Raw genomic sequence first — 117,890 nt, 5'->3', positions numbered from 1 at the left:
AAATGGAAGAGTAGGCTATCTATATTGACTTTGACACTGTAGTTAGTCGAGGGTTCGCGCTTCATCGACGTCCTGGAAGAGTGGAGTTTTCCGGGTGTTTTTCGGGTGTTGAACACAAATAAGGGAGAAAGTCCTCCCCGGAGGAATATCCTTTGAAAGACCTTGTTAATCACCTTGACAGATAATGCTGATCACCTAAATAAGAGGTAGTTTTCCTGGGAGGAATACCTTCTTAACACGTCGACCACGTGTTGAACACATAAAGGTGAAAAAATCCTCCCGGAATATAGATTTTCCACGTGTCGAACACCTAAATAAGAAGGGGGGTATACCCTTTGATAGATCTTCCACGTGTTGAACACCTAAATAAGAGGGGAGATACCTCTTAACAGATATTTTATGTGTTTAACACCTAAACAAGCGAGAAAGTCCTCCTGAGGTGCATGCATCCTAGCGCATGCATCCCAGGCATGCGCTATATCGAGGTTTGAGTGTATTGAATTAACTAGAAATAAATTCAGACTATTAGAACCGGTCATTTTACAAAGAGCATGCCGTGTTAAACGGTGTGTATACGTTCAAAAATAGGCTACATCTATCTGCTCGAGATCAACGTTAGCGTAAAAAAAAAGGTAAAGGGGCCCGGGTCCTTTTATCTTTTTAAATATTTGATATTTTTAAAAATATATTTACAGGAGAAAAGATCTGAACACTGCAAACGCACTTATACACATGTGCATTTAAACGAGGGTTTACCCTTCGTGGCGTTAGAAGTAGCGACATTTACAGTGGTAGAAGGATGTGTTATTTAGGGGGGACTTCACACGCCTCGGGGGCATTGCCCGATTTACCGTAAAACACGATAAAACAACAGAGTAAACACAGGAAGGTGCTAGTAGCGTGGCCATTTTCCTGGACGGAGCAGGCCAAAAATTCGGGGGGTTGGACGAGAAATTAGCGATCTTCTTTGTCCAAACACGGTTAGCGAGGGTTATAAAGGCACAATAAACGTCAGAGAACGGGAGTATCTCCTTCCTAAACGTAAATAATTGTATAATTAAGAACTCCAAAACCGGAATTCATTGTACCAGTTAACGTGTCTGGTAAAATACCACTTTAAACCCTCCGAAGCGAATCTTCCAGCCTTCACGTATAACCGGGTGAGTCGATTGTAACGAAGTCGATTTTAAGAAGGACCCCCCTCCGTTAATTCGCTCCTCTTGGGGAGGAATTAGCATTTCTCTCTGTCCACTTCTTTGGGAGTGACATCACAGTTTTATCGATTGCCCGAAAGTACAATTAATGACGTCATGGGGGCGAAAAAATGGCAAATTTTCTTTGCTTTCTGGTGACGCGACATTTGGTGTTTAATAAATTATATGTCGTTCCGTAAGATGGCGTAAATTATCGATTTTTTATCCGGGAGAAAGGCGATTCCGACGGATCAACCGGGGGTGGAAGCGGAGTGTGTAACGTTTCGATTATTGCGCCCGTCTGTCGACTATCGACAGAGGTCTTTACGATCACAAAAAGGAGAGAACAATAAGTTTTTTTGTATTCGAAAGATAAATTGTTTTCCATTTTCCATCGGCGGTAATTACGTTTTAGGGGGGATAAATCGCTCTTTATTTAATATCGACTTTCGAATAACGCTCTCTTACGTCTTTATTGTTATTATTATTATTATTATTATTATACGAGTGTCTGGCGTCGTTAAACCGGGGCCAGTTCTTCGCAGACTTCTATACTAAACGCCTGTCTTAAGATGACGTCAACAAAAGGTTGTGTTTCTTGTGTATTTCGTAGACAAAATGGCGTCTTTCGTGAAGCCCGAGCGAGTTTGTTTCCTGTGGCCTTAGGAACGAGATTAATAGAAATGCATTGTTTCTTGTTTTAGTGTAATTTTAAATTTTATTGACTAACAAGTTACATGTTCAAATACACTAGAAAACTCGGCATAATCGCCTTGGCAAGTATGTAAATGAATACAGCCGTGTTCCAATCTCATACCAGATGTCACCAGGGTGTCTTAAAGTCACTACCCAAATATCTTATTTTAAAAAAAGGCTCTCAGAGGCTCACTGTGTTCGGTATACCTGCTGTTTGAAGGTCTCTGAACACAGGCATGCCAATAGCGGATCCAGAAATCTTTAGAAGGGTGCAGAATGAAAGTAGTGAGCCTCATAAACCATTTTACTACCTGAGATACCCGGATTTACACGAGAAAAACCCACAGAAGAGGTTCAGTTGCGGTACTGACGTCGCATTATTAATTGCGTGTATAACGTATTGTACAGAGAAGTTACGTAAGCTGCTCGAAATCACCCGGATAAACCGCAATCCATTCGGAATAACGCTTCATTAATACGTAACCCGGGCGTATGACGTCAAAATAATGAAGGGTATCCGTACAAATTTCCGGTAACTAATTATCGCACGCTCTCCGTGGAGGCGAGAATAAAAAACGAGATGCTATTATCATCGTTTACGGGAAGTTTATTTTTGACAGGTAAAGAGTTTTCTCTAGAATATATATTATAATTAATAAGAATATTAATATGTGTTGCGGCCAAGCGCGCAATAACGCGACGCGACATTACTCTCCTTTTAAATATGGCCGGAAAATACATTAAAAGGGGGTAATGTGTTGACGCCAAATTCCTCGCTTTCTGCGGAAACTGTTGAATATATTTAAATAGAAACGAAAGAAAATGGCCGCTGGAGTTTCTTCACGTGTAGGAAGCACGTGCCCCCCCTTTTCTTGATCTTCAAGGAGGCCCCACGTATGAAAATTCCTAATTTCTAATGGCCTGGAAAGCGCTAGTTAGAAGCTTCTTGCACCCCTTTTTTTATAGTTTATGGGCACCGCTTCACGTGTCTAACACCTAAATAGGGGTGAATTTCCCATAAAAGTCCTATGGTGAGAAAGAAGGTAACGTAACACGTGCGATATGGATTCGCTGTACCCCGTCTCGTAAGGCCTGAGTACCCAGCACCATATTAACTGTTAAGAATAAAATGAAAACAGAAACAAGAGGGGAGTTTCTTTAAGAAAATAACATAAAAAGTGATTAAGAAAGAAGAAATTAATTATTTTCTAAATATAAAAATAGTAATAACTTAATGGAGGAGAAGAAACTAAAGATAGAAACTCGACAATTAACTGCCAAAATTAGATTGAACGTGAAAAACGAAGGACGGGATTGGCTAAAGATTTCGGAATGACGTACTGAGTCAAACCTATTTACGTCATCGAAAACGATCCCCGAGTTTCGATGACGTAAACAGAGTTTTGGTTCCGATTCTCTCGAAACAAAAGGCACGAAGAATTCAATAAAAATAGCCTTGGATGCTGTATAATCACCTCCCGACGTAGAGAAAGGGGTGACACCAATTATTGGAAAACTACAAATTATTATTATATCGACTATTGGAAAAATATTTGAGAAAATAATCTATAGATACACGATGCCATTCGTAGATAAATATAAATTAATTAGTGGCAAACAATAGGAATTTATATAGAATACTGGAAACAGACACGCATTGATAAACTGTTACAATAATGTGATAAAGCAATTGGATGATTCTCGCCTTACCAATTCAGTTTCCCTGGGCTTAATTAAAGCTTTCATTCTATGTTAGTATCACATAATTAACACAGCTTTCAGCTGTATTTATCGTGAGATACCAACACAATTTCTTGAGATTGCAACATAATTCTTGAGATTCTAATACAATTTCTTGAGATACCATCACAATTTCTTCACATTGCAATACAATTTTTTGAGATATTAATACAATTTCTTAAAATTCCAATACAATTTCTTGAGATATCAATACAATTTCTTGAGATTCCAATACAATTTCTTGAGATTCCAATACAATTTCTTGAGATTCCAATACAATTTCTTGAGATACCAATACAATTTCTTGAGATTCCAATACAATTTCTTGAGATATCAATACAATTTCTTGAGATTCCAATACAATTTCTTGAGATATCAATACAATTTCTTGAGATTCCAATACAATTTCTTGAGATTCCAATACAATTTCTTGAGATATCAATACAATTTCTTGAGATACCATCACAATTTCTTGACATTGCAACGTAATTCTTGAGATACCAATACAATTTCTTTATATACAAACCCAACATCTTAATAATCCAATACAATTTCTTGAAATATCGCCACAATTTCTTGAGATATATATCCAATATAATTTTTCAGATATCAACACAATTTTTGTGATACCAACAGAATTTCACTTAAAACCAACGCAATTTCTTGAGATACCACCATAATTTTTGTGTTGGTATTATCACAATCTCATTAATCACGAAAAACTAACACAAAAAAATTGAAATATCACTTCTTCAGAACACTCATGAATCCCTACTTAAACAATAGAAAATACACTTGTTCCTCGCAACCCATACAAGTTCACAAGGGTGGATATCGGCTTCAATACAATTCAATATCTATGCTAATGATCTACTTTTATAATAAGTACAGTACAAAAAGGGAAAAATTATTGTGTAAAGATGACACAAATTAAACTGGAACCATTGAATAGATAAATTATGCATAAGCCTAGATGTATGTGGGGTGCTGCTCAAAAAGACACTCGAAGACACTACAAAACATGGATTAATGTACAGTACATACGACTCATTTACAAAAAAGTATTATAAGACATACTGTACAGTAGTACTTTTGTGACACTACTGGAGGCTTTTGAGGGGGGTGGAGGATTTATGTTGGTTTGGGGAAGGGTAATAAAAACAATGGTATTAGTAACTAAAATTTACTATTCATTTATCGATCCGAGTATTAACAATAATTAAACTGCAAAACACAAAAAAATTGCTCCAGCTAAACTTAAGACGGGGAGTGTTTTAGGGGGTAGGAACCCACAGGATTTCGAAAAACACTCATGCCAAATTTGGTGAGGATACATTGAACGTGTAGAACCCTTTACCTAATAAACGTACAGTACCTAAATACTTGGGGTGGGCTTGTATACACACATATTTTAACTTCCTCACGTGCCATCACGATACCCCATTTATAATTTATTGTGATGTTTCGCGTTGTTTTTCTTTTGTTTTCGCGGTCTTTTTTCACGAAAATAGTAATTTCTTCTTTTAATATTGGCCTCCCGTTGACGTCACTGATTACATCCCTCTACCTCTACCATCAGGTAGATTTCCCGGGATCGGAGATGGTCACGTGAGTTACTGACGTTTCAAGTCATTTCTTTTTGCGGTTTTCTCTGTTCTACACGCGTGGTTACTACTACTCCGCTTTCCGGATCACTCACGCGCTTAAGGGGGTTTCCACCCCCCCAGTACCGATTTCGTTCGGCGTCGCCCGCTTCTGTCCTCAATTAATATCAATCGTCTTTATAATTAAACGAAATAATTAATTAAAATAAGCTCCATTCGGAATAATTAACGATCTTGGCGTTAATATCGGTCGAGGGTCACCCCCGTTACTCCGCCTAATTACCGTTTTTCTTCCGCCATTTTTCTCCAGACTCCACCTCCAACGTAATAGGCGGGAAGCGGCCGGGAGACGTTCTTCCGTTTAATTTCTCTTCCCCCCGCTCGTAATTAACCGGAAGTTCCCGAAACGCAAAAAGCGACATTTAAGGAACCGCCGAATTCTGAGCGTTCTTCCCTCGTGTTGCCGTTCTCCATCCCCCGTTAAAACGCGACGGAGGAAGAAGAAGGATTTTCTCGGTCCTCTCCCAAGGCTATCCGTTAAATCGAGGTATTACCGCCCGACTAAACGTATTTCCGGAGTATTTTCGGCGGGTTTCCGGTCCCTTATCCGAACGGGAGACGGGGGACTTCCGGTAAGATTTCTCCACGTTTCCTCCTTCCTCCACGCGCCAATCGCTTCCTCTTCCGAGTGATTCGCTCCTCGCCTTTGACCTCGGCGTGACGTAGCACGAGAAGTTAGCGCCCGACCCGTATTAACCGAACCGAACTTCGGGAACCAAGACGCACGCGGGAAAGAAAAACAACCACCTTCTTTAGGAAGAAAGCTTTTTATTTCCTTCGGTGCGGCCCCGGAAACGACACCCGGCGATCTGACCCTTCCGGGCGCCGCCCGGCACCGCCTTCACTTCTTCCTCCTCCTGCCAAAGCACGTGCGGGCGGTGGGGCCCCGGTGGGGCCCCTTCCATCCGGCCCAAGCTAGCTCTAGGTCCGCCGGCGCGGCGGCTACTTATTGCGATTCGAATGGAAGACTTAGCGTCGGAAGCGGGCCGCGCGAGAGTCGGCCGCCCCGTCGCTCTCCCCCCGTCCAGAGCCGCGACAAGAAAAAGAAACAAAAAAAGAGAGAGAGAGAGAAGAGCGGCCCTTGCCGGGGGCGGAGCCCTCTTCGCCCGCCGCCGACGAAATTCTAACTAACCCGAGCGGGGGGCCGGGCCGGCCCGACGAATAGAGAAAGAGCCGAGGGCGAGGGGGCCGTCTTCCCCTTCCTACGTGCCGTGGTCCAGTCGCGATCGCATGCGAGAGAAGATGACGTCGATGGGCTGCTGCTTGTCCTCGAAGAAGGCAGGCGCTTGAAGGATGATGCCAGCCGACCCCACCAGACAGGCGACGCTGAAGATCCACAGGAACAGGCGATCCAGCACCATGGCCACGAACTGCCAATCGTCCAGAATCTGTCCGAGACAAATCCCCGTTAAGGTCTTCATCCACAAAAAGAAATAAGCGCGGGGGAGGAATTACGGAGGATGGTCGCGTGGCTGGCACCAGGCCAAACTTCGATCGAAATCGCGTCGTTCGTTAACTCCGATTTCACCCCTCGATAAGGGGTGGAATCGGAATTGTGCAGAAGAACGGTCCACCTTCCCTTTCGTTCTTAAAGATTTACCTCTTTGGCTTGAAGTTTTCCTCTCGAATCTCGCCCGTGGGAGGGTGAATCTGGTCTCCTCCCGACGCGACAGGAGTGCCAGCGGAACCGGAAGTAAGTCTGCCGAACTTACTACGCGCGTGACGTGAGAAATTAGGAAGGTAAAAGGGCTCTCACCTCGGAAAACGAGTCGAGGTTTTCCTTGTGCTGGGCCACGAATCTGACGTTCATCACCGCCCTCTCCATGTCGGGGCAGGGCCTGGCGTCCGACGTGCCGGGCCCCACGTCGTGATCCAACATCTCGGAAACGGCGTAGACGGTGCCGTGGTAGGAACACTCCACCTCCAGCATCCCGGGCTTGACGTTGAGGGCTTCGGGCATTTCCACCGATTCCAGGATCTGTCCCTCCCCCTTCTTCTCCGAAGGTTCGTCGGAGGAGGGTCTGTTCATCCTCAGAACGCGAGGCAGAACTTCTAAGAACACTTTGCGGACCCACGGCGCCATTTTGTGCGTGGACGGCGATCGAAAATTGACGTTGAGGACCACTATTGTGACGAAGACGGACAGAGACACTAGAAACATAGTGAAGAGGAGATACTTTCCCAGAAGAGGAACGGTCAGGGAGGTAGGGGGGATGATCTCTGACAGGAGGAGGAAGAACACCACCAGAGATAGCATGATGGAGATGCTGAGGGATACTTTTTCGCCGCTGTCGGAAGGGAGGTAGAAGACCACCACCGAAAGGAGAGAGATTCCAACGCAGGGGATGATGAGATTGACGGTGTAGAAGAGGGTTTTCCGCTTAATGGTAATGTTGAAGGTGATGTCGGGGTAGGGTTCCTCGCAGCAGCTGTAGAATTTCTCTTTCCTCTTGGCGGGGACGGCCATGATGTCCCATTCCACGTTCAGGTTGAACTCTCTCAGATCTATACCGATGTCGATGTCGGGAGATCCTTCCATTTGGTGTTTATGTTTCAGGTCCACCTGCACGAATCGTAAAGAATTTTTATTACCTTCCTCTCCGCCCCGACTACCGGTAGTGTGGCCGGCCGGCTTTATCCCGCTTCCGAGACTTTTCCGAGGGATCTTTGACCCTCGACCGGGGGAGCGCGGTCGGAGCTTCCTGTAAAAATCGGAAGATGACGGCGCGGCTTTTTGGAAGCAGGCCAAATCGCCCGTTTGGGCGTCGGCCCGTCTTCCCGGTCCGCGGGATGGCCGATTAATCGAATTTCTCGGTCGCTCCCCTGGATGAGACTTTGTAGATTCGATTGGACGATACGAATGGAATGGGGGCCGTTCTCAAATGGGAGTTCTGGAGGGTCGCTTCCTCTCTCTTTTCCGCCGCGCGCGCAGAATTTAGATAATAAGAGGGTCCTTAATAGGAGGGGAATCGTTTAATTCTTTAAAAATTCTCATTTAATCGACAGACGCGAAGGTTCCCACTCTGATTTTTTAACAATTACTTCACTTTAAACGGTCGTCAAGTTAATTAAATGGTTTGGCGAAGAGGGGCGCCGATTGGGGTAAAACCACTCCCTTGACGGGGCGACGAGGTAATTTCCCCTCATCACCTGTCCCTTCTCTCGTCTACCCAATTCTTGGACGAAATCTGAGGAACGGGAGAGGGGAGAAGTCGCGTGGCACCAAACCGGAAAGACACGGTCGGGAGCCGAGAACTTCCGGAGGAGAGGTGAAGAGGGACTCACCGTGTATCCGTCGTAGGTCCAAGATCCGAACTTCATGAAGCAGGTCTGTTGATCGAAGGGGAAGTACTCCACGTCGATCTCGCACGAGCTCTTGTAGGTGGCCGGAGGCTTCCACAGGACCACTCCGTCCCAGTGCAGGATGGCCTTGGTCATGATGGTCACCTCGTAGTTTCCGTCGGCGCTGCGAATCCAGCGTAATCGTCACTTCCGGTTCCGGGATGCGGGACGGATCGGCGGGCGGATTCGGCGCCGTCCTCCGAGCCGGGGGGGGGGGAAATCGGAGAACGAGAAAGACGTCCTCGGCCGTGCCCTTCTCGACTACTCCCCGTCGCGTACGCGCGCGCCGCGGGTAACCCCATCTTCCCTCCGGCCCTTTACACTTTCCCCACCCTTCTGCTTCCGGTTCCGGCTCGTACGTCACTCGTAACGCAATTGCCATTGCGCAGGACGGTCGAGCCCACCCAAAGATCCGTCTCCGCCCCGTCCGATAGAAACGAAGGGTTCTCACTTGTTGTAGAGAACGATGTCGGGTAACCAGATCTGTTCCGCCGGCACGTGCAGCTTGGACACCCCTCCGTACTCGTCGGGATCCCAACGAAGTTTGTAGTCGTTCCATTCCTGCAATCGTCCGGGCGTTAGTTCCTCCCTCCTGCCGTCCAACCTCCCAGAGAAGAAGCTTCAGCCTCGTCTCTCACCGCAAACGGGGGGGGACGAAACACGTGACGGGAGGAAGCGGGGAGGAAGGAGGAAAAAGGCTTACCTGTTCGACCCAGACGTTGGTGGTCATGATCTGATTCTTCAAGTTCTGTAAAGAGAAGGAAGATGAGTGTTCCGATAATCTCCCACTTCCGGAAGGCTCCCCCCGGAAGTGGGAGGGAGAAAGAGAATATTCTTATAAAACACCATTTTTAATCCGGGAGAAACGAGAAATTTACTTCGTCTCTATTGTTTTTTGGATACAGGGGATCCTCCGCCACGGTCCGACGATCGAGTAGGAGGGGGAGAGAGAAAAGTCACTGGTTTGCGCGCTCGAGATGGAAGCTTACCCCCCGGTAATTAGGAGCGGGAGGGAAGAGGAATCGATAGATTTCGAAGCCGAATTACCCGGCGAATAGGGAAGAAGTAAAACTCTCTTCGTCAGTCGCTCGTTCTTTTTCTCCCCCCAGACGCCTAATTAAGTTTTAAAGAGAAATCCCGATCGGTTATATTTAATTAATCGCGTTCCTGAATTTGAAAAAAACCCGGAATTTCCGGTTAATACAGTTCGAATGGTGTGAGGGAGCGCACCCTCCCTCCATTCGGACGGAGAAAATCGTAGGAAAACACGCGGAAAGACACTAAACCCTGCGCGCAATTGCGTTCTGTTTCGCTGTAGGCCCACCACGTGACCGAATCTAACGCGCGAGAATACCGTTCGATACGGTATCGGCCGCTTCCAGATAAGACCTTATCGGAATCGACTCCTCCTCCTCCTCCTCCTCCTCTCCCACACTAACGATGTGTTTCGTCGTCACTACTCGGACCCAAACCACTCGATCCGCAGTCGGAAAGGGGGAGAGGGGGAAGTAAGCTCGAGGGGGGAAGCCGATTTCATAAATCCACCGAACCCTTCTGGAAAAGGCGATTAGAAGGATCGGTAATGGAGCTGGCTTTTTTCCGGTGGCGCACGTGGAGATTGGAGGCGTTCGATCCGAAAATCGATTTTCTTTTTTGCCGATCGATCCCCCCGATTGCTCCTTCCGTTTAAATTAAATAACTTTTTATCGCACAGGCCGGAAGAAGTAACGTTTATTTCGCCTCGTCGTTTGTCGCCCGATTCCTCTTAAAGACCGTTTCACACTGCGATCCGGCTGCAGCACGCTCGGGCATTGCGTTACCATAACAACAAGTGTGATCGATAGGGAAATTCACGTGCCGTTTAGTGTTATTTGTACGTGGCCACCGAGAAACGACGCCCACCGATCGGTATGTCATGTCATAGAAAGTAGTAGGCCTTTGATTCGGTACTTTTGACAGGTCAGACACAGACACGTGAGCTTCAAGGGTGCATCTCTTTTATATTCGATTAAAAGAGACTTCAGTTAGCTTTAAGCAACGTGCCAAAGCGTTTATTTACGCTTTGACACGCACACACACCATACAAAAACGGCCGAAAGTGTTGGTATGCTACGTCACAGTACTTGTTGCATTGTACGCGGCGAATCCTCCAACGAAGGTGATGCGTGTGTATAGGAGGGGTTGATAGCTTATAAGGCAGCTTTTTCATTAATTTAGCGTGGTAAGAGGATGCGTGTACTTTCGAAAGATCCCCTAGATTGAAAGGAAACCCCCTGCGATTTTGGTAGAAGGCTACATCAACTTACCAATTGTTCTACAATTGTTTTCCGATCCTTACCTTCAACTAGAAACGAAACGAACTTGCAACGTGGAGGAAGGAGTGAAACGACATTTTCCGCCAAGTCCTTTTATACCGGAAACAGGGCAACCTACTTCCGGACCACCCGGAAAGAAAAGTAAAGAACGGAGACTGCTCCGTCTTTCCGTCGCCGCGGTGGGTGGAGAAGCAACGACGCGCGAATACGAAGGGCTCGGCGCGGAAACCGTTGAGTAAGCCGGCGGAAGAAGTAAAGGAAGATTTCCTTGGACGTAATGAAGAACGGAAACCGCTCTTGAAGGAAAAAAATCTAATTTGGTGTCTTCTTTCGCTCGGAAGGCGAAGTAGAAAAAAAGTTAATCGATAGGTACGGTACGCGTCGATCGCTTCGTGCTTTGCGCCGCGCCGCTACAAGTTTCGGACATAGGGGACGGTTCGGGGTAGAGCGAACGACGAAACTTTGGGGGGGGGAGAGAAGAAGAGAAGGGAGACGATCGACAAACTCCCGATCAACCGGTATTAAAGTGCGTTTTACGGGGAGGAAACGGAGAGCGCAAAATCCCTATTTATCCGGAAGTGACCACAGAGCGCGAGCGATTGAGAAGACTTGGTGTGTGTGTGTGTGTGTGTATCTAGCGAGAAGTCTGTCGAAAATAAACAAATTCCCGAGAAAATTGATTTCCGACATACTTTAATCTCAACTTTATAGAACACTTCGCTCATCCGGAAGGAAAGTAATACAACTCGTAACGTTATAACGGTCAATTAATATTAACCTACCGGTTAGTTGTGTAATACGACCATCCCTGACACTTCACCCGAAAATACAGCCATTTTCAACTCGTTTTGTTCAAAAACACATAATATAATACGGCCACGTTTCTTCCGTACGAGCGATTTAATATAATTGAAACAAACTAATTGTTTCTGTTCTATTTACGAAACATTTTCATTATCTTTAAAGTCGTTAACTAATTACTGCCAGAGAATACGTAAACATCCCTCTCTCGAACCAAGCAACACTAGGGTGATTTTTCGAGTGGGAGGACCCCCGGAAGGCAACTTCCTCACGTTTAAGTGTTAGACATTCAAAGAAAGCTGGAAAATTCCACGCGCCAGACCGGTTTCCACTGGCGAGGCCGGTGGAAGAGGGAAGGCCCTTTTCTACAGCCTCCTTCCGTGTCTTCTCTTGCCCCCCCGAGAGCTTTCCGGTAGTAAATGAAACACGCGGGAGAAGGAAATAATCCAGAATTTGGGTCTTTCTGGAATACTTCCCGTAAAGGCCCCTTTCTCGGAAGAGTCCGGTATTTTAGTCACGTTTTTGGACACGAGAAGAGGCCAACCCCGGATTCTTTCGCTGTATCCGGAAACGGAAAAACCGCCAATTTTGCATTTTTTTTTTTTTCGTTGTTTCCGCCGGGTGTTTGCTAAGAAGGCCTTCTAATCTCGGATCCTCCGCAGGGCGAGAGACGAGGCCCGACGCGTGCGGGCATAAAACTTCCGGAGTTGCCAGCCCTAATTCCCTCCCGAGTGTCGCGGAGCGGCGGAACGGCGACGTCGCCCGTCCCGCCGTCGGAAAACGCCGAGTCTCGAGTCTCGCCCCTCGACGGAATCCGCAAATTTTGCCGCGTAAAAGTCTTCCATCCGTTTTCGTACCTTTTTCCTCGAAGAGTTTTGCGCCCTAATCTACTTTATTCTCGTCACACTTTTTCATCTATTTTCTCTAGCGATTAAGGAACTGAAGTCTTTCTTTTCCATTCTAATATCTACTTCTGTCTTCCCTCCCACCTTCCCCCTTTCCCCTTTTTGGTCCCCAACCGAGCTCCGTCTCTTTCGTCCCTCTCCTTCTTCCCTTAACCACGCTTCCTCTCGACGTTCGGGTGTCCTTCCTCGGGGGGACGTGCGCGTGGCCACAAAGGTATTTGTCCCCGTCGTCGTCGCCCCTTTTCGGTTAACGACCGAGGGGAGGCGCTCCGGCCAGAGGCGAAAGACTGTGCGAGGATGTCACCCTCGACCATTCTAACGGAGGGCGCCTTTCTTCCGTTCGAAAATGTCGGCCTCCCGGAGAAGGAGTTCTCCTGAGTTCGAATCTCCCACGGCGACCGGTCGACACGCGCCCTTACGATACCGTCCACCCGCAGGCCCCCAGAACCCGAGGCGTTATCTCTTCCGGAAGCGGGAAGAAACAAGATTTCCGCCCGTCCCCGCGCCACGCGCACTCGAATCCTTTCCGCCCCGCCCCACCGAAGTTCGGAAGACGGAGCATCCGGGAGACCGCGCGTGGGAAGCGAGCGCCCACGCCGAACTCGATTCCGACGACCGGGGAAGAAGAACTCCGTGGAAAAGTGATCTGAACCTTTACTGGGAAGAAGAGCGCGCCTTCTCTCCTTCCTACTCTCTTCTGGATCCGTCCCGATCCGGGCGGAAGAAACGGAAAGGCCCGCCGCCGTAACGAGCGCGCCCAACATCCACCTCAGGCGCGACGAGTTCCAACGTCGAAAGGGGGTGACAAGAGAATCTCCCCGGTCGGAATCCAGCTCTGGGAGAGAAAATGCCAAGCGCGGACGGGATTTTCGGACCTCCGGCGCGTCGCCGGGTCGGGACGGCCGGCGCGAGTCAGCCGGCGAAGAGAGACGGCCTCCCCCTTCCCTTCCCCCGAACGGTGAGCCGGAGAGGAGGGGACCGGAGGGCCCGCGGGAGGAAGGGAGGCAAAAGAACTCACCACGTCGATGAGCTGCGAGAGTTTGAGGCTCATCTTGACCGTCAGCCTGTCTGAGTTGTTGCCCACCGGCCGGATGAGGGAGTTGTAGCCGTTGATCAGGTCGTCGTACAGACGCTCGGTGTCGGCGCTGCCCCTGGTCCCGCCGATCCAGGCTACCAGAAGCACGAGCGGCACCCGGGAAGCCATGGCCTCTTCTAATCGGCGGACATCGGCGCTCGGTCCCGGCCCGTTCCGGGCGCCACCGCGGCGATCGATGGCGCCGATGGCGGCGCGCACGCCTCGACACTAGCGCCGGAGAGGCGGGCGGCGGACGAAACGCGAAGCGGCCGGAGGGCCCCGGGCCCTTCCGGACGGAGGGGGGGTCGGCGGGAGAAGGGAAGACGACGGCCGTCGGCGGACGCCGCCCGCCCTCTGTCGTCGCTGTCGGTAATTACGGCGGATTCTGCGCCGTCCCTCCTCCACGGAGAGAAAAGTCGACGACCGCGGTCGGAAAGTCGGTCGACGGACGACGGAGGAGGACGATTTATCCCGTTGGGCGGGGTTCTTTTTATCAGAAGGGATCAAAGGAAAGAAGAATAGGTTTATAGTCCCCCCGTCCCTTTTCGTCACCGCCTTGGAAAGAAAATTACGGGGTCCGGACGTTGGAGAAGCTCCCCGTCGGACGAGGAAGCTGCCGTCGTCCGGGTTAAGTCCAGGAGGAAGTGACGTAACGGAAGTTCGAGAGTTTGGGGGTTAAATTCTTCCGAGGAACCGCTGTTTTCGAATTATTCGTGTCCGGTGTGTTTCGTTAAGCGAACACGAAATCGCGTGTTTAAACCGGACACCACTTTCCATTCCGGAATATCGTTTCTGGCGAGAAACAGGGAGTAGGCCCTCACCAGAAACAATTTAAGAGAAAGTGGGGCAGGGTTAAGCGAAATCGTGGGGTTAACCCTGCCCCACTTCCTCCGAACGATCCGTATTTTGGGTCGGAACTAAGGGTGGCTGCACGTGAAGAAGCCCTTTAAAAAAAAATAACCCGGATTTAACGCTACTTTGTCTTCTACGAATAACGCTGCAGGTATTTATTTGCGTTGTTTCTTTAGTAGGGCCTCCTCCCCTCTCTCTCTAGGCCCTAACATTTGGTGGTATAAAACTTAACCCGTCGTATTACGGGGTATACCCTAGGGCGGGGTGGAATCGCCACCACCCCCAGTCGCAACCGTCCATTTCATTCGACAAATGGAAGGTTCTGAAATTTGGGGGTTGCCAGACATTTTTAACACGCGCTTTTAACTTACCTCGACACTTAAAGGTTTACGAAGCGCTAATAAACAATATTTTACTACTTTTGTTCTCCATTAAGAGTGCCTCTATTAGCCATTTAAATTGTCAATGGCTACTAAACGTGATTCCTACGTCCAGAGCCGTCGAGAGCTTATATGGGGCCTAGGATACACTAGGCATCTTTAGCTTCTTCACTGGCCCCTTTTGCCATTTTTTATCAATAAAAAAGCAGTCTTAAACAATTGGTATGGACCACTACAGACGGGCCTAAGGAAAAATCCCTAGCTTTCCCCCCTTGGACTCGAGAAAACGATAGAAGGTTCGTGGCGCCATCTTACCGACAGTTTCTGTATCGAGAAGAATTAAAGGCCGAACGGCGTCACCACCGTTTCCACCAATCGCCTCTTATGACCTTGACAATCGATCGTCGTAATTGGTTAATTCAAACGTCAGCGCTCGTTGTAGTCGCAACATCACCGCTCGTGTGAACTGGACTTTATGGTCGTAGATGCAATTAGGGGAGGAAAAATACACGAATTTATAGAAAAAGACGGGCAAAAATTGCAATTAACGTTGGGTTTGTTATTTATCCTTCGTACAATTTTAATTTTAATTTAATTTACTCATCACTAGGTGAGAGTTTGGTTTATTTGTTTAGGGCAAGGCGGACACGTGGGCAATCTGCCAAGGAGGAGTATGGGAAAATGGCCCCTATTTAGGTTTATAAACGTGAAGAAAACCCACGTGGCAGGACGTTGGCCAGGCGCGAATCCACGAGTGTTCGGTAGTAGGCTACTGACGGGCTCGCTGATCTTCGTACAGTACGTTTCCCCCCTTTTGTAGACACGTAATAAATAATATTATATTGTGAATATTTTACAAAACATTTTACAATGGCGATTTACAAATATGCGCATAATTATGATACAATTAATCCTTTGGCAAGACTTTAGAAATTCGGGTATTTAATTAATTTTTAATTAGTTTGGTCTAAAGAAGGAAGGTTGAATAGCAACCTTGTCTATAGATTAATAATTAGAAATTTATTTCGATTTTAATTAAACAATTTAGAATATTCTGGAAGAAAAGATCGATTCGGAGAGGTAATTCGAACCCCTTTCTGGCTCGATAGTCCGAAAAATAATCTGGGGGTTCAGGCTTGAGTTTGGTTAAGGGTTTGTTTCATTGTATTATAACTTCTATGGGAAACCATTCGACAATATCTCCTGCGTTAGCACTGGATCCTGAAGACTCTGCGAGAACACCTATTTGCATGCAAAAAAAACACGGGGATTTGGAGATTTAACCCTTTAATTTGGCAATTCAAACAGTAAAAGTGTATATTGTACAGGGTGTCATGCACCGTAGACATAATAATAGCTGTTCGTGTGATTGCTATCCTGTTGCAGATAGCTCCAGATGGATGATCCAATCATTCCACACACTTTGCAAGATGTCAGGGGTTACAAGTCTATTAGACCTTGGCCTCCTATTTATAAAAGAGGACCACACAAGCGGTGTGACGCCGGGTCTACGTAGGGGCCATTCGTCTTACGTCAATATTGCCCCGAAACGGAAGAATCCATTACATTACAGTTTGCTTAAGATGCATGATTTATGGACATCCTGTATATAACTTATATTTATTTCGAACCCGTTCGGTTCCTCTTCAGTTTGCTTACTGTATTACACGTAAATTGTAACAAACGTCCAAGCCCGAAATACTTTTACACGAAAAATTTCGCGGGAAAATTCGGGATGCAAGTCTGGATGGATCGGATTGGTGGAACAATGCAACGTAAACACCAGAGCAATCTGCCAACGGAGTAGCTCACGAGAGAACACCGGAAATTGGCCCCCATTTAGGTGTTAGACACGTGGAAAACTCCACGTGGCAAGCCCGTCGATGAGGCACGAACCCACAACAAACGTTCAAATTGGTGGGCCACAATGTAGATGGAACCATTAAAAAAAATGTAACGATGTAACGAAAAATAAATCCTTCTAATTTGTCGATCGCGTATAAAAATTCTCGATATATCGATCGATACATTGGTCTTCTCTGCAATACGTAACGATCGCTCGCATAATCACCCCCCCTTTTTACGCAATAAAATCGCAATTAAAGAGTAAGCAAACAAGATACGCTCGTTTCTTTTTGTCCACGTTATCACACACCCGGATTAATATTTAATAACGAGTGTCAATTGGGATTACGGGATCGATAAGGTTGTAAAATGGCACCCAAAATTTACTGGCACCGGCTTAATAAAACCGTTAAAGCGTTCGGAAATTATGTTAAACAGGTTTTTTTGAACGTGGAACAATCTACCTGGCATGCGAACGTTCTAAGTAAGATCGATGACGTTCGCTTACAGTGTGTTACGTCAACGTCATCGATCCCATTTTTTTAAGTATATATATATATAAAACAATTATTATTCGACGACTTGGCAACATGAAAAAAGGAAGTTAAATGGTGGTATTATTCAAAAATTTCGATACGAAAAGACCAGATGTATATATTACCTAACTATAAATCATTAGTAGGGCAGAAAAGTATGTTATTCCGCTCGTCTACACTGCAGAACACGTAGGATAAAACAATAAAACAGGTAGATACTTTCATAAATTTAAACGTTAAGTTAAATGAAACATGAAAAGGAATATTTTCAATAACTTTATGTGTCACGTTGAACAGTTCATTAACTGGGTGTGTTGTTGTTTCTTTATTGTCTTAATTTATTTTATTTATTGTTTTGGGGTATTAAAAACAGGCCAACCACATAATCCGAACTAGTTACGTCACACTTAGTTGTGACGTAACTAGCCCTGTTTAAGATATTGGCTCCTCCTTTTTCTGGAAAAAGGAGGAGCCAAATTAAGTTACGAAATTTGACAATAAAAATGAATCCACGAGTGACCACTGGTCGTGGTTTCTCTCCTAGCCAATGGGGTGACCACGTGGAGTTTTCCGGGTTATCTTCACGTTTGTAACACCCAGTTTCCGGTAAAAGTCCTCTCTCCTTGGCAGATGATCCGGGTTTCGCGCGGTGTGACCGAATAAACCAACAGATACTACTCATTTTTGATGCCCCATTTCAGGCCCCCTGCCCAAGTTACGTCACTGCTTAGAAACACCCATATAATCTTTCTATTGATATCCAATTAACAATGTAATATACTGTACTTTAATAATGCTCCGTAACTACGATCTTAGGACACTTTCTAGTGGTTGGCTTGTCGAGTACGTCAGATAATACGATCCTAAAACAGCTCATCATCCCTCCCAGTTCGAGTATAAATAAAATCACAGCCTTGTATCGTACATTACGTATTATCTGCTGTGTTTTATAGTGTTATTTTTATTTCTTTTGAGCTATTATCGGCTACACAATATCTTCTGGTATTTTTATACTAGAAACTGATGGATTCCACTCGCAGATAAATAATCCTCGTGTGTATCGAGTGTACGCAATTTAATTTATTTCGTCCGTTGAAAATTGATGAATATGTGTTTATCGCGTGTATGGGTCGATAAGATGAATAATACAAAAGCGAATGCTTTAATATCTAGTCTTACCTCTAAGCATCAATTTGTGTTGTTTTCTAATTATAATTATTAAATTTTATAAATTCTCTTTAATTATTATTTTTTCTTAACTTTATTAAACTGTACTGTACTGTACAGTACGTCTGTTTGAAACTGTTCGTCCGTATGATTCGTTGTTTCTCCCTTTGTTTTAAGTCTAAACATTAGCTTTTTATTGTCATTCTTTTTAAATATGAAATTAAATTATATTTTTTGTAAATTTCTATCTTTAAATTATCTTTTCGATGTTATTTTTTAATATATTTTGTCACACACAAAACACACGAAACACAGGCAAACAGAATACACAAAACACAGGCATGCAGAACACACGAAACACACACAGCTTAGAACCTAATTTTAAAGTGGGTAGGTCTTGTTTAACAGAGGGTCGAAGCGGTAACACTAGTTACGTGTTCGCGCCTCCCCGACGGGCTAACCAGGTGGAGTTTTTCGGACATTCTTCACCTGTTTAACATCTAAACAGGATCCAGTTTTCTAGAAAGTCCTCCCAGAAGACGTGTTGCGTTGCCTTATCCTATTAATCCTACAATCCTTACGCGAAAGTTTGAGTGTCGGTGGACGACGTGTTAATTTATGCCATTCCCGAGTGGTGTGAGACGATTGCAGAAACAATGGTGTGCAACCATTTGCAGTTAACAGAAAAACCCTAAACAAGATAAAGCTTAGGGCCTTATACATATTGTTTGGTAAAAAAAAGGGCCTCTTCCATGTTACAGACACGAGTCTAAATGTTGTTTTCAAAAGTAAACAGAAACCGGCCAAATTATGCGGCGTCACGTGTCATTAACGATAATTGTCGAACGTTCATCATTCGGTTCATCACGTCTTTCTAATATATATTTATGAATCGCATTTCCTCCTGGTTCTGTCAGGCAGCTGTCGTCATCGAAATTATCCCCCATTTCCCGGTTAATCGAAGGAATAAGGACGGTTCCTATCATTTATCGTCGATCTAATTAGTTCGGTTTGATGTGATGGGACGTGGCAAAGCGCCATTGGACAATGGGAGGGTGGACTTTCTGTGGAAAGACTGCCCCTTATTTAGGTGTTAGACACGTGAGGAAAACCTGGAAAAATTCGACCACGTGGTTTAATCCACTCGGCCACTGATACGTTCGGTAAAATTATAAAATCACAATTTATCCCTCGAGTTATATTGAAGATAATTTTTAATTAATTAATTAATTATCCGAATTTGCCCTAAAGAGATGGTTAAGCTTCAGTCTTGTGTAAAGTTTAATAATTAGACATTTATCTCCAATTTAACTAAATCATTTACAATATTCCAGATGAAAAATAGTGACATTTGAATGGGTCGTATTGTATCGGCTAGTTAATAGCAATTATTAGCTATTAATCGGTTAATTATTGACTAACAACTATTTACCCGCAAACTGTCGCTGGTGTAAGTTCATAAACTTCTAGTGTGAACGGTGTTTCTGTTGCTGCAACATGGATTCGAAAATTAATCAAGAAATTGCCATTAAGTTTTGTTGTTAAAACAGATCTTTCTGATACAGAAACCCTAAAATTAGAATAAAAGGCGTGTGGTATAACTGGCATAACGTCTTGGGGTGGTATAGCTGAGACTTTGGACGTTCCCAAAACCGTTGTTTCTTTACGTTTTGGGTGAAAATTCGGGAAGAGGGAGGTGCCCGATCCTCTTGTCTCGCGTGCCTCGACAGCCGAGCAAAGAGAAGATCGAGCCACGTCTTGTTATGAAATCAACGCGACAGATACAGAGGTAAATTTCTTTGACTAAATCATCATTACGGAAGATGAGATTTGGTGTTTACGAACCCGAAACCAAGAGGCAAAGTTCTGAATAGATTGATTGACGAGACATCTAAATTGATTCCAAAGGTCCACTCTCCGTGAACTCCTTTGTGACGTTGGCCAAAGTTTGGCTTCACACGATACCTCTAGCAAGCATTTAACACTTCACCTTTGCTTAGCCAACTGATATTGCTGTGCAGCAGTAGATCAGTATTTTCGACTTCATATTCCTGTCAGAGATTGCAGAAAGCGATGCTTCAATGAAGACTTTTTACAGAGTTGACTGATAAAATGCAAGACGAGGATTTTTGGTTTTGACTTGCCCGCGTAGTCACGATTCTCACGATCATTGCAGGAGACCATCGGTAGCCACAGATATTTAAAAGAAATAAGTATGTTATCGAGGGTTTGGAACATATCCTTTCTTACTTGTCTTTCTGGATCAACCATACTGAACAAGTTTTCCAAAATCCATTACTATTAAAGAACCTCGTAATTGGGGAACATCAGTAGAAATCCCTTACTTATCCAATGATTAATGGGATAGTTAAAATAATGAAAGGAAGAACAAGCACTGTACTACAATTCGCGTGTTTTCCCTACCATCGATAGTGTATTGTAAAACTTATTAGCCATACACGGAAAGCATGTCGTTAACTACAGTAGTAGTGTATTTTAAATGCACTTTTTATTTGCACACCTGCGGCTTTCTATAATTAGACTTTCTATTGAAAAATTAGATCCTCTTCTAGAAAAGGTTACCAAACCCTGGTATAAATGCTCCAATTGTTATTCGTGTTTTCATGGAAAAGAACGAGTCCCTCGGTTTTAGATTTTATTCGTATACGCAACACGACACATGGGCGATCTGCCTAGGGAGAATGCCTTTCGAAAGGTCTTTTATGGGAAACTGGTCCCTATTTAAGTGTTATTAACGCGAATAAAACCGAAAAACTCCGTGTGGCCAGCTCAGGTACCCACCAGTGGCCGAGTGGCTAAAATCACTGAGAGTTGGTCGTGAGTTCGCGCCTGTCACGCGGAGTTTTCCGGGTTTTCTTCACGCTAGTAACACCTAAATAGGACCAATTTTCCCTTAAAAGACCTCCCTTAAAGTCGTCGTCATGGTACGGATGACGACTTTCCTGGTAAATCTTGGCTGTGTGCGACCGAGCATTATATTGCTAGAATACGACAGATTGAAGTCCTGTCGTTAAAGAGAACACGAGGATGTAGGGTTTATTGAAAATACCGCTGTGCCGTCAATGACCGACGCACACTACTAGGGTGATCGACTGTCATTAGAGATGGCTCCCCAGACCAGTGTGCCATAAAAGGCGGGATCGAAGCACTCGAATAGAACAATACTCCATCAATCCGTAGTAATTCATTCTTCCGTCATGGCATCATTGCAATCGAAGACGACGACGTTGGGATGTTAATGATTGGGCGTGTAGCAGTCGGCCTTTATTCATTTTTTTCGCTACTAGTTGCGTGCCAATGGTACGGTAATACAAAGAATTCTGTAGCGAGGCTTCCACCTGTTTTTGGATGATGGGTAAACGCTGTTGCAGTTTGATTGTTCGTGCCCGTTTAACAAATAGATAGTCATTATTCCTAGTGATCTGCGTAGGGGATCTAAAGCCCAATTTCCGTGTATGTGTGCCATGACGTATCCACTTCCCAAACACCTTCTCTTAGGTCAGAACGGCACAGATGGGGATCAATTCGGTAAAACGATCATTCTACATCCCACATCCCGATGATGCGGTCTTTGTAAAACTGTCTCTGTAAGACATGCCAGGCATTTGAACAACTTCAAACACCAGGTACTGTACAATACACTAAAAATTCTAAACAGCGAATTTCTGTCAGCCTTTTTATAAAATACTGGCTGCAGCGATTTTGAGGCACTCTAGTGGCATTATCTGACGTTCAATCGGGCCACGATTGTAATTATATACCTATCTAAGACATAGCAGCGAAGGAAAATCCATCCCATAAGTTTATTTTAAAAATGGCCTAATATTTTATGTATTGCAAAAATTGTATACGAGTTTATCAATTATACTAGTAACTTAAAACCTCCATACAAGAAAAATATTATATTTTTATTATAATAAAACGTCATTGTATATATACTGTTATCTGTAAATCTCAACTCTGGAACATATATTTATTGTTAGCTCATTTCGCCATGCAATAGATGTTTACGTTCTATTTTATATACATTGTATCCTGGAACTTCATCCGCCGGATCTTCGCCACAAATTTACGTCTCCATTAATAAAGATATCAGGTCCAATCACTTGTGTAATTTATCAGGCAATTGTTGTATACTGTATTACAACGAAACCTGTATAAACCGGAATCGCCCTGTTTCCGTCTAGGAAGATTTATTCAGGTCCCATTTTAACAGGTTTACTGTATACTTGTGTAAAGTTCCACTAAGCTTAATATTTGTGGTAGCTTTGTATTCTTTTTCCAGATTATCTTCAAGTGTATTGTAAGCCTCTATCCTCTTCCCGAATATGTATCGTACCACTACTTACAATTAAAATTGTTAGGAAGGCACGGCCAATGAAAGTTATTACTGATACAGCAGTGTCTGAAAAGGGTGATACTGTACATACTCGATTTTAAAGTACACCATCGGAAGAAATTTTTCGTCAAACTCTCAAAGTTTGGCCTTTTTACTTTTACTCACGACCAGACAAGTCATCTCTTAACGACTGCCGTAATTCGAAAGGTTAAAGTAGGATAAAAATCTAGGACAGAGATTAGGACATTCTACCTTCGAAAACTAGAACTGGGACACTCGATATCTTGTTGTTAGAAGTAACATATTGTATATAAAACAATCGACTTATAAGCAATTTTGAAAAATACGTGTTTATATAATTATATTTATTATTGCTCTACAGTAACACCGTATTACACGTCAGTGATTTCCAACCGGTGTGCAATCAAAACGTTTTAAGCGTGCCACGAAATGAATTAAAGGAGTCATCTTCCGAAAGGACTTTCTATAGTAAACTGACCCTTATTTAGATGTTAGTCACGTGAAGAAAACCCGGAAATTCCACGCGGCCAACTTGTTAATGAGAGACTCGTCACAGATTAAAAAGACTGAAGGCCGGATGACGAAGGTAGTAAAAGCATCAACGTACAGTACCATGGATCCGGGTTTGATTCCGGTAGAGAATCTTGGGAATTTTTAATGGGCACTCTATCCCGGTTATGTCTGGCCTCTTTTGACACCAGCATCCACAGCTGGCCGAGCCCACAATGGGGACGGAAAAGAGCCCTTTACGAGCCACAAGACTGAAGGAGTCAAAACTGCAAAAGAAAACCTGTCAAGAGCTCTTGAACAACTTTCCCGGTGCTCATAACTTACCAAGTTGCTTGGCACCCTCTATTTTGAGACTTTTTTAAAAATTATATTACTGATTATTATAAAATGGCACAAGTCTTATTACCTTCCCGGCCCGTCGTATATAACCAAGGAAAGGTATGGCTTTCGGTGAAAAAATGACCCTCCAAGATTTTTACACTTTTGAATTCGGTGACCACGAAACGTTGAAAAGAGCAAAAAACATTCGGGATGTTTTCTGTATGCATGGATGGTAGTGTGTGGGGGGCGATTCTGTTACCCTCTTTGAAGCTTAACAACTTCCGTGCTTTTCGTCGAAAATTTCTGAAATTATTCAGAGAGGTTCGTGTATTAGGGGGATTGATGCTGTTAAATTTTGGTGGTTAAAGATCGAAGGGGTGGGAAGATAAAGGGGATCGTGTGTCATATCTCGAGTTGGGCGGGACTTAATGACGATTTTATTCGTTATTAGCGCTTGCAATTTAAAAAAAAAAAAAAACCCAGACTTACCCTGAAAATTAAGCTTTTTGGCCATTTTATAATAATCATAAATAAAATACCGTAACAGATAACTCCACACACCTAGTTTTAAATAATTCCGGAAAAGTTAAGCAACTCTTTACTAAATTTTTAATTCTCGAAGTCAAGCGAACGATTACTTATATTAAAATTAAATTTTTAAATTAAATTAAATTATTAAATTTTAAAATAATTTGTGTCAAAAGAACGGGAATATTAAATATAATTATTTAGAAACGGTCGGCGGAACTCGGTTCCACTCCAAAGTTCAATTAAAAAAGAAAAAAAAAAAAAAAATGTTTTCTCAATCGGTAACAAATTCGGCAGGGGGCGTAAGTGTAACTTAGCAACGAAAATGGCGGCCGTGTTTGGGAAGAGTCGTCGGTCGGGTCGGCGGAATGGTGATCGTCAGTCTAAATAATAGAATTCGAAACTGTTTGCCTTAGTAAAGTAAGTAATGAGACTAAGCAAATAACCGCTAAAGAGTATCTTTCGTCGATATAATTCGATCGATTTAAAAGAAAAAAACAGCGACAAAGAAAATGTCGGTAAACATTCTCCTGGCAAATGCTGTTTTTAGTACGAACGGAGTTTGAAAATTTCCCCACAGATTTACTTTATTTTCCCCTTTTCCTCCCCCATTTTTAAAGTTTAATTCGCAGGGAAACGTCATCGGGCTTTTAATATGTCGATTACAGGAAGTGACGTTATTCTTATCTTACCTGAACAGGTAAAAATTAGCATAGGAGGGAATTGACTGTTCGCATCCCATATTTTCCGAAAATAACGACGAAAGATACGACCGAATATTAACTTTTGGTAATTAAAATTATTTAATTCGTATTTCTATTCGATTAAATTTAAATATTAATAATACTAATAAAAAAAAAAAAATCCGAATTCTTGTGTTACGTGAGCCGATTCCGTAATTAGATTAATTTTGCGCAATAAATTTTACCAAGGACTTTTGAAATTTCGCGTGAATTTAAATCAGTATTACATCATTTGGCGCCAATTTCTCACCTGGTTGTCATTTTTAAAACTTTTGAATTTGTTTTTGTCTTGTCCGACTGAATTAAGTTGCTACCGTAATTTTGATTTGTTCGGCTCGTTTCGCTCCTAAATTGGTAGAAATGATGCGGTCGGAGCATTGCGTTGCGGGATTAAAATAATCGGAAGAACAATAGTCTGCGTTTATTCATTTACCGGCGATGTGGGTTCGGCTGTTGTATAGATTACTCCCGGTGGAATTTCGGGACTTTGAGTGTACGTCCGAACCGAGGGGACTGAAATGAGTTTGACAGTACCCTAGTTTTTGAACCAAAGACGAAAAATAAGAAAGTTATCATATTTACGATTTCTTGCCTTTCACGATGAATTCTATGCCATTTTAGAGTTTTGCACTAGGTGGCATTCGACTGTTCGTGCTCTCGACGGACTCCTCCCGGAGGGGAGCCGCCGGCAGGCCACCTGGTGTTTAATGTCGCTAGTCGTCGATTCACAGTAGTTCTTGAACAAAAGAAATAAAAGGAAATGTATACTGAACTACAAGCCACGCCACCTAGTGGAAAACTAACTCTAAAATGGCATAGAATGCCTTATGAAAATCGTAAATATGATAACTTTCTTATTTTTCATCTCCAGTCCAAAACTAGGATAGCGTCGAACACATCTCGTTCCTCTCGGTTCAGATGCATATTCAAAGTCCCGAAATTTCACCGGGAGTAATCTATATAACATCCTTGGGTTCTGTCTCGCAGACGATATGTGCCGTACCCTTTTTTGATTCCATCTCGACACCTATCAACCTTTAAAATGCAGCCTTTTTTGACTGTACCGAAGTGGGGACGGTCAATTATGGGTGACATTTAAACATTAATCCAGACTTACCGTACGTACTTTGTTATGCACGGTAACTTTAGGTAAGCATAAATATGCGTAATTTGTAGTTGTGTGTAATTACTCGTCTAGTCTGTAATTTTACCGGTTTGCAACAAGAGAAATGTTGGAAAATACTGTGCTATACCACAAGTAGCAAACATACTTGTTAAAGTAAAACAGATAAAACAATACTAAAAACACGTGTAACCGATAAGATTAGTTAAAGTAGAGTAATTCTTGTTTACAAATAGCTTTAATGTGTGACTCCTTGCGAGATATACTCCTCTGAAATCTGACTATTCGACGATATTGAAGACTCTCACACATGCGTAAAGTTTAAAAGTGAAAATATCCTTAAGTAATTTGTTAGGATTAAAAAGGAAATGAACAGAAAACTTCTGCGAGGAGATTAATCTAACAAGGATTTCTGTGAATTCCATTTAGGTTATTATCTATACATTTAATGGATTATGTTTATTAGAAAATTTATTATGTGATAATTATCAATAGATTTTATAAGAAGAGAACTGTCAAATTTATTTGTTTACCATACATACATATCATTTTGTTAGAAGTTAATTTCAGACTGTTAACTTAAAATTCCAGATAGGCTGTAGGATCACAAGTAGACCATCAGTTCCTGTGACTTTTTTACTCCTAAGGTCCCAAGGTCCCAACCACCTCATTCAGAGCCGAATTTGTTCAGTTTAGACTTGTTTTGGTCCTAAATTTCTATTCTCTTCTGTTTAACCTCTTAGTTTACTTTGTTTACCGATTCTGTATGTAAATTATTAGAATGATGATAAAAAATGAATTTTTTTATCAACGTTTTTGCTTTGTGTTGTCAATTGTTATCAAAGTACTGCTCTGTTTTTGGGTTTCTATATTTACTTTTTATTATTACTATTAAAAATCTAAACATAAAACTTTTATTGCGTAAATTAAATGAAATATAACAGAACTTATAAACATAAATACAGTAACAAAGTATTGGATCAGCAACCCTTTATGATTGCTGTTGCAAAATAAAATAATAGAATGGCACTTTTATTTTGTAAAATGAAACTTTACAATGCCTGATTTTTTTAAGATGATGAAAAAGAATCGTATACAGATGTAGAATAATGTAATTTAACTTAAAACACTTATAAAACCATAGAAACAATTTAAGATTATCATAAAGAAGCTTCACAAACCATCTATTTTCACACTACAGAAAACAACTTGGTGGAGTTGACCTTTACCTCGAGGTTTGTCTCCGCCTTGATATGCTAAGACTGTATAAAGCAACAGTTCTAGCATATCGAGGCAGAGAAGAGCCTCGAGATAAAGGTTGAGATAAATATTCCATCGAGTAAAATTCTTGTTTCTGTAGTGTGAAAATAGATGATTTTGTTAAGCTTTGCGGTACCTTCTTTATGCAAATTTTAAATGAATTCAGTGTTCGGGTTGCTTTTTAATCATTGTAGAAATAAATTGATTTAATTTTCAAAATTATTATTGTATTTTAATAATTTAATCTCGCACAAATTTAATATGAAAAAGTATTCATATTTCTATTGCATCCGGTGCTGTTCTTGTCTCAATATTTATTATGAACAGGAAAATCAAAAATCTTTGCAATTCGGCATTTAATTTTTGAAAAATAAAGCTTTGGGCTAATTAGCCGTCTTCCTATTTGAATTGTCCGTAACACCGGGATTCCTAAATGACCGTTTAAAGGTAATAATGAATTGTTTTGAAGTATCGTTCCATAATCTTGTCATTATGGGCAGTTCAAGCCTAAATATGGCTAGCTAAATTGGCCAATAACATGTGTTTTTCAATAATTAAATGCTGAATTGTAAAGTTGTTTTTTAATATTCATTATGGATAAAAATTAAGTAAGAAAGAGAAATGAATTGATCTCTGAAGATATATTATAAATTGCTCTTCTGTTGTATTTTACGAACCCACCTTACGATATTTTATAAGGCACAGAGCTTCATCTGTAGTGTCGTGTTGGGTAAATTTTTGGCGAATCTAAAAACAATAAGTGGGAATTTAAAAACAGTTGCATAGTAGTGGAATATCCAATGAAAATAATAATAATAGATGGAAATTTGTTTTGAACTGTCAGTGAATTATTTACGAATGACGTTTTGAAACGTTATTTTTCAATTGCTCGACTTTACTTTTACTGTGCTGTCGGCTTGCTGCATGCCGATGCCATTAAAAATTAGTTATCACAACTTGCATAAATCGCATAGGTTGCTAACCCCTGTAATATATTTATATAAAATATTGCATTATAAGTTTGAAATTATTTTAATTAACAGTTGCGGCTGTTTTTCTAATCAGAATATGCCGGTGACGAAACAATAATTGTTTTCTCAAGAAACCGAAGATGCAAAATTATGAAATGGTTAAGAAAAATATAAGAAAATGTTTTTATAGTAATTGGATAAAGTCTTGATATATGTAAACATGAAGTTTATGTCATTCTTGCTGGATAGTGTTAGTGCTTTTGTCATTAACCTATGTGTTGTGAAACTATATGACTACATTCCAGGTATGTTATATTACACACGAACATTTTTACGTTTCAATTTATTTATTTAAGTAAAATCCAAAGACACGAGGGTACTACCACCAACGATAACAGATGTAAACATCCTACGAAACCCGACTCATTACTTTCCAAACTATGCCAACTGCCATATAAATTATTTAATTAAATTATAATTATTAAATTTAATACAAGATGGTGTCTAATGCCTCTCTTTACGGATAAATTAATCAGTAATTCAAATTATTATCACCGAAACGTAGCCGATATTATACGGCAGTCGGTAGAAGTGTAAAAATTGTTATGTATACTTTCGGGTTTTTTTATTGTATTTCCTCAAGTAAACCCCAGAGAAAAAGGGTTTAGTTAAAAATAAAATGCGTGTCAAAAAGCATGGGAAACATATTGAAGTAGTGCACTATTTAAGGTAACGTAGTTTAGAACGACAGGTACTGAATTTAATTAAAATTCTGTCCTTTTAAATTGTCTGTAATCAGACGGCACTTTTGATTCAAGGTTTACACGAGCAGTTTTGGAAATAATTTATAAATATTGTTGAATATTAAACTTGGGAAAGTTTCGGTCATAAGTTGTGATTCCAACTCTGACAATGTTAACAAGACAGACATGAATGTCGACATAACCAAATCAGAAGATACTGAATCAGGTTAACTACAAAAACAATAACTATTTAAAATGCTGTATCCTAATCCATAAATGGATTTGATACTTCTCAAAATGTATAAGCAAAAAACTTTTTTCTTTCATTTTTATCTACTTGTTTCTTGTCACGAGGTAATAAACCCCATCCGCAGAAACCCCCCGAATCTTCAAATTAACACCAGGATATAGGTATGTTTTAAAAATAAACCATTTTGGTGTTTAAAGATGTTTAATGTTCTTAATAGAATTTACAACTCTAGTAAAGTTAACCTCGGTTATTACATTATTGGTCTATGCAAAGTAGGTTTGTGGACCCATGCAGAAGGGAGGATAGGCATTTCAATGTTAACGAGTTCAGTTAATGCAAAGAGTCAATTTTTTTAGTAACTGTCACTGTCGATATGTTGTTTAAAAGGAAGATGAATGAAAAATTACATCTAAATCATTACACGAATGTATGTATTTGATAAAATTATTTACGTAGAAGATAAGCGTTAGGGGTGAAAACCAAAGAAGAAAACAGTGCAGAAGATTTAGTCAAATTTACAGAGATTAAATGAAGATAAAAGATGACATAGCTTAAACAAATCACATTGCAATAAATTAAGGTCAAAACTGATAAGTTTCAAGTCATATACATAAGTTAAAATAATACAATATAATTTGGGAATTAAATAATTAATACAAGCTATAAAAAGTAAACAGCTATGAACAGAACTACATAAGTAGGATTTCTTATTATCAAAACATTTCAAAACTTCTACTTGAGCTTTGATAAATTAGAAACAGTAGATTGAGCAGTAATGGGATATATGTCATGTATTATCATAATTTCGGGTAAGTAAACGGGGGGAGGGTTATGCCGAATAGTGCCAAAATCGCGACTTGGCAATGTTTTTATTAAAATGGCGACGAAATTATATTACTGGCAAAACTCTAGTTTGCTTATTTTGACATTTGCATAAAATCAAATCACAAAGCACACTTCGGGAAAAACTGCAGAATGTCAAACTTCCGTGCGATGGAAGCACCATGCACTGCACACCTAGCGATGTCATGACTTCACGTGGCAAGTTTGGACAGGTAAGCAGGAAGTGACATTGAGAACCGAAGGCCGTTTTCGTGCAGTGCCGTCCGGCATTTCTAGATTGGGGAGTTTATATTGGCTGACAGAAAATCGGAAATTTATTAGTGGGAAAAAAATTTTTTTCGGTAGACTAAAACGTAAAAGTTTTTACACGACAGAATATGTGAAATATCATTTAAGCATTGTGGTAAAATGTGTTATCCGGAATTATTCAAAAATACAAATACATTACACTAACCTTATATAGCTTTGCAGTTAATTTTTGAAATGTAACACAGATGTTTTCAGTCCACCCTAGGACCTTATTCGGGTGGAGTTCTAGAAAAAAAATTTTTGGAGTGATCCGAGTTCGATTTAGCTTCCAATTCTAATCGTTCCAATTTCAAATGCTTCTATTTTTGAATTTATTTTTTAAAATATAAATTTCCAAAAATGTACACCTGTGCTGGTCGTTATAGTGCTGTGTCATATGTAGCCAGCCATGCTCCCAAGAGTTGTTTTTTTGTCCTTAAAATTGATTGATGGGCCTTGGCAGTCCACTTTAAAAATCTTTAATGCCTTCAGATTCAACAGTTGGTTTATATGGCGAGTTTGCCGGATCACGTTGCTTGTTGTAGTTCCGGTGTAATGCCGTTTTCGCCGGCATATATAGCTAAGGCAGTAGTGCTTTTCCTCTTGTCAGTATCTGTTTTGTGTTTACAGAGGCATTGTTTGAATGATCTTTTTGTAGATCTGATACAAGTTTCTATTGAATCTGTTATCTCTTAGCGAAATTTATACACTTCGAGTGTTCTTTTGATTTCTGCCCGATCTTTCTCATTTCTTAGCACATTCGTTGGATGGACTTTATTCAAAAATGATTCCTGCTTTTAAGTGACAACTTAACACGATACTTTTGCTTTCCAGACACCAAACTGTTAAGGCTACCATCACCTGCATTACTTAGTAAGTAAAACTGGTGGCAAAAAATTTAAAACTAGTGAAATGGCTGGCAATTTTCATCATTTTACATCATTCACATGCAGTATATGGAGCTGTAAAAAAGTCAAATCATATCCACGATTGCTTCTCATTTGAAAATACATGTGTGTGTGTATATATGGTAATAACCTGCTTAGCACTACCTACCCCAAACAATGTTGTTTTGTTATGGCATTCCTACATCTGGAGTTCAGTTTTCAATAGAAAATACAAAATGACTACAAACAATAATCGTTACTCATTGCGAAATGGTTTTTCTTTTGTTTTTTTTTTTTTATTCTACACTTACTTGTTCAATCAACAGTATAAATGATTATTTTCTATTCATATGAACTCAAAATAAATGTTTTAATTGAGTAATTACTCCATTAAAGCATTTACTTTGATTTAGTTTTTCATTAAATGAAGTTTCTATTGATATAAAAGTCTGTCTTCAGATGAAATAAAAGTAAAATGAAAAAGAAAAGAGAAAATTTAAATGACAACTCACTCTCGATAATATTTTGAATGACAAGTTCTTAAATTTTGTTTATTTGAGACACGTGATTTTAAAATAATGCCGTAGAAAATTAAGTAAAGATTATTCCAAATACATTCACAACTCAAAATTATGCTTAGAAATGTTGAAATCTTTCGATGTTAATAGTAACATTTGCATAAGTTGTATAGTTTGAGCAATACTGAATTGATGAGTTAATACAAACGTTCTTTAATTGACTTCTATTTGTAATTCATAGTAAGATTTCTATTTACAGAGTAAAACTGTTAAAGTATAATACTGGTGAACTAAAGATAAATTAAATTTAATGATTGTTTTTTTTAATCTGTTTGAATCGAGTCTTCTTTTCCGACTACAGTAGAACCACGATTATCTATGGTAACGTTGACAATGCGGTCTTCGATGGCCGCAGCCGTTTCAGTCTAAAAATTATGACGAGACTTCATAGGTTAAATCCGAAGAAGTTAACCAACGTTTTTTTTGTCTGGACCACATTTCATCAGAGACAAAAACTTCTGAATGTTATCTTATTCTTTAAAAGAATAACGAAGATAACACTCGGAAGTACTGTTTTCTTCCTTCAGACTCAACTGCAGCATTCGCTATTAGTATAAATAACAACCAAAGGAGAAAAGATGCCGAGGAGTTGCTTTCTTGATTAGTCGGGACATTCGGCACAGTTCTTAGACATTTTTTTTTCTACACATCCCCTTTTTTTAATGCAGAGAACATCGACCTTAACAGTCTCCTTAACTCACCTTCTTCAGGAAATAAACTTATACTTTACAAAGAACAAAGCTGTAACTTATTCTACAGCTTTGTTGTTTGTAAAGTGTAAGCTTAAGTTACTTCCTGAAGAAGGTTGATTAAGAAAGCGAAAAATGTTAGAAAAATAAATGTTTAGTGCATTTAAAAAAAAAGGTACAGTTTCTACGGTATAGAATTTTAAAAAACAATGCAAATAAATGAAAATTGTATTGACGTCATTTCTACGGCCTCTTATCATAATACAGGTGTAGTTTAGTAATAAGAAGTAATAAATACGCCGAAATGCTAAAACTTTTTGATGATTGTTTACTGTTTAAAACTATGTATATATAGATATAAAAGTGAACATTGTATATCAAATTCTTAATTAATAATAATAAATTAATAAGGGTGTCTATATTGTTTTTACACCTGGATGGCTAACGACCCAGGAACAGTCCTGGGTACAAGGTCACGTGCGCATTTTAGGTCCTTTTTTTTTTATTAACCATTTTGGATAATTTGAGTTTCTGCTGTAATTGCTTTTAATCATCAAAATTTGTTGTACAGTGATGAAAAAAGCAATGAATTTATAGCTTATCAGGATGACAGTTATTGAGTCACTTGTCTATCAGTTTTCCGAAATGACGTTATATAAACAAGAGATAATTATGAGGAAATTTATTAGCTTTCGAGGTGAAAATTCAGATAGGCGTATCTAATAGTATCAATTAAATCATGATCGAATGTAAATGAAATCGGTGGGAGATAACTGAAGGCAAAGTATACGTATATTTTAACCCCTGTTAAATTGTCTTTAAAATACAAATAATTCACAGGTTATTTACACAAAATTGTAGTATTATTCATTCATTTTTATTTCATTCACCATCATTTTACAATTTTCAAGAAATGGCTTTTTAATAGTTTTCTGGCCAAGATTATTTTACTGTGGTACAGCAGTTTTAATTAGTTTTTGAGCCTTATCTTTTCAACAAAATAAAAAAAGGAAGGAAATAAAGTTAGTGTTTTTTAAATGATTGCTTGGATTATATTAAAATTGGAATTGCTGCTTCCTTAAGTGAAGAGATTATTTAAAGAGCTTCAACTATTATAGTACTTTGCACAGCAGTGACAGAACTTGAGCTACGAGTACCTGGTACCAATTGTGAGGAAGCCTGATGATACACCATAGTGGGTATGGGCGAATAACCAATACCGGCATTTAAATCTGCCACAGTGGAAGGTTCCATATCATATACTCAATCCTTTACACATCGCCAAATTCGATATTAACATAATGTGGTGTCTCAAGCAATTGATTTTCTGTTGATGTTGTGGGCCAGCCATTGGAAATTGTTTTCCACCAATGCTTTCTTAGCCTTCTCTGCTCTTTCCTGTAAATATTCCTGTTAAACCAAGGATTGTTTTGTACTAATTAAAAAATTCTCTTTCATTTTGTAATTGGATTTTTTTTGTTTCTCTGTTAGTCTCCGAATTCTTCTTCTTCTTTGTATGCCATATCAGATTCCTGACGTCGGTGAACACCTGGCATAGGTTAGTAAGTAGTTAGTAATGCACCGAGGTGTATCCTAGGGGAAGTTACATCCAGAGTGGTTTCCCGTTGCCTTTTCTGCGATGCAATGTTACACAAGGGGAAATGCCTTCCGGGAGGTCTTGTGAGGGAAACTGGCCCCTATTCGGGTGTTACAAACATGGAGAAAACCCAGAAAACTCCACGTGGCCAGCCCGTCCGAGCACGGCGCAAACCCTCGACCGAACTCCCAGTGGGCCAATCTCTGAATTAGTTTTCTTTAATTCTGTATTTTTCCACCTGGAGCACTAAAGTCATGTTCAATGGACTGTGCATGGTTACTTGCCTATAGGTGTCAATTACTTCTCCAGTGCTATGACGGGTGGTTTAAAAGTTACAGAAGGTGTACAGACTTTCTGAGAACCCAGCATATTATTAACCTTATTGCCTTTTGATATCTATAAACATGCTTCTTTAGGATATTTATTTTCATTTTAAACACATTTTTGTATCTAGATTGTATGTTTGACATTTCATATTTGAAGTATTACAGGAAGTTATCACTTTCTTGTTGCATATTTGGCACAGTACTATTTTGTCTGTTTTGACAGAAAATTTCCAATGAAAGTGTTTTGGTGATATGAGTTAAGAGATATACGCATAAAGCAAGTACTAACAACAGAGATCCCAATTCTGTAATTTTGGAAAAAAGATGACAATTAAAACATGATAATTTTGGCAATTTTGATAGGACTCTCTAGTAGTTTTATCCACTTGGCCAATTGTGGGCAAGTGGATAAAACCACTGAACACTGGCCATGGATTTGCACCTTATCAATGAACTGGCCAAGTGGAGTTTTCCAGCTTTTCTTCACATTAGTAAGCACCTAAATGAGGCCAGTTTTCCGTAATAAGACGTCCCGGGAGACATTTCCCCTCAGAAGATCATCCATGTGTTGCATTGCCGTATACTAATAAAACCAAACTGTAGTGCAACGCATTTAGAAATGATAATCTTATATCTTATTTAACAAATAGTTTTATTTTATTGTATTGTTTTGTAACCAAATTGTACATCAAGACAAAGGATATGATCCAGTCCTGACCGAGCGTCTACCCGATTAAAACAGGTATCAAGGCAAGCTCGGCTGGATACCGTATCACCAACGTCCCAGGGATCCTTCACATTATTTTGTATTTTTGATCATTTTTCAAGTAATTGGAGAAGATGTCTCATCAATCTGCAAACAATTTCTGCTATAAAGCCTAATCTGAAAAAATCTTTGCTGCCTATTATGATCTACTATCTTAGATATTTCATGTCTCAGGCACTCTGTTACCTTGTTTGAGTAAGTTGAACATTATAAAAGTTGATAAACTCATGGCACAGTTTATCCACATCTTTAGGAGAAAAATCCCATACACGCCGACACCTGTCGGCAAAATATTCCTCTTAGAACTTATCGGCAATTGCAAACTAGCATTAACTCATCATTGAATGGGATATTTTCCTATAAATACGAAATAGAAATTTAAAAAATAAAAGCCATGCTCCTTGGTAAAACTTTCAAATTTCTACAGGAGCCATCTTCAATGTTAATCCTAAGGGTCGATTTACACACAACAGTGACCGTTTGGTGCAGTAAGCATCGATAAATATCACACATAGCCAATCAGAGTTTCATCTACCACACGTGATCTGTATTCTTTCAATTATACAAGTGTCGTAGATGAAACTTCGATTGGCTGTGTGATATTTATCAATGCTTACTGCACCAAACGGTCACTGTGCCGGCACGTCACTGTTGTGTGTAAATCGACCCTAAATATAATCGGTATCAGACAGTTTATTATCAAGGAAATGAGACTGTACACTTTAAAATTTCAACTAATGAATTTCTGGTTATAAATTTGCCAAGTAATTTTTAAATTTTTGTTTTAATATTAATGATGAATAAGAAATTTTAGCAAGTAAAAAATATGTTTAAATTACGTTGTTAATAATTAATAAGTGATTTTTTTTTTAAGAGAGATCTTTTTGTCAAGTAATCATAATGCATCTTCATAATCATTAATTATTAGTAATTAATAAGAGAAATTCTTTTGTTTATGTTCGAAGAAAGAATTTTATGTACTTTATACAGTTTGCAATTCATTTAATTGTTATAATAATATAAAAAGTATGTTTTTAATAACTTAATAACATAGCACAATTGTTTTTCTTATTTATTTTAGTTTACGATAGTGTCCCATTTAATGTTAAAATATTTCCGATCATCACGTGTAAACATTTCTGATGTTATTCCGTAAATTTGTCATTTTTATAATCTAGAAATACATTCCGTTCGGCAAAATCAAATAGTCCAAGAATATTTAACCTATAATATTCGTCGTCGAGGATGCTCGCGAAAAGAATTTTGTTGCCGTGGATACCGGTATGTTGGATTACAAGCAAAAATAAAAATGCTTAGTAATAATGGAATGTTTTATTAATAGATACGTATCTATATGTCAATGTTTGACTGTCTATGTTTGCTATACACTTCTAAAACCCTTTGAACTGTATATTCTGGATCAAATTTTTCATAGTTACTCTCTGGGACTCTTGGAAAAATATATACTATCACAAATCCAGGATGCTTACAGATTTCATCCTCTTCACACTTTGTAATAATAGTTTAATGCATTATTTATAAGAAAGCATTGTGTAATGACACTTAGGAATAAAATGGAAGTTAATGTTTGCTAAAAGGAAATTATAGGTTGATTCTTACAGGAATTTTTTTGCTTTTTCAAACTTTTTTCTAATTCTTTCCGTTGCCAAAAACATCTTTTGTGGAAATATGAAATCTTACTGCATTGCTTAATCTCAATCATTAGTTAAATAAAGTGATTTTTAGTATAATTAGAGATAAAAGGATTAGACTGTTACAGATAAATGGAGCCCAATAGAAAAATTCTGACATCAGATTTATAATCAGCACATCTGAATTAATAGGAAACACTCGTAATTGTTTATTTAACCAAACTACTGTTGACTAGTGTAATTAATGAAGGCATCACATAGCTCATGAATTATATTCTTAGCGATGATTTCAGAGTGTACTGGATTTGGAAACTGCAGAAATAATGCTATTAAGTTGATCTAAGGTAACTAAACTTTTAATGTGGTTTAATTTTTATGTTTGTCCTTATACTTTATGCTCATGCAACACCAGGAAAGTCTACTTACTTATAGTAACATGAATTAAAATAACTAATAAATAAAAATAAAATATGTGAATGTTATAAGTTTCTGCATGGCAGAAAAGTATTCACTGTCATTTCCCAGGTGCAGCTAAGGGACAGCTGGACGGCTGAGTGATCAAGGTGGCCTACCACTCTGGGGGACCCGGGATCAAATCCAGACGGGTGGTCCGACAGATCCGTCCGTCACCACCCAGCTGCCCTATTGTGGGCCTGGCCAAACCCATAATGGGCTTGCGAAAAGAGACCCTCTTAGTGCCCATAGGACAGAAAGAGTTAAAAAAAAGATGTAGCTAAGGAGTCAGAGTTGCTACAGTTAATAAAATTAGTATTTAAGGTTTCTAATATCTTAACATCCTTATAATGCTATTCAGTTCTTTCGAACACGGTATTGTATAGTCACATTGGAACCAACACTTAAATATCTTGTAAACTTTCTACGTAACAGATTGATCCCCTCATCATTTCTTAATATGCTAAAATCAGTTTTTTTTCTGTATAAGAAAATTGTTGAATACTTTAAATGTTACAATAGTTGATTGAATATTTGAGAAATGAAGATGAAACTATTTTATATTTGATTCATAAATCTTCTATTGAAAGATTTAATAAACTAAATACAGGTTTTTAATTAAAATTTGCTTAATTTTTTATTGACCAATACGGTTATATCTAAAATTAGTCTGGAAGCTAAGACTAGATGGAGATCTGGGTAGTGTAATTGCACTATGTCAACACAGTGCAATTACAAGAGATAGCAGCCTGCCTTCTACTGTAATGTTTAGTAATTATTTACCTTACAGTCCAATAAAGAATCTGGTATTTGAAAGTGCCAAAAAATTTCTATGTTTATAATTGAATATTTTGAAATAGGTTGTTAAAAATATATTTTGTATTAAATTACAAATTTTTTGATGGTTAATTTTAACTTTTGTACGTTGTTTGAATATTACTAAATTATAAAATTTATTTTGTTTTTGTAGGAAAAGAAGAGAATACCAAGCACAAAACTCCGAATACAAGATACTTGTTATTTAGATATTAACAACGAATATTTGTTAAACAACGAAATGCATTTCTTTATGTATTTCTAAATAAAATGGCTAATGTAAGAGAACAAGTATTAGCAGCTAGCCGTTCGAGAACCGGATGGCTTGAAAGAAACGTGGAAAATTCTTCCGACCATATTCCATTTATTAACGATATAAAATTAAGTTTCGAAGATAAGAAGCAAGAAAAAATGGATAAAAAGGTCATCGGAAATAAAGTAGAATCTCCGAGAAAGAAAGGTACTAGAGTTAGTACTATAGCAAGTATGTTTCAATCTTTATCACCCACAGAAAGATTGCGTTTCAAAAACTATAGAGATCCATAAAGATTCAAAAGTTTACCCAAAAAAGATAGGAAGCGATACTCTCTGCGGCGGTAAAGAATTCGGAAGACCCGAAAGACACACGGTGAGCGATTCTCCTCATTACAATTCCGTCTCGTCTCTGTCTCGGAGCGAAAGCCATTTAACGAGATTTAATAATGCACGTGCCATGTTCGAACGTCTGCAGGATCAGACTAAAAAAATTTCCAAAAGTGTAGCCGCTACAAAAAAAGGTAACAATTTAGGTAGTACCGAGTTCTTAAGTACATCATCTCCTACCAGTGACGTGTCTTCTCATTCTTCGTTTACGCCATCTCCTATAAATTCCAATGAAGATAATGTTACCGCTTCCGTCGAAAAACTGTGCGACACCGAATGTTCCGTATTTCCGAAATGCAACGAAAACATAACCGAAAATCATTGTTCCGACTTAATCGAGAAAACGGAAAACAAATTCGTAACGGATTCAAAGTTAAAAAATTATCTTTCCAAATCCGCCGATACGGATTCTAAAGACAGAATCGAAATGAATAACGACGAAGTAATGTACGAGAAGAATAAAGCCAATAACGTTAATTTAACTAATTTGAGCACAAGTTCCTTTAAAATAACACAGTCTTCGTATTGTAATGGTCTTTTGCCAAATTCAGATGAAAACTGTGTAATTATAAATCCTATTTTTAGTCAGTGTGAAAATACATTTTTATCTGAAAATATAAGTTCATCACTGAATTCCGAATCAAAGAAATCATCATCAAATATGTCTTCCATGAATTCCACATCGCAAAATCATTTGTCTTCCAGCAAGATCGATACTGAAGAATCTGCAGTAATTAATGAAAGCAAAATTCCGTGTAAAGATAAAAAGATCGACACTTCATCTGCTAAGTTTGAAAATCATCAAATTTCAGTCGACAAAAAGGAAAATCATTATGAAAATAAAGAAATCATAATGGAATCAGGTATGTCAATATTGAAGAATTTTACTCTTTGTAGTTAACACATATCAAATAGTTGAATTTACAGTAGAACAGTAGAATCAGTGAAGTAAAATGAGTATAAAATTGAATTTATTATTTATATATATAAGGGTTTACCAATAGAAAAACTTAAAATATACAATGTAGTAGTAATTTTTTACTACCTTATTGAGGTGAAGAGAGCTCAGTAGTTCCAATGAACCATAGAATGATGCTTGCAAGAGCATAAGCTTCCATAGAAACATCCCACACTATTAAACTCTATTGGGAGAAATGAAGTGTTTAAGAGTGGGCAACTAAACGCATCTGTTTCCCATGTCGGGCAGCTGATTTATAGTGCTTGGCTTTAGGTATGTAAGCATACCCACTTCTATGGAGAAAAAAGATGGTTGTGACATGCTTAATTTGGCTCAAATGTCACTCAGGTTAATGTGTTAACAGAATATAATAAATGTTACCTTAAATTCTTCATAGAAAGGCTGACTCTTCCTCATAACGAGAGAGACAAGTCTCACAACATAATAAATTATCACTACAGACTAATCCAGACACTGAGAGTATTCATACAATAAGAAAGAAACATCACAATTTATAAAAAAAAAGCTGTAATTCTTACAGACATAAATAATACACCATTAAAACCTGCAGAACAATGAACTGGATATATCACTGTACATAAAAAGTTGTAGGCACTACAAATCAGTCTGGGTCGGAAGGAGTTTGGGGTAGGAATCCTAATAATCTTAGCCAGGATTATGTCGAAAATTATGAATATCATATTGTATGATTGTCATACAAACCATCTCGGAAATACAAAAACTACAGAAAACGTATCTTAAAAGACACAACACTTACAGATGATACTTGTAGAAAATGCCACATTATGCTCAAATCTAATTAGTGTATCATATTGAATGTCAAGCTTTCAGCCCATACAGACTACTTACATCTGCATAATTAAGAAACATATGTTAAAAGCTTGCACACAAACACGGATTATTACAAACTCTATTGTAGTACAAACACACGGTTGTATGACAGAGCAATTACAATATTTCTCCGAGGACCTCGGAATGAATTCAGGGGGGTCAAATAACCCCCAGGAAGTTTTTACTTTTAGTACTTTACAGGCCAAAAGAAGTAAAAAACAAAGCATTAACACATGCTGCATATAGTCTAGAGAACAAGACACAAAATATACTATGACTGAGACATAATGAGTGGACTGGCAGTTCCATTCAGGTATTGTTTCACTGCTACTCACTAGAGATCAGCTTTATGAATGAATTTATCAAAATTAAAAATATTTAGTTGAATTAGAGTCTAAAAATTAGGTTACAATTAATTAAATATAGTTTATGAAAAGTTTAGCTCATTTATGCAGTTTCTGATGCAGCTGGTTAATCCTGGAATAACATGAAAGGCATGCGCTTATGTCTATTATTAAGCAATTATTAGAAATAAATCACCTTGGTAACCTTCGTTTTATTACAGTAATATCTTAAAGCAATCGTTAAAGCTAAAAATCCATTAAATAAAGTAAGTTTTTTGTTACAAAATCAACAAATTACTTTATCTGGTTTTTTCTTACGCAGATACATTTGTTTAATTAAAATTAAATATTTATGAGAAGTTTAATTTTTTAATAGAAATGTTTTTTGTGCGTATTATTGTTTACATACTCACGTTTACGCTTGTTTACATACTGTAATAAACAAGTATGTGATATAAATCAAAACAAACGAACTTTTCGGAAAATACACTTTAATTATATTTAACTAAACAAGTAAATAATGTTCTTAAAAAGTAAACGAAATTTTCATTTGACAAAAACAAAAAAAAAAATTCCTATTTATTTGTCTTCGGGTGACGATATATCGAGACATGCCCATTGCCTGTTTGGATTTGATAAAGAAATAACCTGTTAATTTAATTACATATAAAAAGCATTTTAAAATTAACAGTGTGTTAATTTCCACATGGGGCTGTTCATAAACGGCATCCACACTGGGAGGGAGGGAGGGTGTTACAATGAGTCGGACGAGGGGGAAGGTTGAGCTTTGGTGGATGGAATTTTGTTAAATTTTGTACAGTTTATGCATTTTATTTCAGAATTTCTGGTATGTTTCGTTTCTACTTACAGTATCTATCATTCATAAAGGATAACAGTTTTATGGGAGGTAAAGTTTTGTCGGACATCCACAGAGAGGAGTTACGGAAACTTGGACAAACTGGGGCACGAGTAAAGGTTTTAAGAAAAATTTGAATGTAATGTATGGACAGCCCCATGTGTCGTATGGATCGGAACTTTTGTCTACAAAATTGAGATTTTACCATAATAAATAATACGGTAGAGCATCGATTATCCCACTCAATTGGGGACTGGAGTTGGTCAGATAACCAAAAAGTATGAAAAAATACATTATTAGTATAGTATATTAGTATATCCCGTGTAATTTGTATATTAGTATATCTCTATTAACCTACTTCGTGTTGAATTTTCATCGATGTTAAGCCTAACAAAATTTTTTAAAAATAATAATCGTCGCTATTGTATCGTTAAAAATTATTTCTTTATTTTCCACAAAATAAAGACAAAATAAAAAATTAAGCCTGGTTTAAATACTGGTCTTCCTTTCATGGTTGAGCCAGTGTTGCCAGCTAAAACATGCAAAAATTTAACAAAAATAATATTAAAGTAGCCAAGACATAGCCAAATATTGTAACGCCACATCACTAGCGAACATTTGAATTTGCCGACTAGAACGTGGTCGGTTGATCGGGGGTCGGATAATCGATGCTTTACTGTAATAATAATAAATTATAGGAGGAAAAAAACAAAAAAGTTTTCAAGATAATATAAGACCAAACAAAAGTATATTTAAAAATAAAGCATTTAATTCTGAGTTTTTTAATATCGAACTAGATAGATTCAAATTCACAAGTACAGTTTAGGTCTTTGATATCTTTTTACCAATCAAGGGAATGTTTCACATGCAGAGTGTGCAGTATCCCACCAATGATGTATTTAGGAAAGGAAATGATAAAACAAGCCTACTTGGCATTGTAATAATTACGCTGCAAGTGAACAGTTTTGTAATATGTTTTGGTGTTTCTACGATTTAGTCATCTCTGCTTACGCTATACTCTTTGGTAATTCTAAATACCTGGTCAATGCTAGGTTATAGATCAGTTTTCATAAATAAACCACATTTTAAATATTTTTTATTCTTATAAATAATACATAACAATTTCTTATAATTTAAAATAAAAATATCATAAAATTAATTTAAATTTGTGTTTTAAAGATAAAGTTAAAGAGCCAGCAGAAAATACAAACAACAGCCACACACCTAGTGCCAATTTGGAAACATTATCTTCGAGCGAAGAAGTTAACGTGGAAAAATTTTCGTCGTGCCCTTTGCCAAACGGCTATACTTCGTCTATTAAAAATGACGACATAAATGAGAAAATTGATTGCTTGACAAATAATCAGATAGAGAAGAAGTACGAAAGCTTGTATACTTACGACGACGATGCCCTCCAAGTCATCGACGGTGATATTATAGATATTATACCTAGAGATTCGATTTCTGATTCTAAACCTCAGTTATATTTGCCGGACGTGTCCGAACAGCTTCTAACACAAAATATTTCTGTAAGAAACTTATATTCTAGTTCGACTCTTCAATTTACAAAAGAATTAACAAGAAGAGTAAACGAGTCGTCCGATAATGAGGAAAGTGATAAAAAGATCGATTGTAATCTCTCTAGTTGGATTAATAGCCAGCACGTTCCATATAAAGATTGGGAGAAGGAGTACGAAACTTCGGAACCGTCCACGGATCACGAGGTTAGCGATTTCGTTGTTTGTCATAATGGAATCTATTTCTGCTTTTACGTTAAAATTTTACCAGATAAACTTATTTTAATTATTATAATGTAATTTAATCTGTATTAAAAATGCCGCAACTGATTATATGTTACGTAACGACAGGATTCACAGATTGGTAGCCCTTACGAAAATAGTGGAAGTTTGCGCGATTCGGCCGGCGAAACTCTTGCAGAATTCGAATGTCGTGAACACGAATTGTTTTTAGTCGAAGCAGTTTTAGAGTCTGACGATCAGAACTGTCAGGTAGGTAGCAAAATTGTCACAGAAAAAAGTTTTTTTTGAATGATTTACTTGTTTAATAATTCCATTTACTTTCAAGATTGAAAATAATTATTATAAATTTGTTTTCTCGCTAGTCTGGACCGTTTCCGAGTCCGCCAGGAGAGAAGGAATCGAGCGTGGATGTAGAATTAATGACACAGGAAGAAGCGGATAAATTACTCAGTAAATCGTAAGTTTTTATATTACAAGTACGAGAGTCTCTCGTCAACTGCAGAATCCCGAAATAAGATTTATGTCCAGAATTGAGATAATGGAAATATTATAAAAAATTTTTATAACATTTTAATAATTAATATTTTATTTATTGATAAATTATACACTGTTTTATATTATAAAATTAAAAAGTTGTAATAAATTATCACGTTCCAGTTGTATTTTAATTTATATAGTTCTGTTTCCTGTTCTTTTTAAGTTGTGATGAGGACCCGAAGGACATCTTTCAATAAGACTGAAATGTCATTGACTCTCATTAAAGGAAATCTTGACTCTAAATGACTTCATTTATCTTAGAGACCTAGATTATTTGATTGCCAGATGACCGAGGAAGTTAACCTCCTGTTATTCAGGTCTTCCCCAGAGTGATATGGTGACCTCCTCAGCTATCTGGACAAGGAAGCCAACTGCTCTGGGGACCTGGTTTGAATCCATGCAGTTGAATAATTCCATCAATTTTTCGGGAGTGGTCTCTACTACCTATATCATGTTCCATTCTCCCTACCTGGCTCCTCTCGTGGTTCTTGCTAAACCCACAATGGTATGATTAAATCGCCTCTTACCCAGAGGACAAAAAGAGTATTAAAAAAAAAAAATCGGTTGAATATTGCCATTTTCCTTTGTAATTAGATATATGGAGGAGTTTCATGGATGGCATCTCCAGTTATAATTTCTCTTTGAAACCTTTCTGTCTTTAATTTCATAAGTGTGTGAGGAATTCTGCAGTGTTGAATGTTTATCAGATTCGAGTGAGCAATTCAAAACTGTACATGAATTCGGTTCTTTTTCTGGGTCCTTGATATCAATAGCAAATCATTCTTTTGTAATAGATTTTGTTAACCATTAGCTTCTGTGGGACATGTGATAATTCCGTGTAATCCCTGTTTTGTCTTCTGTTGTTTCGTTTGCTGAAAGATTGATTTTTGTATGATGTAGTCCTTTGCTTCGACTGTTTCATTTTTCGTCCACTTTAAGAGCTCTCTTATGTAGGATGATGCTCTCTACAAAGTAATTCATTTCAGTTATTGGATCATAATTGAAATTATTTTCCAGTTTGATGATGATAAATGATTTTGTGTCCTGCGCCCTATCCCAATAATGATTGGAATGTATTTATGGAATGGTTAAATGGTTCACATACATATGAGAAAAAATAATTTTTCGGTACAAAATTTCAATTCGAGATATTTTGATTTTATAATTGAATGATTGATTTTTATTTTGTTATTCAAATAAACCCAACATTAAGTATATTATAATTCTTATTGTATTGTAAGATGTCATGGTTGTCTGTAGCTATTGTACCTTTGTTAAAACATTTTGTACTACTGTTGTGCATAAAATAGCAATTTTTCTTCTCTAATTCCTGTATCTTCTCCTACCTTTTGGTGTTGAGAACTAAATGTGTCTCGTGTTGCCTCTTGATAGCTAGTGTTTCTGTTTCTGCATGTTGAGAATGTCATTCATTTACCTTTTCCATGGTCTTTCTCTGGCTCTAAATCGACTATGTCTTATATATAAAGGTAAAATATACAGTAACATGTCAACTGTCATTCTTAACAAGTGACACATGGTTGTCTAATATTGTAATAAATCTTCTAAACAGCTATATGTAATTTCCTATAAATTTTAAAGACTTAGCACATTATAGTTTTGAATTGGAAAGCTCACTGAGATTTTATTAAACCAATATGTACATTTCAGGCCATATATCCTTCCTCAGTTGGTTACAATTCAAGTGTTTTCATATTTTCCAATATGTATCTGACATTACATTTAAATTTTAATTCACAATTTGTATCCTCCTTCTAGTTTCTTTGCAAATTACATATAGCTGTTTAGAATATTTGTTCTATACGAATAAAAATGTTATCAGAGAAATTAATTTTGTTTAGAGTTATATTTCTATACATAATTTATATAATCAAAATTTTATTTTTAGTTCAAGACAATCGTTGCTTAGCGACGAAGAGGCCCGAGAAGTCGTCTTGCTATTGACAAGACAGCAGACTGCATCTAATAGCGATTTATCGGAGACTGGATCTTTATCCGCTCCTTCTTCGATGTACGAAGCCGGAGAAGAGGAAGATCTTGCCGGAGAAGCAATTTGTGATACAGGATTTTCATCCGGAACGAGCGTAGTTTATGAAGATATTGAGTATCACCTTTTGCCGGACGGTCATTATTTTATTGAACAACCGGGATTAGGTAACGAAAGCGATGATGACGAAATGGTTGATTATTGTAATATCCCAGCAAGAAAAAGAAAAGTGAAATTTAGTTGCAGTCCTATTAAAGTAAGTATATATTTTTAACGTATTCTTTTAATATTTCAACAATTTATTTTATATTATGTTCTTTTGTTTATTGCATAATGTATTATGTATATATACTGTGTGACTGATAAATGAGTAGTGAACAAATATATGGCATAATTAAAGTGAATTTATATAAGAATAAAGTTAAGTGTTCTATTAGATGCTAAGATTATATGCTCTAGTACAGGGGTGGCCAACAAGTCGATCGCGATCGACCGGTCGATCGCCAAGCCAATTTTGGTCAATCGGTAGCGATGTCTTGACTTAATGTATTATATTTGTAACCGAACGCAACTATATGCATGCAGTTATGACTCGACTCATAAGCAGTGAGTGCACTTCGTACTGAAACAGTGTATAAACATAGTATGTATTTCACACTTCCCCTCCCCACTTAGACTATGCCTATGACAACAAGTCGATCGCGACACATTTTTACGATAAAAAGTAGATCTTATGTGCACAAAAGTTGGCCACCCCTGCTCTAGTAGGTTAGATAGAGATATTTGGCATGTTATAGGAGGCTATACTGTAGATTTTGATAGCCTGTATAAGACCAATATACTTTTTTATCTTGTTTCTTTTTTCTACATGGACATATAGTTTTTGTATAACAGTTTACTACTTAGATGTTATCAATGTGCATTATTTGGAAAGTGTTAATTTGAAATTTGGTACATAGAGTACATCATGAGAATGCTCACTAAGAAGGGATTTTCCTAAATCCTCCTCGGGGGAGAGGGTTAAGGGTTACCCTGAACCCGGATTCTACTGTATTATTTTAGATACAGTTTTTTGTGTTTTTGTGGGTCTAAAAATATGTTTGATTTGAACATATTTTTAGACCCATCTAGGAATTTTTTAATTAGTCTCGGAAAAGGGTGAACTTAATTCTTGCACCCGGTGAAAACGGGTGAGATCGGCTATAATATAATAATCTTTATCTTCACTTTTGTTACTTTTTGTCCGAGCAACGCCGGGCTCATCTGCTAGTTTACAATAAAATTTTTCATTGATATAAAATAAATGGATCGAAACAAACGTGAGATTTAATTGTTAGCAGCATCGATGTGATAACCAATACATAGATGATTTGCTGTTTATTTGACCATTAGGATGATGAAGCATATATGAAGTTTCTTATTTTAATAAAAGTACAAACTGGTAAGAAGTCAACTATAGTAGATTGCCGGATGGCTGAGATAGCAAAAGCATTAACCCGCTGTTATGCAGTATCTGGGTTTGAGTTGCTTTGAAAATATCAGGAGTTTTACAGGGACAACCTGTGTCAAACATATCATGCTCTATTCCTCACCACCCAGTTGTTCACATTGTATTCTGGCAAAAAGTATAATTAGTGCATATAGAATAGAATAAAAAATATAAACTTTTCATAAATTTCTATTTGGCTTTAATTTAAAAATATTTTGCTAGTACATTTACCTAACTAACAAACTTACAGGCATTTCATTTACAGAATACATATTTTAATTGTAAGTAGAACATAGAGTATTGTTGCAGCATGACTAATTGGCAATGCATGCAAAATGTCCCTCATACTTCACAGATGATGGCAATTGGCTACCCAGAGAGATTAGCCTGGTTTACAGGTTATGTGCTATCTATTAATAAAGTTATTGACAATCCTGCTTCATCATATATGTGTACTATGTGAAGATTTCAAGGAGCCACTGAGTAATGCATCTTTCTAGTTCCAGTTGCAAGTGTGTGATGATGAAATCATTGACCTGCTTTCTGACCAGTTTCAGTAAGCCTCCATCTCTGCGGGAAGTGTGTGCCAACATCATGTAGACTAATCTGCCTACAGCTTAAGCTTACGGCTAAGAAAGTGAGGGAAGTGCAGCATTCTCGGCAATTTCAATGTATCCATTCACCCATTTCAGTGAGGAGATGATGAGATAACCAATGAAACTGAAGGTTGTCTACAGAATGTTTTTATCAGCCAATATAATTAATACCGACAGTCTGCATCTTACAGATTTGGGGTTGATTTGGAAGGGTGGGTGCAGAATTGGTTTTTGAACTATAAGAACAGTTCATCATCCTGGAGGAAATTGACTAGTGATTTGACTTAGAAAAAATTTTGTGGTACAACTCAAGAGTTGTATGCAACCAGCTCAGGAGGACAACACCCAGATAGCCAAGTAATTAAGGTGGTAGCCTAGTGCTGTCGTAGACTCGGGACCAAATCTGGATGGCTCAAAAGTGCTTGAACTTTTCGGGGATGATTTGTCCAGATATGTTGACCCCTGTCCCTCACCATCTGGTTGAACCCATAAGGGGCTTTCTAAAAAGATCTTCTTAAGACCACATGGCAAAAAAAGTTATAAAAGAAAGACTTGAGGACTGAATCCTGTATTTAAGATGTGTTTTATTTATGTAAACCAGGTTACATCTCATTTTAAACATTTGGAATATCTTATGAAAGGTGTAGCTGAACGTTTTCAATTTATTAATGCCTATGAACTTCATTAAAGACTATTGAAGATTTCATTCCTCTTGCCACTGGATTAATCACTGTCGCCACCATTACATTTGTCAGTCCAATTCCTTTTTCCGACTTCTGAATGTTTCTGCAATTGACCTCTCAAAACAATGGAGCAGTCTGGCCATGATTATTTGAGAAACTGTGCAAACAGAAATTCAATTTTTAATTAACTGGAATAGAGATTTAACTACAAAATTCAACTGTTTGCCTGTTAAAAAGTTTTAATAATTTTATTTAATTATTTATTGTATTATATGATGATTTAAATATTCCATTTGAATTCAAGGTATTTAGCACTTATTCTGTGGAAGAATACGACAGGCGTAACGACGACGTGGACCCCGTATCTGCTTCGGCCGAATACGAGCTCGAAAAACGTATCGAAAAGATGGACGTCTTTCCGGTTAACATAATGAAAGGTAAATATATATTAATTATTATAAAAAATATATATAATAGTTCTCATCATATGAATTCTTTGCATTATTGTTTAACGAATCAGTTATCAAATATTCCTCTTTAGATTGTAGAAAGTGTAAGGTTGTACAAGAACTGTTATTTTATAATTATGTTAAAGAAATGTTTTCAGAGAATTTTTAATATTAGCAATTTATTAAAACTTACTTTAATTTGAACTATTATTGCCATCATTATAATTGTTTTACTTGATCTATTGTTGCCATTTATCTATGTTCAAGTTAATAGCGAGGTTGAGGTCGAAGTTTTAAATGCGAAAACGTGTACGTCGGACGTTCAGCGCCGCTTTCCTGTAAGCCTAGAAGTTTGACAATGGTGTTTGGAAAGTCAGTGGAATCATGCTCGACATTCCAAAGGCCATTGTCAAACTTCTAGGCTTACAGGAAAGCGGCGTCGTACGTCCAACGTACACGTTTTCACGTTTAAAACTTCGGCCTCAATCTCGCTAATGTTTATCTTTTATTTTTATATTCACAGGTGGTCTGAAAAGTAACGTAGAAAATTCAAACCTTTTTCATACTTTCCAGCAGTAACTGTTTAATAAACAAATGTCTTCAGCCACATTTGGGGGCCTGCGTTGGGTTAAGCTTAGGTGAAATTGAACATCCCTAGCCAGTTCGAAGTTTGGAAGATGGCAATTTTCTTTGAATCGTTAACCTGACGCAGGCCCCAAATGTGGTCGCAAAGGTTTGTTTACCAAACAGTTAATGCTGGAAAGTGTGAGAAAGGTGTGAATTTTCTGTTATATGTAATTCCTGCATACAGATTTAATAGGTCTAAAACATGGCCTGAGTGTTTTGCATATAACCTTTGATATAAAACAACTTTTGCTTGTTTGTTTGTTGATATGTAAATTTTTTTAATATGATAATTAAAAATTATATTTTGAAAACTATTTCTATTTCTACAAAAAACATCTCGTTTCACATAAATATTACAGGTACTCCTCACTTTACAACCGAGTTCTGTTCCGACGACTACGTCGTTAAGTGAATTCATTAAGTCGTTAAGTGATGGTCGAACAATCAACCATCAACATGATACTATCCAATATCAAAGTCAAGTAAATGATTCCTGGCTAATATCGTCATCAACATTCAATATTACTAATATCAGGATTTATTGAAATTTACAAAGATAATTAATGTAATTCGAGTACAGAAGCTCCCCTACTTATGAGTGTTTGGCGTGCAAACAATTTTATCGTATGTCTAAAATTTAAATTTTGAACAGATTCTGAAGTTCTCTTGCCAGTTCATGTGGTGACATTGAAGTCGGTTTTTAGCCAGTAATAAGTAATGTGGATTTATTTCTATCGTGTATCGTTATTTTTCATTTTTGCATGAATTCTGACGTTCCATTGCCACTCACGAGGTGGCATTGAAGTGGTAAGTTTGGATTAACGGCATTTTTCCACTAATGTTTGCAATTTTTATAAACTCTTACAGTTAGGTCTTCAAAAATTCATCCAAAACTTAATAGTAAATCTGGCAGTGAAGATAGAGCCACACTTCTTGCATTTATTACTATGGAAAAGTAAACTTGACATTATAAAAATGATGAAAAAACTACATTTGAAACACCTGCTAGTAAGCGGTAATGAGTGTAATGTATTCTATTAAGTACATTGAAGGATTAAACACTAACAACGTGGTTATTCTTTGTATAAATGTACCTTCTAGGTTAGTTTCCAAGGTTTTGACTTACAGTAAAACCTTGGAAACTCAACCTGTTTGTAAGTAGAGAAGTACCCACACTTCAAAGTTTTTTTTTATATATTTGTCACACTATTCCAATTTAGATAGGCTTCCAATAGATGTAAAACTATGTTGAAAGCAAGGTTTTTTACTCTTACAATGTCTACATGTTTTTTTATTCCAATAATTGCCCACAAAAATGAAAAAAAAGTTGCCCCAGTGATCTATTATTACAGCATCTCCTCTCCTCAAACTAAATCATGGAATGGAATGTGCTATTCTGTGATTTGTTTGCTCTCAAACTGATTAATAATTTGTAATTTTGAATGTTGGAAGAAAGCCAAGGAATGATTTAAATGAAAAATTCCTTGCAACTGATTGTGCCTATTATGATATTTATGCATTTATTTATGACAATATATTTCTAAATAATTGATAGACGAATTTATATCTTTCTTGTGAAACACATACAGGTACTCCTCACTTTACGACCGAGTTCCGTTCGGACAACTACGTCGTTAAGCGAATTGGTCGATAAGCGAGGAGCTTGCGCCGGGAATATAGGATCATTGTAAAATTATACAAATTATGCAACAAACTTCAAATTTATTCATAAAAAGACAATTATAGTACGCGCAAGCCTATTATAGTACGCTTAGTGCGCATGTCACATTCGCCACTGATTGACACTCAAGCCGAGAAAGGGGATTCCCCGAATTGCAGGTCGGAACTCGATTGGTCATAAGTACGAGTGGTCGTTAAGCAGATAGGTCGTAAAGTGAGGAATACCTGTATTTCTCATAGTTTATACAAAATGTCTATTGTTTATTAAGGTCATGCCCAATTTTAATAAAACAATCATTTCAATCTCTCGCAATTCCAAATTTTCTTGTAGATTTTTGTAAGCTAGAACTTACTGTTCATTTTTATTCATTTACTTTGTGTTGCACTTCATACATCCATCTTTTATATTTTCCAAATGCCTTAGAATAAGAACTAAATAATTGAATTTTATTCTAAAATCTAAGTTGTCATATATTTAAAGTACTGTAATTTCTTGCTTATGATCTGCATTGGTGTATAATCCATTTTTTTTTTTTTTTTTATTAATTAAAAAAGTTTGTCATATAATTTTCTCAAGTTCATGTTGACTTTTAGCTGCTTTCTTGGTGCATCAGCGTCGAAATAATGTAATTTGTAAGGGCATTTGATAATTAAAATGAAGTAATCATTACAGTGACAGATCAAAAAAGTGTCAATGTAACAAACTGTTTCCATATTGGTAGTGAAGAAAACAAACGTTACTGTCTGTCATGTCAAAAAGAATGAAAATCTGTTTATTGAGATGTGAGGGTCTGATATTGAGAGTTATGGCAGTGATTCTGTTTCAAGTAAAAAGTCGATGACTTTTTACTTGAACATATACACGAATCAGAGTTGCCAATTTTTGGGAGTCTATTTCTCTGCCTTTTCAAATGCCTAAAGTAATTCTGAATGTCTTGTTTGAAAGATAATTCTTTTTTTAGCTGGTGTGCAAACTTTTGGGTTTTTCTATAAAGGTTTTGCCAAAATATGAGCAATTGAAAAGTGCAAAATTCATCAGAAAAGCTGTGTTTTCTTCTTTTTCTTCATCCAGCACTTGAGATACTCCTAGAGGAAAAACTGCCAGGTCTATAAAGTTCAAATTTTAAACTTACCGTATTTTACGGACTATAAGACGCACTTTTTTCTTCGGAAAATTGTCTCCAAAATTCAGATGCGTCTTATAGTCCGTAATGTCTTATAGGTATTTTTTAAAAAAAATTGCTTAAAAATTCAGGTGCGTCTTATAGTCCGTAGCGTCTTATAGTCTGTAAAATACAATAAGTCCTCTCATTTTTGGTGAGGTGCTGGCAAAACTTCTGGGTCGATAGGTCAAAGTTTATGAGGTTCCCCATAGATCTATCATACTTTTATCAGTTAATTTTATGCTTGTAAAGATAAAAAATCTTGTGGGTACCACTTCAAAAGCACCAAGTTTACCTTGTAAAATAGTAAACATGCCAAGGCATTTTACTTGGCATTCGATATTTTTTGCATCTCGGATGTTTTTACTTGGATTACAAATTAAAAAACAACCCTTAAATCGCAAGTAAAGAACTTTAACGTGCTTAATTTTCGGACAAACATTTTCAATCTTAGTAGATCCAGTTTTAAAATTTTGTGGAATAATTAACCTAGAATCGTAAAAATGTTGCCGTTGTTATATTTATAAAAGTTCACTTTAATTTATTTGCAATTAAGGTCCAGAAGGATTAGGATTAAGTATCATCGGAATGGGTGTAGGAGCAGATGCTGGTCTCGAAAAATTGGGAATCTTTGTTAAAACAGTGACAGAAGGTGGTGCTGCACACAAAGATAACAGGTAAGATTATGTAATTTTAAATTGTTTTATCTAGTCTAATCAAATGTTTCTTATAATCAAAACACACTTCTCGAATGTAACTGAATTACTTGAGGTAATAAATAATGCACTTAAATGCATATATTACAATAATAAAAAACATAAATATAAAAACACTAATACTAGTTTAGATTATTTGACTATAAAAGAAAAATAGATTTTATTGATGACTAAAGTCAAGTTGCTAGCATATTACAGAAAATGTGTAACAATTACTGATGTGTACATGTATGCGAGTGCATATACATGATATAATACAGAGATCTCGAACTCAAATGCAGCAAAGGGTCTGTCAAATAGATGTATATTAGACAAAGAACCTTTTGTTTCCAGGTTTATACAACTTACATAAACAGTTAGATGCTTGAATTTTTTTTGTTTTAATTTATGCAAGATGTTAGAAAAGAAATTGTCGAGGCCACGAGCCCGATACAAAGCCTTAACGGCCTTTGGACTGCCAGTTTGTGACTCCTGATATAATATAATTAATATAAAAACAGAATTTACTTATAAAATGGTTTAAAAGAACAAATATTTCACAAACTTACATTTTCAAGCTTATGCTCATCTTCAGGCAAGTCAATTCAAACCCAACCAAATCCATCCCTGGCGCAGTTAATTATGGGTGACAATTAAGTAGTAATTTAGAGTTACTGTACATATTTTGTTACGTATAGTAACTGTAAATAAGCATAATTCATAGTTGCATATAATTACTCGGTCCACATAAATTTATTCATATTTTACCAGTTCTCAATAAGTAAAAGGTTGAAAAAAACAGGTTTAAATGACTTTAACAAAAACAAAAATTCTGTGATTAAAAGCTTAGAAAATACAACTAATGCATTTTCTAGGAGTCGGTTAATAATTACTCTTAAGCACTTTTTGAAGCTTCTTTGCTCGGTATTTGTACTGTTAATTTAAAATTGTTCAGATTGGGTTGTAGATGTCTTTCTTCTCCAAGATCACCGAGAAGGAAAATAAGAGTGCTTAAGGCGAAGATCACCTTCAGATTACGAGACTAACGCACTACTTAAGCCGAACTTTAAAATTATTCTATTTTATTACACGGCCATTCAAAATATTAATTAAACGTCTTGAAGTTGGCTTTATACAGGTATAACCTCACCTTACATAGGTAATTGGTTCCAGAAGAGGCGATGTAAGTCGAATTTACTTGTGTAGTTACGACGTAAGTCGAACTACAGTGGAAAATGCCAATAACGAGCCCTTAAAGACCGCTAAATAAGATGACAACACAGAAACACAGATGTTTTCATGTTTCGTTCTCTAGGATTTATGATGATTTATATTAACATTTACTGTAAATGTACGTATTTTAATATGATTTTAACGCTTTTCTAGTGATATTACGAATTCAATATTTGTGGCGGACGGATGTAAAGTCAAATAAAATCACTTAAACCTGATTTTTATTATTCCATATACTTTTTTGACAAACGATGTATAATCGGGAAACGACGTAACTCGAGGTATACCTGTATTTGGAAGCAAACGATTTGTAAATTTATTCGTAAAATTTTCAATTATTTATTTTTGATGTTGTCATTTGTGATGGAAGTATTAATTACAAAATAATAGAATAGCTAATGAAATTTTTGTCGCAAGCATAATTTATTTATTTCCTAAAATTTAAAACATTACTTGTTGTTTCAAGTTTGAAATGAATATGAAGTATAAATTTCATTTCCGTTCTATGGCAGATTTTCATGAAGAGACATAAAAAAGTTTTTATTTCTATTTAGAATTCACGTGAGTGATCAGATTATCGAAGTGGACGGAAAGTCGTTAGTCGGCGTAACTCAAGCGTACGCGGCATCGGTTCTTAGAAATACCTCTGGTATGGTCAGGTATGATAATTTAATTATTACTATAATTTGTGTGTGTGTTTAATGGCTTTACTATTAATTCTCAGATTTAATCGATTTTTTTTTTCTTGATTGATTGATATAATTTTTTTGGCTACATTTATTAGTCATCTTCACATTCATATAACAAATTAATGCTCTGGGATAAGGCACTCATTAAATGCTTTGCAACGTTGTAAAATATATAGAAGTTTTTGAGATGTATGTAGAATTTTTCAGAATAAATGTTATCAAGTCTTTATTATTAGAAATTAATCGGTTATTTTGATAAATTTTATTTATATCATCAGAATACACAAACACAAATTGTATTGTCATTGAATTTATGGATTGATGTAATGCATAATGCACTAGCAAAATAATTCTTGAAAAAATACTTAAAACGAAAACTTTATCACAAAAAAATAAAATAATAATTACGTTGTTACTGTTAAGAATTTCACGGTGTACTGTAATTGATTTTCCAAAGCTTTATTTGATGGGATTGACAAAGTTTTACTGACTTACGAAGACAGTTTTGTAAGAAGAATATTTTAAAATATTCTTGATAATAATAGATGATAGATTCCGTAAGAGTTCTGGAAGTAATAATAGATTCTGTAAGAGTTTGTAATGATGTTTATAACATCATTTCTTTAATGCAAATTAATACAGGGTGCTTCAAAAATAGCTACACAAATTGAGGGAAAGATGTTAGTGAATTGATAGAAGAAATATATAAGTTCAGAATATTGAAATGTAGTCGAACGCTTCAAGTTTTATGTCCATTTGTTTTTTTATGGTTTGGTATGACTCATTTATGTGGCAGACATTCCATCTGTAGTTGGTATAGCATCTTTGGTGTCACTTGAGCTACTGCAGTTGTAATTCGAGTTTGGAGTTTTATCACATTTGCAGATAAGGGTGGCACATGTATATGTGCCACCCTTATATGCAAATGTGATCAAATCTTTAACAAATCCCCACAAGAAAATATCTAAATCTATTAGATCTAGGGAACAAGATTGCCATACTATTAGTACACCCTGACCAACCTACTGTCCTGGAAATCTGTTGTTGAGATACACATTTCTCTAAGGTAACAATGGGGTGCACCTTCTTGCTGGAAGTGAATGCATCCTTCCTGGTCATCTTGGTCAAGCCAAGGAACGAGAAACTGTTGGAGCATGTTCAGATACACAATGCTGGTAATGGTCATCTCTGCAATATGGCACATGGAACATCCAGTCTCAAGAAAATTCTTCTGCCACAAGTAAATTGTAGACCTACTGGGTGGTTTACGGTGATACTTGGTATGGAAATTTCTTTGTACTCATGTAGCAGACTTTGTTTCATTGAACCAAAACACACAACAGCTCTCTGCACATCCATAAAAGAAGCCATCTTGATATTGGCTGATCAGACTGCAGTGGAAGTTTTTGGTGCAAAGGTTTATGTAAATGAAAATTAATGTGTATGACTAAATTTGCACATTTAAAAGTATTGTGCACATCTTTCAAATACATTTTTATTCTTCTACAAAGTTGTGTAGACATTTTGAAACACCCTGTGTCATAATTTAGTAACTATAAACTGTCCAAAAAATGTTTTACAAAATTTCTTCATATTCAAAACCCATAAATTCTTTTAGGTATAATCTATGGAACAACTTTTTTGTCAGTAACTGCTGCAACTTTAACAGATTGTGGACCGTGTTCACTCAACGAATCAATTAACAGTACACTATCATAACGGTTCAAACATTGAATTTGTTTTTCTTCAATTGTTAGAATGCGTATAACTACTCCTTTTGCAAAATGACTGCAAGAATCAAATTTGCTGTGCAAAAATAAATCACATTTTGCATTCTGCTTTTACTTTCACTAGTAAACACATTTCCGAACTAAGCTCTGCCCTACAACAAATAAGAGCTGAGTAATCAACTGTCAAACCTGGGTCATTGGGTATTAGGATATTAAAATTATTATATTATTTTATTTTGTTGGGTTTAATTATTATTATATTATTATTTTCTGATAAATAAAAACAAGTGAAGAGATATGAGTTTTACAATTATATACTTTTATATATAAATTTTGACAAGGGCCAAGTTTACAATTTAATTTTTAAGTTTATAACTTTTTGTTTGAACAATCTAAAATTTATTTTTTAGGCAGTTACTGTGAAAGGTTTATCAGACAATCTCAAAATATTTAAGTTTGATTCTTCTTCTATCTCTTGTTTTTGTAGTTATTAAATTCACTTATAATTAACTTTATACAAACATTAGAGGACATTTTAGTCATCGTTTTTGCATTTAATCTTTTGTGATTTCTTATAAATAATTTCCTTTTTGGTGTGATGGTCATAATAAACGTAGTTACTTATAAATTTATTTTGTATGTAGATTTCTAATCGGAAGAGAAAAAGATGCCGAAAGCAGCGAGATTGCTTTATTGATCTCTCAGTCTCTGCAAGCGGATCGAGAAAGAGCTCAGCATCAGGCGATGAATCGCATTTCCGAAAAACTTCATCAAGAAGTACGTACGTTTTTAAATAATTTGTGTAAACGTTTTGAAATTTTAGCTTGAAGTTTTGAATTCTTTCTGTTCTCTTCGTTATTTTAAAATATGAGGTTTTCAAAAACAAATTTTACCATTTTAAATGATCATAATTAGGTTAATTGTTATCCAAAAAGTATGCATAATACAAATTGATTGAGTAACCATTCAAGTTTCATCTTCATCTGCATTCAGTCATCTTATCTACCACCTCTAGGAAGCACTGTAAACAAAAATGGCAATTCTGCAACAGAGAAGGCACTTTGCGTTCTGCAGTTTGCAAAGTTGAAGTCACTTGTCATCGTACGACATGAATAATCTGCAGGAGTCGTAAAATTGTGGCTGTCGTGGGAAGAATGACACTGGATATACCATAACGAGCATAGGAAGAATTTAGTGTTAATTGGATGTTTGCCATGTGAAATGAGGTGTACACATTGCAAAATTGTATCGGGCAAATGTGAAACTTGAATGATTTTCCAATGTTTAAATGTATGTTATGACATTCTCAGATAATAATTAGCATAATTAGAATGATTTAAAATATGGCATTCTTTTCGAAAGAGCCCGTATTAATATATTTTTACTAAGCATTCATGCTATACTCGCTTCTGACTTGTTTTTATCACTACCTGTCATATATCAAAAATTCATATTTAATTTTTTAATTGTCAGCTTTATTTTCATTTCAAATTATTGCTGTGATATCAGTAATTTTATTTGTCTTATTAATTAAACATTATAACCCATTATAATCTGAATTTATTTATTTGAGAGAGAATGATTTTGAAACATCTCCTTGTAATATTTGTTTACATAAAACTTGCTAATTTCTTCTTTCTTACTTTAATAATAAGTTGTAATTCATACCTTATGAAAAATTCTAATTTTTATATACAGGAAATTGCTCAGGGTTGTGAAAGTTCTAGTTTATCTCAAGATTCTACACCCGAAGAGGGAGAAGACGGTCCGACGGTGGAGGTGTTCGATTTGGCAAACGACAGCAGCGATTCTGTGTCACCCGATATGGATGTCGAAACTTTGAGAATTAAATTACGTGAGGTATAAAATTTGAAATAATTAACCGATTATAAATGTTAAAAATGAAAACACCAATTTCCTAATGTTTTTGTAAACTAGTTATTGGATGATACCAAAAGTTCTCCCAATTCTGCTTACGATTCGATCCACAAGTTTATTTTAGTTTAGTTTTTTACGTTATGAGCATGGTACTGTACATTCATTAATTAATAAACATCAAGCTTAAGAATGGAAAATGATTGGAAAATCCAGAATCAATCTTTCAAAAGAAACGTGAAAAATCTCCATTTATATGTGGATACACGTGCTTTTATTGTATACTATAAAATAAATTTGTAATCTTATTTTGGATAAAATTAATATTGTAACACTACCCCAAAGAAATTGCAGCCAATTCTCTTTTAGTTAACGAACTATCCCATTGTGTCATTTAGGGTTGCCACTCAAATTATTGTGCACGGTGGTGATGGAACATATGTACAGACAGAATATACAGTAGATACAGAATACAGATTGCCCCTAAAATGGTGACAGTTAATACCAATCAAGTGCAGTCTCGCATTGCTCTGAGTACACAAAAGACAAGTGTGTCGTAACAGATGCCACCTGGTGTATGGGGCATCACATACTCTCTGCTTGTTAATGTGAAAGTTTCCAATAAACTAATATTTAATGGTTGTTAGGGGAAAGTTACCTAAGTCATAACAGTGCTTAAATCGTACCTCAATGATTTCAAAACTAATTTATCCGCCATACAAATGACAACAGTGTATAGTTATGCAGCTCAGTTGTACTTATGCGCATAGGAAATGTGCATCTGCGTTTCAAAGAATTAAGACTTGTTTTTGGTAGAAAAATTCAGTTACAGTCATTTGAGTGTAATTGTCATTTGGTGTGTGGAAGCTCCTAAGGTAAGAAAACACTAGTTAAATACGTTTTGCTTTTTTAGTATAAGTTATATATCTATTAGTGATTTGTTTTCCTCTTAAAGTTTTGTGAAAGATTTTTTCAAAATAGTTTTGGGGCTTTATGAACTGACACGCACGCTGTGTCTTATGTGGTACCCCCTTAAAGAAGATACAAAACAAAATTCTGTTAAACGTAAATTACAGAAAGAAGAATGTAAAACGAAAAAGGTGAAGAATAGGAAAAACAATGATTGGTTTTATAAAATATGATTCAATGTTTAAAATGCAAGTCTTGGATTCATGATGTACGTGGCAGAGTTACAAAACAAACAAAAACATATATTTGTATTGACTGTAAATGAAGATGTAGTTGTGTTAATAAAATATACTCATTTAAACCATATATTTATTTAATTTTAGTTTGAGGTACGGCTTAAGTAGTAGGTGGTACGACTTAAGGTACCGCTTTCCTTAGCCATACCGATTTCAATTTTTTTTTAATCTTATGAGTTTAAAGAAAATGTGCACAGACTATTTAATTTTTTTGCAATAAATAAAAGCAGGGTTTACTAAGGTTTCCAATGATACTCATAAGTATGTGTTTACTAATATATTTTCTGACTTCTGAGAACGTTTTTTTAAAGGGTACGACTTGGGCAACTTTACCCTATATCATAATAATATAATTTAAAAAATTTTTAATCTGACTGAAACAAGTAATTAATTTTCTTATAAAATGTGGAAGAATCAGAAATCAAGATAAGATTTTCTCGATTTCGATTCCAATAGCCAGAAAACGTCTGATATTTTCGATTCTGATTAGTCGTCCCATCACTAGTGTTAAACTTTAACATCTTTATTATTATTTAAAAGAAGATACAAAATGTTTTATTTAGAAATTTCAATACCATCAGAATTTTTGAAGGTATAACATAGATTAATCAGTTCTTCTATGTAATACCATATTTACTTGCATATAAGATGACCTCGCATATAGGACATGGCGTGACTTTAAAGTTCAAAATAAAGAAAATTAGATTTATTAATACAATTCTAATTTTATTTCGTTTAATCATGGGTAAAATATCAAATGATTATAAATGCGCACATTGTTTCGCAAAAATTACTGGCATTTTAAACTTTAAGGAAAATCTTGTAAAATCAACAACATAATTTGTTCACATAAAGCTGGACAGTCAAGAATTTTTTTTGCCAATTCTTATCGGTCGAATCCATTCTACGTCGGTTACACTTATGAGTTTCTTTGAATTCTGATTTCCGAATAATCATCTGTTTTCACGTGGGAATGGATTAAAACTCGCATCATGCTCCCGTGTGAATTTGAAATTTCAATCTGGAATTCGATTCAAAAGCTTTGCTTTTCCCACAACAATATACAAGAATGATTCAAATGACTCAGATAAAATACTTATGTTTTTAAATACAAGAGGGTGTACAAAATGCGAATACACAGTTGACAAAAGTTACTTGCAAAAACGCAAAGAATCTATTGCTCGCGCGTATAGGATGACTTAGGAATTTGAAGCTGTGATAAATGAATAAAAATCTCGTCTTTTACGCAAATAAATACAGTATTTAACAAAAAATACTACAACATAATTCTCAACTATTAAATTTTCATGTTAGCATTTAACAATATAATTTATCATTCAAAATGAAGAAAGAATGATATCTTTTGTTGTTATTAATATACTTCTAATTAGATATTCCAAACTGCTAGATTATTTAAGCTTCGTTACATTCCAATAATTAATCGGGCGGCTTATTTTGCACATCCGATAGAATTGAGTTGATGTCTGTTGTGATGTACAGTACTTTTAACTGTGCCAAGACCACTGTTTTTATTATTTCTTCATTTTAATCTGGCTTATTTTGTTACATTCTGGAAGCTCACTGTAGTCATTTTGAGAGATGAAAATAAATTAGTTGTTTTATCAAAGCCACTTATTATTGTTAGAAGATTTATTAAATACAGTAGAGAGTCGTTAATCCGAATCAATTGGGGACTGGGGTTGTTCGGATAACCGATTACGTACGAAAAACTATATTAACCCGTCCGATGTTCAAATTTTTTTCCGTCGCGTGTCGCTTCGTGTCGAATTTTTGTCGATTTTAAGCCTAACGAAAATTTTTATAATAATAATGGAGGCTATTGTATCGTTAAAAATTATTTCTTTATTTTGTACAAACAAAATAAATATATTGAAGAATATAAAAACATAAAAATTATACTTTAGAAGTAAATCTAGTATCAAAAACGTTCGATTCGGCACGACACAGTCCGACTGAAAAGCGTTTGGATAACCGGGTTTCGGATTAATGACTCTCTACTGTATAACAATAAACTATTTAAAAATAAAAGATCCAAAAGGTTTTCTTTTAAAATTGGACAAATATTTCAATGCAAAGTATTTGAATCTTTTTAAAATTATAAATAATCAGACATTAGCTTTCAGAAAAACCATCAAAAAATTTTATTTTTTAAATAATTTTTTTTTTTTTTGATAACTGTAAGTGTCTTTTAAATATGCATAATTATAAATTATGGTCTTTCAAAATAATTTTTACTTGCCATATTTCCTTCAATAATTACCCACGTAAATATACTTCTTGTAATAATCACCCATCTAACTGCATTGTGAGTAAACTACACTGGTATATTAGCGGCATTCAATATTGTCGAATAATTGATTATCGAAACAATATTTTCTGGTATCAAAGTCGGAAAAATTAATACCAGCCAATGTTATTGCGACGTTCGATATCACAGATATTGGGAAATATCGAAATTTATGAAGTTAATTAAGACATTCAAATTAACTATAACAAACATCGCAAAGCCCGATAAGTGTATAGAAACATCAAACAATATCCCGAACATTTAGGCAATCGTTGGATGTTTCTATGTTCAAATTACTTTTTATATATATGTCATATTTCAATTTAAATATGTTTACATCTCTTTTTTTTTGTTCTTACATCATTAATTCTTGTTTAGTCTAATAATCACCCACCAAAAATGGAAAAAAAACACCCTGTAAGCAATTATTGTGGCAATATGGCAGCCTAAATCAATGGCTATGATTACACTCCTTTAATTAATAATCGTTTTTTTCTTTTATTGTTTCGTATTCTACACAAATGATATGATTATATTAATTTTATATTTAATTTCAGGCTCAGTATAAAAATGCTATTGCAGAAGCAGAGTTGCGAAAAGTAAAGGAAAAGGTGTGTGCAATTAATTTCAATATTTTTAATTAATTAATTTACTAAATAAGGTATTTTTGAATAGTCAAGGCTGACTTACGTGTAGTTTACACTGAGTGAATAGTGAACAAGAAAAGCGATTTTTATTCGCTTAGCGAATTTGATCCATGCAATCAAAAACAAAACGACTGCTTTTGATGTTCTGTCATAACCACGTTAGTTTATTTATTCAGAAAAAAGATACGTCAAAAAGAAAATGATTCCAGGTGAAAGGAACATTAAAAAACTGCGAATTACAACATCTACTCTGTTGTTTGAGAAAGTTTCTGAAGCCATCTTGAAAACAACAAGAACCACGTGACAATTAGTGGGAATACAGTTGTTGGAGAAATTTTTTCGCTAGTGAAAAAGCTTAATGGTTCCAAACTCTGAAGTGATTTACGAAATAGTAAAATTTGCCAGAAACGACATCGCGTCTGACGTGTTATTCGCTCCGTTTTTCGCTTTCACTGACGAATCGCACTTGGTGTGAACTAAGCTTTTTAGTTTTTAATGCATGTCATTTTTTAGAAAAATGATTATTGCTGCTAAATGTAATGAGGAATAGGAATTTTTAAAATTTTCTATCGAAATTTATAAACATAAGTGGTAGTGTCCATTTTATAGAGAAAATAAAAGACAATTTGTACGGAGAGCTAAATCATTTTCAAACTTCTATAAGAGTTTTGGTTATATGTCTTTATGTGATTATACAGGGTGCGGCAGAAAGGACGTTCTGATTTGAGACAACGACAAAAAAAATACAAAGCAAGATACAGAAAGAAATCTTTTATACCTGATAAGTACACAGTATGCCATTGTCATCCATTAGGTTTTGAAGAGTACATCAGTTAAATGGCGACCGTCAATGTCGATGCAGTTTTGAAGTCTCTTTCGGAAATTCTTCATTGATCTGCGAATCGTGTCCAGTGGAATCACCATGATTTCTTGCATAATTGCTGCCTTCAGTTCTTGCAAATTTGTTGGTCGGTGTTGGTACACTCTTGATTTGAGATAGTTCCACAGAAAAAAATCACATGGGAGCAAATCCGGCAAACATGGTGGCCAACCAATATCACCCCATAAAGAGACAAGATGGACCGAAAACAAGTTTCTGAGAATTCCAAGTGACCTTCTAGAGGTATGCAACGTAGCGCCATCTTACTGAAACCATACATCTTCTGGATCATGACCGTTGAGTAAACCGTTAACTAATGGACAGAGAAAATTCTCAAGCAATTTACAATAGCGCTCTGATGTTACTGTCACTGTAACACCACACTTTGCAAAAAAATAAGGACCCCACATACCAAAAACACCTAAGGCACACCAATCTGTAACTTTTGGACTATGGAGTGGTCACTGGTGGAGTTGTCGAGGATTACTGTCAGACCAGTACCTAAAGTTCTGTTTGTTGACCATCCCCGATAAATGAAAATGGGCTTCGTCACTGGATATTAGTACCGCTGTTGGGGGAATGCTGTGCAGAATATCCTGACACAAAGTTTTATGGATTGGATAGTCCCTGTCTTTCAACTTCTGAATGACCATCATTTTGTAGGGATGCATGTGGAGCGAGCTGTGTAAACGTCTGTGGAGACTACGATTAGACATGTTTAATGCAGCTGCGTGTTTGCGTGCAGATTGTTTGGGAGACTGCTGTGTGGAAGACCTAGCAGCTGCCACATCTGCCAGTCTTGTTAAGCTTCTAGGGCGGCCAGGACTCTTTCTTTTTAAAGCTGAACCTGTTTGTCTAAAATTTGAAATCCAACGACGAATTGTTGGTGCAGCCGGAATCAGATCATGACGCCCGAACTAAAAGCGTATTCAGAAGGCCCGTTGCATTGTTATCACAGATTCACCATTAATAACAAACTCTTCAACAATAAAAGCATGATGCTCTCCATTCCACGCCATGATGGTAACTAAAAATGGCATGCGCAAACAAATGAAGAGAGACCACGCCCACTGCTGTACCTCTACTATGAGCGAAGCAACACTTCTGCCAAATCAGAACGTTCTTTCTGCCGCACCCTGTAGAAACATCCCAGAAGCTGGAACTTCTTATACTAAATAGTTTATGCTTACCACACAACTTCCAGTCATTGAGTATTCAATTGCAAACATTTTTTGGCTTCATTCAGAGGCCCTCTCTGGGCCTTTATAACTCTTGTAATTTTACTTGAAGAGGGCCTCTGAATGAAGCAGAAAACATTCGTGATTGAATACTCAATGACTGGAAGTTGTGTGGTACTCATAAACTAGTTTAAAAAATAAAAATTAATTACTGACTTTCAACTTTTAAACAGTTGATGGCATTAGAACGCATTGAGTCAGAACGAATCGAATTCCTGAGACAGTTAGAAGCAGCCCAACTGCAGCTTCAGGAGGCCGAACGTACGCTTCAGGCCACCTGTCAAGAAATGAATCATTACCGTCAGATGTTAGAAGAAAGCCAGGGACAGTTTATTTCTTTGGAAAGGAAATATATTAAGGCTAAGAAACTTATAAAAGAGTTTCAACAAAGGTAACAATAATGCAATTTATTATTTATTTTGCATAAAATTACTGATATATTTATAATATAAGTTAGAATTACATATTATTTTAATGAGAAAAACATTAACTCCCCCGAGTGGCTGGTCTGCGGCTCTGATCTAAACATAATCGAGAATGTTTGGCACCTAATGTCTAAAATTTATGCCAACGATCGGTACGACGGGCTCGACAACCGAAGGAAATCTATCGAACGATGTGCCGACACATTCCTGGCAAAAATTATTGTCAATCTCTACAAATCAATTTCAAAACAATCAGTTTCCTTTATAGAAAATAAAGGTGGTTCTATAAATTATTAATAAGTTAATAAAATTTGTAATCAATTACATTTTTTGTTATTTTTTGATCAATAAACATGATGTAACAAAAAATTTTGGCCACGAGTGTATAGACGAAATCACACTATACTGTAAACACATTAATAATTAATAACAAAATTTAGAGTTTTAAGAGTATGTAGCTATGGTGGCCAAACTGTGGCTCCCATACAGTCTACTTATACAATTTATTATTTGTAAAAACTTAAACTATATATATATATAATTGTTTTAATAGAGAACGTAGCTCTTTTGTATTTCTGATAAGTGATATATGTCTCCTATCATAACAAAAATTTGGTCATCTGTAGTATATAAGATCTTAGCAAAAGACAAATTTTGACATGTATACCAAATATATTGATTATATGTTTATCGTATCACTAGATTTTAGGTATGAGAAACACAGTGGACATAAGATTAAGATGCTACATCACAAACTTATGTACATATACAATTCAATAATGAGTTTAGACAGGTGAAAGCCAAGTTCATCAAAGCAATAAAAGACCCTAAATTAAGTATTTCTATTGTTTATGCAATATAACTAAACGGACAGTTTATGGCAACTGCGTTAATGTCCGCATTACTCACTGCATTATAGCTACTACTACATTTAATTTTTGATTTTTCTGAATGATGTTTTAATTTAAAATAAGATAGTTTAAATTATGTTCTTTATACACAAGGTAGAATGCATTTTCAAGAATTCAAACTTTAAATGCAATGGAAATTGCAATTTGATCAATAGAGAACCAGACAATGTCCTAAATTAGACAATGTATTCATTACTATTAAAATTGCTGGTTTGGTAATAAGATGTAGAGTATTTATACACTGGAAACTTAAACAAATTGACTACTATTATAAAATAATTAAAGAATTACTGTTGTCAGTAAAAAAAACTGTGTATATAAGTATTGAACAAATTCCAAAATATTTTATAATTTATATTCATAACAGCATTTGCATGAATGCATGTAAATAAAAACATACTTTTACTCATAGTACTAAGCACTTTCGAACTTACAAGTGCATCTTCGGACTCGAAATTGATAGCGTTCGGACGGTACCCAGATTCTTAAGTCCGAAAGCACTCGGTGCCGCAAGTAAAACTGTGTTTTTGTGACTCCAGTAAGCAGAAAAATAGTAAATCTTTAAACTACAAAAAAATTTTCCAAGCGTCTCTGACAGTCTATGTATTTGAAGTTTTCTATCAAAATGTTAAAAAGTTTATTAACAAGTCTGAATATTTCTCATTTGATATTTAGAGTGCTAAATTTATATTTCTGTTGAAAAGAATACAATTTATTTAATTAGATTTACTCTTTTATATTTAGAGAACAAGATTTTTTACATCAAGAAGAATTTCACATACAACAACTCCAGGAAAAAGATCACGAATATAATGCTTTGGTGAAAGCACTTAAAGACAGAGTAAGTTACAAAAGCTTAAATATGTTTAAAAATTCAATTGAATATAATAAAATTTCAGAGGGGTTTTTATTTTATGTTACCATTTCAAATAATACATCTTTATATGTATTCTTATATGCAGAGACATTTTGATTATGGTCTGTAGTAAGAAAATATCTGAATTTGAATCTATGAAAGTGGTTTTCAACCTGCGTTTCAAAACATAAAAAATTGTTTTTAAGTTTCATTGCAAATTAATTCCAATGTACTACAAAAATTTCTTTATCTGTAGACAATTCTATGTTTACTATTTTATACGTGACAGTAAAGTTTATAGTAATATGGTATCACTTGATGTTTGAATACATTTATGCCAATGTTCTGCACGATAAAAAGTAAGGTGCGAAAGTGTGAACGGTGTTCCATGGTCTCAGAAAGGTTGAAAACCATAAATATCTTATCACGTCAATAAGTTTCCAATTTTATGCTCGACAAATAACGGATACGTAATAATCCCAATGATAGATACTTATTAAACGAATGAGCCATTTTACAAGACAGATTTAAAACTTATAAACTGGCAATAATTAGAATAGTAGGGTTGGATGAAATAAAATAAGAAAATTAATTAATATATTTGTTCAACAATTTTATATATTTACTTTATACTTTGTAAATATGTAACTCTGCTATGATTGGTCTACGTCACTTGCAACACTCGACAAACAAAAATATCAACAAACTCTACGTAAAATCTACTTTAGTTTTCGACACTTGAATCCTCCTCCTTATTAGTGACGTATGTTTAATTTTTTTGGAATTCTCTCGTTAAAATACAGTTTTTGAATAAAACTTTACACTTTTACTTCCATTCTAATTACAGTCGAGTGTGTCAGTTTTTTAATAAACCTGTCTAGGTGACTATATTTACAGCATATAACTGTGTGTGTGTTTAATATATATATAAATAGTTTTATTTTAATATTTTTATGTGTTTTTAGGTAATTCTATTGGAACACGATTTAATTGAAATGCAAAAGACAGCCGGATTGCCCGTTCAACTGCCGTATAACAATAACAACATGAAGCAAATCACTTCTCAGATAAAAAGAGAAATTTCTTATACATCAAAACCAAGAATTGCGACTAACATTTCACGTAAGAATTTTTACTTTTTCGGTATTTAAGATATATTAGGTCACAAATGAAATGGCTGTTTTTTAAAATTTAAACTTTAACTTTTCGTGTGAACAATGCTGTACATTTGCAATTGGAAGAGCACGCATATAATATGTGAATTTAAAAATGAAATCTCATTTATATTGTGAGTTCCACATGTTTAAGAGTACTTTCTCTGACTGTGGAAAAAAAAGGAAATTGAATAATTTTCTTTTACGAGTATAAACTGGGATATGCAGCCAAAACAACCTGGAATAAAAGTTTTGGTGAAGGTCTTGTGAGATCAGGCATTGGTTAAAAAAACTTCATTCCTGGAATACAAGTCTTAAAAATCAGAATTGAACACCGGACTGGAAATTGCAGAAAGGTTGAATGTACCGGACATTATTCAACTGTCTCTTGACATCTAAACATGTTAGAGAAAGTCAAGAAGCTCTACAAGGAGCATCATTTGGAGGTCTGCGGTTCCTTAATTATTCGTCACAAAAAAAGAACGTATTCAAATGAAATTTTTCTGCCTTATTCTCCAGACATTCTGCTAACAGATTATCGCTTTTTTTGGCAAGGAAAGCCTTCAAGGAAGAAGATGCAATCAAAAGTACCTTTGTACTTTTGCTTGCATCATCTTCCTTGCCAAAATGAGAAGCCAAAAAGAATGACTTTTTGACTTCTCATTCTCCTGATTTCTATCAAATTGGCATTAATGCATTTCTGTTGCATTGGGAAAAGTATATTAATGTTGGTGGAGACAATTTTGATTGAATACGTAAGTTTTAAATAAAATTAATAAATGTTCAAAGTCGGAAGTAAAATTCAGCCATTTCGCTTGCAACAACCTAATAATAGTATTCAGAATGAAGAGATGATGATGATGATGATTAATTATATTATTTATTAATTTATAATTTGTTAATTCATCAGTTAAACATCCAGTAATCTGGCACCAGAGTGGTGCCAGATTATTGGATGTTTTCATATTTTTGCATAATTCGATAAGTTATAGGTGATTTGAATGTTGCAAATATTTTGGTTCATTTTGTAGCAGTGCATGCCACAATATTCTTTAATTCATTTATGCATGCTACGGCACCAGAGCAAATAAGGTTCTGTAATAAACTGAGTAATTTTTTTCAATTTTGTTCTTTTATGATAAAATTTATGTAATTTTGGTAACTTAATTCAATAAGTTCTGTCTTGTCATTAGAAGATAAGTATAGAACAGTGTTTCTCAACAGGGGCGATATCGCCTCCAGGTGGGCGATTTTTACATGTTGGGGGCGATTAGTAACAATTTATATTTTGAGGGCGAAAAACAATTTTCTGGGGCGATATAGTAAAACATTATGTTAAGAATAATTAGATATTTTATTCATTATATCGTACAATAATTAAACAAATAGCATTTCTATAATCCTTCTTCCTTCCACTTTTAACCCTTTTCTGTCACGTGGCAGGAATTATAATATTCGGGGGTCCTGATTAGCCGATTGACAAAATTTTTTTCGAAGTGAAGGGAGCGATACTACATTACGGTTTTATCGAAGGGGCGACAATTCGTTAGAGGTTGAGAAACACTGGTATAGAATAGCAAATATATACCACTATTATATTGAATTTATGTATTTATTAAAAGGTAAAGACTGACAGAAATGATTTGTGTGAGATTCTATGAAAACTGTTACATCAAATCAAAAACTGTATTAAAACTATAAATACAACTAATAACCTGAGAATGTTTTGATTTATAATTGTTTAAGTTAACGGATGCCAGCTGTGGCACCCCAGGCAACTGTCTAGGGCATCCCTAGCTTGGGTCAACCTCGACCACCTCTCATAAAGACTACTGTTGCTCAGAACTGTTCGCAGTTGCAGAGAAGGGGTCTTATAGTAAATAAGCTTTTAGAAATACATTATTATCCATTTTAAAAAAAGAAATTCTATAAGACAGATTGTTAAAAATATTGTTTACATTGGCATATAAGTAAACTGAGTCTGGGAAAAATCCAGTATCGGGGTCGACTTGTATGTCAGGTATAACACGGTTTACCACTCTGTGGGAAACAAGTGGAGCTGTGTTCCTAACAGTTGCCACACATCATTTACTGTAACTCTGACAAATTGCCATAAATATTACGAACTAAAGCTCATTTACAGTTAACTTTCTTAACATAGCATAGTAAAATATTCTGCGTTATATACATAGCTATTAGAAACAGTATGTAATATGTTAATATCTTGAAGAAAGTGGTGTGGTCTTGTTATGTGCTTTAGTCACAGGCTATCGTATATCATATCTGCACTTCAGTTCTAGTCTCTTCATAAACAGTAAAGTTCACAAGGGTCATTGGTTCGATCTGTTCTGATAGAATGATCTGTCCTTTCTCCCTTTCCAGTAGAATGTGTCCATGTTTCTTTCGAAAGTCACCTTACGGCCTTTCTTTGGGCCCAGTTTCCTTAGCTTGGAGGTGGGTCAGGCTGGCGAGAGAGTCAGTAGAGTTGCCAACTGCAGATACTGGTCTTGGCAATAAGATGGTCGTTGTCCAGGTCTCAACGTAATCTTACATACAGGACTTCCACGTGAGCTCTTATGGCCGAGAGACTCCAAACCAAAAATTAGAGAGGTTGCGGCCAACATTTTCATCGCTGAAATGTGAATATCGGATGTTCAGAGTTGCCATCCTGTAAGCCTAGAAGTTAGACAATGGCATTTGAAACATCAAGCATGATTCCACTGACGTTCCAAATGCCATTGTCAAACTTCTAGGCTTACAGGATGGCAGCTCTGAACGTCCGACATTCATGTTTTCACAATGAAAATGTCGGCCGCAACCTCTATTATCTTCAGAGGTCCTCGTCCCTTTAAAAGAGGATCATTCAGCCCAATGAGGGTCCAATCTGAAACAGGTTCAGTAGCTCACATTCAGATTTCCCTTCAAATGGGATCCCGATGCGATGCATCCCGCTATGCCAAGCCCCTCCAGAAAAATTAAACTGTCCAAGCGGAAGACAAAATTACTTTTTCTTTCAAACCATTAGGAATACACAACAATAACCTATCTGTTGTACTGTGGGTTTAAGAAGCAATTTAAATGGTGGGTACAGATCTAAATTAATTTTCAATTGAAAATTTAGAAGTTAACTTACACACTAATTTATATAATTATTTTTATTTTTTAAGTAAAAATAAGACGAAAACTTTTATTTGAAATGATATGTAGTATTTTGTATTTTAAGTATAAAGCTATAGTAAAATAATAGTAAGACAGGGTTTTGAAATTTACAGTGAGATAATGTAAAAAGCAAACTTTGTTCAAAATCTGTTTATTCAGGAAGCTAAAAATACTTTATTTCTAAAACATTATTGACTTCGCTTCGGTCGTTTTCCCTGAAATTGTTTGTAAATTCTTGTAACCTGGAACGGAACGTTGAATCAAACCAAATTGAAGCACGGCATTCAAATTCAAATGATGATGCATTACGGGATGATTAATGACCATTAAAATGCAATGTAAATTAAGTAATATTTTTGGCTTCCTGAAAAAGTGGTTAAATTTCTGAATTGTCACAGTTCTAAGTTTTATTATTATTAATTTATTTATTTTCTTTTTATTTTTTGATTAGTGTTGAAGAAATTAGAAATTGACGTATCTGACGGAGAACTTTCGGACGGCGATGTAAACAAGTATGCCCTGAGTCCCGATGAAGAAGACGAGGAGAACAGCAAAAGATCTACCGTGGAACGAAAACCCATTAAAGAGGACTGTTTCGATAGGGCGGTTCCTCAGACTGAATTACTAGACATCAGTGCAGCTAAAGCAAAAGCCGAATTAGCTAGTAAAGGAAGTTTAGCTAATCGTCAGCCTCCTTCTTTAAAGAAACAGTCTAGTAATGGAAGTATGGAACTAAGTGTAAGTAAAGTTTGAATTATATTTTTAAGTAATCTAGTAGTGGCATAGCTTTAAATATTAAAAAAACAAACTTACACAAACACTCATGCATAAATCGAATTTATTTAGCTGATATTGATTTTTCCCACCGAAAAAAATCCATAAAGATACAGCTGTACTTAAACTAGTATCGTTACTCCTCTTGTCACAACCATTTTTATCTTTCATTCAAACTGGTGTTTAATTCAGTAAATTTTTAGGGTATTAATTTTGTATTTTTTAATTTTATACTATTCTGAGGGTGCAGAAATAGAAAAGAATAATATAAACAAGAAAAACTGTCTTTTTGTGTTATTTTAATGATAAAAGAAAAATACGCAAATGCAGTATGACTTAACAATTGTTAGTACTTTCGGTAAATCACAGAAAACAAGGAACAAGCCACAGAGAAGAGACGGACAGTCAACTTCCTATACCTTTTGTAGTAACAATAATTACTTGATTAGCCAATTAGCAAGCATCACAGTTTGCATTTAGCATTCTAAAATTCTGATGTATTAAATAACTTTTTATGTTTCTTAAAATTGTTTTCATAGATTAAATTGTCACAGTTGTTTATTTTAAGAAACACACAGGTATTCTCCATACAACATGGTTTGAAAATTGGAGATATCCCCTTTACAACACAACTTCCGGTTTCGTTCTAATGTGTTCCATACAAAATTTCACAATTTTTAAATGTAAACTTAACTACCATATTACAAGAGGGATGCTTGTACTTATTTTATCACACTATCTGACAAGTAATATATTTAAATAAAACAAATACAAATGGTTTTATGTAGCTGCAGATGATGTATTTTGTAATTTTCTGTGTAGACTAAAAAGTTTAAAATTAGAATGGTAACTGTGACTTTTGGAAGCATTCAGTATCAATTCAAAAGAAATACAGGACGATATTGTTTGTTTGATCAATATACAGTAGAGTCTGTTATCTGTATAGCAGATTTATGGGTGTTGGATTACTGGATTTTATATGTATGTACATCAGTGTCTCTCCGTTGCACACATCAGGTGATAACACAAAAATTTCATGTGTTGCCCTGCAGTCGAGCATAGAATTATCGGATCTGACGAACTGGCCAGCAAAGCGCTATTGCTTTTTGTGTAAATAAATTTTGCTTTAGCTGCAATTTAGAAATTTACTTTATTCAGAAATTATATCAATCATTCAGGTTTTAAATTTTTATAAAACACAAACATTCAGAAGTATCTAGTGAAACTTTGGTATTGTATTTTGTAAATATACTAATAGATTAATTACGACATGTGTAAACTTTATTAAAAATGAATTATTTTCAGTCTCCGGGCGAAAGAAGTTCCGAGAGCTCTCTGTGCGATGATAGCGAGGATGAAATTATATTAAGGTAATTTAAAATAGCAAGCTAATCTTAATTTATTTTTTGGTTGTGCAAAGAATTCTGTATGATATACAATATATTAAGTTCAATTTTTCTTAAAAACTTTCAACTACTAAAATTAAACTATACAACTGAAAGTAAAAATTCAAAATGATGATGATAAATATTGAAAGTGATTTTAATTAAAAAAATATAAAAAATTTGTCTTACTTATGAGTGGTTTATTTATTAAAATTTAAACTGAAAACACGACGAATGAAAATTTTAGGATTTTTTTTTCCTGTGAATTTGGCCGAAAAGTAGAAGAATATATAACATATTTATGTAATTTAGAAATTTAATAAACTACACGCATACCTCACTTAAAATGGCAGTACTTAACATTATTGTGCTCTATGCCAATGAATGTATCAAATGACTCATGCAATCCACAAGAACAAACATTTGCATTATTTCCTATGGAGATCTTGTGTTTGGAAAGCTTTGTATATTTGTATATGTTTAGTCACATGTATTTAGTACATTCTACACATTGTCAAGAAGAGTGTGCAAGTTATGATGACTCAAAAACGCAAAGAAAAATCGTTTCTCTGGTTATGAAACTACAAGTATTATGCAAATGCCACTTTCAATTTAATGACATCCTCGATAAGAACAGTTTTAAAAAGTGCAGATAAGATAGAAGCATTGGCAACCTTACCTTAAAATTTTTTGGTACAAAAATAATTAGAAGAAATGGAAAAAAGGTTTAGTATAGGCTTTCTCGTCATCATTAAGAAGAAACTGGAGATGGTTCGGAAAAATCTGTGGCTAGCAGAAGTTAAACTGACATTTATAGTATAGGTTTTACTGATGAAACAGCTAGTTTGATGTATTTTCAACGTAATTTAAAACTGCAATAAATTACAGAATCCACGCTGGTGGAAATTCCGAAGAAACTAACCAAATGGAAGGAAGTTCGGATAGTGTATTTGTATTGACTGCCGAGCACATTCAGTTCTCTTCTTTGGAGTCGTCTGCGTTGGAATCTTCTGGAAATATTTCTTCGGTTTCTTCACTAAATTGCCATTCGAAACCTCTGACTTTTGTAGAAGAAATAAAGGCAGCTGTTTTAGAACGACAAGCTAAAGGTAAGTATAAGCATAATTTCCTGCTATTAACAAAATATAATCATACAAAATTTGAATGGTTTCAAAAAGTATTAAAATCATGAAATTGTCTGAAAAGGTTAATTGTATTTTTTGTTTCAAACTTTTATTTTTTTCAGATATTTTACTACTTACCACTGTTAATTACATGCCTTTCTATGTCACATTTACTGGCTTTGTTTAAAATTTTATATTAAATCTCTCTCGTTGCAAAAGTGATTGATATATTAATATCAATACCAGTATAACAAAATACAAATTTGTTTCCTTTCTCTAATTGTCATTAGAGAAAGGAAAATTTATTTTGGAGAAATTTGTACCAATTTAACTATTTGTTCAAATCCGACTAACTAACAATAACGATAAGAAATCCATTTTGGTTTTAGAATTTTTTGGAAATTGTGGTTAATTGATCAAGAAACTTTAGACACACATTTTACTTGATCTCACACCTTAGTACCTTTCCCAACATAAAATTTCTCTTTACATTTGTCCACATTATTATTACAACCCTCGTTTGCATCCGATTGTCACAGTTTTTGGAACAAAGCATCGTTATCAGAATGACCGATGTTATTGTATTCCTCGTCATTTGTTCCTTCTCCCCCTTTCAAAATTGCCGTCATTTCGTTTCTTCTCTTAATTCAACAAAGTTTGGAGTATATATACGTAAAAAAGTTCTGCACAATTCATCTTTTAGACCAAAAATACTCAAAATATTTTTGATTACCTGATTACTATGATATTTATCATAATTAACAAGTAACAACACACCCAACAGCCGTAAGTGAACGGGTTTAACCCGTTCACTTACGGCTGTTGGGTGTGTCGTTACTTATATTACTGGGTTTTGTTGTTGTTTATTTCCATAATTAACATATTATTTTATTGTTTTTGAGAATCAAAATTAAAAGATAAAATAATTTTATATATTCATCCACAAATAATGCATTTTTGAGATTAAAAGCGATTTTGGAATTATGGAATTCCATTAATTGCTTTTGAACTCTACAAAACCAGACACCAATTTAAACAGACAGACGAAGACACCGGAAAGTTTTACGGAAACATTTTTGGTGTCTTCCCATTCCATTAGTTAGCATCACTTAACCTCTATGTATTTTTTCAAAATTTTAAGATATACTTATTTGTGTAGTAGTAATTTTTATAACCACAAAGTCAACAAGATTTCCTTTAAGGTTTTAAGGCTCTTTTGAGAGTTGTGTCTTAGATATTTTCTTGCAGCCTGGTCAAGATTTTAGAACAGTCAACAAGCTTAGAAAAATAAAAATAATAATAATAAATCAGCAAGTACACAGATCTCACCCAGGAAATAAGACACCTGCGGAGGATGGATAAGGTGCTTATTGTACCTATCATTTTCTCTTCTACAGGCGTCATACCCCACACACTATACAAAAGCCTGGGAACATTACAATTGAATAGAAACACAGATTACACTATGGAAGGCCACTTTACATGTCATATTATTAGGAAATTCCTGAATACAGACATTGACATACTTATTTAATTTTTGTCTTGTTTTGGCTGCTATTCTTTGACTCTGGTCCGGCATAGTATACAGCAACTGGTGTCAGTTGAGTATAATTCACTAATCCCAACATAATAATAATAATAAGGCTTGTGAAAATTTTTAGATTACAGCATAAAAATCATACAGGAAAAAATTAATTGTTTAGAATGTATACAATTGACAGAATGTTTAAGGGTATAGACATTGTGGAATATTCACCATAAAGTATCCCCTGTATTTCATCAGATAGAAAAAGGATTAAACCGTCCAATTAGATTTAATGTTTCTTGGATCTTTCAGTAAATAGAATTAAAACATTATCTAGATTTTTATATATAATATTGAATTAAATTAATTTCATCTTGCATAGCAAAGAAAAAGGCTATGATGGAAGAAGGGGACGGAGATTCGTGCAGTGAGGGTTACGAACACGGTCTTCCACAATACGAGAATTACTCGGAGTCGAATTCTTTAATATCCGAAGAAGAAAGTATCTCGAATCAGGAGATGTCAAATGTTTCTTGGCCTGGCTCCCCTCCTCCCAATATTTCTGTTATGTTAAAAGTGCCTGTAATCGGTGACGAAATTGGTGATGGTATAATTAGTATAACTGGTGATGGTGATGGGGAAGGTGAAGGTGAAGGTGATGGTGACGGCAAAGCAGATTCTTTTCAAGAAGGTAATAATAATAGTATTATTATTTAACACTTATTTTCGTGTAATTTTAATTAATGTAGAAACACCAAAAAAAAAAAAAAAAATTACGGGTTGGAATTCTGCTCTGAGGATTTTTCAACGTTCATGTCAACACTACCATTTTGTATTGCACCAAAGGACTTAATGAGCATTATAGGCCCCCGGGGCAAAGCAGCATGCCAGTCCCACCTACATAACCAGTGGGCGATCGGAAAATTAGCATTAAATTCTGATCCGTGGAAAAATTAGCATGGGGGGCCCCCATGTTGAGATGGCATCATTGCGCTGCTCTTTTCCTTGTGGATTTCTTCACATGCATGTTGCATGGGATGTCAAAACACGCTGATTTTGTAATGCGTAGCTTAAACTTTTTCTAAATAATGGTGCCTGCTTGGTGATCCTCCGCCACTTTTTTCTTTTACAATCTTTGGCTGGATTCTAATGCATTTCAGACAGGCGAGCGACTTTCGAAATTGACATAGTGGTTTCGGAAAATGCTTCGGTTAATGTTCTTAATTAGAAATTTGGAAAATTTTTCATACAGTCTGTCTGTTACAAAAGTATAGGAACACCATAGATTTTGTTTTTCCAAAATTTACTTTGAAATTATTACTGGAAATATTATTAATTATTTTATCAGGGTTTTACATTTTATAAAGCAGAATAAATTTTTTTTTTTACAAATATTCATTTTTTGATGTGTTACAAAAGTATATGTACACCACTTAAAAGTCTCTTAAAAATTAATTTATCATAATAATAATTAAAATTATCACGACTAGGGCATGATATCATCATTTTTAAACTGTCACTGTGGCTTTTTTTGAATGTTTTATTGAATGTTCTATAAACATTTTCAACAATGCCTCGTGGAACTGTACTTCAGGAGCAAGAAATATGTAAAATTTATTATTTGAGTGGTTCAGGCAAGTCTCTGAAGCGGATTGCTGCAGCTGTAAATAGATCTACGAATGCTATTCAAAATGTTTTGTAACAAGGTAAAAATTATGAACAATATTATAACTAATAAAAACGTGTCTACAAGACAACTGCTGCTGAATTACCAGTAGATGTATTTCGTGACTGTTTGTCATTGTTTTTAAAAGTTTTCCAATGTAAAATATTTAAAAATGAAGTTGAAGTCACCTTTAACTGTCAAACACAAATCAATGTGTTTAAACTGGGCTAAAGACAAGATGGGATAGACTGAAGAATGGCAAGAAATAATGACGAGAACAAGTTTAATTTAGATGGCCGTGATGGGTTTTTATATTGTCGACACGATTTAAGAAGAGAAAGCAGTTAAAATAAGCCAGCAACAAGAGGCTGGGTCTGTAATGATTTGGGGTGGTTTTGGAGGTAAATGGGATGGATGGGGAGGCAAAACTGATTTAGTATTTGTTGACAAAAATATGATTACATTTGGTGCATTAATTAGAGGTCATAAATGGTAGTTTCAACAAGATAATGCTCCCATTCGTGCTTCAATGTCAACAACAGATCGGTTTAAAAAAGAAAATATTGATGTAATCGACTGGCTTTCACGTAGTCCAGATTTAAATCCCATTGAAAATTTATGGGGGATTTTAGCAGCCATTGGTTACCAGAATGGGAAACAATATGAATCTGTAAATCAATTGAAAATTGCAATAATGGGATGAAATTAAGGATGAACAATTAAAAAATTAATAAACTCCGTGCCTAACAGAATTTTTCAAGTAATTGTAGCCAAAAGAGATGAAACCAAATATTAAAAGTGTTTAAAATATATTTAAAATTACTTTTATGTAATTTTAGAAAGTGTACCTATACTTTTGTATGCAAAATAAATACACTTAAGTGTTGTGGTGTTACTGTTTACAACTATATCCCCAAATATTCCCAATTGAGTGAACGGTATGAACATGCAACAAAAGAGAAATTTGAATTATAAATGAAAATCGCTTGAATAAAGTTATCCAGAATTGTGGAATTTCAAGGGTTGGTGTGTTGCGCAGTGTTGTGGCGGCAATGTATAGGTTCTCCTATAGGAACAATTCTTTACGATTGTTGCACCATTTGAGTAATTTGGTTTGGACCCAGAGGGGAAGATAATCTTGGTCAAGCATTTTTTTACCTAATTCGGTTGATGGTCTGTTGTTTCTAACGTCCTCCTGATGTTCTAGGATGTGGGAGCTTAGCATTCTAGCCGTGGCTCCTATGTAGCGTGTTTCCTATGAATGTACCAGTGAGTGCCTTTATGCTGTAAAATTTACAGCAAACACAAAATTTGTGGTGTTCCTATATTTTTGTAACAGACCGTAGTTAAGCAATGGTAGGACTTTTCGGAAACGTTTGCTTAATGTTTTAATTGTTAAATTTAGATGCAGAAGCAGAAACACACGAGAAAGACGTCAAGAGAATGTGTGGTCCCAACGCCCAGAAAAACGAATCGGGAAGTTACGTGAGTATTTTAATTTCATTCGTAATTTACCTAATGAACGTTTCGCTGACCGATTCCGTAAAACAACAGGAGGAGGGAACGGAGAAGGACAGGAAGGCCCACCACTGGCAAAGTGGTCCCGTGCACCAGTGGACGGCCAATCAAGTGGGCCAGTGGCTGTTGGCTCTGGGACTGGAGCAGTACATCCCGAAATTCGTGGAGAGCGACGTCACCGGACAGATTCTGCTGCAGGTGGACAGCGCACGTCTAAAGGTAAGAACCCTTCCTCCACCCCACCCGACATAAAGGGCGAATACAAGTCTAACGGGAGGCAATCGTTTAGGTGTTGGGAGTGGCCAGTAGCGGCGACAGGTCCCTGATCAAGAAGAAGGTGAAGGAAATGAGATCTATGCTGGAAAAGGAGAGGAAGGCGCACGTGAAGGAGCAGAAGGCCCGAGAGAAGCAGCAGAAGAAGGCGGAAAAGGCGTCGAAGAAGAAGTGAATGGGTGGTTCCCTCCAAAAGTGTAGAGGGCGCGGATACGGAACGTATTATCGGTTGTGTTTTCTCAGGTACATCGCGGACCGAGCTCTAAACTGCCAATTGTAGAGCCTCGAACGGCGACAATCCCGGAAGCTATCACAATATTGTTTCGTAGACACAAGTTATTTTTGTTTAATTATTTCGTTATCGCGAGGTATTTTTTAATAACGGGACCGATTTCTTTACGACGAAGTATTTTACACGTACGCGTAGTTGTTGTTTTTGTAGGATTCTTTTCTACCAATCGGGAGCGACGACAGCGCCCTTTCTACCGACGGCGGAGATTCCGCAAAGTGGTTTTTTTTTTTGTATTAAATTATTCGGTCGCGACGACACTTTATATATAATTTTTTTTTTTACCACGCGTGAGGAAATTTTCGTATTTAACCGGTTTTACACAAATCTTTGTAAGGGAAACTTTTTAGAATTTTTTTATTGGGTGAAAGAGAAGCTATTTTTCACAATATTTACACAATTTTTCACAGAAAATTTTATTTTGTAGACTTTTTCCCCCCTCCGTTAACGACCAGGATCCGCCGACTTTATTTTTACGCGGGTCGTCGGGTTTTGTATCAGTATTTTTTATTCGGAAAAACTGCGCGTAAACCCCTTTTCATATTCCGGTCCACCTCTCTTGTAAATAATGCACATAATGGCACTTCCATTTCGCAGTTTACCTACCGACGAAACGCCCTCATGCCGATTCCCCCCGATAAAAGGAAGAAAAAAAAAGAATGGCTTTTTTTTTGTAAATGCGAAATGTAAATTTCAACCTCGGAATAGCGTCGAAAACGTAGTTACGGGCGAACGGTTTTCGAATTCGTGATGCCGCGTTGCCCCTCTTTAGCGAATTTGCAAAATTCGCCCCGTGTACAGTCTCTTAAGAGATGGCCAAAGGAAGGATGGTTCGGTCCTTTCTCCTTCTGGTTCCTCCTTCAAACGCTTGGTACGAAACGATTCGTATCCCGAGGCGAACTTTTTACTCGAAGACCCAGATTTCCCTTCTTTCTAGGAGGCGCGAGGGTGCTCTCATCACTCTATTTATTTTGTATAGAGAAATTGTTTTTTTTTCTTTATTTAACACATCCGAGATTATTTGTCGCGATCTCCTTTTTATAAATGTTATTTACGCATCCAATGACTTTTGTAAATGAAACCGAATAAATTCTTTCTAACAGAGCTTTAGCTTCTCTCCTTTACCAGTCGGAGGCCCTTTCTACCACACCTCCGTAGGGTCTTCCACCACTTTCTAATTCGTAAACCCTCCGGTAGCCATAAAATCTAACGACAGAAGCGTTACAGTAGAAATTCTTTTGGCCAAACCACGAGGAATTCGATCCCAGTAAATTGAATAGTGTGGGTGTTTACCAGATCAAACACGAGGAAGAGTCAGAAAGATGGCTACAAATAACACGCCAAGCAGAAGGAAACAACCTATTCGGGCCCTGCAGCGAAAGTAAATTACGTTCTATAAACACACTAATTTTTAATACGGTTAATCTTAACAATGCGCTAGTTTTAAACGCATTTAAGAAAACCATCATTAAAAAATTCAGCAACGAGTTGCTTAACTTTCCCGGCTTTTGATGTATTTGTGTGTTTACGTTTCTAGACGGCGCTTTACTATTTTGCCGGGTGGTCCGCATTGCTTTTCGGCAAAAGGAAACGGAAAAGTGTCTTTCTGACGTAAAATTTTTCAGCGCGTTATTACATAATTTCAAACTGCCGCGTAATGAAAGCTAGTGTCTGAAATTACAAGAAAAGGGCAAAATTTTATTTAATAATTTAATAAATAGGTAGTAATATGAAAGTATACTTTCTTATTGGGGATTTTGGCATTCTGTTTGCCGCCCTTCTTGCAGAAATAGCATATTTGAGGATCTAGCCATACGGATTTTTCGGGGATTTTTTCATCATCTGAAATTTTCGCATTGAAACGGTACGTCGAATTCTTTTTCAGCAGAATGGGGCGATCCAATTCGATAACCCCTTGTTTGTTACATTGCAAGGATGGATTTCTTATTATAGGATTATCTGGAGTATCCTCGTGACCGGAAAAATCAATCATTATTCCATTTTCTTCCTTGTGTCGTATCGGCAGCATTATTTGAATTAAAAAACAATCGGCCTGAGTTGTTACGTCACAGACGAACTCAGATTTCTTTGTGACATTCGATATGGTCACGTCCCGAATGGGATCCCCTCGGTGGTTGTATTCAAACCACTTTTCGTCTGAGTTTTTCCGTTGCTTTGGGATTTTACACACACATTCTGGAGCTTTGTCTTTTTTGTCGCTCTCCATATAATCACGGATGGTTTGTATTTCTAGATCTGTTAAAATGTTCTCGAACTTCCCGTATATGTCGGTGTTTAGGTCCTCCTCCGACAACGCCAGGACTCGAACTGATGGAAGGAATGGCTCTAGAACGGTTCTCATTTGTATAAAGAAGTCCTTGTCTTCGAATACCACTCCCAGTGCGTTAATCTTCTCGGATGCCCAATAGTAGATGCCGCGGATCAAATTTATCTCGTCTAAAGTCTCGTACACGGGACGAGAAACAATTCTCTCGATGATTTTTTCGTCACACCGCAAAAAGTCCAGGTGTCTAAATACGAGTTTCCACGATGTATCGAACTCCCTGCAGCAGTAGTATTGAATTAACTTGTCTTCTTTGTCACACGCGAAGTCGTAAATGGAACAAAGGTTACTGAAACGTATTAATTTAATTATGGCATCCCGACTTGTGTCTTTCAGGGCTGTTATGTCGTAGTCTTCGCTTATTCTGTACATTTGCATTGCATTGTTTGCACTTGCAAACTGACAGTCTTCATTTTTCAACGAGCTGTGGGAACAGTAACAACGATCAATTTTCAATGTATAAACAAAAACCATATTTTGGATTTGGATATTACGTCGATGCAGCACGTGGGCAGTCTACATTTTGGGGGCTTTCCATAGGAAATGGGCCCCCTTTACGTATTAAAAACCCGGAAAACACTACTCGGCTGGCCCGTTGGTGGTTCTATCCACCTTTCGACAAAGATTTAAAATAATTACCTTAAAATCTGAGTTGTTTCCGCGCAGCTCTCAGGCAGCAAAATGCTGTGTGATCCATTTTGGGGCATGTGCGACAGTATGGAACCAAACGTGGCACTTGTATTCCCGAAGTCAGAACTTGCAAGCGTTTCGTGTCGATGTCCATCTCGACAGAAAATAGTAACGCATGCCATTATGTCCGATGTTAATTTATACTGACACAAATTGACGAGGTATTATTGAAAATGCTTGATTGTTATTGCAACAATTACTTATTTTTAATAGTAGTATTATTAAATTTCTGTAAATATTAACCAAAACAAACACACGTCTTTGTTGTTTCAACCATCTCGGCTATATCACAGAATTCATATCTCTAAATGGAATTAGACTGCGTATAGTTCCTTACAAATATGCTAGTGATACGCAAAATTTCCAAGCTAGCCACGTGGAGTTTTCCGGGTTTTTATTCGCGTCAGAAAATAAATACCTAAATAAGGGCCAATTTCCCTTAAAATACATCCTGGAAGCATTTTACCCTCGGCATATTGCCCATGTCTCGCGTTGCCATAACTAAACTTACTCACGTCAAAATAGAATTTCACTAGTCTGACGCTACAAGAGCACAAGAAGAATAGGTGCCAGTTTATCCCGCAACCGTGTGCATTTTGGTACTGTACTTTTTACCATAGCTTTGAATATCAGAAAAGGGTTTTTTAAATCCTTTTCATTACTAAATGCCTTAAGCTATCATTATGCAAAGTTAATTTTTAAAACGTCGCGCCGCTTTGCATGGCTTCGTTTCGTGTCGGAGACTCAATTAACCGTGGTAATTTTGTAAGGTATTAACTTTTTCTACATAAAAACATTTACTTTTCACTACTTTCACAACAACAGTTTCCTTCAATCCCACGAAACCGAAAAAAACCTAAAGAAATGACAACAACTAACCTTTGATCCGCGCTTCCGTGTATTACGCCGTGTACACAAGAATTACTTTGTTGCGAGATTATCTTGGCTTAAAATAACCACAATTCTTCATTGCCGTTACTTGAAAAAATGTCTGGAATGTAAATGTCATATATTCCCGCAGAATATAGAACACGACACGTATTCGTGCATAAACACAACACAACAGGAACTCGAACCCGAAGTTCCGAACTGATGGACTAATTCGCATACCGACAGATAAAAGTGGGTTATTTCCGGTATATGTCATTTTATTAATAATGATAATAATAAACGAAGATTAAAGAACAATAGAAACGTCTACAGTTGATAAACAATTCGACTTTAGGGACGACATAAACTCCGATTCAAGCAGAATCATGGAAGTAAAGATGTGTTATGAAGCACGCGCTTCGGTCTTTGTAGTGTTTTTTAAACCAATCGTGAACATTTTTATGGTTCTTTTATAAATATTATTCTTGGATTTTAATTTTTTACAGTTTAAATTCTACATTTGAAATAGGTTATTCAATTAAGTTGCGTGATTTTTAAGCAACCCCAATAGAGTGCAGTTAAGGTGGCAAGCGTACCGCTCTAGTATATAAAAATAGACGTCGAGAAATGAATTGTTCTACATTTTTCTATTTTATATAAAAATACGTAATCGTTTCTCGTTGCGTAATTTATCAACCGAATGGCGAAAATTACGGAAGCGGAAGTCCTAAAAAAAACAAAAAAAAACGATTCTCCGAACGAGAGGCGCCTCTAGCGGTGGCCATCCGACTCCGCAAACCACTAGAGGCGCTCGGATCGAACTGTTCCTGCGGTTCTTATCGACGTCGTCTCGTGACGGGAAAGGTAGTTCTTTTTCCCCCCGTTTTATTTTTAAAAATTATATTTTTCCAAATTAAACCGTTTTCTCGTTCCGTCCCGTACCTAATTACGCGAGATTTGACGTAACCGACGAGTAGATTCGAATCGGAAATGGCGTTTTACGAAGTTTGGTTGCAGAAGCTGGAGAAAAAGTTGCAAGAGAAACATCCCTACACCGAGGTATTAGAAAAAGTGGAGAAGTTGACGGGTGTCAAACGTCATTACTTCGTCCTGGGTAAGTTATACCCCGCATTCGATCCCCTCCCGGTAAATTTTATAATTAGAAAGTTTGAGGAAAGAACTTTTGACCTTGGATATTTTCCTCCACCTTTTTTTATTTTCTCTTTTCGCAGAAAAGCGAATAATTTACCTTCTCTCCTGTTTATCCCCTTAAATATCAAATTGAAACGGGAAAATCTCGAAGAAACACGATACGATCGATGTGTTAAATTATTTCTCCTGCTTTTTTTTTTATCACATCGCGTGCTATGTTTAAGTTAAAATTCGAATTTTTGCCAATTCGGTATTTTTAGACACGTTTTAATTACCTTCGCCCGTGTAAATCGAATGCACTTTGAATTTTCGTTTCCGTAATTATTTTGATTTATATTTTTTTAAGTATGTTTTTTAACGCTAGGTGGCGCATTCGATTTAAAGAACTTTCAAAATTTAACCGGATGAAGTGTACATTCGGGAATTTATCTCCGAAATAACATATAATTTAGCACGTTTATAATATTGTGATCTGATTATGACGTACAGATCAGAAAGTAATGATTAAAGAATATATATATAGGCTTATATTTTAATAACTAGAGATGGTATTTGTGTGGTTTTGGTTCACTCTACCATCATTTCGACGCCATGTTTTGAAGAAACTACTACCGATACATTATCGTAAATCTCTCTTTATTCCGGTCACGTAATTGCAATCGTGTTTTCATTTTATTTTACTGCGATTTTCGGAAACTCTGTTATGCATAAAGTGGAATTTCTTTAATGATAGTGAGCGCGGCGCACGTGTTTCAAATATGGTGCTGGAAACGCGTTGTCGCCACCGTCTTTCGTCCGCCATGTTACTTCGACACGAGACTAGTGTAAAGTCGCGACATCTGTCTTGTGAAATCTGCAGTTATTTTTAATTAACTAAACAATTGAGAATGGGAAATCGGCTTCATCTAATATCGATCCTAATAAGTAAAAATGGTGTAAATACAACAGTCCATTATACAATCGTACAAGGTCTGTATAATGGGCTATTTTCAGTGTTAAATTTTATTCCACTGTAATTATTAGGTTACAACTTTGATAAAATTTAATACATGTAAATTTATAAAGAAAAACTGTATTGTAAAAGTGTTGAATATTTTCAGGAATTCTTATTCACTGTAGGGTAGTGATGCTACTGCCCCCTTGAGAGCAGTAGGAGAATAGAGGGTGTGTTATGGGACAAGGAGCAAAAATTCATATTGAAACAAAAATATATCAGAAATACATGCACTAAATAGGGGGTTTGCGGACAAAAAAGGTGGAAAACGCGGCTTTAAAAAAAGCCATTTAAATATCCGACAAGTGAGATTGATATATATATACACTGGATAATGCCTTTTGTTATTTGTAATATCAATATGATAATTTGTGATTAGAACTTATTTTTAGTTAACCATTGATCCCACACTACAATTGTGCTTTATCCTTGAGATTTACTGTTTTGTAGATAAAATACAATTTTATTCTCCCTCGTATCTATATATATATAATCGAGACGAGTTGATGATAATAATAATCAGCCCAGAACCCAAACGGTTAGGAATTGGAAGTTGAAATTTGGTACACAGTTAGGGTAGGCCTACGTCACGAGAACGCACACTAAGAAGGGATTTTTCGAAATTCCTCCCCACGGGGGAGAGGGACAGGATTAAGGCTTAACACTTTTATCAACAATGGAAGTATTGAGAGAAAGCGACGCAGATGCAGTTTTTTTTTTTTTTTTTTTTTCATTTTTGCGGGAAATCGAACATATTTTTAGACCCATCTAAAAATTCTCTAGTTAGTCTGGAAACGGGGACCCAATTCTTGCATTCTGCGAAAACGGGTAAGGTTGAGCATAACGTAATAATCTTAATCTTCGCTATCGTTACTTTTGCTCGAGCAATGCCGGGCCTACCTGCTAGTAAATGAATAAAAATTTAAACTTTTTTCTTCTTAGTAATATTTTAATTTTTTTTGCATGTGAAACTTCCTGGTGAATTGCCACATTTTGCTCTCTAAATTATGGACCCTCCATTATTTGTGTGTACAAATCGTGGGCCACATTTGACCCCCTTCTCGTATGCAACGACGTACAGTATTTTTGGCAAATTCTCTTCTCTTTAATTTTGCGTTCGATAGCTCGTGGATCTCGACGTCGAAGAAATTACTTTAAAAAGTTCCGAAAGTGTTGTCTAACCGACAGTTTACTTGCGTGACTAGTAAATGGGTTTATCGGAACAAATTTTTATGCTGCTAATAGTCGTAAAGAAGTTCGTGTAGACGATGCCTCAACCTCCGCGTACGGCGGTATATTTTTTGAGACTCTCTTCCCTCCTTCAAACTGTATCCTTAATTAATGGATGGGTCGAAAGAAGTTTGTTTCTGAATACTAAATAAGAAAAATTAATACCGAAAAAATAGTATTCTGCTAATTTTTGTCTGTTGTTCTGAGGATTCGTTGACTGCATTAGTGTAAGTTTGATGTAATAATTAAATTGGAACAAATTTAGTAAGTGAATACTTTTTAGCTTTACTGCATTTGTTTATGTCGAGAGCTGGGTAGTTCATTTCGTAGAAATTTGGAAAAATGTTACAAAAATCTTTTAAAGAGTATCAAAGTTTGCGAATTAGAGAAATAACAAAATAAGAATTATACACGATATTTTCATAAATATTAGTTTCAAATGAGATATTTGTGAAAATAGCTAAATAAATAGGGAAAATAATATACTCTCCTTTGAAACTTTAGAAAATTTTAGACAAATTATCCATTATGTAGTAGATTACTGCTGCTTAACAAAATCGTGGTCAGAAGATAGGCCCAATGGGCCCTTTAGAAATTAGAAAAATTTAAAAACTTCTAGTAAACAATATTTTTTTTTCTGATGAATAACATTTCTATTCATTAAGTAAATCATGAATGAATGAAAGAAAAGGCAAAGAAATATTCTATTCTAATGTTTATTTAGACATTAGAATAGAAGGAAGAAGAATCTTTTACATTTTCTTTCAAAGACTGCTTTAGCAGTTCCTGCAACACAAACGAGTACAGAAAGATTATTTTCTAGTCTGAAGTCTAGACTATTCTATTAACTTTGTGTACAAATATGAAATCCGAAATACTAGATAAAATGATGTTGAAAAATTGACAAAATGATATTATTTGTTAATCAATGTAATTCAAAATTTAATAAACAAAAAAAATACCAGTGTATGCATACAAGGTCTGTTGTATTGAAATAATAAAAGTGAACGTGCATAGAAATTGAGGAAAATGGCAAAGCAATTTATCTTCGCATCTAACCTGGTCAGAAAGGTACTCTCCCAATAATTCCCTGTCTGTTTCCATTGCAATAATTTCCTGAATAATAACTTATTAATGAACTTAGAAGTATTAAAATGTCGATCATTCGATGAAAAGATTAAGAAAATAAGTCGTCGTAAATAGCCGTAAATCACTAAAACAGAAATATCATAATTACATTTGACGATCAAATCTAATTCGGGTTATTTAAAAAGATCGGCCGTATTAAATAACAACGATGCACATTTTCTATAATAGAAATTTTACTTTTTTGGGATTACTGTGTCGATAAAATACAATTTTCCTTTGTTTTAAATGCGATATAACACTACTATAACGGACGTACAGTACATATGTCGAAAGCCAGTTCTTAAAATTATACAGAAAAAATAAATAAAATAACATTTTCTACCAAAAACAAAAGCTATTGATCTGTGTTTAAAGCCAATTTGGATGAATCGAAATTTAGTTTAAACGCAATTAAAAATATTTTGAAAAACTATATTACACCTTATTCATATTGAAAAAAGAGAAATGTGTCAATGGTATTATGCTTCTTTCAGTAATCTATCTCATTTCGAATGATTCTAGAAGGTGAGAAAAAGATTACTGTTACTTTAATGCTTTCATTTCCTTGTATATATCCTTGGCAGTCCATTGTTTATCCGGTTCCAAGACCAAGGTTGCCATTTAGGCATTCAGTGTCTGTCTCTATACATATTCCTGTGATATTTTATTGAATGTAGTATCATTGCCTGGCATGTAATGTAATTTTTTATTCTTTTTTATGCTATTAAATTTTATATTTAAAAAAAACTGAAAATATTAAAATGTGTGTAGTAGGAGTAACTATTGATTAACTATTTGATTTCTTTATCTTTAACTAAGTATTATGCTTTTATAAAAATTGTAAAGCATGCGAATAAAACTTTAATCAATAAAATTCACCTTCGTACTTAGATAATTCATAGTAAAAATATAAAAATAGAACTTAATTGTTAATTTTAAGGATAAAATTTTTCCTAATCAGAAAAATTGCATACAGTTTGCAAGGCTTATGTTATCGTTAATAACCAGTTGTATTTTTAGTTAATTATGAAGGTAACGACGAATGAGAATAAATTGAATCTCGGTGGTTAGTAGTAAATGATACTGCACATTACAATGTATTGGTTAGCAGCAATCAAACAATAACAAATGTTTAGAATATTAATTTATAAGCTGCTTACAAACTAGATCAGTAGCAATTCCAGAGAAAATAATTCCGAATTAAATATTATGCATTTTCTCTTCTCTTCGTAAATTTTGCTTAATTTTTCATATTTACTAAAAGTTATAATTTAAATTTAAAAAAATTAACATCAGATCACAAAATTTCTTAAATAACCACTTAAAAGGGGGTGTTTTTATATATATATATGAATAAAACAACACGTTATCCTTCGAATCCAACACTCGCTCGAGTTTAAGAATTACTCAGAAGACAATTAATTCTCGGATATTTTATTTAAATGCATTTCAAATCGGAGTTCTCGCTGATCCCTCTTTGGTAAAGGTGCGATCTGCAACAGAGCCTATGCCGATATTTCGGACGCTTTGAAATCAATCGTGGTAACAAATCGTCACGCTAAAACTGTCTCTCTGCTGGTAGCATGAATTAAAAATGTCATTAAATAAAAAATTCGAGGACAAATGTAATTAAACAGTAATTAATTGTATTAGTCCTTGAATTTTTCATTTAATAAGTATTTTCTTTTTAGATCGTAATTGACTTTTCTGTGCCGTCTGATTACGTAGTTCGGAATAATTTAATATTTTGGCATTCGAAACCGACTAGTTCGTTTTTCGTATTGGCAAGAATGCACAACTAGTTGGAGTGGCAGTTTCGAATTGCTGCCCGGAACTGTCAAAGCCACCGGATTAGTGAGGCTCGACCTATATTTTTGTATTGTACGGTGCCTTCCTGTTACATTTGATACACGTTCATTTGTGTAATTAATAATAAATATAAAAACAGCAATTTAAAATAAATTTCATTATAACAAAACCTTTTTATTTCAATATTTGCATAAAATATATTTAGAATGGCAATAATTTGTATTGATACACACGAAATTCTTTTAATTTCTGGCAATTCTCGAAACTGTCTTGTTGCAAAAAAAAAAATGTCCGCGTTCCAGGAACAGAAGAAATAACTGAGACTCGTACCCTAATTATACTTTTTGCAGTGATTTATAACAATGAGATAACTATCAACTAGGCATATAAGTAAAGAGGTATTGTTTCTCTATCAGCATTCTGTATAAAGCATTATTGCTTTTCACAGAACGTCCTTAAAATTAACTAGCACGCACGATAACATTCATCAAAATATTTGAATTTTATTTAAGTACAGCTAATAGTTTATAAGTTATTATTAATTTAACAAAATATATATATATATATATATATATATATATTTTAACTATAAATAACGTCGAAAACTATTCAAGTTAAGACAAAAGTAATTTTTAATTATTACTTATTATTTGTTGCGATTATAAAGATTTAAATCGAAGTGTAGTCTGAACGGCTAATATTAGTATAGCAATATCTTTTATAACTTTACAAAGGACAGTCATAATGAAAGCATGCATGCTTGTCTTGTATCTAAGACAGTGCTTGAGCTTATGCCAAATAACTTACCATTAAAACAAATCGCAGAATAGCTCTGAAACTATTGGATGTTTTATATATGTTAGAAGTTTTGGCTGCCAACCAGGTTGGCTTTGTGGTCATTTAGTTTTTCATTCAAAGTAAGTTAAACAAAGGTTTAGAATGGGACTGGATATAGCTTTATTGAAAGAGAAAGCTACGGCATATAACGTCGGTAAGCTGTAATTTATTAAAGTACCGTAGGTTAAATTAGTCGGTAAATATATTATCAAAACTACTAAAATTCCGTTGCGATATAAATTTCTAGCGTTTAATTTTCCGTGTCCGCTTAATTTAAATTATTAAATCATAAAATATAGAAAATAGTTTATAAATTGAGAAGATTTGTTTATTAGAATTATAGGTTAATCAAATAATAATAATAATGCTTGTTATACATATAATAATGTAATTAATTAGACTATATTTTTAACATTAAGAAATAATATTCGCTTCTAGTATAACGGAACTATTTTAGTATCCTTAATTGCATTCTTATGAATAAAAACTCGAACTTGAGCGTCCTGTACGATTTGGCAAGGTGTATTTGGAATTAGATCTTCTCTATTGAAACAGTCGAGATGAAAAGAGAATAAATATATTGTCTGCATGTATCGCCAAATATATATATAAACTTGAATATATAGAAATTAAAATTATTGCATCGTTAACTGCATTCCTGCATTTAATAATATGGTTTTATCTATTAAAGAATTACAATATAGCCACAAAAATTTTGCCTGGATTTATTGACAGACGTCTTTCTTACCGAAAGATTTATCTTTTTTCTTTTTCGGTAAATGTTTCTATGTAATTAAAACATTTAAAATTTGTCAAGTTATTTATAGATGATAAAATTCTAGTACTTTCGAATGTTAACTGTTCTTCATCGGGAATTCAGTGCACCTGATAAATAAAAGTCTGTTAGTTAATTAGTTCTTTATACATTTCAATGTTGTTTGAGCAAATTCAACGAAACTTTCCAAGGAGGTAGACGACTACATTTGGTCAAGTTAACTTTAACCCCTCGTCCGCAAGACGCTTCTTATCCGACCGGTGAAATGGCGGCATTTAAATAGGAAAATTACTTAAGACAAAGTTGCCAGTGAACGCAAGATATGTTTTTAAGGGTGCCAAGTTTAAATATTTATTCCATTTTTTGCACAGTTTTTTGTTACTTTTTTTTTAACATTTTATGATAAACATGACACCGTAAGCTAAAATAACCAAATTCTTTAATATGGTTTTATTTTATTGCTGTTTGTACTTTTTGCCCGGGCAGTGCTGGGCATATATACTAGTAATGTCAATAAAGAAGAAATTCAAATACCACTAATACTTTCAGTATTGTGCCGTACATATGCACCCCTTTGGCATCTCTCGTTTAATTTGCAACAGAAAAGAAGCAGATGATTTCAAATGTGTTTAAATGCTAGGAACTGGCCCCTATTCGGGCGTTACAGACGTGGAGAAAACCTGGAAAACTCCACACGACCGGCCTATTCGAGCACGGCACGAACCCATGACCAAACTCCCAGTGTTCGGGGAACGGAACTGCTTGGCCACTGGTGGGCCTGCAACTACATTTTGATAGCATAAATTGTGTTTAGATAGAGTTAGATAGACTAATAAATAGGATTTAACAATCTAAATTAAAGTCGTGGACTAAAAGTGTCATTTATCATTATTAGCATAAATTATGGTTAAGAAATACTTCTTCCAATACAGTACATAGTTTCAATTAATGCTGCTTTTCTCTGATTGACTGCGAGTTTGTCTTGCATCTTATTGGTTGAACAACACAGGAATCGGAATCTATTTGTTAAGGTATGCCAGAAGTGTTTTATTTATACCAAACACAGGTATGTACTGTACTTGCTATTGTATTAATAAAATACAATTGACTCTGAAAACACCTTCCTTACTTACTCCAGCATTGTTTATTCTAAATTACAAATGTTTTCGGTTGCATTTAGAGGCCTTCCTCAAATACAAAACCCATTTCATCGATCAAACATTCAAAAACGGAGAAACGTTCCAACATATTACAATTTGATTTGAAATTTACTTTGTTCCATTGGCATTGACTACAAAATTGAAGTTTCTCTGTAGCCATAGTTAAGGCTATCACAGCTTTCCTGTAAGTCTTGGCTGGCATAGCCATAGAACATTTAATTAATTAATATACTGGAACCGTTCACAAATTTGTTTAGAACATTTATCCATTCTAAATAAATTGTGTTGTATGTTTTGTACTTACGGAAGATTTCTAAATGCAATTGAGAACATTTGTAATTTAGAATAAATAATGCCGAAGTAAGGAAGGTGTTTTTTGCACATCGGTGTCAATTTTGAACAATTATGGTATTTTATTAATTTAATTTTGGAAAAAAATATAAAAAACAATGCGATAGAAATGGTCAGTTTATTTTTTTAACTTTAATTAATGTTACAGAATCATCTTACGTGATAAATCTTCAATGTGAGTCTTGTGTATTATACACATCTAATTAATAACTCCGAGGAATAAAATATGTTGTAGTACTTTGTTTTCAAATTTTCGATGATTTATTGCGTGCGATTCCAGATTTTTATATCAACAAAATATATTTTCTGTCCAGTAACCGGATAACATTTTGAAAATTGGAATTTATTTTTCTATTCTAAGAGATTTATAGTGATGACTAATGGTGTTTATGATGAGTAATTGATGAATAAATGTGAGTAATGGAGATTATAAAACATCGAGGTCAAAGGTGGCGTTTAGCTATAAAACATATATTAACTTGGATACGTACAGTATGGTATTTGAGGTATATCTTTGGTTTATAAATTATTTTGTCGACAGTTTCTTAATGTGGGTTTAGTTCGGTATAGTTTATCATCATCGAAAAATTCAAAAGTATTTTATATCTACGTTTCCGTCGAAACGATATTCAGATATATAACAGGATTTATAGAGAGGATGTAGATTATTCTTGTTAATAAATAATAGTGGGTTTTATCATTATATTTATCCAGCTGTTATAGTTATTACTTATCAGTTTTACAGAGAAAGTTATTTGTCATTGTTTCTCTCTCAAATTTTTATGGGATATATTACATGTGAGATATTGTAATAAATATTAATGATTGTCTAGGTAATACGTAAAATATTTCATAAATACTGTTTCCTCAATTAAATCCCGTGGGGGTTATTTTTAAAACATGCATATCCGCAGGGTTTATTTCCTCAAAATGAGATTAACGAGTAAAAATTGAAAGAAATGCTTTACTCGTACATTTTCCTAACTATCGAAACCATTTATTGTCTTTATGGGTTACGGCTACATTTTGAAATAATTTCTGTCAACCCGATTCAGTTTGTTTCCCGTTTGATTATTTCATTGCCGTTTGTGTCTGCTTTTATATTGTGGGAATTAAGATCTCGACTGTCGTCTTCCGGTTCAAACTTGCCGTATCTTTTGGAAAGACGACGAGTTTAAACCAGAGTTTTCTTAATTATCCTTTGGCTTATAGGCTTTCGACTTAAAACTTGATTGCGACTTTCCACACTCGATATTTGACTAGTGATCGTAAAACTACTTAAAGCTAAAAAACGATGGAAATGTGGGGAGGGAGGAGAAATTAGAAGGATCGATGTCAGAGAGGTACTCTACTTCTAAGCCCAAAACGGTGACGAAGGATCAGTTGTCTTGACCTTGTATATACTTTAGGGTTACGTGAACTAATTTTCTTCTTATCAAGGAAGTTATATTATAAGGAGTGGATGTCCAATCCTTCCTTCAGTAAGACATGAGGCTAGAAATGGCGGTGAGCAGAGTCTGGGAAGCCCCACCTCCTATCACCCTCTTCAATGATATCACAATGCACAGATGAAGCAAAAGTTAAAGAAATGACATACGTAAACAGTTTTATTCCTTTACTTTGCACAAAATGCATAAAAAAAAAAAAGATCTAGCAACAAGTTGCATAACTTTTCTAGCTGATGAAACTTTTATATTATTAATTATTGTAAAATAGCAAAAAGCTTAATTTTGATGGTATTTATCAGTTTTATAAAAATCGTAAATGCTAATAACAAGTATAATGTACGTGAAGTCCGACTCACGAGATATCACGTGACACCCCTCTATTTCTCCACCCCCTCAACCATTAACAATCAAAATATAACAGCATCAGTGCCTCTTACACACAAAGCTACTGTGCCAAATTTTGTTTCTTAATCGTTACCCAAATCCTGAGATATTAAACAAAATAGACACCAACATGCACGTGCTCTCACATATCCACTGAATTTTTTTTCTCTTTTTGTTGTTTTATTTTCTTGGGTTCAGGAGGTTTGAAAACGTGGAAATTTGCAATAAAACTCAGAGGGTTGAGTTTGACATGATTCCAATACTTTTCTTGTTATGTATACATAATTGCTGGGAAAATAAAACTTGCTCATTACCATTCTCTCTGCCTTTTCGAGGCTTATTATTGCACTTCCAAATGCACCAGATGACAGTTCTTTGTCGTAATATGTGTAGCGCTGCTTGTACTTAATTATTTACAATATACAAAACAAGGCTACATACAAAAAAACTTAAATTTATTACATATACGATGTATGGCGTGATTGTACAAGTCGGACACAGAATGGAAAACACGTGCGTACAGAACAAGATCCAAATCCAAAAGTGAGGTCACGAACCAAGAAGGTCGAAGGTCAGGTTGCCAGTTTGTTGAGTGTTCCACCTGGTGGCGACCTTTGGATCTTTATGAACAGGATAAGTCCTCCTGTATACTGATATACACTTTATCTCATTGTATTCGTTAAGAGTTAAGACTGCAAAACCGATATGTGGACTGGGAAGTGCCCCGTAGCATGCTCGGCAACACTGTACATAATGTTCTCATTTGTCTCGTGGGGGGCCCCCCGGTAGCTTCTTTTCACACTTTCCTATCTCCCTGTGTTTCCTCTTCTACCTAACTTCTTACTTTCCTAATTTTTTTTTTCCGTTTCCTACAGGGTTAAGTCTGTGTTATAACGGATAGCCCTTCTTATCTTTAACATCAAATCAAATCAGATCTATGACCAAAGCTATCGCCACAATACGTAATGCTAAATTGAAAACTCGTGTACATATTCTGAAGTGAATTTAAAAAGGATAGCACCAAAATGGCAGCTTCCAGAAAGGTTTTCCTCTTTCTGGCTTCGGCCTTGTGACGTCGTGTCCACTATTTTATACTATAACCTCCTTGCTTCTTATCAATTCTTACTTCTGCGCACAAATACACCTTTAAAAAAAATGAATACCCCATTCTTCCATCCACCTGAATAATTAAACGAATACCTTGTTTAGGTATTCGTTTAATTATTCTAAAATAGTTCCTCTTATTCTAGAACGGGTGGGCAAGCAAGAGTTCAGCGGGAGCCGAAATGTAGGTTTTGCAAAATGCACGGGAGCCGCAGTTCTGTACTGTCGTGGCGGATAGTATTGTAACGCGCGCGATTTTATTATATAATATAAATATAATAAAAAACAGAAATTAACACTTTCAGCAAGAGCCGCATGCGGCTCTCGGAGCCGCATTTGCCCATGCCTGTTCTAGAAGTTATAATTTATTCCGTAATTTATAGAAAGAGAAGTTTGAGTCAAATGCTTTTCATAAGTCAATAAAAATACTAGTTATAAGTGAGTTGTCTAGGTTTGTTCCAATTGGTGCTATTATCATTTTGTTTCTTGCAAAAGTACTGTATACCATTTTCCTAAAACCAACAGGTTACATAAGTAATATATCACTCATCAGTTATATGCAAAGGTATTGAGAGCATTTTATGAGCAATATTCAAGTGTTTCATCACCTAATAAGAGAACTCTCGTGTCTTTTAAAGCATTTTTGGGAAGTGAGAATTGTCTTTGACGGAAAGTGCATCGAATGACGATAAAGTAGATGTGTGGACAAAATGATGTTTTTTCCAACCAAAAGTTTACGGAAACTTTCCATTCAGATTAAGTTCAAAAAAGCCGTGTTACACAAAATCAGCATTCTGTCAGGTACCAGGCCTGGACTTGGGTCACAGTAAGTGTAATTCCTGTGACTTAACAGAAAGAGAAAGAAAAAAAGATAAAAAAAAAATTGAAGATGACCCCGTATTTAAGCACAAATCAACAATAATATTTATTAAGTCAAACTGTAATATATAAAATAACAACAAGAATAATTATAGACAAGAAGTTAGTAGTAACAAGTATATACAGGGTGTCCCAAAAAGATGTACTCACTCTTTGATTGTCAAATATATAAATATTTTTTTGTAAATAGACGTGTCTTGACAAACACGCAGTCCTAAGAAGTTAATTAATTGGTTGCAATCTGGAGAATTTCCAGTCCAATCCAGCACTTTTATTTCCAGTTCTAAGAAGACTCCTTTGCATCCAGAAGAGGAAATTTTTGGGTAATTGTTCGATACTTTAAAGATATTGAACACTGTTAAAACCAAAAATGTGCACTTACATGTCTAGATGTGTGGCAAGGTGCCGAATCTTGTTGGAAAATAGATTGATCCAACTCGAATGGATCTCTGGCTGTGTTAGTGACATAATGTCTAACAACAGTGTCATATTGGCTCAAATTTGTTGTTCCAACGAAAAAATAAAGCTTTCCAATGCTATTGAAGGTGATGAAAACCAAGTTATTACTGAAGGAGCATACCTTTTGGATCTTGTGATGCTTTGACTAATATCCTTTATCCACATGTAAGATAAAAAAAAAAGCAAATGTTCAAACAAAAATAATCCATTAATATTTTATTGGAAGTATTGACTTGGCTTGAATGCGGTGTACAGATGAACCTGAAGAACGACAGAGGTCTTACCAAGATGACGAAGATTTTTAGCAGTCGCTTGGTGTCTTATGTAGATTGTATTGTTCACATCTTTTTACAGTATTACAGTTGGTGTCTTGATAAAAATGGTGGTGTCTTATAAATTTTCGCAACAGACTACCGTGTATCATAATGGATAGAGTACTTGGTTCTCTATCCATTATGACTGCAAACTAGACAATGCTATCACTTTTGATATGACGTCAGAGGCCATTTTTATTGCCACATGACTGTTTTTTTTCAACAGTCTGGCAACATTGCCGCTTGTAATGTAGTTATACAGAACCAATGAACATTTCGTCTACCCCTCTATAAAGTATTGCTCGATAATTTGTTTTGTAAACGATGATGGCCTGCGACAACGATTTGCCGACGTTGGCCTCGGCTGCTTCCATTTGTTGTCTGTTTGGTAGAAATTTAATAAATAAATGTGAAATCAAGGACACGAAAGATTTATAAACTTCAATAAAATCAACAAAATAATTTAAATTCTTACATCTATGAAAGTCTATCGGACGACTTTCTTAGTACTTGATTGCTTACTGTTCTCTCAATTAGTTGTATTTCCTTCAGAATTAGCACATGGTTGCTGTTGAGAACAAATCACACAGGAACTCTCTTTTGGATGGAAAAAGTAGGTTTATTTTCTATAATTTAGAAAGTTTTTTGATTAAAAAGGTAATAAAAAACAAACCTTAAAACCAATTAAAAATAAGGTGAAAGCATTCACTGTATGTTTATCAGAAAGTCTATTTTGTACAATACGGTGAATTAAAGTGGGATGGGAGGAGGAAGAACATCTTAATATGGATTCTCTTATTTTGGTAGTTCTGGGAGAACTGAGGAGTTGGGATTAGCCCACCCGTTTGCTGGGGAAGGTCCGAGAGAGACTAGATACGACCGTTTATGCTGCCTATCTCCTAACAAACATTCTTGATCCATAGTTCACTGGTAAAACTATCCAGCGAGCAGAATGATGAAGCCTTGAAATATGCCAGTAGTTTTCATCCTAAATCCATGCCCGATATCAAACAACTATCAAGCAAAAGCGGGTCTTCTCAATAATTACCCCTTTGGGTAATTCCTTATTACGTCTGTCAAGCCTCTTAATCTGGTAGCTTTCCTTGCAAGGCTTAGATTCAGAAACCACAGTTCATGTTACCCAGCTTCATCAGCCTAGTTTGAATGGCTACTTTTTGACTTTCGGGCTTCTTCAATACAAACTAAGAAACCCAAATTCGGAACCCAAAAAGCTTCCAAACTGGCGGCCGTGTTTAGATGTTTAAACAAATGTACGGCCGTGGCACCGAGCTAGGTATTTAAAGCCAGTTACAACTTATACATTTGTTTTTGCAAGGTATTGAGCAACTTTAAAATTTTATTAATTTTTGTTAATACTGTATCTGCCTGAACTAGAAAGTCTGTGTCCAATGGAAGGAGATATGTGGCTACCTCTTGAGTGTTGACACATGGATTCAATCTCTTTTGGTTGTTTTGTTCTGGAATGTTTTTTATACCATATTTATCATCATTTTATTGTTTTATATTTTTATAAATTTTACAACTTAATATTAATTCTAACATTACCCACTTGTTTCCTTTCATCTTTTTCTCGACTTAGAGCAGTGATTCTCAAACTTTTTCGATCCACCGCCCCCTTTGTTCCATAAAGTTATACCCAACGCCCCTAACCCATTTTCTTTTGTTTGAGAAAGGATTGGAAATATTCTTTTATATGAATCTCACACTTTGTCCCCTTACCGTACATTGTTCTCAACATCTGGAAACCATTAAACGCAATGTTTCCTCTTATCCATTTAACAGAGGAAAGGGAATGGCTGTCAGTGACCCCAACTTTTGCCTTCGGTTCAGTACCCTGCCTCCAGCACCTCCCTAGATTTACTCACCGCCCACAAGGGGGTGTTATTGCTCACTTTGAGAAACGCTGACTTAGTGTGTTCTGGCTCATGCTACTCTTTCCCTGCATGGACTATAGTTGAGTCATATTTGTATATGTTAGTTTCTGTTTGTCTTAAGTATTTCTTAATTGGTCATTCAATCGATAATAATTATCAGATTTTACTAAAATGTGTTTTTGCGTGAAATACGTAAACTGTGTTTGTTATTTAACTCATAGTGATTAAATATTATGTATTTTCAACATGATAAACTAAGCGTCTTGATTTTTTTTTTGTAGTATATAAACGTACAGTATTCATGGTTAGTCAGGCTTGTGATTCAATATGCTGGGTTCCATAATTAATTCTTTTGCCTCTATTTCCTTACTTTATTAGCGAGGTTGCGACCAAACTTTTCATCTCTAGAACATAATCTGTAGTGTTCAAAACACAATAATTTTAAACATTAAACTAAAGCGTTTCTTTTAAAATGCAACATTGGTCTTTCAAAGTAGATTTTAAGAAAAAAATTAGAAAAGTTCGGTTAATTGGATTGGAAAGAAATTTTAAATCGGTACGATGGTAAGAGTTTAATTTACATCATTTTATAATAATTTTAATGCCATATTGATTTAGAGTAAAGAAAAATATGTAATAAAATATGAGTGACTGGTTTGTAATTTGGCAAATATTGATATTTTAATTACTTTTAAACTGTAAATATATTCAAGATAACGGTTAATAAAACTAGAGAATAACGAAATTGATGTAAATTTTTCTTATTTTAGGTGCTGTCTCATTAATTGCCCTATATCTTGTGATTGGTCACGGTGCCCAACTAATATGCAACTGTATTGGATTTCTCTATCCTGCCTATGCATCGTAAGTCTCGTTTCATCTTGTATTTTATTAACCAAGAAATAATAATATGCACAATATCGTTACAAGTGGAAAGTTGCTGATAGATTTTAACGGTTCCATAATAAGCAATTGGGCAGAACAAACAAAAAAAATTGGTATCTTAAGCCGGTATTTATTTCAAATATCGAACAGCCAGACTTTTTATTGGGCTATAAGGCTAAATAATTACTAAGCGATTTGGCACGAGGCAGGCCACCATCTCTTGTTAAATGTAATAATTATAAATAAATAAACAAGAGATGTCAGCCTTGCAGTTTGCCTCCTGCCCAATTGCTTAGTGATTTTTTAGTCATATAGCATGATAACAGATCTGGCCATTCATTTTGGTATTAAAAACATCGGCAATCATAATAAATATAAATGGATATAAACTTAGTGCAATCTAACGTCACATTAAAATAGTTAAGGCAAAGCTAGAATAGTTTTCTTTTCACTCACTCAACTTTATCTTCTATTGTTTGAGCCTGTTTGTAAGTCATTTCATTCAGAAAGTCCATATGAAACCAATAGAAATTTATTTAATTAAAGATATATATAGAAAAAGTCACAGGTGGCTGCATGCACTTTGTTCTTGAACCACGTAATAAATGATTGTTGGAATTAAAATTTTATTTATTTTCTTTACAAATGGAAATGTCACGTATATAACGAAAGATTTCCACCCTTCCAATTAACAATATAACTCAGATACATCTTCTTTATACGCCGTATCAGATCCTGAGGCGTAGGTTAGTAAGTTAGTAATACTCCAAGGTGATTCTAGGGAAAGTTACAGCCAGAGTGGTTTCCCGTTGCCTTCTCTGGGGCGCGATGTTACATGAGGGAAAATGCCTCCCGGGAGGTCTTGTAAGGGAAACTGGTCCCTATTCAGGTGTTGCAAACGTGGATAAAACCCAGAAAACTCCACGTGGCCAGCCCATCCGAGCGTGGCGCGATCCCGTGACCGGACTCCCAGTGTTTAGCGACGGAGCTGCTCGGCCACTGGTTGGCCTCGGATACATAAAATATATAAAAATACAAGTGTAAGTAGAAAATAAAGAAAACATTTTAAAAAAAACAAAAGTTACAAAAAATTAAGTTTTCTTTGTGCCATTGATAAATATGTACGGAAAGTGTTTATTCCATTGTCTTTTGATCATTTACATTAAATTTATTAATGAGGGGAAAATGAATTGCTACGTTGCAAGTCAGTGTTTCTGAATATAAATTTAGAAACTAGCATTGCGACGTTGTTAACAAATTTAATCTCGACAGACTTGTGAGCATCCAAGAGAAAAATGTCATTATAACATTTAACCGTTTTACATTTAGAGGCGGACGAACGGCCTACAAAGAAAGGTCTACTCTGCCGTGAAATTTGTTAGTTCCTCAAATGTGCGTTTGAAAAGACTGGATTTGAATAAAGGCACACTTGTATGTATTGTCTCGAGGGATTGTTTTAAAGGATTTTTTGTATTATAACAACAGGTTTTACTGACAGGATGATTGCAGTCTTACTGGAAAATCACTATTGCAAAGGCACATTTCTGTATATTTGATTACTGCAGTTTCTATTATAGATACACACAAGGGGAGTAGTAAAAAGTGTCGTCATTATATGCTATAACTAAAATATTGTAACACATCTATTTGGAAACAGATTAAGCTTCTATTGTGCCCTTGACAAAATTAGAATTGGGGCCCTATTTAATAAGTTGCTTCTGAAATAGTGTCACTTAAAATTTTTTTATTAATAATAGAGAATACAAACACTAATACATGTACTGTACAGTATATATATATATATATATATTTGGAGTTATCATGTATACATAGCTTAAGCACACTATACACTGGTACAGTATGTAACCCATAATCCAATTTTATTACTTTATCAATTATTATGATGACATTTATTTAAAAATTGTATTATTTAAAAATAACAACATAATAAATCTTTAATAATACAGAATATCAATAACTTTTTGGACACACTGTAGATTTTATGTTGTGTGAAGCCTGATGACCTGTTAAATAGGTTGAAAATGTTTGCAATTAAAACATTATTTCTCTAGCGATAAAAATTTACACCATTATGTAAAATTTTGATCTCGTGCTGCATATAACAATACAGTAGAGTCCCGAAAATTCTATTCTCAATAACTTCACATTCCATAAAACTCGTCGTCTCGCAGAAAAAACAAGTTACTTGTAATCTAATTTCCACCCGTGTAGCTTTAACACTAGGATCAAATCATCTCTTAACAAAGCAATTAGTTTCAAAGTTTATTTATTTAAATCTTATTTTCATTCATTTTTAATTGTAATTATTAACTGCCACTTCATAGTATAAGTAGTATTGACTTTAAATATTTTATAATTGGTACTATTGACTTGTATGAAGAGTTTAGTATTGAAGATTTGCAAAATTAACCAATTGTTCCTTTAGATTAGATTATACTCACATTCTTTTATCTCTGTATACTTTATGTATAGCAGAATCTGACGTTGATGCGGGGATTCCAAATGTTGTTATAAAGCAGTTCTCTTACGGAGAATATGATCAATATACCATACTGGCCTGAATTTAAATTAAGCTTTTATTATTAACTTTATTTGCATTGAAAATTTGAAAAGTCATCGAGTCAATACTTCATTACTTTCGTTGCCATCATGTTCTTCATCCTCTTCAAACAGTATATCATTCTGTCCGAGCTGTTGGTACTATAACATTCCTTAAATAACAGTAAAATTATAAATGGTTTTAACTTTTACAAGAATATGTGGAATTTTTATTACTTTTTGGGCTGCAATTGAAAAAATTTTAGACCTATAAATTTCCACTGTCTGTCCGCCCTTTCTTAATTTCAAATGGAGTTAGATAGATGAAAGTCAAGACCAAATATGGAAACCTTATGAGCAGGAGATCCCAATTAACTATTTACGAACTATTGGGGCAAATCAGAAGTCATATTAGTGAGGTTGAGGCCGAAGTTTTAAACGCAAAAACGTGTACGTCTGACATTCGGCACCACTTTCCTGTAAGCCTAGAAGTTTGACAATGGCGTTCGGAAAGTCAGTGGAATTGTGCTCGACATTCCAAACTTCTAGGCTTACAGGAAAGCGGCGCCGAACATCCAACGTACACGTTTTCGTGTTTAAAACTTTGGCCTCGCCTTGCTATTGTTTTAAATAAAAAAATTTTTTCCAAAAGGAGTTACACAGATAACTGGTACGACTCTATTGTTAAAGGAAAAGTATGATGTACATGGACAAAACACTACTAATCTGAAGTAGAAAGCATATATTTTGACTTAAATAAATTAAAAATATGATTAAAAATTGCAGCACGGCATTACGGTGATGTGACAATAAAAAATAATTATTTTTATTGTATTCAACACAACAGTCATTTTGGCAACTTCAATAGAAACTATCTTGGCAACTTTTTCTTTTACTCATAAAAGTCTCTATTAATTGAGTAATCGTTAAAAGTTGGGTAAGTTTCCTGAAAATTTACTCAGTTTATTCTGTTATAAAGTGTAAATTTTAATTGTAATTATAAATTCATGTATTTGATATGATTATGTTTTAGACTGTACAAAAATGTTTTATACGGATATAAACCAAACAAAAATAAAATACAAAGTTTCAGTTTCATTTCTGACAGTCATAAAACTGAAGCTCATACTCTGAAATACACATGAAATCATGCCAGAAAGCCTACTTCCATGGCATGATGTATATGAGGTGCAGCCTGCTACCCAGTGCATAGGGCATTGTTTTGCTTTTGCTCTATAGCTTTTATTAATTTTAACCAAAAAAAACTTATAAAATGGATGTCCAATGTGTATAGTTTTTTCTAAAAAACAAACTGTTCGAATACAATACCGGTGTTTGAACTGTAAACTGTTCGAATACCGGTGTCTTAATTATTGTGATATTTTGACATCTTTTATGCTACACTATGTACTATGTATCATCTTTGAATGTATTATTGTTAATACTGTATTTAATATTATACTGTTATATTTTATATTTAAATACATTTCAATCTTATGTAGAATTTCATGTATATTGTATCCATTGCTTTCTGTATGTAACCCTGATTATGCCATGCGATATCAGGGCATGTAACAAACAAATGTTATGTTAAATAAACTTAATGAATGAATTAGTCTTTTTATGAATAAATTTGAAGTTTGTTGCATAATTTGTATAACTAGTGATGTTAAACAATCGGCGGCTCCCCTCCGCTGCTCTGTCGGGAGCACGAACAGTTGAACGCCAGTTCCTTTTTTTCCTTTTGTTCAAACATTGCGACTCCCGATTGCAGTAGCGCAGTCGGCTAGTACTACAAGCCAACCGCGAGCAGTAGCGAGACTGAGGGGTCATAGCCCGAGGTCAACTAGCGAGGGTGTGCAAAAAGAACTTAACTCGAACTGCAGATGCTCAGTGTGCTCGTGGATCAACATCTGCCTCTATTGAAAGTATATATGGCCGACTTGCCGGACTGTCTATTAAACACGCGATAGGCTCCGACCCAAAAGTAAGGTACCGTTAAACTCGTCTCGGTCCCCTGAGTTCAAATATATACTCAAAGTCCCGAAATTCCGTAGGTGATAATCTATAGTACAACCCTGATCATATATTCCTTGTACAAGCTCCTCGCTTATCGACCAGTTTGCTTAACGAGGTAGTCGTCGGAACGGAACTCGATCGTAAAGTGAGGAGTACCTGTATAGATCAAGAGCTGCCTCCTTTAAAACTGGGATGAAACAAAGACTAATATTCAGGCCAATACAGTATCGAATAATATGATAATTCACTTGAGTTTGCATAAATTAGAACAAATGAATGCTTTTTTAAATTTTTTGCATATTTTCAAAAATTGATTTACAATTTTACTAATGAATAATGATAAGTCATTTAAAATTACATTTTGATAAAGTAGATATTAGCTATTTTCTAACATTTTTAAACTGATATACAGTAATTCAGAGATGTAGTAAAAGTAGAAGCATTTTAATCTGGAAAAGCTACGAAAATTTGTATTTAATAAAACATTATCTCGTAATTATATACGTACATTTAAAAGCTTACGTTAATAGTATAGGCTGAAGAGTAGAACATACAGTTAATTCACAGTTAAATAAAAAAAAAAAACAGTTAATTCTGAAATATTAACTTTGCATTTTAATATAATAAATTATATTCTTTTTAGTTATATATAATAATTTGTATGTATTTCCAGTATTGTTGCAATAGAAAGCAGTTCCAAAGACGATGATACCAAGTGGCTTACGTATTGGGTGGTTTTTGCCGCTTTTAACACCGTAGAATTCTTCTCGGATATCATATTAAATTGGGTTCCTTTCTATTGGTTAACGAAGGTACGTGCATAATAGTTATGTCTAGAATAATTGTTTCGTCAATAATAATTTTAAAGAAACTAAATTTAATATTAAATGATTTTTATTAACCACTTTTATGTTCTAGAAAGACATTGTCTTATGTCAGTAGATAAAATAGTCATTTAAACAAAAGGAAGGGGAGGTTTGCAGCAAGCAGTAGATGTAGTATGCTTAGAAAGTCTAAATTGGCTTAAGGCTCAACATATGTGGCCTATCGTCAAAAAGAGAAGCTTACATGGTTGGAGCCATAGGAAACTTGATACACTGATATTATCTTAAGCCAGGTTTACATGTGCATGGATTTGCTGGCGCGAGTGATGAAGAAACACACAACACTGCCAGTAAACATTGCATGTTTGAACAAACTATCATGACAGTCCATCTGTAATGTGAAGATTTTACTAGTGAAGTTGTGTTTTAATATTAATTATCACTATGTATGTATTGTTATTGTGACTGATTAATTAATTAAACACACATTCTTTTAAGATTAAAAAATGAAGAGAAAGTGGACTTCAGAAAAGATCATTAAATTTTTAGAAGCGTACAAAAAGTATCCATATTTATGGCGTATTATGTCTGATGGTTATAAAATGTGAAAAATGCTCGAACACGCATGTAAATATAGTAGAAATTATAAACATGTTTACTAGATATGGCATTTTATAATTGCAGCAACAATATTGATTGTTTAGATGCACTGAACACTTGAAAACCGAAACCGGCAAAGAAAATTTAACAGTTGCGTTACTGGCGAGAGAACTTTTGCCTGTAAATCCATACAAGTATAAACCTGACGTAATAACTAGTAGCTAATATATAATGGTGACAAATATTGTATTTCGTGGATTATATATTTCATGACACATAGTGTCATAATTTATTGATGTAACTAGACTTAGTGGTTACATAACAGACTGGAGATAGTCTACGATACTTTGTTATAATTTATACATGACAAGAATCAACATAATTATATGAACTTGCAATAAGCCACGGTAAAATTTGGTCAGTTTATATAATGTACAAATAGGGATTATCTGCAACATTCTCTGTTATGGTTTCCATTTTCCTCTCTCGTCAGTTAGCTAAAAAAATTACCGTAAAGTGCGGATACTTTGCAAATTACTTTTACCAACCTGTGGCAAGTAAAATATGAATCATTTGAATACATTTCTTATTTTATCTCACAGATGGCATATTATAGCATATTCCGTAATTGAATAGGGCATCTCACAATTTTTTGCACTGGCTAGACTCTTGATTTAACTTTAGACCAAAATATTGTAATATCAACTGTTGTAACTATCCAAAGTCTCAAAGCTATAACAAGGTAAATATATATTTATTTTATTTCTAATTCCTTAAACTAAATATTTAGTTTAAGTAAATGCAAATGCATATAAACATTAGCAAGGTTGAGGCCGAAGTTTTAAACGCAAAAACGTGTATGTCGGACGTTCAGAACTTCTAGGCTTATAGGAAAGCGGCGCCGAACGTCCGACGTACACATTTTTGTGTTTAAAACTTTGGCCTCGACCTCACTATTTTAGTTATGTTGGGGTTACTTTGCACCAGCATAGAAATGGAGTAGAGAAGGTTTTCTGATTATGATGTTTCATGAGTGACTTTGGATTCCCTGTGATGAGTCTAAATTACACTGCATTGTTCATGCTTATTTGTGTTGGACTGGGAGAATAGTGAAACAGTTTGTAAATAAGCAACCAGAAAAGCAATGATAGAGAGTTTATTTAAAAAAGAAAACCACAACTAACATTATGTTTTGCAGCAAACATAAAAAAGGCTAGGGTCTCAATAATAAAGGAAACGCTTACAGATTTCATAGACAATTTTACAAAAACTTTGGAGCAGTAACCCCCGAAAACATTTGGGATTATGACGAGACTAACCTAACCGATGTCCCAGAGTGCAAGAGAGTTAAAGTAACGTCGCTAAGTGAAAACATCACTCCTTGTCCATTCTTGGTTTTTTATCTATGTAGTATTTAAAGTAGTGTAAAGTATCCTCCCTCTATAAGGATACTTTGTGCCATATTTTTTGGTCTTTCTTTCTTAAAGTAAGAAAGCTGCAATTCTGAGATTTGGTTAGATATTTCAATAGACATTTTAGAGTACGCGTGCGATAGAAAACATTTAGAACTCCAATATAAGAGACTGCAAAGACTTATGAAGAAAAAATCAGTGCAAAGTATCCACACTTTACATTATGTTAACTAACAAGAGAGTAAATTACAACTGGGAGAATGACGTTACTTTCATACTTCGTGTCATGTTATTGATGGTTAATAATTGAGCTAATTAGGTTGTTTAACAGAAAAGTTAAATCAAAACTTAGTTTTGCTGTTATATAAGGATAAAGGATCTAAATGTGAGATAGAAAACTACCATCCAATCATAATAGTATCTATTCTGGCAAAAATTTTTGAGAAGATTTTCTATGATACATAATCTACATTTTAGGGGATCGGTGTCGGAATTCTACCGCACCGACAATATTGATAGGATATGTGAAATTTAACGAAACAAGTCCTTTAGAGAGTTTTAAATACATAAAGGGTAACAAGGAAAACAGCTCTCTCTCAGAAATAACATAGGTGAACATTGAGTAATTTAAAAATAAATTAATTTATTCTTTAATTGTGTGAATTTTTTTATGATTAACAATTTTAAATTAACCAAATATTGTCTGAGAAACATCTGCCCGACGTGGGGAAAGCTGTAATTGCGGCATAATGAGTTCATTGCCATTATCATCATCTAGACAGAAGCTGGCAGCTAGCATATTAGATTGAGTTGCAAGTTTGAATCTTACGTAGGTCAGATTCAAAATTTAACAATAATTTTGCAACAGGTGGTGATAGGTCTGTCTGTGTATGAATTTCTGTAAATATAAAATAAATTTATCTCCATTATTATTGATGATTTTCAATAATTAATTCCAAGCTGTCGGGTTGTTACAAGTAAATATTGAAAGATAAGAAGCCGTAGGATAATTTTATAGATATTAATTCAGTTATAATTTTTAAATTTCTAGTGCATATTTCTCATCTGGTGCTTTATTCCCACATCCAATAACGGATCGTCGGTTATCTACAACCGTTTCATTCGACCAGTTTTCTTAAAGAACAGAGAAAATATCGACAGCACTCTTAACAAAGCCATGAATGCCGCGACGGGATTGGCTTCCCAGGCCTTGGACGGAGGTAAATATCGTTCGTTTTTTTGTTAATTTACATTCAGAACCGCACGAAATTTACTGGGTTTTATTTCCAGCCGTGAAACACGTGGTGGCAGAAGGTACAAAAAGAGATTAGTCGAAAATAGGTCCTCCGCTTCCTATCATTCCATTTAAAAGCTACGTACCCAATTTTCAGGAGTGTTGGCATTCCTATTTCATAAATAAGATTGTTAAGATTGCCGGATTTTGATTTTTCTATGGAAGAATTTAATCAAATTCAGTTGCGTTCGCTGCGAGGAAACAGTCAGAAATTGGAATCATCATAATTTTTTATATATGTGATAATTTGTTTCATAGTTGCCATATGTCATCTATCTGATGTTTAAGAATACTTTATTGTTACAGTTTTGCATTATATTTTGAAAAATTACAAATAAAGTTTTGGAATGTTAAATCTGCTATCGTTGCATTTGTAACACAAAACACTGTCTCTTACAATAAAAATCATTCCAATATTTATGTTTAAGTAGAAGTTCTACAGTTCTTTTGTTTAGTGATGCATCTTAAATGTCTCAGTGAATGGAATTTGAAAAATAATAATCACCGTTATCTTCTACAGAATGTTATACGAAGGCTATGCCCTCTAAACCGAATACAGGAAGCAACCAGAAACACAAGTACAGATGTTTTTTGTGTTACTAAAAGTACAACATAATTAAATTTCACCCAATAAAAAAAACCAACAGGTTATGGAATTAGTAGGGTTAGGGACTGGCGGCACTAGAAACACGTGCAGACTCTAAGCTTCTCTTAATATTTAACTCTTCAATACTTGCTTTATTCATACTTATTACTAGAATGTTTGCTGGTGTTTGGGGCTTTGTTCGTCGAAGGAAAGTGTATTGATTTCAAAAAACCAGGTGATGAACACATGTGGATAAACAAATGAGAGTCGGCACGGAGTAGTTTGTATATTAGTAGGTACTAAGTTCTACCGAGTGGCATTTTCTTCCTTTGCTCGGCAACAAACAACATAAACAAATGCTTTCGCACCGATATCGAGGTTTTTCCTCTTGCCGTGGTGCGTTGGCTCTTCTTTTTGCCGAATTCCTAAAATCGACACAGTCTGACCGGTAGCCTACCAGATCCAATTGTTATTCCTTAACATTACAATGGCAGTTGGCACCTGCATAGCATACGTTTGAAAGGTAAACTGCAGTTTGCTATTGTTTAGCATATTATGACATCAAGACCAATTCGACACTAGCGTATTTGAGAAACTATTTGTCGACGGAAAACTCAAAATCGGAACAGACACCAAGAAAATATAAAATACATTAACTGCCTCGACGACCCAATAAGATTGGGAATAGTACGTTAAAAGCATTTCCTCGTCGTTTGGGTCTTAAGTGGAGCTTTAGAAGTCACCCACGCATTCCTAAAATCGACGTTTTTCTTACGTCAAGCTGCCAAACAAACCGCAGTTGTTCGGTCCAATCCAGACCAAACGACCGCGGTTTTTTGGATTACACCAAACAACTGCGGAAAAGAAGTGTAGAAGAGGTCGACATTACCACCACGGCAAGAGGAAAACCTAAATGTCAACCGGTGCGAAAGCATTTCTTTACATCACTAGTCACCGACCGAAGGTAAAAGATGCCACTCGGTGCAGCTTAGTACCTACTAACACAGAAAAACCACCTCTCACAAATGAGAATTGCTCATTTGTTCATTCACTCGTATGCATCGCCTGGTTTTTTGAAATTAATATAGTTTCCTTGAATGAACTATTTAACAAAGCTCCAAACACAGGAGGAAACATTCTAGTTATATCAACGAATGAAGCAAGTATTGAGAGAAGCTTTGAGGCTGTACATGTTTCGAATGCCAGCTGCATAACACTACTAACTCGAAAACCTCGTGTTATAATTTATTTCAATCATAACGATTTTGTATACAAGTTATAGCAGACCAGACTCCTAAAGAAGCAATTGGGCATTCTCACGTGACTACGAAAGATCTTGTGCGCTTGCTAGAATCGGGTCGCGACCGAATGCTACTGAAGTGTTAAAATGGACGAGGGGGAATCCGATCAATTACCGAACTGTAGTGAAGAGGATAAACATTGAACCAGATTCGTGAAAATTCGCGTTGTTTAAGCGTATTTCGTACAATACATGTTGCAAATTAAGCCAGCAACGAGCGACGTCACGTTGCCTGGTAAAGCCGCTTTAATACAGCTGTATAAACAAGCCAATGACGTATCCATTTCAAATGAAACGGGCAAAGTCATTGGCTCGCTTATCCAACTTTAGTTAAAACGTCGACGAATCTGACTGGCTGCAATTCGAATGTCGTTTAACGTCTAGCGAATTGTGACGCTCGATCTTCCTTCTCTAATCGGACGAAGGAGAACGTGTCCCGCGCTTTTCCCCTCTCGATCGATATCAATTTTCGAGTGGTAGTTCGCGTACGACTTTTTTTTTTTTTTTTACCGAAATTAACCCACGACCGAGCAAAAGAAACCGTGTTAAAATTTTTCTTTCATCGTCTGTTCTCGCTGCCAGCGCCATCTACGACGGAAAGACTGGCTTCCGGTTTGAGGTTAGAGAAGAAGACGTCGATTTATGCGGTGATCGAATGGTGTGTGCGCGTCTCTTGCTGTGTCTGTCGGCCGGTTGTTTGGCCGCCGGATTCTACCCAGAACCGGCAGAATACTTTTATCCCGAGCAACTCCTCGACTACAAAACGGTAAGAGACTTCCCCCGCCGGAAAATAAGCCCCATTCCTTCTTTCCTCCGTTCGAATCGGAAACGGGGGTTCATCCTCCCTCTTAAAATCGCCATTTCTCCTAAACGTCATCCTTTCGCGTATTCTATTTAAACAATACAAACGTGTGTCCGTCAGGTAAAGTATAATCGATTTTTAAAGTCCCTTTTCGGAACGGAAGTGACGTCTTCCGGAAAACAAGGATCGCTTCTTCCGGGGAAGGTGTTCGTTATATCTACGTATGTTTTGATCGTGGGTTCGCGCCTCTCCAACGGGCTAGCCACGTTGGCGAAGCGTGAGAATAAAACAATGTATAATAATTTGATGGAGTTTTCTCCTTGTGTCTAACACCTAAATAGGGTCCAGTTTTCCACAGAAATTCGCGGGAGGCATCCGCTTGGCACGTCATCCGTGTGTTGCGTTGCGGCATCCCATCCAACCGACCTGCACGAAAATCGAATTCGCTAGTCAAAGGAAATATTTGATCTTTTCGTTTGTCTTCCGGGAATTTTAATCTCGTTGACCCCCTTATACCACTGGGCGATTGGATAAGACGGTCGAAAACTGGTACCCGGGCGCGAACCCACCGCCACGCGTTGGCCACGTGCGAACCGACGACCGGGTTTTTTTTCACGTAACACCTAAACAGGTATTCGAAAGTCTCTTCCCCCTTCGGCAGGAAGCCCACTGTCGCGTTGCCGAAAACAAACCAAATTCCTTATACCGGGAATTTCCGAACATGACCGTCGTCCCTGCTTTTATGCTAATTCGGCTAATAATCTGGTGAGACGATGTTAATTTACACAGTATTAATACGGCAAAACCTACGAGCTGCACGCGCTTCTACCTCTATCTCCTCTGTCTGACGTCATCAACAGGTGCAAAATCAATAGCTCTCTGCTGTAACGACCAATTCTTCTGTTAAGTGCGTAATTTAACAATTTAATAACTATTTCATTGGAATTTCGATGTAGTCCGTTTATTTCAATAAACATTCTCAATTTTAGTCTCGACCTTTATTAGTACTAAATAATTGGGCTTCAATTTTGAAAATTGTAGACCCATACACGGGACCTACGAGAAGGGGTGCATCCGGGCTCCCACTGGGGTCCATCAGAATGAAGAAAAGAAAAAAATTTTTCCTTAAGTAACGAAATTTTGCCTGGTAACTTGCTTACATGAGGCGTTGATGTTATTAAATTTTGATGGTTAAAGGTCGAGGGTTTGGGGAGTTAGAGGGGTGTCACGTGTCATATCTGTACTTAATTGACTTTCATTTACACTTTATTAATAAAACACATCTTGACGCTCAAAAATTAAGCCATTTTATAATAATTAATAATAGTAGAAAGTTTTTTTATCTCTCAACAGATGGCGACACGCGTAATTTTACTTATTATGATTAATAATATAAAATTATTTTTAAAATAAAATCTCATAAAAGCCGGGAAATTTACGCAACTCGTTGATGGGTTTTCTTTCTTTTGACGCATAAAAGACAGAATATTTAAAATAGAAGAAAATTCTGGTTTTTGTGTCTTATTTTATAATTTTTTTATTTTGAAGAATGATAAATTTCTGAAAACCGAAAACACCAGAATATCGATCGAAGAACAGGTAGAATGGCCGCCAGAAAATATATTCAAAGACATACGACAGGTTGCGGGCGTGGACGTTGACAGGTTAGGAAATGTCCACGTGTTTCATCGCGGGGACAGAATGTGGGACATGAGGTAAATGTTTTAGTTAATTCCTCGCCATTTTATATATTTTGTGAAACGTCTATAAAATTACGGACGTGTTTTCGAGATAGTTATTCGTATATATTTTTATTGTAGAAGTTTTAAAGGCGATAATTATCAGCAACAAGAATTGGGCCCTATTCAAATTGACACCATCTTAATTTTGGATCCCTCTTCCGGACAAGTAATTAGAAGCTGGGGGAAAAACAGGTTTGTTACTTTCCACTTTGGTTTCATTATGGTTGTAAATTTACAAGTGCCAAATTCATCATCATCATCCTCAAAGTATTAACCAGGTCAAGCCTGGTTAATCCTTTGTTAATCCAGTAAAAGGCACACCAAGATTGTGCCTGTTACTGCCCTCGTTTGCATCGCGGTACCTTGAAGGAACTTGCAATCTCTTGCATTTAAACAGTTCTCTGAATCACCCCTTTGATCCATGTTTGCCCGGTCTGTCAATTCTTCTGATGACCCTAACCTGATTCCAGTTCACTTCAGATTCGTCTATTGTTACGAAGGGTGCAAGCGCAGTATTCTCTTTTTCCATGGGAGTGTCACACGTTTATGTAACCGTTTAACCAAAGATCTATTTGTATGTTCAAAGTAGTCTTTATCTGTAGTGTGAGCCGATATCGTGCATACCCTGGATTTAAGGTTATCGTCATTTCTGCATATCTAGGCACGTTAGGATTGAGTATGTACTGCAAGCAGGCTTTAGATTGGGATAATTACTGAAAATGTGATAATAGTGTGAAGCTTTAGTGTTTAAGATACGATATCTCGTGTAGTTTTTAGAAGCAATGATTTAATATTGATAATTGTTTTCTCAATGTTTCAGATTTTATCTTCCACACGGATTAACTTTAGACAGCCACGAAAATTCTTGGGTAACGGATGTAGCCCTTCATCAGGTAATATTTTCTAATTTGTGTAGTTTAAACAATACTCGTGTGCTTTGTACGAATATTAAATAATACAATTCTATAAAACAATTGTGCAAAAATTACAAATGCGTTAATCTCTGTACTTCATTTCAAGGTTTTCAAATTTGCTTCAAATAACGAGGAACCCCTCCTTGTTCTCGGAGAAAAATTCAAACCTGGATCAGATCGATCTCACTTTTGTAAACCTACAGACGTGGCTGTGTCGTCATCTGGCATTGTCTTCGTTAGTGACGGTTATTGTAATTCTCGAATTATAGCGTTTAAACCGGACGGGACGTTTCATGGAGAATTTGGACAACAAGGTATGATTTAAATGTCACTTTTTGAATATGCAGTATATTTTACTATATCTATTGTTGTATTTACAACGTACTTTTAAATTAGTTTCAATGTTTACACCCTACTTAGAAGGTAATCAGCATTCTTTTATCTATTCCTACTTGCAAAACTGATATATACAAGTGTAACAATTCGCCATTTTCTTTCTCGCTGCGAATCACAAGCCCATCTTCCTATTGATTAAACAGCTTATTTTTATGTTTTTATGTATATTTTTTATTTTAGTTTTTAGAAATAGTATGTAGGTTGTTCTGCATCAGACTCTTTACAAAAAAAAAACCTCCAAATAACTGCAATTTTTTTCCTATGTTCCCGTCTGTGGCCGTTGTTAAGAGGCTTGACTGTATCGTTATTTTGTATTGGTATTAATTTAATTCAGCATTAAACATTTCTGAGGCCACATGACCGAGCATTAGGGTGACAACCTTTTGCTCTTGGGTACCTGGGATCGAATCCTGACGGATCGAAAAATATCTGGCCCGTCCCAGATATGTCAAGTCCTATTCCTCACCACCCAGCTGCCCATTTTTGGGCCTGACCGAACCCAGGAGTGATCGGTTGCAGATATATCAAGCCCACTTTTCACTATCGTGCTGCTGCATCGTGGGCCTGGTCGAACTCATAATAGGCTTGCTAAAGAAAGGCCTTAGTGCCCACAGAGAGGAAGGAGTTTAAAAAATACATATACTTATTCCGCGATATTACAATTTAGCTCCTAATCTATGAACTTTGATCTTGGATATTAGAACCTCACTAAAAATGAATTGTACGTTATAGATAAAATGAACGTACCTCACAGCTTATCGTTGATAGAAGAAAGAAAATGCCTGTGCGTTGCCGATCGTGAGAATGCCAGAATTCTTTGTTATTCGCTGAAAGAAGATGGTTCACTCGGAGATTTAACAGTAAACAACGATGTACCCACGGGTGCTCCATACGCTATTGTCAATAGAGGTGAGAGGTTTAGCATAATTAATTTTCTCCTAGAGTAAAGCTTTCATTAGTATTACAATATTAAAAATTTAGTCTTAAAAAAACCCAAAACTAGATCAATACTTCATTTCGTATTGTAACTTTTCATTTATTTGAACTCCGATGTATAATGCTTTGGTTTATTCGTACAGCACACGGCAACATGGACCATCTGCCAAAGGGGGACTTTCTAACGGAAACTGGCACCTATTTAGGTGTGTTATAAATGCGAAGAAAACCCGGAAAACTCCACGTAGCCGGGCGCGAACCCACGACCAACTATCAATTTTCGGTGGTTTTATCCTCGCGGTTACCATAGGACGCGGCCGTGGTTTTCTTCACGTGTCTAAAACCTAAATAGGGGGGACAGTTTCCCAATTAAAGTACTCCACCCTTCGGCACATGTTTCCAAAATCAAAAATAGACATTTTTACACTGGGCATATGACAAAAGCAGATTAGAAAAAATTCTGAATTGTTGTATGTTGATTTTTGTCGCCGTATTCGGCATTTGTATTATATTGGGTATTAATAATTCTTGGTTTTAGGTGAATACATGTTAGCCGTGACGTTATCCTACGCAAGAGATGGCGCCGCCATGGGTATAACAATGAAACTAAGCGACGGAGACGTAATAAACACTTGGCATTCTTACGAAGTTAGTAGCCAAATTTTTCATTCGATTATTCAAATTAAAATGGCTGTATTTGACGTATTTCGTGTAATTTTTGTAGGGATTTTCCATGCCTCACGACATGGCCATTTCTTCCAATGGAACATTTTTGTACGTTGTGGACGTTGGGAAGTTTACGTCAAAGAAAGTCTTTAAATTTGAAATTAATGACGTCATCTAAATTATTTTAAGTTTATTTATTTATTTATTTATTAAAATCTTTCGTTACATACGTTTCCAGTTCAATAATGCTATTAATTTTCTTCCAATTTCTCGTTCGTTGCGGCAGAATGGACCAATTAAATTTTAAAGGACATTTCTAAAAGAAAAAACTTATTTGAATTAATTGTAATTTATTTCACGAAATTAAATATTTACGAAAATATTTGTTAAATTATATTATTTTAACTCAGGAGTTGAATCATTTCCTGGGTCGAGAAGGAACTCGAGTCTCTTGACCCAACGTGATCCCAGTACAATAAATAATACCCAAAATTCTGATTTGTGACGTAATCACGATGGCCAAACTGCGGCTCGCCAGCCGCGTGCGGCTCCTCTGGATCCTTACTGCGGCTTCTCGAAATTTTTGACCTCACGGTGTGATAATTCCCTCGCCGACTTCAATGGAAAGAGAGGAAGAGTGGCAATGGTTCCCCTTTAAATACAAAACTTAAGTACCCCAAACTTGGATTTTCGCCA

General features: G+C 35.7%; 5 protein-coding genes across 8 annotated transcripts; 3 read left to right on the top strand and 2 right to left on the bottom strand.

The window, feature by feature from the left end:
- Nucleotides 1-6,052: 6,052 nt before the first annotated feature.
- Nucleotides 6,053-13,976, bottom strand: LOC136972005 (acetylcholine receptor subunit alpha-like 1). Its single transcript, XM_067266544.1, has 6 exons — nucleotides 13,675-13,976; nucleotides 9,339-9,383; nucleotides 9,087-9,196; nucleotides 8,579-8,759; nucleotides 7,050-7,856; nucleotides 6,053-6,681 (listed from the first exon to the last, which is right to left on the bottom strand). The coding sequence occupies exons 1-6, from the start codon at nucleotides 13,858-13,860 to the stop codon at nucleotides 6,496-6,498; spliced, it is 1,515 nt and encodes a 504-aa protein (XP_067122645.1). The 5' UTR covers nucleotides 13,861-13,976; the 3' UTR covers nucleotides 6,053-6,495.
- Nucleotides 13,977-38,803: 24,827 nt separating this feature from the next.
- Nucleotides 38,804-81,540, top strand: LOC136972008 (neurabin-1-like). 3 transcript variants are annotated; one of them, XM_067266546.1, is made up of 21 exons: nucleotides 38,804-39,741; nucleotides 43,068-43,612; nucleotides 43,757-43,897; nucleotides 44,011-44,105; nucleotides 46,092-46,446; nucleotides 49,263-49,395; nucleotides 53,434-53,554; nucleotides 55,360-55,464; nucleotides 57,869-58,001; nucleotides 58,923-59,084; nucleotides 63,170-63,223; nucleotides 65,551-65,768; nucleotides 67,458-67,554; nucleotides 68,535-68,691; nucleotides 72,334-72,620; nucleotides 73,962-74,026; nucleotides 74,930-75,150; nucleotides 77,073-77,381; nucleotides 79,762-79,841; nucleotides 79,911-80,093; nucleotides 80,164-81,540. In XM_067266546.1, the coding sequence occupies exons 1-21, from the start codon at nucleotides 38,949-38,951 to the stop codon at nucleotides 80,320-80,322; spliced, it is 4,413 nt and encodes a 1,470-aa protein (XP_067122647.1). In that variant the 5' UTR covers nucleotides 38,804-38,948; the 3' UTR covers nucleotides 80,323-81,540. The 3 variants fall into 3 exon arrangements, with proteins under 3 accessions (XP_067122647.1, XP_067122648.1, XP_067122649.1); XM_067266547.1 differs by lacking the exon at nucleotides 77,073-77,381; XM_067266548.1 differs by lacking the exons at nucleotides 79,762-79,841; nucleotides 79,911-80,093; nucleotides 80,164-81,540 and having other exon boundaries at nucleotides 77,078-77,252.
- A 598-nt stretch (nucleotides 81,541-82,138) lies between these two features.
- LOC136972021 (uncharacterized) lies at nucleotides 82,139-83,620 on the bottom strand. The gene is made up of 2 exons (XM_067266573.1): nucleotides 83,420-83,620; nucleotides 82,139-83,204 (listed from the first exon to the last, which is right to left on the bottom strand). Exons 1-2 carry the CDS (start codon nucleotides 83,590-83,592, stop codon nucleotides 82,139-82,141), a joined length of 1,239 nt encoding a protein of 412 aa, XP_067122674.1. The 5' UTR covers nucleotides 83,593-83,620.
- A 1,539-nt stretch (nucleotides 83,621-85,159) lies between these two features.
- Nucleotides 85,160-110,207, top strand: LOC136972003 (receptor expression-enhancing protein 5-like). Of its 2 annotated transcripts, none has more exons than XM_067266540.1 (5): nucleotides 85,160-85,454; nucleotides 101,030-101,123; nucleotides 106,396-106,534; nucleotides 109,610-109,778; nucleotides 109,849-110,207. In XM_067266540.1, the coding sequence occupies exons 1-5, from the start codon at nucleotides 85,331-85,333 to the stop codon at nucleotides 109,887-109,889; spliced, it is 567 nt and encodes a 188-aa protein (XP_067122641.1). In that variant the 5' UTR covers nucleotides 85,160-85,330; the 3' UTR covers nucleotides 109,890-110,207. The 2 variants fall into 2 exon arrangements, with proteins under 2 accessions (XP_067122641.1, XP_067122642.1); XM_067266541.1 differs by lacking the exon at nucleotides 85,160-85,454 and adding an exon at nucleotides 91,498-91,644.
- A 2,129-nt stretch (nucleotides 110,208-112,336) lies between these two features.
- Nucleotides 112,337-117,576, top strand: LOC136972002 (peptidyl-glycine alpha-amidating monooxygenase A-like). Its single transcript, XM_067266539.1, has 8 exons — nucleotides 112,337-112,504; nucleotides 114,089-114,255; nucleotides 114,361-114,474; nucleotides 115,103-115,175; nucleotides 115,303-115,510; nucleotides 116,325-116,501; nucleotides 117,067-117,176; nucleotides 117,253-117,576. The coding sequence occupies exons 1-8, from the start codon at nucleotides 112,394-112,396 to the stop codon at nucleotides 117,370-117,372; spliced, it is 1,080 nt and encodes a 359-aa protein (XP_067122640.1). The 5' UTR covers nucleotides 112,337-112,393; the 3' UTR covers nucleotides 117,373-117,576.
- Nucleotides 117,577-117,890: the final 314 nt, after the last annotated feature.

The sequence above is a fragment of the Centruroides vittatus genome, unplaced genomic scaffold (assembly GCF_030686945.1).
Source record: "Centruroides vittatus isolate TY-2023 unplaced genomic scaffold, ASM3068694v2 contig_2747, whole genome shotgun sequence".
Classification (NCBI taxonomy): domain Eukaryota; kingdom Metazoa; phylum Arthropoda; class Arachnida; order Scorpiones; family Buthidae; genus Centruroides; species Centruroides vittatus.
The sequence above is the reverse complement of the archived record's forward strand: the minus strand, read 5'-3'. Positions and strand labels throughout refer to the sequence as shown.

Bases quoted from the DNA above. Each gene is read 5' to 3' on its own strand.
- LOC136972008 (XM_067266546.1), top strand. From the start codon at position 38,949: ATGTTCGAACGTCTGCAGGATCAGACTAAAAAAATTTCCAAAAGTGTA. The intron at 43,898-44,010 runs GTAGGTAGCAAA...TTTTCTCGCTAG, and splicing joins CTGACGATCAGAACTGTCAG to TCTGGACCGTTTCCGAGTCC. The intron at 49,396-53,433 runs GTAAATATATAT...TTTGCAATTAAG, and splicing joins TCCGGTTAACATAATGAAAG to GTCCAGAAGGATTAGGATTA.
- LOC136972002 (XM_067266539.1), top strand. From the start codon at position 112,394: ATGGTGTGTGCGCGTCTCTTGCTGTGTCTGTCGGCCGGTTGTTTGGCC. The intron at 116,502-117,066 runs GTGAGAGGTTTA...TCTTGGTTTTAG, and splicing joins ATACGCTATTGTCAATAGAG to GTGAATACATGTTAGCCGTG. The intron at 117,177-117,252 runs GTTAGTAGCCAA...TAATTTTTGTAG, and splicing joins ACACTTGGCATTCTTACGAA to GGATTTTCCATGCCTCACGA.
- LOC136972021 (XM_067266573.1), bottom strand. From the start codon at position 83,592: ATGGCATGCGTTACTATTTTCTGTCGAGATGGACATCGACACGAAACG. The intron at 83,205-83,419 runs GTAATTATTTTA...CTGTTCCCACAG, and splicing joins GAAACAACTCAGATTTTAAG to CTCGTTGAAAAATGAAGACT.
- LOC136972003 (XM_067266540.1), top strand. From the start codon at position 85,331: ATGGCGTTTTACGAAGTTTGGTTGCAGAAGCTGGAGAAAAAGTTGCAA. The intron at 85,455-101,029 runs GTAAGTTATACC...TTCTTATTTTAG, and splicing joins ACGTCATTACTTCGTCCTGG to GTGCTGTCTCATTAATTGCC. The intron at 101,124-106,395 runs GTAAGTCTCGTT...ATGTATTTCCAG, and splicing joins CTCTATCCTGCCTATGCATC to TATTGTTGCAATAGAAAGCA.
- LOC136972005 (XM_067266544.1), bottom strand. From the start codon at position 13,860: ATGGCTTCCCGGGTGCCGCTCGTGCTTCTGGTAGCCTGGATCGGCGGG. The intron at 9,197-9,338 runs GTAAGCCTTTTT...GGACGATTGCAG, and splicing joins CCAACGTCTGGGTCGAACAG to GAATGGAACGACTACAAACT. The intron at 6,682-7,049 runs GTGAGAGCCCTT...TGTCTCGGACAG, and splicing joins ACCTCGACTCGTTTTCCGAG to ATTCTGGACGATTGGCAGTT.